Below are 144,179 nucleotides of genomic sequence, written 5' to 3'. Positions count from 1 at the left end.
CAGCCCCATTCCAAAGGAAAAGAGTAACCACCCGGGGCCAGGGCCTGAAGCAAGGGACATAGTAAGAAGCCACAACCACCCTCCTTCCACCTTCCTGCGGGCTCTGTCCCTCTGATCCGAAGGCTGCCGGTGGAGGGCGGGGCGGGGGAGGGGCGCTGGAAAGAACTGTAACACTTTAGCTTTGTGCAGAGCAATTTTCCATTACAGGAGGACTGAACAGAAATTGAAACGCGAGGCTCAATGCCCTGCCACCCAGCTTGGTGGCTCTGCCTCTCGCTCCCAGACTGCTGCTGGAAGCTTGCCCACTTGGCAGCTTTGAAAGGTCTCACCCTTTCCCTGCATTTGCAAGTGAAGGGGAGCCAGGGGAGAGCCACATGACAATGAGGTTGCCAGTGGACACCTTTGTGATGTCAGCAGCCTCCGGAGACTGCCTGGCTGAGGGAAAGAGATTCCTCACCTCTCCTTCTGGGTGGTGTGGGGGTGTTTTATGTGTCTTGGTAAGCCAGCTGGAACTCCCTGGGGGAGTTGGGGCCTCATGGGTAGGAGCCTGCAGCATGCGTGTGTTGGGGACCAGGCTGGGTTCAGTGTGTGGGTGTGTATAGTATCTGTACCCCCTCCCCATGGAGCTGTAGTGGAAGATTAGGTGACACTGGACCCCCTAATCTGCAGGCCATGGAGGGAGCACAGGACATCTCCAGGCCAACTCCTTTTCTTAGGGATGAGCAGAGCGACTTGCTTGAGGTCAGTTCTCAGCGTGGGTCTTTTCTTGGGTATAGATTTGGATGGGTGCCAGTTTTTCAGTGTTGCCAGAAGAAGATGGAAAAGGGGTTGTTTCTTTTGAAATGAGGCAAAGGAAATTCCTCTGATAAAGTGGTACTCTTTTCAGACTTTATTCCTAGGATGTATACATCTCTGTCTGCATTTTGAATATATGTGTATATATATATATATGAATGTATATATAGATGTGTGTGTGTGTGTATTTTAAAAAGTTTTTGAACAAGTATAAGCTACTCCTCCTAACACAAAACCCAAATGTATGTATAAAAAAAATCTGAGTGCAACAATAGAACTATTTTTTTACCACTCGTATTCTCCTAGGACTTTTAAAATAGTGAGTACCTCTCTAGTACTTCTAGTGTGAGTTTATATTCATTAATTACTTGTCAGGTGATGGGAGTCTTTTGGAGCGAGGGATAGAAAACCTGGAAGCTGAAGAGTTGGGATGTATCCCACACCCTGTGGAGGAAGGCATATCAGACAGAAATAAGATAAAACATCTGAGGAGTTGAAACTTTTATTTATGGGAAAATTGGATTTCATTTTTTAAAAACATTCATATATACTGAGTTGTGAATATTAATAACATATTGAAACCTAAGCAGAGTGCCTGGCACCTGGTGTATAATAAATGTGTAGTGAATGAACGATGTGAGAACGTTTCTGATGTTTTGTTTCCTTCTTTTGCTTCTTTGCCAAGAGAAATTAATAAAGTCAAATGGATTTGTGGCTAGTTAGCTAATGCTTGATTGTTTACTTACTCAGCATTCCTTGAGTGACTGGCTGTGAATAAATATGATGACTTAGGCGTGTTTACCAAATTGAAAGTGACCTTATTTAAGTAGACATTTCAAATACTTAAAGTAATGACCCAAATGATAGCTGTACTAATTGAAGCATGACTTAATATAGGGCAGACACCCTTTCCTCATAATTAAAACAAATTCTATTAAAAAAATAAGTTCCTTCCTAGATCTTACGTGATTGCCGAGGAGAGAAATCTGGCATATGAAGTCTATAGAAAAGAATTAATTTCCAAAGTGACTACTCTGGGAGCTGTGGCGAGGGTGTGTTTTGCTGGTGGAGTGTGGCAGGGATGCTTTGTTTGGAAGGGCTGTGTTTGGTGTCTGCTTCCCTTCGATGAGAAATGATCACTGATTCACTCACCAAAGCTCATGGAGTGATTTTGCTGTTTCACCTTTTCTTTTATGCCGTTCTCCCTCTTTCTGACTTCTTCCCCTCAGACAGCCCCATCTCCAGGTTGCCCTACTTCATTTCCAGCCTCCTTATCCACACTAGCTTTCTCAAGATAGTAGCCTCAGGATTACGCCTACCTGTTTGGCTGTATGGTTACAAGTGCTCTCCTTAGAAAAGCCTTAGGTAAATATGTCATGCTAAAGGTTATTGACTGACACCAGTCAGCTATGCCTGGCTCTGGAGTATTACCATTTTCACAAAGCACTATGAGTGGTTTAACCTCAGGGAAGATTCTTTTTGTTTGAGGTAGCTGTATTTTTTTGGTCCTGAAGTCTGGACACTCAACGGGCTAGTTTCAGCTTTGCCAGGTTAGACCACATCTCTAAAGTGTGTACCTCATTTTGAGACTGAATAAATGCATGTTCAATAAAGAAGAAGTAGACTAGACAAAGGATAATAGAGAATGTAGCATTGCTTAAATTACCTGATTTCAGAACCTTAAAGAAATTTTGTTTTCAAAGAACAACTTGTGAAACTATTATTTCAGAAGTGCTGCATTGGGAAGTCCTACACTAGGCTGTTTGCCCTCGGTTGAGGTGCTTAATTTCTCTTGGCTTTATTTCTGTCATCTACATATTGAGGGAAATGAAGTAGATAATTTCCAAGTGTCTTTAGGACTTCCAAATTCCTTCATAATGGAAAGGTTTCAGGCATCACCCAGCAAACCAGTAGAGGCTGGAGTGCAATGGTGCGATCTTGGCTCACTGCAATCTCTGCCTCCCAGGTTCAAGTGATTCTTCTTGCTCGGCCTCCCAAGTAGCTGGAATTACAGGCCCCCGCCACCATGCGTAGCTAATTTTTTTTTGTATTTTTAGTAGAGACAGGGTTTCACCATGTGGCCAGGCTAGTCTCGAACTCCTGACCTTGTGATCTGCCCACCTTGGCCTCCCAAAATGTTGGGATTACAGGCATGAGCCACTGTGCCCAGCCGCCTTCCTACTCCTTCTCATCACACCATATAGTCCCACCTATCATGTGGCTGCAAAAAGGGAAATCTCTCTACCCAGCGAGCTGCTCATGCAGCTTTAGCTGCAGCATGGTTGCCCTTTGTGTGTGTGGCTGTTTTATTAGCCTGCCCCTGCCCCTTGGATAGCTGGTGTGCCCATCCTTCCAGGAGGACAGGTGAAATATCAAGTGAGCACTTGGAGAGGCCCCTCTTATCTCATACAATTGCACTAGCTGACTCTGCTCTCAGGCAGGCTCCTATTTTTAGCTGTATCTGATGGAGGCACTGTCTTCCCAGCTTAATGATCCCTCTCAGATGCCAGCATGCCTCCAAACAGCTCTCTGGTGATCCAAAGGATGGGTGGGCACAGCCCCGATACCATACAAAGAGGAGGCTGGGTGACACAGGGCAAAGTGAACACAATTGAGATGCTGAGGCAGTATGACTTTGCGACCTCTCAAGGCCCTGATTTTCTTTCTGTAAAACAAGACAGGACGCTCTCCAAAGGCTTTCCCAGTTTTAAAATTCCATCAAGCTTCGGTTGTGAAGGGAGAGAACAGATGATTGAAGTGTCAAAGCCCAAGCAACTAAGACAGAGTCAAGCGATTACAAAGCAGACCATGAACGTTAGCTAGTAAATAGTCCACTCAGCTGTCTGGGTACAAGTGGTAAGGGATATTTAATTTTGGCATGCTTTTATTTTCTCAGGAGAAAAATAGCAGAAGGAAGTGCACGTGCCATTTTATTCCATTGAAACTGCCAATGTGCTCAACTTAGGACTTACATGGAGTTAGCAACGTAGGGGCACACAAGTCAGTACTTTGTTAAACTGCTCCCCAGGCAGGGAATGTTGTGGGTTCAGGTCTAAAGAATGTCACAGTCTCAAGGACTTTGGTGTAGGAGCCACTTATGGTATCCAGTTCACTCCAGACTTTTGACACTGCCTGGGCCCTCTTCAGCAAAGTCATCTCTCAGCCGGTGTGGTGCCTGGGGACAAGAAGTTCAGCCTGAAAGTGGAAAAAGAGTTCCAAAACATGCCGGGAGGGCTGAGGCCTAAGGGCTAAATATGTATGTATCTGTCTATTCATGAGTCTTGGTTCTGTTTCCCGTGCCAGCTGGTAGAAACTATTTTTGTCTTTTCCCTTCAGGCTGCTGGAGTCTCCACTCAGGAGATCAGACCCTAACACAGTAAAGGCCAGAGGGCCAGAGGAAATCACTCCCGTTTGTTGCATTCCGAAGGGATATCTTTGATTTCTAGGCTTCATCCACATTCTACACTTCTGCAGGATTCATTGTCCAGAGGATCCAAGGGGAAGCCTGCAAATTGTATACCCTTTTTAGGGGCAGAATTGGATCATGTTTTCAGCTTATAGCAAATCAATAAACTGTTGCCCATGGCTAAGCTTATGTGTAGCAGTCCTTACTCTTGAAACTTGATTTGTAACTGCCAATAATGGCAGCTGTCTAAGCCCATTGATTTGGGACGAGAATATGGACCCTTTATAGGTGCCTTGTAGATTTCAGTATGGGAGAGAAAACTGTGGTACAGTGTGAGCTTTGTAGTGAGAAGATTCCTCAGTGGGTGGCTTTGGGCACACACTTTAGCTTCTATGGGCATTGGTTTTCTCTTTGGTAAAATAGAGATGATGAATATTGCTTCTCCAGTGTTGTTACAGAGATTGCCTGTGATTTAAGGAAACATGATAACCACCGTTTACTATTTACCCTGTGTCAAGAATGTGATCCTCCCAGCAACCCAATGAGTCATATTGCATGACCCTCATCTTATGAATGAAGAAACAGAAGCTCCAAGAGGTGCCACTCGCCCGCAGTCACAGAGCTGGTGAGTGACAAAGGCTGTATTGGAACAGGAAGTGTTACTACTGGGCACAAGCCCTAACTACTGAGCTGCAGTACAGCATCAGTGCCTCAAAATGATCATTATTGTTTTCATCAACTCCATGGAATACATTGTCACTCTCTAACACTAAATGGTGCCTTGACTTCAGACCAGATCAAACTACTGTTTTTAATATGATCTATTTATGCTTTGAGTTTCCTTGTCTTTCAGAAGGCTTATGACATGTTTCAGGCTTTAAATTCTTATATTAACCTTTGAGATTAAGGTTAATGTATATATTATATATATACACACACATATATATACACACACATATACACATAGATATACATATATATATATGTATCTATATATTTTTCTTTTTCCAGGTAAGGACATTAAGTGGAAAAACAATTTGCCTAAGCTTACTCAGAAAATGAGTCAATATCTAGGTACCTAGGCTGGTGAGAATGTAGCTGGATAGAACATAGATTTCCTAATGTTTTTGAAAGGAATTTCTTTTCTGGCTGGGATGGCTGACAAAGAGATGAATGGAATGATGCAATGAGGGCTATCTCATCACAATATTCCTGAAAGGACAAAAGGACGAATGGAGCGGGAGCAAGGGGATTCATAGGAAGAAGGCTTGCTCTCCTGTGGGCCTTGCAGAGCATCAGTACTTCCCACCTAGAGCTCATGAATCCACTTCCACAGGTAAGCTCTTCCTAGCACTTCACTTCCTGGACACACTGAGAAAGTTACCTTTAAGACCTGGCCATAGTTCCAGTGATAGTAAATTAAAGAAAAGCAGATAGCTGAGTGGTCAGCTTTTGGATCTATGCTTTCACTTCTGTTGCCAGACATGCTGCCATTTGAACTATTTACCACAAGAGCCTCCGTGATGACAGATGTGGCAAAGGCATCCCTCCCCCACCTCTTCCTGGTGTCCTTAGATTAGTCTAAATATCAGAGGCAGCTGGGTGCAGTGGCTCACGCCTGTAATCCCAGCACTTTGAGAGGCTGAGATGGATGGATTGCTTGAGCCCAGGAATTCTAGACCAGCCTGGGGAACACAGCAAAACCCCATCTCCACAAAAGATACAAAATTAGTCAAGTGTGTGGCACACAACTGTAGTCCCAGCTACTCCAGAGGCTGAGGTGGGAGAATCACCTGAGCCCGGGAAGTTGAGGCTGCAATGAGCTGTGACTGTTCTACTGCACTCCAGCCTGGGTGATGGAAGGAGGCCCTGGCTCAAAGAAAAATAAAATAAAAATCAGAGGCAGTATTGCTAATCCGTCATGGGGCTTCAATAGCTTCAGCTCCCTAGATCTTGCTATCTTCCTTCTTGGAAAGGCTGTTTCAAATGTCTCTACTCCCCAAACTGTAGAGGGTGAAAGGTCTAAAAAATGCCTATGTGAAGTCTTGATCCACAGGTCTTGCTGCGTCACTTGGCCACTTGCCTTCAACCCTGTTTTCCCAGCTTAGAGCCACCACTCTTCTGCGCAGAAACAGGCTACGATGGGTTCTCTCTGAGATAGGTTCTTTTGCTGTTGCCCTAGTAACAGAATTATTAAACCGAGTTCCAGCCTCGAGAGTATTTGTGCCTGGTGAGGTAATGTCTGTCGCATCCAGCCTTTCTTTTTGTTCCACTCCCACTCCCTTGCTTCAGGCCCTCTGTACCTCACATCTAGTCTGATGCACTGGTCTCCTCCCCGGCCTCTGTGTTTCCAGTCCACCCTCGCCGACGGGGCTGCCCCTTGCTCAGCAACACTCTTTCTCAGGTTCAGACACTCCTCCTTGGTCAAATTCCCCATCAGCCTGACATGCAAAGCTCTCCACGATTGTTCCAAAATACAACCCACTGTGTGCTTGTGCTTTAGCAGAGCAGGATGTGACCCAGGGATGGTGACGGGGTAGAGCCAAGAGGAATTGGAAAGAGGAGCCTGTAGGGCTTGGTGAGCAACCTGTTGGTTGGGAGGCTATATAGTGTAGTGTTTAAGTGCATGGGTTTTGACTCAGACTGTCTATAAAATCTTCCTGCTCTCACTTAATAGCTGTGGAACCTTAGGAAAGTTTCATAATATCTCTAAGTTGCACCTTCCCCAAATGCAAAATAAAGATAATGACCGTATCTTCCTCATAAGGGTTTTCTTCTGCTCAATTAAAGAAGGTCATCTTCTAAAGTGCTTGGCTTAGCATCTTCAAACTTAGAAAGGTACCAGAAATGTTAGGTGTGATGATGATTATAGTAGAGGAAGGTGGAAGGGTGGTGGTTTGAGAAATGGAACTGAGAATGGCTCCTGATTTTGGTGAGTGGATGGAAATCATGCCAATAGAGAATTCAGGCGCAGAATAAACAGGTTTTTGAGAACAGATAATGATTTCATTTTTGGGCTTATTGAGTTTGATGCATCATAGCTCACTTTTATTGATTCTCACTGAGTGCCAGGCACTACACGAAGCATTTTGCATATATTATCTCTTACGTAATTCTCACAAGAGTTCCTTGTGATAAAGTTATCAGCCCATGCAAACTTCAGTAACCAGCCCACAGTTATTAACTTGCCCATAACTTGTCCACAGTTATAAAGGTGCAGAGCTGGGATTTGAACCCACGACTTTGTGTCTCCAGAGGTGGCACACTTTATCACTATATACTCTGCCTCTTGAATATCTTTACTATGGATATTAAATTAATCTATTTTTCATGTTTTTAGTGCTAAGATGGCCTTTGGGGGAACACAATAGTCCACACTGCTTCTTGCCTAGGTCGTGTTTTGTCCTTTCGCTTGCAGTCCCCTTGTGTAAATTTGGCCCCCAGACTCCAGGATTTCTTTTATGACATGTGCCCTCCTGAGTTTATGCTTGGAGTCAGAGGCTCAGTCCTCACCTAATTCTCACTTTGGTCCTTTTGTCTCACTCTAAATTCCCCCTGGATGGGATCTTTGATCTTGAAGTGAATTAGTGTCTCTAAGCATCAGTTTCCTCCTCTGAACAATGCAGTTATAGAATTGTAGTAAATGTCAAGAGATAGATGGAGTTCATTGAGGAGAAAGGCTGTTTCTGATTTCTCTTAGCATTCACAATACGCAGGCCAGTGCTGGGCATATATCAGGTGCTCTCTCATCGTTCAATGAATAGATGACCAACTGAATATATATGCTGATGTATATCATGAGGGTTTGCCCCTTGTGTTTGACTAGTGGCACTGCTTCCTTTTTCAACTGCCCTGCTGTCCCAGGTGATTACCCTAATTTAATGTGTTTTTTTTTGGGTTGACTTTTAAAGAACGTTTGGAGTCACGTACACCACAATGGTAGAACCGGGTTATGATGTTAGTGTTGGGTGGTAGGCACTGCCTACATATGTGGTGGGGAATGGGGAGGTGTGGAGGTACCTGGGGTGGACTGGATCATATTTCCTTCCTTGACTTTCTTTGTAGTGGAGAAAGATGCTCTAAGAACCCAAGAGACATGGATTCAGTTGCAGTTGACAGAGCCCGGGGTGCAGTAAATTGTTTTTTTAACAGACGTTTTCTGTTGTTTTAATAACAATGCTTTAACGTGACAACTTTCTAAGTATTTTTGCCCTATCATTTCAGGTACTTACGCTTTCAATAACCTGCATATGGATTTCAACGCTATTTAATTAAGCTCTAAACCTATAAAAATGCACATTTAATACTCAGAGTAAACCCTTGCCTTGTTCTTTCTGAAGGTAAACAGAGGAGATATCTTCTTGAGCTCAGAGTTCTGAGGTAATTACAATTAGTTGCCATAGAGAGAAAGAGAGAGAGAGAGAGAAACACATGAAAATGTATCTTACTTTCTGTGTTTAGGAAATTCATTTAATGAAATATTCAGAGCCACCAAATCTACCCAGACCCAGATACCTATTAATCTGTTAGCCACTTGGGCTCCAGAGGGATCTTTCTTCGCTGGGAAAGCTTTTTGACTGCTCTACTCCTGTGCTCAGAAACTTTTAATGGCTCACCGTTTTCCTGTGTGCAGATGGTGTTCCATCTTCTTAACACGTGAGTTACTAGGCCTGTTATGATCCGGACCCAGCTGTCCTTCTTAATCTCATTTGTTACCACCTAGGTGGTAACACAGGTGCTTGTTGGTTCTGCTGGCACTGACAGTGGTATCCCAAGCCTCTCTGTGGTATTTTCCCTTTGAAGTTCTCTTTCATGCACTCTGTTGGCCTTGAAGTTCCTGCTCATCCTTCAAGACCCAGTTTAAATTCCTATCTAGTTCAAATGCCAAGCCCCCTTGGATTCCTCTAGACAGAATTACTCTAAGCTTTCTTGGACTTTGTACTTTCATGGCAATTCTAATCACAAATACAAATTTCTGCCACTAGACTGTGAGTTCCTTGGGGTCCGGGGACCTCATCTTGTTTTATTTATTTGTATTTTCATGTAATGAATAGCTCATAGTAGGTCCTAATTCAATCTTACTGAAAGAAATTATGTTAATGACATATTGCCAGTTAATAGTGTGCATTAGGGTGTAATAAAGATTTTTTTAGGGGAATAATTTACCTAACCCAGATCTCAACTGTAGCTGTGCATATAAAAGTTCCACAGTTTCCTATTGAAGGAGGATTTTCTTCACATGCATGGCAGCAGTAGTATGAGGATAAATCTAGTGTTTATTTCTGCCCCTTCGGTTAACTAGCAGAAAGCCCCGGGTTAGAGTCTACAACAGAATCACTTTCTTTATGACGCCTGCAGCATATTAGAAATGCTGTAAATACTCAGGAACGGGAGATCATGTAACTTGGTGGTTAAAACATGAATGTTAGAGTCAGGTGGACCTGACTTATCAGCTGTACAAGTGGCAACTTATCAAACATCTCTTCAGTTTTGTTACCTGGGGATTATCATAATTTATTACTAAGATTGCTTTGAACATTAAATGAGATATTCAGGCCATTTGATTAAAAGGGCACCTAGCATACAGAAAAGTGTTCAATAAAATATAGTAGCTATTATTTTCATTTTATTTTATGGTTATGAATTATTAATAAAATAGCAATCCAAAATAATATAATAATATACATTCCCCTAAAGGAATAGCAATTGCAGTAAGAATTACTAATTTGCTGGTAAGTTAGAATATGGTTTGCTATTAGTAACTGAGTACTGTCAGAGGTTAGAGCCAGTCCCATAATTCCAAAGGAGCTGCTTGGCTAAGGTCACCCTCAGAAGCTGCTCAGATATCTGTGGTTCTAAGCACAGCAAGAGCAACTGGTGAGGTTTCTGCATGAAGCAGTCAAAGTCTATGTATGTTCAGGACCCTCCATGTGAATGAGGCTGGAACATAGCTGTGTGGATACAGACCTGCAGCATTGCCACACAAAGCACACGTGATGCAGGTAATGTCTCTGCACACAATGCTGGATTGTATAACACTGTCATCCCCTGCACTGGATAAAAACTCTAAACAATGAACTTTCTTGGGAGTGTCATAGGAAGGCTACTCCTAAAGCTTCCTCTTGATTCTCTACTATCAGACCTGTTATTCTCAGATCTTGTCGTGCATTCTGACTAGGACAGGTGAGTGTGTGTGAGTATGTAACCTTGGATGAATAAATTCATTAAAAATGGGATCTCATGTCCTTGGTGTTTTTTTAAACATTCCTCTTTATGATCATGCATTACCAAAGAGAAACATTGCTTTTTTGATCATTTGATCTTTGCTTTTACAATTACCAACCCCCAGCTGGGTGCAGTGGCCTGTAATCCCAGCACTTTGGGAGGCTGAGGCGGTTGGAACCCTTGAGCTCAGGGGTTTGAGACCAGCCAGGGCAACCTAGGGAGACCCCTGTTTCAATACAAAAAAAAAAAAAAAAAAAAAAAAGAAAGAAAGAAAGGAAGAAAAAAAAAGAAATTACCAACCCCCTGTCCTTTTTTTTTTTTCTTTTTGTATGAGGTTTCTGCAGGCAACTTAAAGTACACCCGACTCTGATTCTTTTTTTTTTTGGAGCATGAGAGGGAAATCATGTGTATGTTTAGGTCTGCAAAGGAGGTCCGAGGAGATTACTAGGGTGCCCCTAAAAGAAACCAGGAGTGTTCATGAGCTGGCCTCTAGCACTTGCCAAATCCATTAGAGACCAGTGCCCCTTCAGAGGCTCTGGAAACTGCCTTGGCTGGGAACTCATTCTTTCCTCCTCCTCCCTCTTCTTGCTTCAGCTCCTTCCAAAAGTCAAGCATGGAGTTGTGGGAAAGGCTAATTGGGTTGGACTTAGGATTGGGGTGAGCGATCTAGCTGGAAAGAGCCTGGAACTGGAGATCTGGGGACCTGAATTTTAGTCCTAATTCTTTTTTCTTTTTTTTTTGAGACGGAGTCTCGCTGTGTCGCCCAGGCTGGAGTGCAGTGGCCGGATCTCGGCTCACTGCAAGCTCCGCCTCCCGGGTTTACACCATTCTCCTGCCTCAGCCTCCCGAGTAGATGGGACTACAGGCGCCCGCCACCTCGCCCAGCTAGTTTTTTGTGTTTTTTAGTAGAGACGGGGTTTCACCGTGTTAGCCAGGATGGTCTCGATCTCCTGACCTTGTGATCCGCCCGTCTCGGCCTCCCAAAGTCCTAATTCTTTCGTAAACTCACTGTGCAACTTTGGACAAGTATTACACTCCGTAAGCTTGTTTTCTCATCTGTGAATCAAGACAGCTATGGCTTTGGGTCTCAAGTTTTGCAGGGGCCAGGTCAGGGACAAACAGTGGCATGGGAAACAGCTCCTTCACCTCTTGCACATTCTGGCTGTCCTTTAAAAATTGTATTGTCCAAACTAATGCGACTGGTGCACCCTGGAATTGACTGCCTGAGGTCTAGAACAACCAGGAGCCACTGGGAGAGGAGGGGACACTGTAACCTGGGGACAGCAAAGCTCTTAGCTTCCTTGGGAGGGGAGTGGAGAAGTATCCTTCCACAGAAGAGCCAAGAGGTCAGGAGAAGGACAGACTCTGGTCTTTGATCTTGGAGGTGAGGAACCTCCCTCCTGCAAAACAAAATGAAACAAGAAGAAACCTACAGGAGGCGGTGATCTCCATTCGGACAACGAAGTGAACTTGAAAAGCTTAAGGACCCTGGGAGGCAATAGATGAGGCTGAGGAGTTCTGTTGATAAGGCAAATGTGGCTTAGTCCACTGGGCCAGTTAGAATACCACCAGTGGTGACCAGACAGAAGGAGATTTTCATAAATTGAAAAAATAATTCATGTCCCTGGGGATAATTGAAACAGTACAAAAAATTATCACTGAAAAATAGGTTTCTCTGTTACTGTCTCCCCGTTGGTGTCCATTCCCAGAGGCAACCACCTTTTCCAATTTCTTGTGTGTCCTTCCAGAAGGAGTCTAAGCAGCAGCTGCACTTTGCTGTTTCATGGAACAATACATCTTAGAGATTGTTCTATATCGGCACACATATTCATTAATTAAACTCCTTGCCATGGTCACAGCGCCTCATGGGGTCATCCCCTGTCAGCTGCTGTGATGTCCTCTCCCCCGACTCCCGTCTCCCACTCTGCTTAGCCACACTGGCTTCCTTCCTTTTTCTCTAATGTGCCAACACGTCCCCATCCTGGTACCTTTGTCCGTGTTGTTCTCTTCACCTGGAAGGCTCGTCCACCCTGTCCTTGGCATGAGTCACTCGTGTATGTCACCTCCCCAGGTTGGCCCTCCCTGGTCATCCCATCTCAAAGAGCTCCCATCACTTCTCTCCTCTTACTGTTTTTATTTTTCCACTCAGCACTTACCACTACCTGGCATTACAGAATATAATTACCATTCCCTTGTTTATTTTCTGGTATTGCTGCTGGAATGTTAAGGAGGGCTGAGATTTTGTCTTGTTTTTCCACTGCTGTAATTTCAGTGCCTAGAACAGTCAGTGCCTGGCCCTTAATAGGCACTCAAATATTAATGAATACAATATTCAGAAAGCAATGAGATGTTTAGTTTAGAGGGCATGGCTTAGGCTAGAGTTGGAGATAGAAGTTTGGGTATCATCAGACACTATTTTAAAATTTGGGATTGAATGTAGAGAAAGAATATAGACAGAAGAAGGCCAGGGACTGATTCCTGGGTCCTTTTCACATTTAGAAGTTGGGAAGAGGAAGAAGGTCCGACACAGGTGACTGAGACGGGACAGCCAATCAGGGAGGAGGGAAATATGAGAATGTAGTGTCCCAGAAGCCCAGCCTAGATAGTATTGGCTAAGTCCCCTAAATCTTTCATATGTCTGCATAGTATTCCATTGCAACGACGTGACATAGCTTATTTAATTAGTCCTCTATCCACTGGTGTTTGAATTGTTGCCAGTCTTTGGCTGGTAAATAATGCTGCAGTGAATGCAGTTGTCTTTATCAGTAGTTCTGGGTGAGGCAATAGCAGGGAACTATTTAAAGATCTCAGTTTTCTATAGAAGCAGAATGAGTTCATGCGTTATTTAGATGTGGCATGGCAATAGCACTGGCTTGCTGAGAGCATTATATGCATATCTAAATGAATGTATTAATTGCATATGTAATGCCCAAATAAATGAATATTGACAGAGTCAGAGGTTAAGGGCAGGAAATTGTCCAAAGTCATCTGACACCTTGAACACAGCCAGGGTTAGAACACAAGTCTCTTGACTTTCTGCCCACTCTTGGCAGAACTCCACATTGCGTGCAATGGCGTTTCTGATGATCAGCTTTGCCAAATTTGCTGAGCTGCAGGATATGGATATTTCTTGATTGAAGGCACTAGGGGTAGATGAATGAGAAAAGATTTGAGACCAAACTGACTGGAGTGAGTCCTGTCTCCACCTTTTACTAGATGTGTGGCTACATACTTGACTCTGGACCTTGTTTTTTTGTAAAACTCCTACTCTTGCCCTACAATGTAGCAGGCAGTAAGTGCAGACTCCAATCTTTGCCCACCCATACGCTTTCTCTTTCTCTCCAATGCAGTCCAACAATGAGAGAGAAACTGGAAACTTCCTTATAAAACTTGAAGAAAAACAAGACTGCAGAAAGCAAACCAAAAGCAGTACTCTGTGTGTGTATGTGTGTGTAATTTAAAGCTTTGTCTTTTTCTAGAAATAATGTCCTAACACAATTGTCTCTAAGCAAACTATTAATATGAATACATTAGGACTACCACTCTCAAAGGATGTGTGAAGATGGAAGTAAGAGAGACTAAGGAACACAGAAATCCCTAGATAGTCCTCATTTTAAAATTAAAAAATCCTATTTTTCTGAATATAATACTTTTTTCTGATTATTATGCTTTCTGCAAAAACATGAAAAATATAGAAAAGTATAAAGAGGAAAATAAGGATAATGCACAATTCCATTATCACTATTTACATTTGGTGCATTCCCAGCCTTTATTGTATGTAGATACAGTTGTGGACCACTCAGCTCCCCCTTCCAGAGACACCTCGACTCCAGCTGTTAGCTCCTTCAAGACTGGCCTCAGCATTCGAGCGAAGGTCCCACTGTTTTAGTGGTGGTCCCAGCAGGCGACTGGGTCAGCTTGTGCTACAAAGCCTGGCTACTTCTCCTTGTATAGGGCTCTTCTAAAGGGCAATCTTTGCTTTGTTGCTACTTGTTGGGCTGGCACTGATTTTCCACATCTACACTATAGTTTGAGGGGCCTTTCATGCAATTCTGCTGTTTCTCTTTGTCTTTCACAGGTATTACTTCCTATAAAATATTTTGCTTTCCTAACTCCTTATTGTCTACATCCTGGAAAACCTACCTGTTCATACATACAGTTATATAATCAAGATCATATTATTAAATACAATGTGTATGTGTGTGTGTATGTATATATGTGTGTGTATATACCATATATCAAATGATACAATATTTATCATATTATTAAATACGTGTGTATATGTAATTATTAAATACAATGTGTATATATATATACACAGTATTGCAAATACTGTGTGATATTTAATATATGATAATATATTATTAAATACAATGTGTATGTATATACATACACATTTTGCATGTATGTATAATACAAATACAATGTGTGCATATATACATATATGTATATATAATACAAACACAATGTGTGTGTATATATAATTATTAAATACAATGTGTGTGTATATATATTTAAAATATATATTTAAATAAATATATATTTAAATAAATATATTTAGAATATATATACACAAATCGTATTTAATATATGTATATTATATATGTATTTAATATATGTATCTATTATGTGTAATATATGTGTATATATTATGTGTAATATATGTGTATTTAATATATATGTATATATACACATACACACATTGTATTTAATAATTATATATATACACTGTGTTTAATATGATAAATATTATATCATTTAATATGTTATATGTATTATGTATCATATAAGATATTACAATAGATTATATAGCATATTCTTTTATATATGGTAAATATATTTGTTCTTTCATTATAATTCTTTATATACATTATTTTTTACTAACATTGCTTAGTATTTTCATTACTTACGTATAATAGAATGTTGATTTTGCAAATTAATTATGATTTAAATATTGCTGATGAATATTAACATACATAAATTTTCCAGAATATCCCTGATTGTTTCCATGAAATAGGTTTCCAGAGTGGAATTACTAGATCAACATGTCTGAATATTTTTAGGGTCTTGGTAAGTAGTTATTAATTGCTCTAGGAGGATTATATCTGTATATCCTTTCATCAGTGTAATGCTTGTGTACACTTCACTGCACCATCACCTGCATTGTGTATTGCCATTACAATTACATTGACAGGCAAAAACAGTGTTTTATTGTGTTATTTTATACATCTTTGATTTTTACTAAAGTTGAACCTTAAAAATAAGTTTACTAGCTAATTGTGTTTACTTTTCTACAAGTTGTCTGCCTTTTTTAAAATATCTTTTAATTTAGAGGGATTTAAAAAAATATATTTGCCTGAAATCTATAGTTGAGAAGGCACTCCTTTCTCAGGCAATTCTCCCTCAGACTGTTTTGGCTTTCTGTTTGGTTTTGTGACACGTGTTTTATATTTTTTATGTAGACTGATCTTTTCTTTCTTTCTTTCTTTCTTTCTTTCTTTCTTTCTTTCTTTCTTTTTTTTTTTTTTTTTTTTTTTGTGAGACAGAGTCTCGCTCTGTCGCCCAGGCTGGAGTGCAGTGGCACAATCTCGGCTCACTGCAAGCTCCACCTCCTGGGTTCATGCCATTCTCCTGCCTCAGCCTTCCGAGTAGCTGGGATTACAGGTGCCTGCCACCGCGCCCGGCTAATTTTTTGTATTTTTAGTAGAGACGGTGTTTCACCGTGTTAGTCAGGATGGGCTTGATCTCCTGACCTCATGATACGTCTGCCTCGGCTTCCCAAAGTGCTGGGAGTCCCAAAGTGGTGGCTGGTGAGCCACCGTGCGTGACCTGATCTTTTCTTTTCTTTTTTAATTTATAAAGGAAAGAAGTTTAATTGACTAATAGTTCCACATGGCTGGGGAGGCCTCACGATTATGCAGATGGTGAATGAGGAGCAAAAACACATTTTACATGGTGGCAGCCAAGAGCAGAATGTTTTTCTTTTGGGATTTTTTCCATAGCTTTGTGTGTGTGTGTGGGGGGAGGGACAGGGTCTAGTTCTGTCACTAAGGCTGGAGTGTAGTGATGTGATCATGGCTCATTTCAGCCTCAGTCTCCTGGGCTCAAGTGATCCTCCTGTCTCAGCCTCTCAAGTAGCTGGGACTATAGGCATGTGCCACCACACCTGGCTAATTTTTTTTTCTTGTAGAGACAGGGTCTTGCTATGTTGTCCAGGCTGGTCTCAAACTCCTAGGCTCAAGTGATGCTCCTTCCTTGGCCTCCCATAGTAGTGCTGGGATTACCAGTGTAAGACATTGCACCTGGCCTCCGTTGCTTTTATGTGTAGAATACCTTTCTTCATCTAGTGATCAGGCAAATCTTTAGCTATCTTTCTTCTTAATAGTTTTTTTTTTTTTATGTTTAACCATTTAATCCATCTGAGATTTATTTATGGTGTCAGGAGCAGCATCTACATGGAATTATTCCCAAATAGTTTTCCTGGCCGCATTTATTGCTTGATCAAAGGCAAGTTTTTAAATCTCCTTTAACTTCTATTTCCTTATTAAGAGAGGATTATGCAAATGGTACTTCACAGGGTTATGTTGAAGAAAAATAAAATAAAATTGTGGATCTGAAAGCATTTTATAAATGCTATAGAAATATTGGTTTTTACAGTTGCTATCATTCATATGGCTAAGTGAGGAAATACTGTGCGAACAAATGCTTGTTTGATGTAGTCCTGTCTCAGTTCATTGACAACAACAACCCCAAACAAGGCTAGTTCCCTAGATCCTAACAAGCTCAAGACTTCTTGGACTGCCAGAAAGAGTTTACAGCATCACAGATGAGTTAAAATGTAGGCTATTTATAGTGAGTACACTTCAAGGGCACATATATTTAGGAGTGTGGAGCAAAGAAGAATGCAAAGCCTGATTGGGGTTGGGGGTGTGATCAGGGAAAGTGGCCAAAAGCCTTTCATGGGGAGACAGGATCTGAGGAAGGGAAGGACTTCATTATTCTTCTCTGAAGTCATCGGGGAGCACCCAGAGGGTGGGATTTCAGGAAGTTTTTAAATGAAAGGAGACACATGGCTTGGCACAGTGAGAGGGAGGATTTTCCAGGCATCCTGTGCTGTCTTGGGGACCTGCTCAGAGGCCGAACCAAGTCACGCCTGGGTCCAGAAGGGTGAGTTGGACTGTACTCTCTTGGCCTGGCCATGACTTCAATTCATCGTTTAGACAAGGAGAAGTCTTGTTTCTCATCAGACGGAGATGCAGAAGATGTTTTCCGGCAGTTAGAGGCAGTTCTTAACCACCGAGGGGAGAATGGCTGAAGATCTAACATTATAAAGAAGGCGCTGAGAATTTAAACACTTCCCCTTAGAAGCCAAATTATTTACTGGCTTGTCTTTCTTCTCTTTTTGAATCTACCAGCATGATTAAGATGTGTTCAGCAAGGAAGGGCTACAGAAGGTTTGATGGAACTCCTAAATGGATACTGTCTCTAAGAAATAGAAGAGCAGAGAACTGTGACAGAAGAAAAATAAGAAGAAAAGATATTCCTTGAGGTTAAGAATTCTATCTTCTTCATTTTTGAGTGATTTAGGGAGTTTAGTACATGGATTAGCACGTACTAATCCATGTACTAAATAAATAAAGCACAGACGGCTTCATCCCTGTGAGAAACTGCCCTGGCTAGCGAGGAGTTAACATGGCGCTCTTAAGGAGCAATTGGTGGTGGCTGAGTTGTGGTAATACTGCACATTCCCTACCTAAGTGCACATTTCCTGTTCAGGACAAGGATATGATGGGGCCTTTTAGAAGTTGGTGACTCGGGCAGTTCTTTTAATTGGGGAAAAAAATGAAGATAATTTGGCCTGGCTTTGGAACCTAATTTCCCATTATTCTCATCACAGGGCCTTCATCCTATCCGGGCGAGTCTACTTGTTATTCTTTACATCTAGACGGACTGTGCAGATCCTGCTCTGCGCCTTTGTTTATGCTATTCCTGGCAAGTGCGGCGCCTGCTTCTCTTCCCTCTGCTGGGACCTTACCCTCCTTCAAGGTCCAACACTCGCTGCTTTTGCAAAGCTGCCTTGAAAATCATTCCTCCTTTTCCAGTAATTTCTCCCTCTCTGAATACTATTTATTTATTTACTTATTTATTTGAGATGGAGTTTCGCTCTGTGGTCCAGGCTGGAGTGCAGTGGCGCGATCTCGGCTCACTGCAAGCTCCGCCTCCCAGGTTCACGCCATTCTCCTGCCTCAGGCTCTGCCGAGTAGCTGGGACTACAGGTGCCCGCCACCACGCCCGGCTAATTTTTGTATTTTTAATAGAGATAGGGTTTCACCGTGTTAGCAAGGATAGTCTCGATCTTCTGACCTCGTAATCCACCTGCCTTGGCCTCCCAAAGTGCTGGGATTACAGGCGTGAGCCACCGCGCCCGGCCTGAATTCTTTAACTAGCTATGATTGTCTATGTGACCTAAATAACTCATATACTGTGATGTAAAGTTAGTGTTTTACACACATATGTTTAAATCTCTAACGAGATAATGTATTTCTTATGCTCTGAAACCTAGTTTTATATCCTTCTTACTGCTCCCTTCCCACTGTGCACATTTCCTGTTCAGGACAAGGATATGATGGGGCCTCAGGACAAATCTGGCCCCATGTCAGGCGCTCAAAGATTACTTGATAGGTTATTTATGATTTCAGAAGATTCCATGAAACTCATCACCAGGTAAATCATGACATCTTATTCTCTTTGTGATGCTAACAAGGTAGGAACAAAGGCTGTGTCCTAATTAAGCTTAGCACATTGACAGCTCTCTCAAGGGAAACAAAATAGTTGCCATGAGGGTGGATAAGTAACTGGTCAGTGCTTCTCCTCTCCTATTCTACTGGCAAAACTGGCTCCATGGATGCAAAGTCCATTGAGGCATGGCCTGTCCTCTTTGCACAAGCTGAGTGTGGGACACAATAGGACACTATGATTACAAAACAGTGTGGTAAACATTATGGTGGAGGCATGTATAAGAAACTATGGGAGTCCAGAGAAAGAGCCTGGAAATGAGGCTGGGTTAGGCCATCAGGGAAGGCTTCCTGGAAGAGGTAGTGCTTGACTTGAATTTAGACTTAGAAGAAAAGAAGGAAAAGGTTTTTTCCCATCACAGCCCTAGTTAGGAAAGAGTGTTTGGGGAAATTTAGAAGGGAAACTTTTCTAAGATAAAGTTATTTTATGAAGAAGCAGCACTGGGAAATCAAGGAGATTTAATTACAACTGCCTCACGAGCAGGATTTGAAAAGGAGTGGGAGGCTCATGGAAACCTTAATTGCTGAGAAAAGTTAAGAGGAGAAATATGACAGAAGTAATGGGTCTATATGTATGTCATGTCTGATTTGTCACTTTTCTAGACAGGCACTCTGCCTCCTGCCTTCTTCTAGGTTAGAGAAAAAAGAATCCTTGAGCAGCTAAGGTGAAGATACCATCCAGGATGCAGAAATGGGACCTGCAAAGACTCCTTATTCCTTTTAGGGAAGAAAAGGTCCAACTCGGATTACCTCATTGTTCAGAGAATAATAAGTATTTGTTCAGCAATAACAATGTGTGAGATGCCTGAAAGAGAAATCAGGCTAAATAATTTCCTCCTTCCTTTAGAAAATACAAAACAGCTTGCCTGGTTTCTCTTCCAATTTATTCTTGTGGCTTTTTATTCCTTTGGAGATCTGGGAGGATGCTTATTTTATGAAACTAGTAGACTAGCTCTTCCATACTCAGGGAGGATGTCCTTGTGTGCATTAAGCTGGGTCTTTACGATTAATGTAATATATGGGAAAATGTGATAAATGATGCAGCATTAGCAGCTTTTAGCTTGTCAAAGTGGCCGCATGTTGAAAGCATCTGGAAAAATTGCAAATTGCAGCATGATCAGAGCATAACTGACAGATGTCAACACAGAGAAGTGGCCAATTGAGAGGGATGGAACCAGACCCAGCCTCCTGGGTTGTGTGCACAGGGATTGCTAGAGAGATGGCAGGATTTGAGTGATGTCTTTTATAACTGTTAGAGCATAGAAGTGCTAGAAGGAACAAGTCTGTTGGTACAGACAAAAGAGAATCTATGTTACTGAGAAAAGTTCTCACACACAAGTAAAATGATATGACTGGACCTTCTCTAATGTCCTGTCCAAATCGAACTGGGATCCCCTGACTCTCTGAAACAGGATTTTTTTTTTTTTGAGACTGAGTCTGGCTCTGTCGCCCAGGCTGGAGTGCAGTGGCCGGATCTCAGCTCACTGCAAGCTCCGCCTCCCGGGTTTACGCCATTCTCCTGCCTCAGCCTCCCGAGTAGCTGGGACCACAGGCGCCCGCCACTTCGCCCGGCTAGTTTTTTTTTGTATTTTTTAGTAGAGATGGGGTTTCACCGTGTTAGCCAGGATGGTCTCGATCTCCTGACCTCGTGATCCGCCTGTCTCGGCCTCCCAAAGTGCTGGGATTACAGGCTTGAGCCACCGCGCCCGGCCTGAAACAGGATTTAATGAGATTTTGCATAGGCTCTAATATAGACCAGGGAGCCCTTGGATACGTACATATTTTTCCACCATCCCTAAGCTTTAATAGTTTACATTTGTGTAATACTTTACAGTTTGTGGGAGCCTAATCTCCCAGACTATTGATTATCTGTTGTCAAAATAATGTTGTGTAACAAACAACTATGAAATCGCAGGGGCATACAACAATATGGATTTGTTGCTCATAAGTCTAGAGGTTTGCTACATGTCTGCTGTTTTGGCTAGGCTTATTCACACATTTGGGGGTTTGGGGCTATCAATTGATCTGAGCTATCAGATGACCTGGGGGACTCAGCTCTGATCCATGTGTCTTTTATCTTTCGTGAAGCTAACCTTGGCATGTTCTCATGGTAATGAAAGAAAAGATAGAAGAGGCACAAGAAAGCAAACAAACCATGCAAGGTCTCATATAATGGCCAAAGCAAGTCACATGAATTCAGTGCCAGGGTGTCGGGAAATGTACTCCATTCCTTTTGATAGAGAAATTTCATCTGGCAAAGGGTGTAGATACAGGGAAGAGAAAATAATTAGTAAAATTATAGCAATTTACCATACAGATATTGCCTTGTTTAATTCTCATGGTATAATCCTTTACCCATGAAAATTGGTGTTATTATTCCCTCTTTCACAGATTAAAAAAAAAAAAAAAATAAAAGGGACACCAAAGTAATAAGAAATTGCTGGGTGTGGTGGCTTGTGCCTGTGATCCCAGCTACTTGGGTGGCTGAGGTCGGGGGACTGCCTTAGCCCAGGACAACATAGTGAGACCTTCATCTCTAAAAAATAAAAGCAAATTAGCTGGGCATGGTGATGCATGACTGTAGTCTCAGCTACTTGGGAGGCTGAGGTGGGAGTATCACTTGAGTCCAGGAGTTCAAGGCTGCAGTGAGCTATGATCACACCACTGTGCTCCAGCCCGAGTGACAGAGTGAGACTTCATGTCTAAAAAAATAAAAAAGATTTTTTTCTAAGGCCACATGGCTGGTCAGTAACATTTCAGAAAGAATACTACTAGTCTCCCTATTGCAAATGTAAGGAACTTTCCATTGTACCATACCATACATAATTAAGAGGATAAATCCCAAGGATTATTGTTAGAAACTTTCTAAAGGCAGACTGGTAAAATAGTGTGTGGCCCTTGATGTTGTGTGAGTTGGAGAATACACAAACTTTTACTTAGGTTTTCTTAACCTATTTATGAAATTCCTAGTACCCCTATAAGATACAACATTTTCACATGATAATATATTAATCCAAGAAATTCACTAGTCATGTGAACTTTAGTTTACTTGTTAATTAGGTAGTTACTAGGTGTATTTGTGAGAGTAGGTGAGTTGCTGTAACTATATACTCCTAAATCTTAGTGATATAGAATAATAAAAGTTTATTTCTTATTCATATTGGCCAGAACTCAGGCACATGGCCACATCTAACAGCAAGGGAGCCTTGAAAACACAGTTCAGCTGTGTGAAGGATATTTATAAACATTTAGCAAGATCCAAAGGAATGGACCATGGCATAGGTAAGTTTTCCAGGGAGACTAGGAGGTATATAATAGGTAAAGGAATATGGAAGAGAAGAGTCCATAGCTTAAGACTCTATCCAAAAATTTGTCTTGGCTTCTAAGACATTGCGCACAACCTACTTCCTACGTCACAGGCAGAGTGATTATTATGAATTAGGATTTAAGAATTTGAATCTGATTATGTCACTCTACTGCTTAAAAACCTTCACTGTTTACCATAATAACGAGTGCTTAATGTGGTTACACAGTCTTCCAAAATGAATCCTGTCTGTCAATTTTATCTATTGCACCTTTGCATTCACTCTTTTTGCTTAATTATAACAGTCTTTTTAATTTGCCTAAAGTGTGAGGATCTCTCCTTACATGTAGGCTACTAATCATGCCATTTCTTTTGTCTCTTGGACCCTCTTCTCTGAAACATCGCTTACCCTTTCTTTTTCTGACTAAGATCTCATTCTTTAGTTCTCAGCTAAATAATTACACCCTAATGTTTGGCAAAGTTAGGTCCAAAATTAAGACACCAAATTACAGATCCAGAAAACTCAGAAATCATCACGTAGGATAAATAGCAAAATACACACATCTACATATGTAATCCAAATCACTGAAAATGGAAGACAAGGGATATTCTGAAAGATAGCTACAAGTAAAAGATACATTGCATTTAGATGAACAAAGACAACAATTACAGCAGACTTCTTACTAGAAACTGTGCAAGCCAGAAGACAGTGGAGTGGCATTCTTACAGTTGAAAGAAAAAAATTGTCAACCCAGAATTCCATATCCAGCAAAACCATTTTTCAAAAATGAGGAAAAAATACAGATCTTAGGCAAACAAAAACTGAAGAATTTACTTCCAGCAAACCTGAGCTACAAGAACTGTTAAAGGAAGTTCTTTGGGCAGACAAACATGATACCAGACAGAATCTTGAATCTACTCAAAGAAATGGAGAGCGCTGAAAATGAAGTAAATGAAGATAAATTTAAATACATTATCCAAACTTTTGCTTTGTGTTCTTCTGGATTTCAATTACATTCATATTAGACTTAAATTGTCACACAACTCTTGGGTGCTCTGTTCTGTTTTTTTTGTTGTTGTTGTTTTGCCTACTCTTTTTTCCTTTGGGTTTCAATTTGGGTAATTTGTTGTTGTTGTTGTTAGATAGAGTCTTGCTCTGTCACCCAGGATGGAGTGCAGAGGAATGATCATGTCTCACCACAGCCTCTACCTCCTGGGCTTCTGTCACCTCAGCCTCCCTAGTAGCAGGGACTACAGGCACACACCACTACACCAGTGCTAACTTTTAAATTTTTTGTAGAGATGGAGTCTCACTATCTTGCCCAGTTTGGTCTCAAACTCCTGGGCTCAAACAATCCTCCTGCTTCAGCCTCCTAAAGTGTTGGAATTATAGGCATTAGCCACTACTTATGGTAAATTTGGGTAATTTCTATTGGCTTATTTGAGTTTCACTTATTCTTTCCTTGTCTGTTTCAAGTCTACTGATGAGTCAATTGAAATCATTCTTTATACCTGCTGTTGTATTTTTTATTTCTATCATTCCCATTAGATTCTTTCTATAGTTTTCATCTCTCTACAGAAATTATCCATCTCACACTTGTCATCACTTTTTCATTTGGAGTATTTTAACATAATAATCATAGTTATGTTGAATTCCCCTTTAGATAGTTCTGCCATGTGTCATATCTGAGTCTGGTTCTGTTGATTGTTATTCCTCTTGACAGTGTTTTTGTTTTTCTTGTTTCTTTGTATACCTTCTAATTTTGTGATGAATGCCAGACATCTTTTGTAGTTTAGTAGAGGCTGAATTAAATAGAGTCATGTGACACATATGATATTTTGGTCAATGACAAACCACATATACAACAGTGGTTGTATATGTGGTTTGTGCTTAAATATGTTTAGATATACAACTACTTACATTTGTATTACAATTGCTTACAGTCTTCAGTACAGTAACATGCTATACAGATTTGTAGCCTAGGAGCCATAGGCTATACCTTATGGCATAGCCTGGGTGTGTAGTAGGCTACATCCATGTTTCTGTAAGTACACTCTGTGATGTTTGGACAACAATGAAATTGCCTAACAACACACTTTCCAGAATGTATCCCCACTGTTAAGTAATATATGACTATAGTTGTTAGACCTGGAACTGGGCTTGCTTTTCCTTATTCTTGGCATTTAATGTGGGAGATGAGTCAATCCTCTCAAGAGTTGAACCAGTTTGGGATTTTTTTTTGTTGATATGGTTACCCTCGGTATAACACAGTTTCAATATTGCTCCATATCTTGTGTTTAGGGTGGGGGCTGGTTTGCCAGAAGGTTTTTTTCAATGTCTGCTCTATACTCAGCTTTAGGTCTTCCCTTTGCATTGTGCGCAGTGAGGGTCTCTCTCCCTGCTTTTGCATCTCTCTCAGTAGTAGACTACTATTATTTGTTCTAGATTCTTGTTAGGCCGGTGGTAGGGTATGGGGGAAGCATTCTGTTGTTCTAAATAAGCCTCAGTTGTAGGAAGTCCTAACCAAAGCAATCGGTCAAGAGAAAGAAATAAAAGGCTTCCAAACAGGAAAAGAAGTCAAATTATCTCTCTTTGTGACAATATGACTCTATACCTATAAAACTTCAAGACTTTACCAAAAGGTTCCTAGACCTAATAAACAACTTCAGTAAAGTTTTAGGATACAGAATCAATGTACAAAATTAGTAGCATTTTTATACACCAATAACGTTCAAACTGAGAGTCAAATCAAGAATGTAATCCCATTTACAATAGCCATACACACACACACAAACACACACACACACACACAATAAAACACTGCTGAAAAAAATCAGAGATAATACAAACAAAAGGAAAAACATTTCATGCTTATGGGTTGGAAGAATTAATATTGTTAAAATGGCCACACTGCCCCAAACAATCTATATTCAATGCTATTCTTATCAAACTACTAATTATGATTTTTCACAGAATTATAAAAAAACTATTTTAAAATTCATATGGAATCACAAAAGAGCCTGAATAGCCAAAGCAATTCAAAGCAAGAAGAACAAAGCCAGAGATATCACATTAACTGACTTCAAACTGTATCATCAGGCTATAGTAACCAAAACAGCATGGCACTGGTAAAAACAGATACATAGACCAGTGGAATAGAATAGAGAACTCAGAAACAATGCCACACACTTAAAACCATCTGATCTTTGACAAGGTTGGCAAAAATAACCAATGGGAAAAGGACTGCCTATTCAATAAATGGTGCTGGTATAACCAGCTAGCCATATGCAGAAGAATGAAATTGGAACCCTACGTTTCCAAGTGTGGCTTTATACATACAAAAATTAATTCAAGATGGATTAAAGATTTAAATCTAAGACTTCAAACTATAAAAATCCTAGAGGAAAACCTAGGAAATAATCTTCTGGACATTAGACTTGACAAGGAATTTATGAGTAACTCCTCAAAAGCAATTGCAAAATAAAAAAAAAGACAAATGGGATGTAATTAAACTAAACAGCTTCTGCATAGCAAAAGAAACTATGAAGAGGGTAAACAGATAGTCCACATAATGGGGGAAAATATTTGCAACAATGTATCCAACAAGGGTCTAATATCCAAAATCTATAAGGAACTTAAACAATTCAACAAGCAAAAAACATATAACCTCATTAAAAGTGGGCAAAGGACATGAACAGACACTTCTCAGAAGACATACAAGCAGCCAACAAACGTGAAAAATGTTTCACATCACCAATCATCAGAGAAATGAAAATGCCAAAACCACAATGAAATATCATCCATCAGAATAGCCATTATTAAAAAGTAAAAAAATAACAGATACTGGCAAGGCTGTGGAGAAAAGGGAACGCTTATATACTGTTAGTGAAAATGTAAATCAGTTCAGCCACTGTGGAAACTAGTTTGAAGATTTCTCAAAGAACTTAAAACAGAACTACCATTTGACTCACCAATCCCATTGGTGGGTATATACCTAAAGGAAAATAAATCCTTCTACAAAAAATACACATGTACTTGTATGTTTAGTGCAGCACTATTCACAATAGCAAAAACATGGAATCAACCTAGGTACCCATCAGCATTGAACTGGATAAAGAAAACGTGGTACCTATACAACATGGAATACTATGCAATCATAAAAATGAAAAAAATCGTATTTTTGCAACAACATGGATGCAGCTGGAGGCTATGCTCCTAAGCAAATTAGCAACAGGACCACAAAACCAAATATTGCATGTTCTCACTTATAAGTAGCAGCTTTACATTAGATATTCACAGACATAAAGATGGCAACAAGGCTGGGCACGGTGGCTCACACCTGTAATCCCAGCACTTTGGGAGGCTGAGGCAGGCAGATTGCAAGGTCAGGAGTTCAAAAACAGCCTGGCCAATATGGTGAAACTTCGTCTGTACTAAAAACACAAAAGTTTGCCAGGTGTGATGGTGTGTGCCTGTAGTCCCAGTTACTTGGGAGGCAGAGGCAGGAGAATCGCTTGAACCCGGGGGGCAGAGGTTGCAGTGAGCCAAGATTGTACCACTGCACTCCAGCCTGGGCGACAGAACAAGACTCTGTCTCAGAAAAAAAAAAAAAAAAAAAAAGATGTCAAGAATGGATACTAGGAACTACTAAAAGGGAAGAAGAGGAAGGGAATAAGGGGTGAGAAACTACCTGTTGGGTGCTATGCTCACTACCTGGGTGACAGAAATATTCATACTCCAAACCTCAGCATCACGCAATATACTCATGTATAACAAACCTACATATGTACCCCCTGAATCTAAAATCAAATTTGAAATTATTTTAAAAAGAAGTCTGTCGGGTATAGGCAGGCATTGTGTCTCTGAGTCTCGGGGGTAGGGCTTTCTCAGGGGTCCTCTTTTACTGTTAGCTGTAGGTCTGGGCCGAAACACATACTTGCTTCTTCCTATAGCTGGAGAGTTTGCCCCCCACCTCTCTCCTTCTTCCAGGGGCAATGGTTTCTTTATCAGTGCCCTAAGAGTGACAGGGATTGTTGCCTTCCACCAACATTTTAAGGCTTTTATTCTGTAGGGGAGAGATCAGGGACAAAGATCCAAGTGTGGCTTTATCCATTTACCGTGGGGGCAGCTGTTACTTTCTCCCAGGCTTGCAGCACATGGGATGCTATCTGAAGTCTCTTGTCCTGCTCCCGATCTTTTTTGGGTGTACCCAGTAAGGTCTGTGGCAAAAAGCCTGCAAGAAGGGGTAAATTCTCCTTTGTCTGGGTCCCCAGGGGTTTAATAGTCTCTTGCTAGCCTAAACTCAGCCCTTAGCAATTTGCTAAAAATTTTCATTGAATTATCCTTATCTGGGACCAATGGCCTCTGCCCCTGGTAATCAAGTGCTTGTGTTTGTCTCCCTTTGGAGATGTCCATGTTTCCTTAGATTCTGGGTTTGCTAGTTTCCCTTGCAACCTCAGCTCTCTGATAGGTTCAAGAAAAGCAAATTTGTAGATTATCCAAAATTTTGGGGGTGTAAAGGTAGAAGCAACGTTCTTTCCAGTTTATACATTCTAAGTGGGGAACAAATAATTTAAAAACATTGTGTATTTTTCCAGTTGACAAGAGTTTAGAATACTATTTCTCATGGTGTCATCTCCAGACACCATGTGTAATCAGAATGGTGAGCATATTAAAAATGTTGATTCTGAAGCCACTCTCTAGACTTACAAATCTGAAAATCCAAGGGCATTCATTTTGTGAAGTTCACCAGGTGATTCTTGTACATTTTAAAGTTTAAGAATTGTTGGATTCAAAATGAGCAGTTCGAAGGTCAGAACACGATACTCCAAAATATGGTGCTTTGGTGTGCTACATACTTAGAACTGAAAAAGATTGGAAGGGTCTCAGAAGCAAGGTCATTGTGACCTGTCTCCCACCTGTCTTTCTTTCTGGAAGTGAGCCATAGAATTCCTCTCCCCTAAAGCGGGTCACAGAAACTAAAACTTCTCTCCCCAAAGTAAGCCACAAAACCTAAAAAATTCACTCTCTGATCTTCCCCTTATGTGACAGATGTTCTGTCCTATGCATGGAGGAAAGAGTGTTACACAGGCCGAAAAGAATCTGGACAGGCCTTCGTGCTCCCTCTCCCAACACCCTGTCTACGACTATTAGTTCATACCCCTTTGTCCAGTCACATTTTTACACAGCTATCCGTTCTTCATTGAAACCAAGCATAAAAAATCAATATTTTTGCCTGGGTTGTTGGTTCTTCATTTCCTTCTTTTTTCTTTTAAGAGATAGGGTCTTTCCATGTTGCCCAGACTGGACTCAAACTCCTGGGCTCAAGCTATCCTCCCACCTCAGCCTCCTGAGTAGCTAGGACTACAGGCAGGCACCACCATGCCCAGCTCTTAGGTCTTCATTTCTGAAGTCTCCTGTGTCACATAACATTTTGGTTTTAAATACATTTGTAATGCTTGCCTCTCATTAATTTATCCTTTATTATAGGAGCGTTGGTTGTAATCCTTGTGATGGGTGATCAAAAAGGCATTACACGTTTTTTCACCCCTACAGCAGGAAAAATGTATTAGCACTTGTGATGTACCAGTGTAGGAAGAGAATTGCTTTCCTCTATTCTTCTAGGTTCTTTGCTGGCCTACAAACTAAATGGACATAAAACAGATTAACAGGAGAAAAGCCATTTTAATAGTGTATGCATGGGAGTCCCACAAAAATATGACTTAAAGAAATGGTCAGGTGATTGAGGCTTATAACGGCATGCTGAGCTACATAAAAGGATAAGGATTTGGGGCTTCTGTGGGGTGTGCATACTAGTTACGAAAGAATGAGGGGAGGAAATGCATGGTGAACAAAGATTGTCTTGTTATGAAGATAAAAGTTTCTCAGGTGATACAAGTTATCTTGGAATAGCTCTCTGCTTGGTACAGACATCTTTACTAATAAAAATTTCCTTTATAAATGTAAATTTCCTTTACAAAAGGGCAACTTTTCAGAGCTACTCTTGTGTCTGCAATTTCCCAAAATAACCTGCTCAAAATGATATGCCGAAAAGGTCTATTTTGGGGTGGTGTATTTTGGTCTCCTGCAGTCATATTTTGGGGTGGTGTGTCTTGAGCTCCAACACCTGTCACTTCTTTTTTTTTTTTGAGATGGAGTTTTGCTCTTGTTGGCTAGGCTGGAGTGCAATGGTGTGATCTCGGCTCACTGCAACCTCTGCCTCCCAGGTCCAAGCGATTCTCCTGCCTCAGCCTCCCGAGAAGCTGGGATTAGAGGTGCCCACCACCATGCCCGGCTAATTTTTTGTATTTTTAGTAGAGATGGGGTTTCACCATGTTGGCCAGCCTGGTCTTGCACTCCTGACCTCACATGATCTGCCCGCCTCAGCCTCCCAAAGTGCTGGGATTACAGGCATGAGCCACCATGGCTGGCCAACACCTGTCACTTTTTACAGAGATTATCTTATTTAAATCTCATAACAAACCTTTGGCATAGGCACATTGTTATTCTCTTTAGAGACAATGTAACTGGGTCTCAAAGATGTTAATTAACATGCCCAAGATTACACAGCCTCCATGTGGCAAGACCAGGATTTGAATACAGGTGGCCTGATTCGAAAACCTGAGACCTCTTAAAAATTGAGATATAATTCATGTAACTTTATCTTTTGAAGGGTACATTCAGTGGTTTTTAGTATATTCACAAGGTTGTGTACTCATCACCACCGTCTAATTTCACATTTCATTTTCATCACCCCAAAAATAAACTCCATACCCACCAGCAGTCACTCCCTCATTCCTCCCTCTCTCCAGTCTCTGGCAACCACCAGTTTACTTTATGTCTCCATAGATTTGTCTATTCAGGACATTTCATGTAAATACAATCATAAAATATCTACATAGTGTATCTGGCTTCTTTCACTAGCAAAGCTAGAGATCTTAGTCACTATGCTAGAAAATCAGAAATGGGAATTGTACCTACGTAGACAAAAGGATGACCACCTTTCACCTTGCTCATCCAGGAGATAGGATAACCTAAAAAACAAATACAAGAATTCCATTAAATTTAATAAAGACTTGTTGAGTACCTCCCCTGAGCAAGGCCTAGGGCTGGATACTCTTATCAGAATTACCTGTAGAGTTTGATAACAATAGATTTCTGAGTTTCATGTCTCAGAGATTCTGATTCTGTACTGGGCCCCAAGTTCTATGTCTGACAAGAAACTCCAGGTGATGCTGATATAACTGGTCAGGGACAAGCTGGCATGCACAGCTGGAGGGTAATGTTTCCCAACTTTTGATGCACATATGAATCACCAGTGGATCTTGTTAAAATTCAGAATCTAATTCATTAAGTAGGTCTGGGATGGAGCCAGAAAGTCTGCTTTTCTGATAAGCTTCTAGGTGGTGCTGATTTGCTATTCTGAGGGCCATCTCTTGAGTGGCAAGGCTGTAGGGGATGAAGGGGAAGGATAGGGAAGGCCTGGTTCCTTCTTAAGGAGCTTACTCTCAAGTGCAGAGAGACCTGAATACAGCTGACTAGGTCAAGTCGAAGTGGGCTAACTGTCCCAATCAAGACCCGAAGATGGTATGGATGGAGACCTCTCCCCAGCTCTGTGGTTCATTCCATGTTCATAAGGAGAGATCCAGGAAAAATGATGTATGTAGTATTTGTTACACTGTTTAGCAAGATGGGAGAATGTATTACATATTTGACACATATTTCCATCCCAACTGGTTAATAATCTTCAGAAAAAAATATCAGAGCTGAAGAGGTACGCCCTGGAAAAGCAAACATCATCTGTGCTTACTCATATGTGGGAGCTAAGCTATGAGGACACAAAGGCTTAAGAATGATACATTGGACTTTGGGGACTCAGGGGAAATGGTAGGTGGTGGTGAGAGATAAAAGACTACACTTTGGGTACAGGGTACACTGCTTGAGTGATGGGTGCACCAAAATCTTAGAAATCACCACTAAAGAACTTATTCATGTGGCCAAATACCACCTGTTCCCCAAAAACCTATTGAAATAAAAAAATTGAAGATTTTTAAAAAAGAGGTAAGCCCTAATTTTCCAGAAAATTCACTGATGTGGAAAACGTCATTTCCTGATAATGCTGGGTAAATCTGTGTTTTGTAGGATGTTCCATATGTTGTCAGTGCTCATGAATTGTTTAGTTTTATTATCCTCATTAACAGGGATAATGGTTGCTTTTTAACAATCATGATCACCATCTGGAGCCTGGAAAACCATAGTTTGAGGCTCAGGTAGAAAGATGAGACTATTCTGACTGGGTCTCAGCCCATTTCCCCACTGCCAAGCCCTGTGTGTGCCCATGTGCTTGGCTGCCAGGCACGGCAAGAACCACACTGACAGATGTGGCGTTAGTTCAAGCAAAACAGAACAAAATTCAGAGAGTGCAGGGCACATTGGCTTGGCTGTTTAATCTCATTCTAATCTTAAATATTCACAAAGTAGCTTTCCTTGTGTGTTCTCCTCACAGCCCCGGTGACCCCTAACTTTGCTGTTGACATTGTGACAAGCAGACGATGTGACTAACTCACTGCTCCCCCAGTTCTTGGGGTGAATTGGGTTTAAACATCTTCTCTTTGTGCTTCACAGAGAAGTGTTGCCTTATTGGGAGGAGGTGACTAGACAACCAAGCTGCCACGTAACCATAGCAACCATGCACGCCTGCCCTTGTGAGTTTTTTAGGACTCTTCTCCAGACCTTTCCCAGACCTCTATTTTCAAGCTCTCTCAGCCTGCAAGAAAGCAGCATCTGAGACCAACTCAGCCCTAACATGCAGGGGCAGTGAGGAAGTGCAGATTGGCAGCCTTTTCCCAGAACCTAAACAGTTAGCACCGCATGGGCTAAGGGGAGAAGCTGGAAGAACAGGGAAAGTGATGAGGACAAAGTCCATAAGGGAAGTAAAAGCTCAACTTTTGATAGACTCAAAACAGGGGAGAGTAAGATGCTTACATTCAAGAATGCACTGGACCCACTCTAAGGAAATATATCTAAAAGTTTGCTGGAGGTAGATTGGTCAGGATGGTTTTCTAGAGAGTTTCTAGCAGGATTCTGGGGGCCAAAAAGAGGGCTTCAGGGGTAGGGATGGCAAGGAAGAATACTGCCAGGCAGAGTAAATGGAGTAGGGTGTTGGGGGCCTATGGCTGGGTTTGCAAACCTGGTTCACCATCGGAAATCCAGCCAATTCCAGGGAGTGACACAGAGAAATCAAGCTTGCCCAGCTTCTGCTTTCCCTGAACCTCTAGTCTGTCTGCTGCTCTCCAACTCATCCTTCACAGCAGCCTCTTCCTTGAATGTTGCTTCCAAAATGTCAGTGTTATTCCACCAATTGGTATCAATTTGAAAGAAACTGGGACACATGTTGACTGCGTTGATGCTTAAGATACTGTTAGGTGTCAACCAAATCAACCCCTATGGTTTCTTGACCATTTCTCTGATCCCATGTAACCATTGTGAATGTTTACAAGAAAGAATGTTGGATGATGTACATTCTAGCTGCCCTTCACTTCACCTCCCTATCGTCTCCTACAAACAGGTGTATCATTGGAGATTGAGTGGACTACTACATCTTAAGGATAAGGAATATTTCACCATAGAGGGGATGAATAGTGGTGTTACTTCCTCCATCCCACTTTTTCGCAACAAGGCAGGGGTGATATTTTACATTTAAAAATAAAAATATTCTACTTGATCACTTTCAGAAGCTTTTGAGCCATTGATCTGTATTTCATAGCATCTGTCTTTGAATAGGTCTGGGTTAAGAGTTAGATCTTCTGTGGTGTCTAAAAAGAGTGAGAAATAATGACTTAAGCTGCATAGCATTTTAAGACTAGCTATTTTCTCTTTTTGACTTTTTAAAAAATGCTCTTTTAAGTAGCTCACCTACTGTATTAGTTAATTAGTGCTTCTATGACAACATATCTGAGACTTAGGGAATTTATAAAGAAGAGAAATGTTTGATGTCTGGTGGGGGTCTGATCTCTGCTTCCAAGATGGTGCCTTATTGCTGTGTCCTCTGGAAGCCTGTTTTCTAGCACAGTGGAAAGGTGGAAGGGCCAAGAGGGCCTAGTTAGTTCCTTGCAGGCCTTTTATAACGTCACTAATCCCACCCGTGAGAGCTCCATCTTCAATATTTAATCCTCTCCTAAAGTCCCCACCTCTTAATACCATCACAACAGAATTTAAGTTCTAACATATGAATTTTGGAGAGAGACGTACATTCAAACCACAGCACCTACCTAGCATATTTCACAGTGTTCTGTAGCCAAGTTTTAATGATTTTCTGATTGCTGCCAATCTACCACTCTAAGGGATTGGTATCATTACAAGTTTTAACTTTTCCTAAGGCTAGGTTTTCTCAATGGCAATTCAAATGAGATTGGCCATATCTATGGTCCATAGGTAAGCCAGACCTAGGCTGTGAGATTAATACATATTGACTAGTTGTTTGGTTTATTTTAGTGGCAAAGCCGTGTTTCTCTTCAGGATTGCTGTAGCTGTCTTCTGCACTCAGGCGATGGCAGCTTTGGTCACATACTAACAGAGTCAACTGAATGTACGACTCAGACTCTGGCACACTCCACTGCATGCATAAATGAGTATTTGGTTGTGTATGTCTTAACAACATAGCTTTATGACAGGAGTAAAATCCACATTGGTAAAGTACTATACTTTTTTTATGGACTCCAAACTGCTGGACTGTTTAGGATAGAAACATGCAGTCAGATTTGTATTATTTGTTATTTGGGGGATACATACATCATATTACACCTACCTCATGTTGCATTTGGCTTTGATTGGGTAAGATCACGACCCTGTCTTCTGAAGCTGGGAGGTGACTGCGACGCTTTCTCATGGAACTCTTCTGTAATTTATTGGGTGATATTGGACACTGGACTTAGTATCTCTGGGCCCTGGTTTCCTCAGCCCTAAAATGAGGGGAGAGAAGGTAGAGGAAATTGAACTAGATGATAATTAACACCCCTTCAGGCTTTAACCTTCCGTAACACTCCTGAGCACTGGGCAAGGCTCAAGTTTTAATTATAGAAATGCCTGTAAATGCTTTTAGTCATAAGCTTTAGTACCATCCTCTGTGGCTGTGGGTAAAAGTGATCCCTTTTGTGGTAGGGGCTTTGGGCACATGTCCAGTTGCCTAATTGGAATGTGCAAGACCAAGAAGTACCCAGGACACAGCATAAGAGGCAAGAAGGAAGCTCCTTGAGAGGAGGGGTGATCTGTATCTGAAAAGATTAAGTGCAGCTATATGCAATGAAAAACCTAAAATGACTGTCTTAAAGCAGTGGTTCTTAAAGTGTGGTTCCCTAACCGGTGACATTAGCCTGACTTGGGAGCTCATTTAAGATATAAAATCCCAGGCCTCATAAGAATGATATAATGGACTTTGGAGATTTGTGGGGAAGCGTTGGAGGGGAATGAGGGATAAAAAACCACACATTGGGTACAGTGTACACTGCCCAATTGATGGGTGCACCAAAATCTCAGAAATCACCACTAAAGAACTTATCCATGTAACCAAAACCACGTGCTCCCCAAAAACTATTGAAATGAAATAAAATTAAATTAAAAAAATAAAATATTGGGCCTCTCCACCATAACTGATGAATCAGAAATTGGAGCCCAGAAATCTGTGTTTTAAGAAGTCTTCCAAGTCATTCTGAGGCACACTCAAGTTTGAGAACCACTGTCATGTAATGTGGAAAAAGAGGCCTGGAAGAAGGACACCCTGGGCTGACTGAATGTTACCCGGAAACCAAACCACTCAAATCTGCTTTATCAGATTCAGGTCTGAATGACTTCAACTTTCTCCCCCAAATAAAATCCACTCTCAAAGCAAAACATTGAATAGCCATCGAGGACATTTAAGATAATTTGGTTCACCTGCTGAAAATAATTCCCAAATATGAATTATAAAAATATTTTGAGCAACAACACATCATTGGGCTAAATGCTTCCTAAGAAGATATACCACTCACATAGATAGACAGTTGGTTTATTTATTTGAAAATTAACCTCATTAATTCATGGTCATAGATCTTAACAATACAATAGAATTATAAGGCCATATCTTATGATATTTTTGTATCTCCCTCATAACATATCACTAATCACTGAGTAAGCTTTCTGTAAATATTGAATTAAACTGATGACTGTTACAGAGACCTAGGCAAGACACAGGTTGAGCAAGATAAAATCAAGAATCAAAATTCTGGATAACCAAATCAGTGCAGATAGCAATTGAAAATGCTTCATAATTTTAAACATTTGGTTCTCAATAATAGATACATATTTTTTCAATATAGTTTTGGTTGTATTGATTTGAGCAGTGGACTGGGAGCTGAGAACCAAATTTTACCCTATCTCTGCCTCTAAAATTAGGCAAGTTACATAATTCACTTTGTATCTCATTGTCCTTTTCTTATGGGCAAGGAACGCTTACAAATACAGGGATTGGATAAAAAGAACTTAGTCCATGAATGCTTTCTTCTCCTGAGGGAATATGTATGTGGAGCCTGCCTTTAGGAGAGAAAGGGTTAGTAGCACAGTTGAGGCACACCAGGTACTCATCCCTTATTCTACACTTCTTCAGATGAAGTCACTTTCTATTAGGTCAGACATAGTTGTGCACACCCATAATCCCAGCAGTTTGGGAAGCTGAGGTGGGAGAATCACTTGAGGCCAGGAGCTCAAGACCAGCGTGGGTAACATATCAAGACCTCATCTCTATAAAATAATACTAATACTAATACTAATACTAATAATAATAACTTAAAAAGTAGAAAAGAAGAAAAGAAATTACTTTCCATCGGTCTGTGTGAATCTGTAGGTGGGAGAATCACTGGGTGAGTCTGAGGACAGAGAATGACACAGTGAGTTTTCATTTCTAATTTAGCCAAGAAGTCTTAGTAGCTTAGAACATTGAAGTAACTTCTTTTAATTTTCACACATAGCTCTAGTTTCCAAGAGAGAACATCAATGTTTTTGACCAATTTGTAATTTCAAAGACTGGAAAAGCCAGGCTTACATGCGCAGGCTCTGTTCTGAGAACTGGACTAGAGGATGCTTGTTTATGCCAGCAGAAAGAAAAGCCACTTCTAGATCAGATCTCCTGCTGCTGACAGTCAGATCAAATCAACAGCATTGAATGAGCTCCTTCCAGGGACGGTGCAGGTACTCCAGAAGATGTGAAAGTGGTGTGGCTGATACTACAGGTTGTCTACTCAGCATTCATTCTCTTATTCCCAATCAACAGAGCTCCTACATCACTGAAGGCAGCAATGTGCCCGCTTAAAAACTACATTTCGTAGATTCCCTTGCACCTATCTGTAGCCTTGTGACTACATTTTGGTCATTGAAATCCAAATGCAAACTTTATACAGATCTCCAGGAAGGCTCTTTAAAGGGAGCTGACTCTGCTGAAAGTGTGCCTATTTAGCCTTTTTTTCCGTTTATCTTTCCGGCTGCCTGGAATTTGAATGTGGTGTCTGGAGCTTCAGTAGTCATCCAGGGCTGTAAGTGTGAAAGCCATGCACTCAGGGTGGTGGAACAGAAGGTTAGAAGGAATCTTAGTCTCTGTATCAATCATATGTTGCCTTCTTCTTCTTCTTCTTTTTTTTTTTTTTTGTAGGAGAACAACTTTTTTGTGTTTAAGTCTCAGTTATTTTGGGCATTCCATTATATGCTGCTATACCTAATCCCAGTTAATATAGGTGGTCCCTGTTCTTAGGGACCTTTGTGCCTCTGATTACTTGTACATTCCAGGGACATGCATCCCTACCACAGAGTTTATCATTTTTCAATCAGAGCAATGGAATATGAATCCAAAGGCTGAGACAGAATGACTCAGCAGATATTGGGACTTAAGACTTCCCTATCACTAGTGAAATGGTCACAGAATGTTGTTAGAACTGGAAGGGATGTTAATGATGACCCAGTTTAGTTCCCCCTACCCTACCTGCCTCTCTACATTTCAGAGATAAGGAGACTGAAGCCCAGAGACACTAAATGAAGTGTCCCAGATGACTCAATACGTTGTGGGAGAGTTCTGACATAGAATTCATGGGAAAGTATTCTCCTTCCCATCAGTAGAAGACTCTTTCCATCAGTAGAGGGGAGCAGCATGGGCTCACCCAATAAGGACCAAATACTAACATGAGGGCTAGCATGTTATAGAAGGTCTGTGTATCAGGCCCGGTTTCCTGGTGTGTTTTTAAACTAACTCTCAAAGTTAGTTCAGATGAAAACTCTCAAAATGTTTTAGCAATGATTTGTTCATGTATCTTTTATCCTCATTCTATCTCCACTGTTGAGAGGTTATTGCAGTGAGAGCTAAAAAAATTTTGACTGACACACAGAAAGTCATATGAAAGTTTTATAGGATTCATATTAAAGCAGATTTCTGGGAATCAGATCTTTCAAATTAGTCTCCAAGTGAATGAGTATGTGGGGTAGGTTCAGATATATGCATTACCCATGGGAAAAAGGGCGGCTACAAAACAAAGCGATTTTGCAGCAAATGTATCAATGAGCCCATCCTCAGAGGGACAGGTTAGTGGAGTATTAGGAGCTTTAGGGCTAGAGGTGGTGGTAGATAAGAGATGATTATAAGGTAGGTAGAACCAAGAAAATAGAAGAGTATAGGTGGCAGGTGTGGTTTTTGTACAAGTTTCCTATAACTCAAGAGTAAGCATTGATCTTAGCATGGAGGGTCTAAATTTTATTACTATTTTGGTAATGTCTTTTTACCTAATATTAAATCCCATTCAGCTGCTGGTAAAACACAACCTGCTGAATAGGGAGCCCACCCAACTTGAACCTATGAATGCACTCTGAACACCATGCTGTAGAAGGACCTTAATTACAGAGAACATCTACAAGTATCACTTTGTTTGCATGTGGTTAGTGATGGCCTTAAAATTCTCTAGGCTCTCAAGTGTCTCCCTGACCACCCATGGCCTAGGACCTGCTGAACCCAAGAGGTTTCTTGCTTCTGCTCCTGTTCCAGGCCTTCTCGAGTTTGGGAAGGTCTCCGATCTTTGACAGCAGGTGTCTCTGGAGTCTTCTGCTTTCTCCTTATGACACTAGAGCACTTTCCACATCTTGTCTCTTTTTTCACCCTTTCTGTACTTGCTCCTCCTGAAACTCTCCTCACCCTGACCAAAAGCCAGAATGCAGAGCTCCTGATGGTAAATATGCAGTATCCCACAGTACTTCACATTTGCAAGTCTTGGGGAATCTTTTGAAGGTTTGGAGTTGAAGGGTTGTATATATATATTTTTTTCTGTTGCTGATTTATTCTGCAGAGACAGATCAAGTTCAATATCCGGTACATGTACAATGGAGAATTCAGAAAAATCATCAGGAGTTACTGGGGCTTGGAATGAAAGCTTGGACCACTGAATCAACAACTCTGCTTTAAGCACGAAGTGGAGACGGGATTACATAGATAATCTCTCTGTGTTTATCTGGATTTCAGCTGCAGAATGCAGCTAAGGAAATAGGTTTATGCTTGGTTCTTTGGGTCTAAGTGCTCTCTTTGCACATACACAGAAATTTTTAATTAGCTGCACCAGTCTCAATTGAAGTTGACCATGGATCCCAGTTTATAATTCCAACTAAAGGGGCACATAATAGGTTTATTATTTTATTTTACATTTAAAAACATACAGTAAAATTTACTTTTTGGGAGTGCAAAGTTCTATGTATTTTAACACATGCATAGTCTTGTAACTACTACTACAAACAGGATACAGAACAATTCCAACACCACAATTCCCTCATGCTACATGGTAGTGTGTGTGTGTGTGTGTGTTTTTTTTTTTTTTTTAAGACAATCTCACTCTGTTGCCCAGGCTGGAGTGCAGTGGTGCGATCTTGGCTCATTGCAACCTCCGCCTCCTGGGTTCAAGCAATTCTCCTGCCTTAGCCTGCCAAGTAGCTGGGGCTACAGGTGTGCACCACCATGCCTGGCTAATGTTTTTGTATTTTTAGTAGAGATTAGGTTTCGCCATGTTGGCCAGGCTGGTCTCGAACACCTGACTTCAAGTGATTCATCCACCTCGGCCTCCCAAAATTCTGGGATTAGAGGCATGAGCCACCACGTTTGGCCCATGGTAGTTTCTTTTAAAAACAGTTTTATTTGAGATATACTTCACATACTAAGGCCAGGCGTGGTAGCTCAGATTGCCTGAACTCAGGAGTTTGAGACCAGCCTGGGCAACATGGTAAAACCCCTTCTCTTAAAAAAAAAATTAGCCAGGCATAAGGGCACACGCCTGTGGTCCCAGCTACTCAGGAGGCTGAGGTGGGAGGATTACTTGAGCTCGGGAGGCTGGGGCTGCAGTGAGCGGAGATTGTGCCACTGCACCCTAGCCTGGGGGACAGAACAAGACCTTGTCTCAAAATAATAATAATAATAATTCACCCATTTAGATTGTGCAATTCAATAGTTTTTGGTATATTGACAGGTATGTGCAACCATCATCACAGTCAATTTTAGGACATTTTCATCATCACAAAGAGAAACTCTTCACCCTTTAGCTATCAATTACCTATCCTTTCACCCTCCCCCAGGACCTAAGAAACTAGTAATCTATTTTCTGTCTCTATAGATTTGCCTGTTCTGGACATTTCATATAAATGAAATTTTATAACAGTTAGTCTTTTGTAACTGGCTTCCTTCACTTAACATACTGCCTTCAAGTCTCATCTGTGTTATAGTATATATTACAGCTGCATTCTCTTTATGACCAAATAATATTCCATTGTGTGGAGATACAGCATATTGTTACTCTTTCATGAGTTAACGGACATTTGAATTGTTTCCAGCTTTGGCTATAGTGCATAGTACTGCTTTGGAGACTTGTGTACAAGTTTTTGTTTGAAGACATATTTTTTATTCTCTTGGGGTATATACCTAGGAGTAGAATTGTTGGGTAATTTGATACTTTTATGATTAACTTTGCGAGAAACTGCCAAACTGTTTTCCACAGTGGCCACACCATTTTAAATCCCCACCAGCAATGTATCAGGTTTCCAATTTCTCCACATCCTCACCAACACTTGTTATGATCTGTTTTTGTTTTGTTCTTTTGCTTATAGGCATCCTAGTGGGTGTAAAGTTACATGGTAGTGTTTTGGGTTGTAAGATTCTCACAGATGGGGAAAAAATGTGGAGAGATTTTTGTACTTTTTTTTTTTTTTTGCCTGCTGCTGATCCAAACAGTAAAACATAAACCTTCAGAATGACAGCTGTAAAAGGGAATGGGAAGAGAAAATACATCAAAGGGAATTGTCAAATAAGCACTGCCAGAGAAAGAGCAGAATGTTATGATAGGAAAATCATGAGTTCAACATACTTTAGATAAACACATATAATTTGTTCCCATGTGCCAGGCTCTGTGCAAGGTGCCGAGGCCCTAAAATGAGTTAAACAGAACCAAGCCTTCAAAATTCTTATTGTGTGGAGGGAGAGCAGAGAGTAGAGTTCTTTACAGTCTAGGTATCAGAAGGGGCTTCCTGGGGGTGGAGGGATGAAAAATAAATAAATTCTCATTAGATAATAAGGGCCTGTAGCACTATATGGGAAAAACCTATGCTGAAATATTTGGGAAATATCCTCCGGATAGCCTACTTTTCTTTGGTCTTTGGGTAACAATCTTGATTAAAGTTTGGTTTCTTTGATTTCCCAGTCAGTAATTGGTGGGTACAATTCTTTCTGGAGGAAAATAAGCCATAACTAAGACCTTTGCAAATATTGCTAACTTTTGCTTATTTGCACTGATTAAAGGGGAACATATAATTCAGGATAGGACCAATCTAAACAGAGTTCATATTTTGCTTTGGAATATGTTTTTTCTCTTGCCTCCCAGATGTTGCTATGTCAGATGTTCTCAGAACTCACAGATCCAACTAAGTCATGCAGCCCTAGGAAACAGGGACTGTAGTCTCTCAGGATGATGTACTGGCCTAAGCAGAACAAGTTTCTTTTGACACTGCTTCTTGTTCATACCTTTCCCGTGGTGAGAAATAATAATTTGAGGTTTATATTTTCTGTCTAACTTCTGCTAGACAGGAAGAATCATCCTGAAACCTTTTGATCTATTTTAGATGTGGTAAAAATACCCAGAGATTACCTTTGCTGCTCATTCCCTCCTGGTACCATAAAAACTTTTTGCCAAATTCATGAGAGGAAAATAAATTTCTTTGATGAGACTCTGTGGCTTTTTAAATAATCACAAATAACTTATTAATTCATGTCCCAAATAACAGCCCAGATATCATCACAAAATACACCCAAATATTCAGTAGACTGACTTCTCAATGACTTGTCTCCGGTAGGCCACCAATGGAGAACAGACTCTAATCCCAAATAAAAAATATACCAATTAGTCCAAGTCAGAGCAGATTCACATAAATACAACAAAACCTGAAATTTATTTGGGCTATTTATGGGGAATTCACAACAAATTTTTATTAAATATTTCCTAAGTTGTAGAAAATAATTGTCCTTAGGTTTCTGGTTTGAATGAGTGATAATAGTAATTTGTAATTAGCACCTGAGTTATATATTGGCTTTCTATTGCCCATAACAATTATCCCAAATTAAAGGACTGAAGACAACAACACACATTTATGATCATACATGGTTTCTGGAAGTGGATTAGCTGAGAGTTTCTGGCTAGAGAACTCTCACGAGGCCTCAGTCATTTGCAAGCTTGACTGGCACTGGAGGATCTGCTTCCAACATGGTACACTTGCGAGGCTGAAAAATGGGTGCCTCAATTCCTCTTCAGGTGGAACTCTCTCTAGGGCTGCTTGTAGAGAGCGTCTCACAACATGGCAGCTAACTTCTCTCGGAACAAGTGGTCCAAGAGGGCAAGGTAAAAGCAGCAGTATCTTTTATGACCTAGCGTAGGAAGGCAGACATCATCTCTTATGCCGTCTTTTGTTTGTCACACAGACCAACGCTGGTAGGATATAGGAAAGGACTATACTAGGGCATGAATACCCAGGAAAGGGGGATCACTGGGAGGCACCTTGGAGGCTGGCTACCACAAAGTTGTGAATATATAAATTGTAAATGAATCACTTAAAAAAAGAATTGGTTGAAGTACCTCTCTATTCCTGCAATTAGCATCTGAATATGACTGTTAAAAAAATTCCAAATGAGTGAAGCCAGACTATAAAATTATTAGAGTTCCTTTAGGGAGAAAAAGATTTATGATCAGAATTGATGGATCATTATTAGTCTAGGGCTATGCAGGACCATCTGTAATTAGCTCGATTCTTCCTTCTGTTGCCATTGTGAGCATAGAGCACTGGGGTCTTTGTACCTCCCCAGATTCTCTGAAATACATAGCAGGACTTCAACAGCTATTCCATGTCATCTCTTGTGTTATATCCATGAGGCTACTCAGTTTTCTTGCCCCAGCACTGGTTTCCAACCATTTCCTTCTATAACTGGTTACGTTCCCTAATGTCATGTCACACCCATGGGTAATCCTCAGATTATGTGCAATTCCCAGACCACTGGCTGTTTTCCCACTCTTTCTGTTTAATTCAAAGAAACCATTGGAATACCAGTAGGAGAGGAGTTATCACTCAGACAAACTCAACTCGGTTCTAATTTATATAAGTAATTAAAGCATATATATAAATAAGACGTTTACAAACTTTCACACATTAACCACTGCTAGAAACAAATTCTTTAACTCTGAGGTTGACAGCCTCAGGAAGGACACCAGTTTGGTGAGTCTGAGTTTGAAAACTGGGCTGGCCTCCCAGTTCTTCCAGTTTCATGGCAGGCTTGCAAGTATGTGCCATGACTGGTAAGGTGAGCTGGGTGAGAGAGTATCTGTGTGATCCCTTCCTGTCCATCTAAACAGGTCCAGTTGTAGATACTGACTTGCCACTCCAGAAGTTTCCTCAGTCTGTCCCCTATTGTCCTGTTTCAACTCACTGCTTTTGTTCTTACGTCTCTTTATTCTCCAGCCCTGTTTTCTTTAGATGCTGGCTCCTGCTGTCCACCAGATCCCTGTGATGCAATGACTGATATAGACGGGCTTGTTGAATTCATTCTCTGGATCTGAGCAACGTTGGCTGAGCCATGACAAAGTACTCCTATCCATCCAGTATGCTTCACAGTGGGAATCTCTCTGTCTTCATCACCACTGCCCTAGTAGCCTCAGGTGAAGGATCACACACGCTGATGATTGCATCACTGCTTCTAGGGGGAAATAGTAGTAATTTTCCCCTAGAAGCAGTAACGCATTAGTACTTCTAGGGGAAAACAAGTCAATGACCACTAGTTAAGGTCATTCTTGTAACTTTAATTCATAATTATAAGAGTCAACATTTGTTTATTCTGGTCTTTTATTCATTTCTTAAATGAGAGCTTTTAGGTGGTGAGTTTTCTTCTCTCTCATTTAACAAATGAGAAAAACAAGGCTGAGAGAAGTGAAGCCGCACAGCCACCAAGGAATAGGGACAGGATTAGAATCTCAGCCTCTGATACTTGGTTTAAGTGGTTTTCATTATGCTACAAATGGCACAGAAAAATGTCAGAGTAGAGGATGTCACAGACCAAAACTAATGAATGGGTGATTTGATGAGAGTGCTTAATGATACACCTTTAAGAGTCATCTTTTGAGAAAAACTGGACTTTTTAAAAAAGAGATGATATGATGACTTTCACTATGAGGGTACTAATAGTCTTTGAGCACTAGGAAATGAAGTTCAAGTTAGCAAAGTAAGTTGGGTGGAAGTTTGGTGGCAAAAGTACCAGAATTACAAGGCATTTGGACAGAAGTGTGGTTGCAGTGCTTCATACACGTACTTTGAAGCATGAATAGTGATCCAAGTACTGAAAGTGTTTTTACTTCTCAAATATTTATTGCAACCTACTGTAGGTAAGGCAGTTGCCTTGACATGTAGCTCCCTGAAGGGTCTGTATTTTGCGGAATATTATAGCCTAGAGTGTGCTTTGAGGGCTACTCTAATAAATGTATTGTGAAACATTTTTTTTTTTGTATTTAACTTGGGGATGCTGTGGAGAACATTGTAGACCACATCATGCAGTATGCCTTTTAATGACAGAAATAGTTTTTAGATCTCCGTGTGTCAAAGAGCTTCTAAGAAACTGTAAATCTTCGCACCTGGTGTTTCTCCTTCTTTGACTTTGTCTTATGGTTTGCATCTTCGTGTACTAACTTTATCCTGGCTTCATCTTACAGAATTGCTCAGTTTGTGTTTTGTCTGTGCTATGATTTCCCCACCCACATAGGTATATTTCGTTGTTCTACATATTTCTGAAGTGACTCTGAAGCGAATGAATAAATGAATGAGCTTATAAGTTAACCTGGGGAGGCTAGGCATGGTGGCTAACGCCTGTAATCCCAGCACTTTGGGAGGCCAAGGTGGGTGGATCATCTGAGGTCAGGAGTTCGATACCAGCCTGGCCAACATGGTGCAACCTCATCTCTACTAAAAATACAAAAATTAGCCAGGTGTGGTGGCAGGCACCTGTAATTCCAGCTACTCGGGAGGCTGAAGCAGGAGAATTGCTTGAACCTGGGAGGCAGAGGTTGCAGTGAGCTGAGAACACACCACTGCACTCTAGCCTGGGCAACAAGGGTGAAACTCTATCTTAATCACTCAATCAATCAATCAATTAACCTGGGGAGATATACTAACTTTAAAAACATCTAAAAGAAAGTTTTAGCAAACAAATGAGATTTACTCTTGCCTCTTCTTATTTTTTTTAGAGACAGAGGCTCCCTCTGTTGCCCAGATTGGTTGGAGTGAAGTGGCTGATCTTGGCTCACTGCAGTCTCAACCTCGTGGGCTCAAGCGTTCCTCCCGCCTCAGGCTACTGAGTAGCTAGGACCTCAGGTGTGTGCCATCACACTTGGCTAATGTTTTGATTTTTTTTTTTTTTTTGTAGAGATGGGAACTTGTTGCCCAGTTGCCCATGGTGGTCTTGAAATCCTGGCCTCTAGCAATCCCCCCATCTTGGCCTTGCTGTTGCTTAATAACACTCTTATGTTTAGAAACAATGTGTTATCAACAAAGGAGTGAGTTCAGATAGAAAAATGAAGAGGTGCCAGCCTGGACCCTAATTTCCCATGGACTGCATTTCCAGTCAGTGGCCCAGAGAGGCCCACCCAGAAGGCTGGGATTCTGCTCCTGGAAGCCCGATGGGTCTTGACACAATGATATCTGAGAAATAGTTGAGCCCTTCTGAAAGATAGCTGATCTTATGAGATTACTCAGTATAACTCATCTCTCATGGAGCTTTGTATCTGGAATGGAGAAGTGTGTGGGGAAGAAGAAGGAGTTCTATCAATAATTTTCTCCAGAGATAGAATAGCATAGACAGTGATTCTCAAATGTGTGGTCCAATATCATCAGCGTCACCCTGGAATGTGCTAGAAAAATAAATCCTCGGGTCCCACCCAGGACTACTGAATCAGAAACTCTGGGAGCAAGGCCCAGCAATCTGTATTTTACCAAGACTTCCAGATGCTTCTTCCTGCTCAGGTTCCAGAGCTGCTGGGATATAGCAGTTAAGAGATGAACCCCGCAGTCAGACTTCCTTTGCTAGAATCCTGGCACTGTTACTTATTTCTTTATGACTCTAGATAAGTTGCTTGATTTCTTTGTGTCTCAGTTTCCCCACCTGTAAAGTAGAGACAATGATAGTACCACCTTTAGAGAGTTTTTATAAGGATTAGATTAGGGAGTACACTTAGAATAGTGCCTAGCACATAGTGAAAGTTCAATAAATTTTCGCCGTTATTATTGGCAGACATGGTGTCATGGAAGAAGGTGGGGAGTTTCTCTCCCTAGCCACCCTCTTTCCATGAGAACCCCATGAAGCTTTCTAATGCAGCCTTCTCTGAGGAGCAGGTATAGGCTGAGGTGCTGGGATAGGGCCAGAACTAATGCTCAAAGCCTTATCTGAACACGTCATATACGTTGCCCTAAAGGGAGCCTTAACTTTGGAAAAACTTTGCTCTCCTTCTTAGCATTGGTAAGACTATTTCCTGACCTAAGGGGCAGAAGGTTGATTCCTTGCTGAATTTTGTGGGAGAAACCCTAAGTGTCTAAGAGAATGCAAGGTTATAATGAAATTCCCACAGACATCTCAAAATAAAAATCATTTACAAATTACTTTAAGTATTTTTAAACATTTCTTTTGGGGGGCTAGAAGTTGAGTTTTAATGATAACATACAATGGGGAGAGGGCAGAGAAAGTTGTCTGAGCTGTCTGGGGTGCTGCAGCATGATGGGCTGGCTACACTAACTGCAGCTGCTGTTTGGGGGATCCCTGGCTGGCTGGGTCCTTGGCCTTCTCTGTAGCTTCCAGTGCTGTCTCCTTTGCCTTCTCCTTGGCTCCTTTAGCTGTCTCAATAAGTGTTTTGGAAGCGGCCATACTGTGCAGCTTGGCCAAGATGTATTCAAAACCCTTCCCAGTCTTGATCACGTTGGTTTTGAATTGGGTGAGACCAAATTCCTGAACAGCTCTGGAGATGGTCAAATAAGCTAAAGGAGACCCAGGCTTTCCAGTGGATTTGGGTCCAGGTGCTGCTGTTAGCTGGATGTGGTTGATGTTCCAGGTGAGGTAGTCACGTCTGATTCTGTGGCTTCACAGTAGAGTGTTCCAGGATGGACACTGAGCAAACGGCACTGGCAGGAAACAGTGGCTCAGCTCAGCGGGGCGTCTGCTGGTCTTGGTCAGGTTGTCAGGGCAGGAGCCTCTGCTCAAGGGTCACCACCCTGTGTACTGTGTTTGCTGTAGGGGTTTGTGTACCGCTGTCATTAGGCGGCAAACACTTGGTCCCATGACCTCCAGAGCACACTCTGGCCCAGGAAATACTTCACCATCATCCTGGCTGGGATGGGGTTGGCACCCACTCAGCATCAGAGTGCAGAGGGTGGGGGGTACATGGGGTCAGGCCAGGCTGGGCACCTGCCTCTGACCAGGCCCCACGGCGTGCCCAGGCACCGGCATGGTCAACTTTAATTTGTATGTTTGGAGACAGAGTCCGTAGAGAACCAAATGGCTATGTGATGTTATAACCCCTCCCAAAGTTTGGAGGTCACTGTTGCAACTTTTAAATGGACTATTTTCCCCAGAGTTGCTATAGACACATGCATCAGCACAGCCTCAGAACCCAGTTTCCAGTCGAGATAGTTGACATAGTGATTCCCCTTCTTCCAAGGTTTGAAACTGTCCCAGGATGAAATACAGCTTGACTGAATTAAATTGCTGTCAATAAGATTTTTAAGAAACCCACCAAATCAACTGGGGTTTTACTTTTGGCAGCCCCCACAGCCAAACTGACTCATCCCTATGGCTGATCCATTAAATAATGCACAAGTAGTTGATGACATGACCAGAAAAAGTGATTTATCTGGGGAAAAATGTTTGGAATTGGAAAGGGCTGAGATTTAAGCTCAGGAGCTCACCGGTCCAGTCTAGGCCTTAATAGCCTCAGGGTTCAGGCAGCCACTTTCCTTGCTTTTAGCAGGGTCATTGACTAGAAGGATAGGATAGAGCTGGAGCAGGCTGGGTCAAGGTCTTTCCAGTCAATGTGTATCTTTGGACCCATGCAGGGACGTAGGCTACAGTGTGCAAACTGGTGTTCTGAAGATCAACCCAAGAGCCTGCATCTCCCTCTCTTTATCTTGCTCCAGGTCTGAGAACCTTTTGAGGCCAAAGAAAATGAATTCTAAAGCTCAGACTTAGATCCAGGAGTCAGTGTGAAAGCATGTGCCATGGAGATGCAGCCCAGCATTCCAGGAATGTGTTCTCTGAGGACCAAGTGCTTTTCTTATCTCAGTATGTTTTCCTCCTATCCCACCCCTCCCACCTGACCATCTCTCCTCATTGAATCTCCCAGTGAATTCTCCTGTTGCTTTGACAACAGCTGGAAAGCGGGTGTGGGGGATGGTGAAGTGGAAGATTGGAAATACCACATCATCCTGTGGTAGAATTGCTGCTGAGATCCAGAAGGGAGCGCAGCCAGAATGAGATGTTAGCTTGAGGCTTGGAAACAGCAGCGTGGGATGACTTGCCCTGGAACTGAGGGGCTTCTCTTGCTCCTTTTCCTGATCCTTGGAATCCTCTAGGACGCTGAAAATAAAGGATTTATTTCAGGGGACAGAACTGGTATCTTTCCAAAAGAAAGGCAAGCTAATGGCAAGAGGCTGAAGCCTCCAGTTGTGGCATAATTTACGATGGGGGCTTATCAGCCTGAAGGAAGCAGTTTGGGGGCGGCCTGTTTGGGTCTCTCCCCACAGGAATGCTCTGCTCAATCCTCCTGCTACTTGAAAAATGAAGTGTGGTAGACTAGTGGGGAGACCTCGTAATGCTTGGATGATCACACAGATTTGGATGTGGAGCCTGGTTTCAGAGCATAAGAATGGACCCAGGCAATACCACTTAGGGAGTGGAGATAAATAATGGCAATTCACATAAGAAGGTCAAACATCTGACTTCAAATAACATGATTTTTTTCTCCAGCTGAATTGTCTAGAGTTGAATGAGGGTCAGATTTGCATTCACGCATCTTTCCTTAGCTCAGCTCATAACTTTCTATGTTTTCTCCCGAGGGGGTATTAAAAACAGTGCTGCTTCACATGAATGTAATGGTTCCCATTCAGAACCCTGTCACAACTTTGTCTTTTCTCTATCATCTTGAAGGGAAAATTATGTTCCATAGTTTCAAGGTCAACTGTGAGCTATTTGGGCTTGGAAATGAAATGAGACCCCTGGAAAGGTTGTCCCTCTCTTCATTCATATTTTGCTGATGTTTAATAAAACTCAGTTATTCTCCAGCCCAGGGTTGGAGGTCAGGCAGCCATAAACAGGCAGCCATAAACCTGTCCAGAAAATTTCATTAGGTAGAATTATTTTTTCTTTTTTTTCGTGCTATAAAAGGAAGTGTGTGTGTGTGTGTGTGTGTGTGTGTGTGTGTGTGTGTGGTTTTATTTTTATTTTTGGTTTCGTTGTTTTGTTTTTAAATTGTTTGCTTTTGCTTTGTGTTTTGTTTCTGCGGCTTTTTAGAGCTGGTCTTATAGCCTGAAGGAGTGCCTGGAAATGAATGTGTAAACAGCAGTGGCCTCTCTGCCGGGCCCCCCACCCTGCTCCTTTAACTTTCACGCTCAGAAGCTGGAGTACCCAACTCCCCAGGGGGCAGATTTAGTCTTGCCCTCAGCATTGGGGTTGACTTTATTCCTGGCTGAGGGAATGTCAGGGGGCTAAGGTCAGGAGTGGGATGACTTGCTACTATCTGGTCATGTTCTGATCTGGTGCCCTCCATCCCAAGTCAGACCCTGGTCGTAATGATCTGTCTTCAGCCCTCTTCCTGTTTGTCCTCTCTGCAGCACTGGCCCTGTTGACCGTCACCTGCTCCTCCCTTGGTTTCCAGGCAACCACTTGTTTCCTGGTTCTCCTCCCACCTCTTCTCAAGTCTTCCCAGCCTCCTTGGCAGGCTCTCCTCTGCTCTCCCTAAAATGTTGACATTCCCTAGGGCTTTATCATTTGTCATCTTCTCTGGACAATCTTCCTTACACCTGTGACCCTAATCACCAAGTCTAGGATACTGGCTTCCAACCATTGCTACTGAACTGCAGATATAAGTTTCCAGGCTTTCCGGTCATATCAACTGGTATGCTCTTTAGTAGCTGCAACTTAATACATTTCAACATGAACTCGTTAACTTCTCTCTTGTCTTAGTCCCTTTGAGCATCTATGACAAATTATCATAGGCTGGATAGCTTATAAACAATAGAAATTTATTTCTTACTTTTCTGGAGGCTGGGAGGTCTTAGATCAAAGTGCTGGGAAATTTGGTGTCTGGTGAGACTTGCTTCCTGGTGTATAAATGACTGTCTTCTCACTGTGTCCTCATGTGGCAGAAAGGGCAAAGATGCTCTCCTGGGTGGCTTTTTTTTTTCTTTTTTCTTTTTTAATAAGGGCACTAATTCCATTCATGAAGGCTCTGCCCCCTGACCTAATCACCTTTCAAAGGCCCCACCTTCTAATACCATCACACTGGGGGTTAGGATATCAACATATGAATTTTAGGGGGACACAAACATTCAGCACCTCTCAAGGTAGATCTTCTTGTAGTTTTGATTTTGATTGGTAGACTACCACCCATCCAGTCCCTCAGGTCAAAATCCCAGGGTTATCCTAAACAATTTATTTTTCCTCATTCCTTGTGTTCAACTAATCATTATATTCTGATGTTTTTACTTCAGAAAATTTTCTTGAATCTTACCTCCCCTATCCATTTTCACTGCTACTACTTTGGTCCAAACCCCTATCCTCCTTCCCCTACAAAAATACAATATTATGATTCTTAAACAAGCATAAGCTCAACAAATAATAAATGAATGAATGACCTATCTGGTACCAGACAGACTATTGTGAGGGTTAAATGAGGTACTTTATAGAATGCACACTCAGTAAAATGATTGGTACATAGTGGGGGCGTAATAAATGAGTTATTATACATTATATATAGGAAATATTTGAAAGTATAGACTTTGGACCTAGGCAGCCTGAGTTCAAATCCAAATTCCACCATGTACATTTATTATGTATATGATCTCTGTGCCTCCATTTGCTCATCTGTAAAATGGGGATGAATATAATAAGGCTGTTGCAAAGATTAAATGACTTATTTATGTAAAGCACTTAAAACAGTGCCTGGAATATAGTGCATGCCCAATATGTTAACCGTCACTATTATTATTGTTATTAGTTTCCTGTTTCCTATCTTTTATAAGTAAACATGTCAGCTTTATTAGAGGAAGAAAGTTGAGTTCTTATGTATGATACCCTAAAATTACATAGAGAAAAAATCGTTACCCAGTTTTCCCCAAGTAAAAGTCATATCTATCAGTTATGAATTTCATAAATGCTGAATCACAGTCTTTTTGCATAGTACAGTGTTTATAATAGCCCTTTTGGGTGACCAGCCATCCTGGTTTGCCTGAGATGATGGCGGGGGAGGGCAGGGGGGTTCAGTTTTCTGGGATGGTGGACTTTCAATGCTAAAACTAGAACAGTGTTGGACAGACTAGGATAGTTGGTCATCCTGTTTTTTATGCTTAATATGGCTCCTCTTCTGAAGTTCATCTTCCAAACATAATTCCCCAAGCATATTTCAAAGATGAAACAAAATATACGAATTAAGGTGAGGGACTTGAATGGAAGGTTGGGGACATAACCTAGGAGTCCTCATGTACCATCTTCAGTTCTTATCCATCAATGTGTCCACTTTAATGGGATTTCTGGGACAGATGAAGGATTTTTCTTATGGGTGAAAAGAAGAACTAATTTCTGGCATTGTTTGGAAACACTGCAGGTCTCTTCAGCATAGTGTCTGCTCTGAGCAGCCAGCTAAAGTCCTGTTTCTCATCCCTCGGGTCTTCTCCTCTTCAGATGGACTGCAGGGACCCACGAGGCCCCAGTGGCAGCCAATCAACTCTGAGCACAGCCACTGCATAGAGGGTTCAGTGAAGTGAGTGGGGCTGTTACCCCCCACGAAGCAGTGAGTGGCTTTCTGCTGTTCCACTCCGGAGGCCTCACCTCCTGTGTTTTTAAACTCCAGTTTCTGTCTTTCCCTGTTGGCACCAAACTTATCTTAATAAAATATAAATCAAATCACATTATTTCCCCCATGAAATCTGTTGACGCCTGTGGCTAGTGGGATCAGTGCCAAATCCTCAGCTTACTCTGTAAGATCTTTCACACTCTGGCTCCCAGCAACTCTCCAGCACTTCTCTTGGCACTCCTCGGGTGACCTCTACTTTAGTAACCCAGGACTCACCACTGTTCCTCAAAGCTCACTATGACTTTTCATTAACTCAAGCTTCTGCATGTGCTATTTTCTCTGCCTTGCAAACCCTTTCACTTGCTAGGCAAATTCCCACTTGTTCCTGTATAAAAGATTATCTCCTCTGTGAAGGTAATCCTTGGCTCCCCTCTGGGTACTTATAGAGCTTTGTTCAGACCTTAAAGAAGTTACTGCTTTGTATGAGAACACATTTGCACATCCAACCTCCCTGGAGGCTTTGTGCATCTTGAGGGACTGGACCACTGGTGTATTCTTCTTGGAATTCACTGTGTCTGGCACAGGTCTGTTGAATGATGGAATAACAGCAGCAACAAACCCACAACCACGACAACAACAGTTAACCTTGACTGTGAGCATTTACACTGTGCTGAATGCTTTGTTAAATGCTTTACAAGCCTCAGCTCAGTCCTTTAAGGAAAGTGACACTGCTACCCCCATTTTATGATGAATGTAAGTGCTAATTTGGTCAGGAACTGGAATTCATCTTTGTTCTGCCTAGGGAACAAAAGCTTATGAGGTTTACACATATCACGAATAGAGTGTTTTTAAAAAACTTTAAAATACTTGACTATAACCTTTCTTAATCCATTCTAACATGTTAGAGACTCTTGCTCTCATACACAAAGAGCCAATGTGCCAATCATAAATTCAATCTAACTGCTAAAGCAATCTCCAAAAAAAGAAAACCTGTTTAAGATGTTTCCTTAACCCAATGTCACTTTTAGCTTGTATCTGAAACTTATAAAAGTGTTTCCTTGGAAAATATCCTTAGTGAAGGTGTTTAATGGAGCCACCTTGGCCTTGCCCTGGTTAATATGAATCAGGCTGAAGAGCCATTGACAGCTATGCCTCCTACTCATTTCCCAAGCAATATCCATGCTAGCCTTTGCCAATGCCAGTGCTTTGTACCACATGCCCTGCTCTGGTGTACAATTAAAAGTGTCAAAAGCACTCACTGAAAACTTAAGCCAATCCACAACATATGGCTCTGAGAATCCTTACCATAATGGATTCAGTTATAGTTTCATCATTCTAGGTAATTATAAAGGATAGTCAAGATAACTATAATTTCTTGAGACCCTCTTGTTTTTCAGCTGTGCATTGCCTCAATCCCCATATTCCATTTTCAGAGGAAGAAACTGAGGCCCAAGAATTTGTGTAACTTGTCTAAGATCTCCCTGCGAGTGAATGTAGAACTTGGGAATGGAACCAAGATTAGTCTTATAAGTCCTGTGTTCTTCACCAGTGAGCTATACAGCCTTATGGTGCAGATAGCTCAGTGTCTGTGGGCATCCAACACTCGAATAGTTTGGAAAATCATCAGCCTGTGTTCCTCAAATGAGATCTGGTGCCTATTTTTGGCCTTAGTATTTCTAGGGGAATTCCACATTCTGTGTTATCAGAGTAGGTTAATCCCAAAGGTAACTGGGTACTTGTTCACTATTCTGTAGGGTTGGAGATTTCCTTTGGACATTTTCCTTGGACATGGTGATGAGTGGGACCAGGGTAAGGATGTGGTGGGCGACAGCTGGCATAGTAGCCTAAGAGCAGGTTAACTCAACAGGCTGACCTGTTGAGTGGACCATGTTTAAATCTGTCCTGACCTTTTCCTAAGCACTCAGTTTCTATCTTGTTTCTACTTCTGGCATGAAGGATCTAGACGAATTTAATGATGAATAATGACAAAACTCAAGAAACCTTCTTATTACTATGATTTTTAATCTTGAAAATGAGGATCATGTGGGTAAGCAGAAACTCCAGGCCAACTCCATATAAAGACCTGGGTGGCCCTGCTAACTCTTTCCTACACTGAGAAAATCTTGGGTTTACAAAGATTGCAGCAATTTGAAAATAGTTTTCTCTAGGCTATTAAATTTACCTGACTAAAACCAATCTAATCCCTTGATCCAAAGATCAAACTTTTTGCCAGATAGTTTTACATTGTCATTTTAACCTTCAGGTGGGAAGGCAATTGTTTCTAAGTTTTAATATAGAGAAACTGTCTCCATAGCCAAAAGGAAGTGCAGGTGGAAGCAATTAACTGGACTGTTCAGTCAATCAACTCAGAAACTTACTGACCAGAGTGTTTAGAGCTACCTACCTTTATTCTGGTTTTAATTTTGTAATTTATCAGAGTCCAGAATATCAGTCTGGATCATAACTTTTATTTAAACACTTGATTTCTGAAACTGGCCTTGAACTAGTGCTTCTTTGGACTTTTTTTTTTTTTTTTTTTTTTCCCTCCCTTTGGTTTGCTCTCGACAGCTGGAATGAGAGACTGGATGGCTTTGAAATGAAATGCCGGAGCCATCCATCCATGTGCTTCCAGGATGGCTTCCTGGCTGTGAGAACACAGTGACCCTGTGAGGCCAACATGGAATCGGTTCTCCTGACATAACACGGCTGGAGGAGCTCCAGCTCTAGGATGTTATCTTGCTGTTTGACACTGATGGTTCAGCCAACCCATGGGAAACTGAACTCGGGCTGGGAGACCTGGCAGCAAATCCAAACTGAAATAGGAATCAGCACTTCGAGTCCAACTGTGAAACAAATGCAGGCCCAAGGCCTAAATGCCCGAAAGACATTGGGAAGGGTTGAAGTGGAATCAAGAAAGCTTTCGGTGACACTATGGGAAGGGCTATTGAATATCTCCTCAGGACAGTACAAAATGTCAGAGGCACAGCATATTTAGAAACCTATTTGTAAAGCTGCTTTAGATTTTTTAGCTTAATTGATATGTGTAGTCATTTTTTTTTTTTTTTTTTGAGACGGAGTCTCGCTCTGCCGCCCAGGCTGGAGTGCAGTGGCCGGATCTCAGCTCACTGCAAGCTCCGCCTCCTGGGTTCACGCCATTCTCCTGCCTCAGCCTCCCGAGTAGCTGGGACTACAGGCGCCCGCCACCTCGCCCGGCTAGTTTTTTTTTTTTTTTTTTTTGTATTTTTAAAGTAGAGACGGGGTTTCACCGTGTCAGCCAGGATGGTCTCGATCTCCTGACCTCGTGATCCGCCCGTCTCGGCCTCCCAAAGTGCTGGGATTACAGGCTTGAGCCACCGCGCCCGGCCGTGTAGTCATTTTTAAAAAACAAAAATGGTGACTCTCTTAAGAGGCAAAGTACTAGCCTTGAGTGTTGTGGGATGTATCCATCATTGGTTACTAAGTCTTCTAATGGCTAAGACACTCCCAAAAGCCAAGACTCCTAAGCCCAAAGGAAGATGAGAGCTGAAAGGAACATCGAGCTCATCCAGTGCAGTGCTTCTCAGCTTGTGTCCACATTGGATTCACTTGGAAATATTTTAGAAATACTGATGCCTGGGCCCCATTCCAGACCAATTAAATCATACTATCTGGGAGAGATACCCAGAAAGTGGTATGTTTTAATACCTCCTTAGGGATTCTGCTGATCAGCCAAGGTTGAGAAGAATCAAACTAGACTCATTTTACATATGAAGAAATAGAAACTCAGATATTGAGATAAAATATGTTGCCCGTCACGTAGCTAGTGTCAAAACCTGACTCTTAATTAGTGCTCTTATGTCACACTAAGTTGCTTCTTTTTATTGTGGTTTTGCCATAAATTAAAAGTATACTTGAAAATGTTAGTTTACAAAGTAATTTTAAGAAATGGAATTCATTTTAAGGAAAACAGTGATTCAATGGCCAATACACTGATGCTTTCTGCATGATCTTCAGACCAGTCTACGTGTTTATTACGCTTGGGCCTCTGAGTCAAACACTGGCTCCTTTGCTGCTTCTCCATTGTTGGCCTAGCATGCTTGAATTCTGTTTTTCCTCTGGAAACCTTGCACACCACTTTGATTCACTTTGTTAATGGGAAAGTGGGAAATACTCTCTACTTTTTTTTTTTTTTTTGAGATGGAGTCTCACTCTGTCACCCAGGCTGGAGTGCAGTGGTGTGATCTCAGCTCACTGCAACCTCCAACTCCTGGGATCAAGTGATTCTCTGGCCTCAGCCTCCCAAGTAGCCAGGATTGCAGACGTGCACCACAATGCCCAGCTAATTTTTGTATTTTTAGTAGAGACAGGATTTCACCATGTTGGCCAGGTTGGTCTTGAACTCCTGACCTCAAGCAATCCACCTGCCTCAGCCTCCCAAAGTGCTGGGATTACAGGCATGACCCACTACGCCCGACCCTCTCTACGAATCTTTAGCTGGTGATACGTTTCTACCAGAGAAACATTTTTTTTTTACAGAACTCACTTCATGTGGGAGCCATGCGTCCAAGAGAGCCATCATTTTGGGTGAAGGGCACATCCAGGCATGTGCCAGCATTACCCTACAAGATATTTGGTTATCAACTAAATGTCTACATTGCATGTCCACAACCATCCATGGAAACTTACTATTTTTTGTCCAACTCACTCTGTTTGCCACATTCCAACTAAAATTCATAGCCAGGCTTACCAAAAATACCGTTTAATCACATTTTATAGACAAAACTTCATGGTGTTCGGGTCGGCCGGGCGCGGTGGCTCAAGCCTGTAATCCCAGCACTTTGGGAGGCCGAGACGGGCGGATCACGAGGTCAGGAGATCGAGACCATCCTGGCTGACACGGTGAAACCCCGTCTCTACTAAAAAAAATACAAAAACTTAGCCGGGCGAGGTGGCGGGCGCCTGTAGTCCCAGCTACTCGGGAGGCTGAGGCAGGAGAATGGCGTAAACCCGGGAGGCGGAGCTTGCAGTGAGCTGAGATCCGGCCAGTGCACTCCAGCCTGGGCGACAGAGCGAGACTCTGTCTCAAAAAAAAAAAAAAAAAAAAAAAAAAAAAAAAAAAAATTAAAATGTCTTCTTGTGTTAAAAAATGGAACAATCTATGATCCAAATTTTGAAGATATTTAGAAAAATTGCCTTATCCAGACTAATGGTCCTCAACCTTGACCACATTAGACTCACCTGGGGATTTAAAAAAAATACATTGATGCCTGGGCTCCACCCCAGAGATTGTGATAGAATTGGTCTGGAGTGGGCCCAGAGCCCTAATATTTTCAAATGTTCCTCAGCTGAGTCTCACAGGCAGCTTGGTTGAGAAACATTGCACCTGACTATAAAACAGGGCTCTGAGCTGGGAAATTTTTGCTGTGACCTTATTGCTCTAGCATTTTTATTTCATTTTACATATTCAACAAATTTATGTTTAAGAGGGAAATATTTTTAAAATACTTCTTTGGGTATTTTTCCTCCCAATATCCATACACTCTTCTCTTCACCTTGCAACCTCATTATGGCTAAGGCAGAGATTTATCACCCCTGGGAAGGAGAAGCTGGGTTCTGCCAAGAACGGTGATTTGCAACCCTAGATGCCCTTTAGAATCACCTGGGGAGCTATAAAAAAATTGCCAGTGCCTGGAATCCACTTCAGACTAATTAAATCAGAATTTGGGGGGATGGGCTGAGAGATTACTACTATAAAAGTACCTCAGGCATAATACTTTTTCATTATGCAGCTAACGTTGAGAACCATGGATCTAATAAGAAATGACTTGTCAACTTAAAATAAGATTCTTATTTCTTAAAATCTCTCATGTTCTAACCCAAACTTTTAAAATTCAGAAAAAATAATTTACTTACCTATAGTTGGAGGTGATAGAGGTTATTGACAATATAATTTTATGATTTAATCTAATATTTATTGAACAGTTACTATATGCAAGGCAGATGTAATTGAAAACATCTCCTGGAAACTTTTTTGTTTGTTTACTTTGGGTCAGCTAGAAGGAGCCCCGGGTGAATGTATGAGTCTAGGTCCCTGCAGGAAAGAGATGGCACACTCAAACTGGAGATATGGCATAACTGTGCTAGATAAGAATTTGGCTTTGATACTAACTAGCCACACAACATCCTAATGTTAGAAATTTGTTTTCATTTTCCTCGATATAGAGGTGTGACTTGGGCACCATGGAGGTAAAGATGCTCCTGAAGATATTTAGGAAAGTAGCTAGGGATGGTCTCCAGAATAAAGAAAATATTTCCATTCATTCAAAAAACAATTTATTGGGTGACTATCATTGTATAGACACAGGGCCAGCTGTTAGGAATCTCAAAATAAAGACAGAATCCCTGCCCTCAAGGAGACTGGTTTCATGGAGATTCAGGAAAACACGTAGAGGTAAATAGTAACATGGTTTACCTGGTGGTTGTGGAGTCAGCTTTCTGGAGCCTCTTGAAGGTGGCTCAATTGCTTTCAAAGAGAACGATTTGAGTATCTGCCAAGTGTTTGTGAGTTGTGCGTGTGTGTATGTGTGTTTGTAAACATACATGTGCATGCTTGTACACACATCCTTCATATAGAAAGAATTTTTGCTGGGGTATAGTGGGGGAGGAATGAGGGAAAATCTAGTAGCTTTTTTCTTAACATTTTTTCTGGTGTGAACATAAGCAGAAACTCAGCACAGCACAGGCTGCGAGGGAAGGAAAATTCATCAAGTCTAAACTATCTTCTCTCTTCTGGCACAAAAGTAAGTGACATCAACAGGATGTGGGGTTTCAGGATAAGCCTTGAGTCCGATGAAATGAATTAAACCTCACAACTCCTTGGAACAGGAACCTGTTTTCATGTGAGTTCCCCAACAGCTTTTAGGGGAGCCTTGAAACAAATGGATTTAGCATCTGGGGATTTTTGGTAGGTTTGATTTGCTTTTCTAACATCCGGTACTTTTGCAAAAATCTTTGAACACAGAAAGTTAAACCAAAGCCCAGGAGGAGGCAAGTGTCCAAGAACATATGGAAGCCTAAGAGGTTAATATGCTCCTCTTTGTCTCTGTCATGATGTACATCCTTTCAGCCTTGACTTTTAGCAAGTGACCTTTAGCAGAGATGTGAGGGTCTGTCACTCTGACATTTGACAGCTATGAAGATTCATTCTCGACAGAGCAATAGTTACGGGTTCAAGGGGCAGGCTAGTTGGCCTATTCTAGTTTTTGTGAGGGAGAAACAATACCTTGGGAGACCGATTCTCTAGTAATGTGTATTTGGTTGTTGTTCAACCTCAGTGAGACACAGAGACTGAGTGAGATGGGCCCCAGAAGGAGTAGGGAAGAGGGACTGAAGAGGGTCTGAGTGAGGGACGGAAGTGTTGCTGGCATTTATTTAGGGGCATTGCAGAGTTGCCTTTTAAAGAGATATCTTCAAAGACATTACAAAGGAGTAGAGACCGATCCCTTTATAACGTGGGGGTTTAGCATTATCTCGTTTCCGATATGTAGAAGGATATCTCATTATTGTGTTGGATGCCCCTTAAATGCTTCAAACTTTCTTTCTGGATGTACTCAGGACAACTATGGGGGTGTTAATGTGGCCACGCAGGCAAGGGGAGATGACCAGCGATGACCTATTGTGAGGTAGTCCTAGCATCTCTAACCCTACGATTGTCAAGCCTCTGACACCATTCTGCTTCTGACGTGTCTCTTAAACTTCAAGTGACCTATATTTAGGAGATTACGTAAAAAGTATTGAAAGCAAATGGCCATTCTGCTCTAAGGTCAGAGTTCTGCTGTGGCTGATAATGCTGCTTTGATCTCCAGGCCCCTGCCTGTCTAGATCTATGGTATCTGTCAGCCAGCTTCACTCTGGACTTGACCTTTTGCTGGCCTAGACCTGTGGTTACTGTCAGGGGTCTAATCTCTTAGCAAGTCACTTCTGGAAATTTTTTTTTAAAATCCCCAAATCTTACAATTCATACATCCCAGATTCTGCTTCAGGCAATTGCAAAGGCGTTTTGAAATAAGCAAAAAAATAAAAAGAAACAAACAAACAAACAAAAAAAACAAAAGGGCAAAGAAATGGTTTTAAGAGGAAATTTCAACAAATGATAAGATCGATGATGCAGTAACAGCAGTTTGGCAAAAACCTTATAGAAGGCACATAGAATCATAAATGAATTCTAATAGAGCTGGGTAAAATTGAGAGATTATTTGTTCCAGTGCCCTGTCTGGGGGCAGGTGACCCTCCAACAATCAAAAATAGATGCTTATCTTTTGTCCTTTGAAAATTTCTGGATGTGCTTTGATTTGCTCATTTTGATATTTCATAACCCTGGTAGCCAAAAAGTGCTTCCTCATATCCAGCTGGAATCTTTGCTACTTAATTAAAAAATCTATTTTCCATCCTGTGGCAATTTTGGTTATTTTTTTATGGATCTCTTCCAGATGTGTGCATGGTTTTCACAATGTGGTGAACTAAGTTGGACATGATACTCTGATAAGGGTCTGACTGCCGCAGAGTATATTGGAACTGCTGGGCTAGGATTCAGAAAGATTCTTCCTCCTTGCCTGCCAGGAACCAATGGTTTGACCTTGGACAAGCCACTTCCCCTGTCTGGACTTCATGCTCTTCATTTCTAAAGTGACAGTATCGGACTACATGATCTCTGAAGATTTCTTCCAGCTCTGCTGCTTATGTTCAATAATTTTGCTAAAATTAACATACCTCAGTCAATGAATCTGTGCTTAGCATGCAATAGATGGACAATAAATGTTTGCCAAACTGAATTAAATCATAGGAATTTCCATTGAAGTTTCCTCTCAGTAGGTACTAAAACTTTTAATCACCCTGATGTCCTCTGTCCCTTCCAGGAAAGATGTATGTCTTTTATAGAAATTAGAACCAGCGCGCAGTGGTGAAGTTGCTGTCTTCCCAAAGTGTCGCAGGCACCAGCATTGGAGGAGTGAGGATTCTCAGGTTTCACAGACAATCAGGCCCAAACTGTTTCTAGTCACTTCTCTACTGCCATAGCCAATCTATTAAAATGCCTGTGTGATTCTGGAAAGAAAACAAGTGCCCATGAAAAGGAGGTTATAAATACATCCAATTATAAATATATCCCATTAAAAATAGATATTGACAAGGAGCTCCAGATAGAGTTGTCCTCAGCAAACTGAGCTGAATAGAACAAAGTGGCCTATTATCCAGAAAGCAATAATACTTTCTTATGTGATTCCTTAATAATATCTTTGGAGTTATATATGCCTCATAACTAGCTACTAAGTAGTGTTGGTGGTCAGTTAAGAATTGGACTTGAAACGTCCAGTAAAGATAGAATCAGGACTGAATACATATTTTTCCTCTCTATGTCACAGGACTTACAAACCCCAGTGACTATGTTGCTGGGAGGACTGAGCTGAGTTTCGAAAGTGAGATTGGCATGCGGTCCTTAACATCTCTGGTCTTTAACAACTCCCATGGAGACCCCTGGCCTGGTGTGGTGGAGGAACCACAGACCTGGAACCAGAGGGCCTGGGCTTCTACCCCTGGTCCTGCATGATCTACCTTGGTGATCTTGGTGACATGATTTGGCTGTTTGTCCCCACACAAATCTCATGTTGAATTGGCCTGGTGGGAGGTGATTGGATCATGGGGGTGGTTTCTAATGGTTTAGCACCATCCCCCTAGTGCTGTCTTGTGATATAGTTCTTTTTTCTTTCTTTCTTTCTTTTTTTTTTTTGAGATAGAGTCTCGCTCTGTCACCAGGCTGGGGTGCAGTGGCTTGATCTCAGCTCACTGCAACCTCTGCCTCCCGGGTTCAAGTAATTCTCCTCCCTCAGCCTCCCGAGTAGCTGAGACTACATGAGCATGCCACCACGCCCAGCTAATTTTTTTGTATTTTTAGTAGAAATGGGGTTTCACCATCTTGGCCAGGATGGTCTTGATCTCTTGAGTTTGTGATCTGCCAACCTCAGCCTCCCAAAGTGCTGGGATTGAGTTCTTACAAGATCTTGTTGTTTGAAAGTGTGTAGCACCTCCCCTTTTTCTCTCTTTCCTGCTCTGCCATGGTAAGACATGCTTGCTTCTTGTTCGCTTACCACCATGATTAAGTTTCCTGAGGCCTCCCAGCCACATTTCCTGTACAGCCTACAGAACTGTGAATCAATTAAACCTCTTTTCTTTATACCCAATCTCAAATCGTTCTTTATAGCACTGTGAGAATGGATTAATACACTTGGGGAAACTACTTAACCTCTTTTGAGCCTCAGGTTTGCATTAACAATTAAATGAGCTAATATGTGAGAAAGCAGCCTACTATAGTGTCTGGCAGGTGGGAAAACTCAAATGTTAGTGTCTTGTAGTAATGGTCTGAGGTCAGGTTGTGATGTAGGAACGAAACAGCAGTGATTTAGCGGGCATATGTTGAGGCCCTCTTGGGACACCACATTCAAATTGTATGGGGCTCTTTCCCCAGTGTTTTGTCTGCTAGGGTTGCCATAATAAAGTATCACAATGGGCAGCTTAAACAAGAGAAATCAATTTCCTCACAGTTCTGGAGGCTGGGAGTCCAAGCTCGAGGTGCCAGCAGAGTTGGTTTCCTCTGTGGCCTCTCTGCTTGGCTTATAGATGGCAGCCCTCTTGTTGCCTCTGCATGGGGTCCTCTCTCTGTGCACTCTTGTTTCTGGTGCCTCTTTGTGTGTGCTCATCTCTTCTTTTTATAAGGACACCAGTCACATTGGATTAGGGCCCACCCCAACAGCCTCATTTGAGCTTCATCACCTCTTTAAAGGCCCTATCTCTATAGTCACATTCCAAGGTACTGGGGGTTAAGATTCAATATGGGAATTTAGGCAGGGGGATACAGTTCAGTCCATAAAACCCAGAAACTCACTGAGACTACAGGAGGAGCTTAAATCACAGGGCTGTGTGGGTTTTACAGTGTGGCCCCGTTTGTAATGTATGAAATTCTATGCTCAAGGCTAGTCTTCTTCCTTCCTCCCACTTCCTCTTCTTTTCCTGGTAGGAAGACTCAAGTGAACATCTCCTTTTTGACAAGTATATATTTCTTCTTTCTTTGCAGGGATTCTTCACCCATGGTTGCTTAGGTTTATAAGCAAGGAAACTGAATAAAGTCCCTTTCCTTGTGGGTAAGCCCCTGGGTTTCTGGAAGATTCTTAAAATCACCCCTAAATGGCTTCCAAGCACTGAAGCCCAAGCTGTTAGCTGGCCTGTGTGGGGCCTTGAGACAGAGTGCCACAGCCACACCCCAAGGATGCTGAATGGGGTTTCCCTCCTCTGCGGTTTTCTCCTTTCTTCCACCAGCACTCCTCCTACATGGTGAGTCATCCAGAACTCCAAACACACAGCCAGTTGTTTGGAACACAAGAAATAACCATAGCCAGAGGCATCTTGGGTCCAAACTCTCTTCTCTCTTTTATCATTCATTCCCCAAGTCACTTCCTTTCTCCTCCCTTACTTCCCCTCCCCGTTCTTCCTAGGACTTAACACAGGTATCTGGAGACATTAGGTCTTTGTCAGTCAATGTCGGACCTCTCCTAACATTGATATTTATCAAAGTAACAGTTACATCATAGTCCTCTTTCATATACTCGGAGTATTGTCCCTTCCTTCTTTCTTTCTTTCCTTCCTTCCTTCCTTCCTTCCTTCCTTCCTTCCTTCCTTCCTTCCTCCCTCCCTCCCTCCCTCCCTCCTCTCTCCCTCCCTCCCTCCTCTCTCTATTCTTTCCTTCCTTCCTTCTTTCCTTCCTTCCTCCCCCCCTCTCTCTCTTTCTCTCCTTCTGTCCTTTCTCTCTTTCTTCCTCCCTGCCTCCCTCCCTCCCTTCCTCCCTCCCTTCCTCCTTCCTTCCTTCCTTCCTTCCTTCCTTCCTTCCTTCCTTCCTTCCTTCCTTCCTTCCTTCCTTCCTTCTTCCTTCCTTTCCTTTCTTTCTTCTCACTCTGTCGCCCAGGCTGGAATGCAGTTGGAGGGATCCCAGCTCACTGCAACCTCTGCCTTCCCAGTTCAAGTGATTCTTCTGCCTCAGGCTCCTGAGTAGCTAGGATTACAGGATTGTGCCACCACACCTGGCTAACTTTTTGTATTTTTAGTAGGAACAGCTTTTCATCATGTTGCCCAGGCTGGTCTCAAACTCCAGGGCTCAAGCAATCCACCCTCCATGGCCTCCCAAAGTGCTGGAATTACAGGTGTGGACCATTGCACTGGCCTGCATTTCTTTCTTAAGGTGTGATTACTTTCCTTGTTGAATCTAGAGTATTATCTAATATCTAGAATGTTAGCTTCTCATGAACAGGGATCGTACTGTATCCTCCATGGCCAATGCTTTACACATAGACATGCTCAAACACTTTTTGAAGAAAGCAATGAAACTTTTAAGGAAAATATTATTCTCCGAGAGGTACAGGCTTGTAGTTAGCTTTAAAGAAACTTGAGGAGTCCCCTGAGGTATTTAAACCTGGAGTGTCCCCTGAGGTATGTAAACCTGGAGTGTTACCAGTTACTCTGGTGATACCATTTCAGACACTAGGCTTAGTCATAGGTATAGCTTATTTTAAAATATATATATAACTTCTTTTGATACTAAAATGTAAAGCAGATAATCACATAAATTCATTTTATAGACATAAATGCTTAGGTAAAATGTACCACCATATTAACTAGATATGATTTTATCATGTTTATTTGTTGTGGCACATGTACACCATTTAATACTATGCAGTCATAAAAAGGATGAGTGCACGTCCTTTGCAGGGACATGGATGAAGCTGGAAACCATCACTCTCAGCAAACTAACACAGGAACAGAAAACCAAATATCACATGTTCTCACTCCTAAGTGGGAGTTGAACAATGAGGACACATGGACACAGGGAGGGGAACAAAACACACTGGGGCCTGTTGGGGGGTGGGGGGCTAGGGGAGCGATAGTATTAGGAGAAATACCTAATGTAGATGATGAGTTGATGGGTGCAGCAAACCACCGTGGCACGTGTATACCTATATAACAAACCTGCACGTTCTGCACGTGTATTCCAGGACTTACTATAATTAAAAAAATTGTGACAAAAACAAACTGGTATATAATATAGTTACCCATTGACTCTCACTTTCATTTCTACGGAAAGAATAGGTTAATTCTGATATGTAATAAAAATCATCCATATGAACCTTAAAATATATATATAAATATATAAATAAATATATATATATAAATATATATGTATATATATTTATTTCCTTCTTGTGGCTTCAAAGTTAGAAATATGCTCTTAGATACCTTCTCTGGTATTAAAGTCCCTGAAGTTTCATTGAAGTTAATGCCTGCAAGCTTCCTTAAACAGGTAGGGGCAGTGGGCTCTGACCCCGTCCTAATTTTGTTTGCTCTCTTTCTCTCCTTTCCCTGCCATCAGAGGAAGAGGAGGGCAATAAGGAGATCTAATGGATCTCAGTTTTTCATCTCTGACCTTTCCTGCACTCCTTTCCACTTAGCAGAAATAAGAAATAAAGATGGGGCACACGTGTGAAACTTGTACTTATTCATTCAACAAATATTTAATATGAACCTACTGTGTGCCATACATTTTGCCAGGTTCAGGCACTAGAAATGAGAAAGTCACAATCCTGGCCTGCAAGGAGCTCATAGTCTACTGGGGAGTAGAAATGCAACCGAATCATTCTTATAGACTGAGATATTAGAAATATGTACAAAGGACTATGAGAGTACTGAGGAGGGGTTTGCCTCTTAGTCCAGAGTTTCTGTAGATCAGAGGTTCTCCAAGTGAGATCTCCAGACCAGCAGCATCACCTGGAAACATGTTAGAAATGCAAATTACTTGGCTCCAGCCTAGACCTATTGAATCCGAAATTCTGAGGTTGGGCCCAGCAATCCTCATTTTAACCAGCCCTCTGGGGATTCTGATGTTCACTCAAGTTTAAGAAACTCTGCCCAACCCTAAAGGATTTTTACAGCTGAAATCAAGTTAGAATGAACACTAGTAGAAGATTAAGGAGAATAAAGGCAAACAGAAATGGTAGACTGGTAACAATTTACAAATAAACAAGATGGGAAAGCTAGACTCAATCCTGTGCTGTTGAATCAGAGTCAGAGGTATCAGTATAAACTCATACTGATTTTAGTGTATGTAGGCAGATAGAAATAGGACATATAGATATGTGTATATGGGCTGGGCATGGTGGCTTATGCGTGTAATCCCAGCACTTTGGGATGGCTGAGGCGGGCGGATCATGGGGTCAGGAGATTGAGACCATCCTGGCCAACATGGAAAAACCTTGTCTCTACTAAAAATACAAAAAATAGCCAGGCATGGTGGCAGATGCCTGTAGTCCCAGCTACTTGGGAGGCTGAGGCAGGAGAATCGCTTGAACCCAGGAGGTGGAGGTTGCAGTGAGCCGAGATTGCACCACTGTACTCCAGCCTGGCGACAGAGCAAGACACTGTCTCAAACAAACAAACAAACAAACAAAAGGATATGTGTATATGTAGGTTAGTACACATGAATGTATTTCCTACCTCTGTCTGCTGAGAGGTCCTAAATGCAGGATACCCCAGTAGCAATGAGCATGCCCAGAAGCCAGATTTTGGTTTCTAATTATTGTTCTCTGATAAAAGAAACTTAGGGTCCTTTGGAGAAATGGCAGATTTTAGGGGGAGCAGGAAAAAATACAAGATGAACCTGGAGGATCTTATAGTTTTAGAACCCCTAAGGAAAGCAAAGAAGTTCTAAGGAAACAAAAAATTAAGGTATATCAAAAGGACACAGAAGCCAACCTGGAGGAATTACCAATGGCCAGAGCTGGAAGAATTTTTTAAAAATTAATGTTATTTCAGTAGTTTTAGAGGTACAGGTGGTTTTTAGTTACATGGATAAGTTCTTTAGTGGTGATTTCTTAGATGTTAGTGCACTTGTCACCCAAGCAGTGTGTACACTGTTCCTCACCCCCTCTACCTTCCCCCACAAGTCCCCAAAATCCATTATATAATTCTTAGGCCTTTGCATCCTCATAGCTTAGCTCCCACTTGTAAGTGAGGACATACGAAATTTGGTTTCTCATTCTTGAGTTACTTCACTTAGAGTAGTTGCTGCAAAAGACACTACTTCATTCCTTTTTATGGCTGAGTAGTATTCCTTGGTGTATACATACCACATATTCTTTATTCATTCATTGGTTGATGGGTACTTACGTTGGTTCCATATCTTTGCAATCGTGAATTGTGCTGCTTTAAACATGCATGTGTATGTGTCTTTTTCACATAATGACTTATTTTCCTTTGGGTTGATACCCAAAGCAGGATTGCTTAATTGAATGGTAATTCTACTTTTAGTTCTTCAAGGAATCTCCATACTGTATTCTATAGTAGTTGTACTAATTTACATTCCCACCCAGAGCTGGAAGAATTTAAGCAATAAAATAAATGATTGTATTATAAAGTATAAATAAAGGCTTATATTATAACAACAACAACTATATATATATGTTACACCTTCACTAGTCCATGCAGGCTTAAATAAGTGATTGAATAATAAATAAATGATAAATAAATAAACAAGGGAGGAAGGGACAACTATTTTTATAGAAGAGTTTTCAATAATATATGTAGACCATTCCTCCTTCAGAAAGTGAAGCTTAAATCCTCTTCCCCAAGTGTAGGCTGGACTTAGTGATTCATTTTCAAAGAGTAAAATACCAAAACGGACAAATAGTAGCTTTATGGAGTGCTCTAGGAGACATCATCTTAAACAAGCAATGGGATTAACATCACTAATGATGTCATACACCCCTGCTATGATGATGAGAAGCATCACACCTCTGTGGTATTATTTTTAAAAACCCATAACCTCAGTCTAAGTATGCAGATCCATCCAACAGACTCACATTGGGAGATATTCTACAAAATATCTGACCAGTACTCCTCAAAAGTATCAAGGTCATAAAAAACAAAGACTTAAAGACTATTCCAGACCAGCAGAAACTAAGGAAACAAGATGACTAAATGCAATGTGGTACCCTAGGCAATTCCTGGAAAAGAGAAAGAACATCAGTGGGAAAACATGTAAAATCCAAATAATGTTGGTAATTTGATAGTAGTATTATATCAATGCTAATTTCCAGTTGTGATAAAGGTGCCATGGTTATATAAGATGTTAGCATTAGGGGAAATTGAGCAAAGTATATACAGGAACTTTCTGAACTATGTTTGTAATTTTTTGTAAGTTAAAAATAATTCCAAAATACAAATGTATTAAAAAATAAAGATAGCTTGGTGAAGGTAAGATAGCTTGGTAAGGCCTAATATTATGTGCTGCCTTGATATCTAGTGCAACTGGGAAGGCTTCAAATGACCTAACTGCAAGGTCTCCTCTCTACTCCACTCCTGCAGCTAACATCTTCTGGTCAAACAACTCTCCTTTTCAAAGGGACCAGGCACAGTTTCTGCTTACCCCTGAGTAGCCGTTTTCAGTTCCCTGGCAGTCTGTGGAGTTTTTCAAACAAGCCAATCACCTCCTCCTGTGGGAACTGAGAAGCACCCCACCCTCTCGATACTACAAAGCCCCTGCTTGTTCCCTAGTGCAACTCCCGGGTGGTCCTGCGGAGCATATGGTACCTTCCTTTCCTGGGCAGTGAGCATATGTGACTAATAAACTGTCTATCTCATCTGTTCAGTGCCAGGTGTCATTTGTTCTGCCATCCCATGACCTAGGGTGGGGATTCCCTTCACACCAACAAGGTGAATGCAAGGTGATTAAAACAAGAAGCCTCTTCAGGATCTCTATCCTAGGGAAAAAATTCAACACCACCACCAACAAAACCAGAAGCCTCAACTCTGACCCCGTATTCCAGATGTGTTACAGGGGCCTGTCTCCCCGGAGCCACTCTCCGGGTCAGAGCTTACCTCCCCTTGCCCAGGGTTAGGAGCTCTGGGCAGGAAAAGGACATCATGGTGAAAGCCAGAGATGAAGAGGGGAATATGGTAATGAGGAGACAAAGGAAGAGAAGCCAAGGAAATAGAAAAAGGAGGAGATGACACACCTTGAAGGCTCCAGCCAATGCTTAGGATCTGCCAAAAGGCATTAGGGGGCTTTAGGCAAGTGTCCCCACAGAGCGCCTGGCATGTAGTAGGTACTCAATTAGTACTGGAGGAGTCTGAAATTTTTACTGCCATAAGGCTTGGAGCAGGCTTCAGTGGAAAGGGACTGGATACAAGCAGTACATCAAGAACTTGATCCAACCATGCAATGGGCACTGCATTGGGTGTTACAGCTTGGAATGTTGTTCCCAACACACCATCTAGCTGTATGGCCTTTGACAAATTCTCCAGTCTGAGTGTATATATTCTCAACCATAAGTGAGGCTAATGGAACCCATGTGGCTCATACTTATCAAACTGGGTGAGACCCAAATATAATGTTCTATGTGAACATGCAAAAAGTGTTGAATATCATAGCTCTAATAAACATATTAAATACACTGATTTATGCGGCAGGAAGATTATGAGAGAGTATCAGAGTAATGATAACAAGATGTGGCTTCTGTTCTCAAGAAAGCTGTAGCCCAGTGGGAAGGAACACACACAGAGGTCACAACAGTTCCAGCAAAGTCAGAGGTTCCATGGAAGAGGCATACACAGCATGAAGCAACGGGGAAGATTTGACCTGGGGATGGATAGAGATTCCACTGAGCAGGTATGGCATGAGCTGGACCTTGAAGCATGAGTAATTATAAAGGAGTATGTGGGGTAACACCAGCGGGGTTGGAATCAAAAGACTGGTTCAAATATTAGTCTCTCTTCTTACTGTTTCTGTGACATTGGGCAAGTTTGAATCTTTCTGAGTCTTAGTTGCCTCGTCTTCAGAAGGGGATAAAAATATCTATAGTTGTGATGAGAATCGAATGGAAGATACAAGTGAAAGTGCCCCCACAGGGTGCCTGGCATGCAGTAGGTACTCAGTTAGTGTTGGCTGAGTCTGAAGTTTTTATTGTCATAAGGCCTGAAGCAGGCTTCCCTGGATGGGGATTCGATCCAAGGAGCAGATTAAGAACTTGGCCCACCCTTGGAGTTTCCTAGACATCTTTAGACTTGTTCTGTAATGCTTCCATCAGCCAGAGAGCCCTCAGAGCCACCGTGGGGATAGAGAGTGGGCCAGGGACTGAGGCCTGCATGGCTGGGTTCCCAGTGATCACAAAATGAGGTGGGGAAGCAAGCCTCCCTCATGCGCTGTCCACTCTGGGGACTGGGCAGTGGAGACAGGCACTGCCTTTCTGGCCTGGCAGTTATCAGCAAGCATATGGCAACTGGCTTCAGTGGCTGCCACCTCAACAGGTGGTCCACTTAGCCATCACCTGCCATCTTAAGCTCAACACATCTAACCTGAACTCCTGATTTTCTGCACCCACCTGCTCCCTCTAGCCTTCCCCATTCAGTGGACGGCATCTCCATTTTTCAGTTGCTCAGGCCCAGTTCCTCAGAGCTGACTTGGATCCTCTTTCCTTGTCCCCCTCTCCCTTCGCTCTCTCACAGCCCACCTTTCAGGAAATCCCATTGGCTCTCCTTTTATAATATGGCCAGAACTGACCACTCCTCGCCACCACATTGCTGCCCCTGAGTTCAGACACTATGGTCCCCACACCTGGAACACTGCAGCAGCCTGTTGGCTGGTCTCTTTGCTTTTACCCTTGACCCTACTTTACAGCCTGTTCACAAGAGGGCAGCCAACTGAACCTACTAAAACTTAGATCATCTTAGTCCTCTGTTTGAGACTTGCATATGTCCCCATTTCACTCAGAGTAAAAGCTAAGGTCCTTACAATGTTCTACAGGATCCCCTGTGACCTCACGACCTGGTTTCTGTTCCCTCTCTGACTTCATCTCCTGCAACTTTCCCCCTTGAGTCCTCTGTTCCAGCCATAGTGACCTCCTCCCTGTTCCTTAGGGCTTTTGCTCTGGCTGGCTCTCTGCTTGGAATGCCTTTCCTCCAGATATCCATATGCCAACTCCCTCATTCCTTCAAATTTTTGCTCAAATGTCAACCTCTCAATGAAAGTTTTGACAATCCTATTTAAAATAGTAACCTGCACAGCTCCCCACCTTCCCCCAGCACACTCCAGCTCCACTACCCTGTGCCTCTTTTCTCACGCATCATCTATGGACCTTTTAATGTACTTGGTCTTTGTTTTCTGTCTCGCCTCACTAAAGCATAAGCCAAATGAAGGCAGGGGACTTGGTCAGGCCAGTTCATGGATGTACTCTAAGTGCCTGGAGCACTTAGTGGTTGCTGCTAAATATTTGCTTGCTGTTTTGTCCTTGGCCCCTCCATACTGCTGGGTGGAGCAGGTCTGCTGTACCTAGGAGTCAATCCGTGGCCTGGGTTAGCAGCCTGGTCTTCCTGTGGGATCTCTGAGTTAGGTTCTCGGAGTGAACTGACTTGCCTAAATCCTCGAGCTGAAGTTATGTCTAGACCTACCAAGGACCTCAGGGGATCTGACTCCAAATGGGTCTTCTGTGTCTCGGACTGTCCCAAGTTAAGAGAGGATTGGAATGGGAGATTGGAGCAGGAAGGAAGGGCTCCTGGGCAGGTGAGGGCTTAGGGACCCCTGTTTGTTCTGAGTTGGGAGTTTAGCACACCTGCAGGATGTGCCCAGGGTTAACTGTCTCTTTTTAAAACTGCCATCTCCATCCCACGTAGGCATCTCTGATGTTTCCGTAGCTGAGAGGGATGGGGAGGATTTCAGATGTTAGAGCTGAGCTTGCCAATGAATGGACTCCGGACTCTGAACTGAGCCTCCAGCAGAGGGAGAGAACCATGGGCAGGAGGCTGGGAGCTCGGGGTCCCCCTCACTCCAGCTGCTAGGCCATGGAGTTTTCATCTGTTCAAAGGGAACGGTTAAGCCTGCACTGTCTCCCTTTTGGCGTTCTGAGGATCAAGTGAAATAATGTATATGAAAATGTCTTCAAAAGAATAAAGAGCATTGCCAGGATAAGAAATTGTTTTATTCCAAGCGATAAGTCAAGGGTGAGATTTCTAACAAGTATTTGTGTGTGGGCTGTTTTATTAAATTCTATTTTGTTTGTTTAAAAACAAAAAAACCTCATGATCCGCCCGCCTCGGCCTCCCAAAGTGCTGGGGTTATAGGCGTGAGCCACCACGCCCGGCCAGCCAGGCCTGCTCTATCAACAAAGGGTGGAGTGTGCTGTGCGGCTTCACAAATCATCCATCTCTCCACAACTCAGTGTTCTCTCCCACGGCAGCCTGTTCTCAGATGGGGATGTGCTGGGTGGCTGAGTGTCGGCCCACCAGCACAGCCCTTGTATACCTGGGATGGGGCTGTGGTTTTGCAAAAGCCAGATCAGTGCTGCTTAGTTGTGAGGGTGAACCACTTGCCCCAGAGCTTCATCGGCACCATTGGGAGGTAGGGGGATGTTGGGGCAATCCCTTAGTTTGTTCAGGACCTGAGTGGGGAGCAGTGGAACAAGAGGAAGAAAACTAATATTTGTAGGATTCTTTTCTGTGCCAGGAGCCACCAGTCTTTACACCTCACAACAAACCTGCATCTCTCTAAGATTCATCATCACTGATTTGAAAATTAGAAAACAGACTCAGAGAGGTTAAATAACCTGTCCCAGGCTTATTAGTCACCAGCAGGAGTGGCACTAAAATGAAGACCTGTCTGGTTTCCAAATCTGTGCCCTTCTCATGGTACTGCATTCCCCTTTGCATAGATGGATGGACTGCATTCCAGTCTCAACTCCTTCCCTGACATGCGTGACCTTAGGCAAGTCACTTAACTTCTGCCGTCCATTTCCTCAGCTATAAAATGAAATGATAACTTTCTCCCTTGGTGGGTGGTTGTGAGAATCAAGTGAGATAATATATGTGGAATGATCAGAAACATTGATCTAGATGTTACATGCAAGCAAGGAATTACTATTATAATTTTGAAAGCAATGCCTTCATTCTGTGACTCCCTTGCTCAGGAACCTTCAGTAAGTCACTTCCCTGCCCAGAATCTGCTGGGTCATCCCCATCCCTTATGCTCTCACTGCCCCTCCTCCAGCTAGCCTTTCTCTGTGCTTTTTTTTTTTTTTTTTTGAGATGGAGTCTCAGTCTGTTGCCCAGGCTGGAGCGTAATGGCGCGATCTCGGCTCACTGCAACCTCCATCTCCCCGATTCAAGTGATTCTCCCGCCTCAGTCTCCCAAGTAGCTGGGACTAGAGGCACCTGCCACCATGCCTGGCTAATTTTTGTATTTTTAGTAGAGACGGGCTTTCACCATGTTGGCCAGGCTGTTCTCGAACTTCTGACCTCAAGTGATCCTCCCGCCTCAGCCTTCCAAATGCTGGATTATAGGTGTGAGCCACCATGCCTGGCCCCTAGATGCTTTTTAGTATTCAGAATGCAAGTATAGATTCCCCAAGCAAGGGAAGGTAAGAAAGAAAGCCTAGTCTTAGTATTGATCACATTGGCTTAAACCATGCCACTGGGCACATGACCTCATCTCTCAGATCCTTGATTCCTTGACACATAAATTGTGGACGATGATAACACAGACATTATAGGGTTTTATGAGCATGCCTTTAAATTCCATCCCAAATTGTGTCCCCGGTTCCACTGTTGAGGTCTTAGCTTAGATGCTCTTTATTCAGAAAGCATCTGAGAAATTCCTTCTACCCCCAAGGAAGTTCCTTGTGTTATCATGTACCATAATGCCCTGTTAATTTCCTTCCTAGCACTTCTACAATCTATAATTACTATGTATGTGTACATGTATATTTTGTTTTCCCATTAGAATGTCAGCTCCAAGAGAGCAGGGAACACCTCAGTCTTAATCACCACTATATCCATACCTCCTAGAACAATGCCTGGCACTTAGAAGGTGTTCAATAATTTTCGGTAGTGTTCCCTTCTCTTTCCACAGTATATAGCACATTGTCAGCCTGGGCGTCAGGAAGATAAAGGGTCTCCTGTATACCACTCAGAAAGCTCCGGTGAGGGCATGAAGGGTGGAGCGTGCACATGTCAAGAAGGAGCTTCTACAACATAAAAACCTTTTCTTCAGAAAGAGGAAGACAGGTGGTGGGGGTGGAGGGTGGGGACCAGTGCTGGTGACCTTTTCATCTGAAGCAGCGGAACAAATGCTGCTCATACCAACTGAGCTGGTTTGGGGTTTCCTCTGCCTCCGCAGCTGGATGCCTGGAATCCCCAGGTGGTGAGGATGAATCTCAGCTATTTCCACCTAACAGGCAGGGGAGCTGCAGGGGCTGGGGCATTTCTGGAAGACTAGCCTGGTCTTGCCCTCCTTCCTGCCACCCAGCCCTTGCCTTCCCAGTACTTAGGTAGCATCAGGGCTTGCCACTCCTGGAGTCTGTCCAGGTTCAGCACACTGCCATGTGGCCACCAAGGAAGCTAGTAGAGCTGCGACCTTTCTCACCCAGTATACTGCACAAGGGAGATGAACGTGTGTGTGTGTGTGTGCATGGGTGCACATGCAGGACTGTTTATTTTACAACTGAGAGAAGAAAAATGGGAAAGGACAGAAGAGAAGAGAGGAGGGAAAGGCAAAAGCAGAGTGGAGGAGAATGGTGAGGTGAGGGGGGTGGAGAGAGAAATGTTAAATTAAGGGACTTTTACAATTTAAATGTGGGAAAGGTTCGAGCTGATAGAGAAGAGCCAGTTGAGAGGGAGAGTTTGAAAATACAGCACAAGGGAAGGCTAATCACTAGAGCAGAGTCTAGGGTAACCAATTGTCCCAGTTTGCCCAGAACTAAGGGTTCCTGGGTTGTGGGGCATTCGGTGCAGAGGCTGACATATGGGACTTCTCTGTGGCCAGGCATTTGCACAACTGTGGCACTGGGGAGAATGGGGGTGGGGTAACTGAAGGGCCACCTTTCCACATATACCTCCTGATGTTTTCCAGGTGTGGAACCAAGAGTTGCTGGCCTCACTGGCACCTCACCCCCATCCCTGGGAAGGTAGCATTCTCCAGGGTCACAGTGTGGCTCTGCATGTGTCACTTGAGTCTGCTGGGCCTCATTTTCCTCATAGGTAAAACAAGGACATTGGATTCAATAGGATCTGAGACACTTTCCAGTCGCTGCTGAGCTTTTGCAAGTCAGTAGCATAAGTTGTGATGATTTTGATGGCCCTGGCTGAGGTCTGTTAGTAGGAGAATGCCTCAGGAGCCTCCAGTGTGGGGAAATCTCCAGGGAGGGCTGCTTCTGGCTGTCATTGGAGGCCCCCCTATTTTGAGGACCCGGCTTTGGAACAGCCAGAGCTCACATGAGTGTAAATAGATGAGTGTGTGGGTGAACACTAATGCAGCAGGATCATCCTTCCACACTGCTATCTACGTAGAGGTCTAGGCTAGCCAGGCATGGGCCCAGCAGTGACAAGATATCAATCTGTGTGGGGCTGTGTGGTTTCATCAGCAGCCCTATATGGCAGGGGCTACAAGAGATGACAGCAGGAAATGGGAGTGCGGGAGGAGGGGCTGCTGAACCGATCAGATTTCTCAATTATTTCCTTGTACTAACCAATTTGGGCTGAGTGAGCACCTGGGGCTCTTTAGTTTTGGGGGAGGAGATCCCAAGAGAGGTGAGACTGGCCATCCTTCATTTTGGGCAGGTGGCGACTTGAGTGATTAATGTGCATATGAAAAACAGATATCATTTTATTTATTTTCCAAGCTGATGGAGCAGGTCATGCCAGTCACATTAGTTTTTAAAACAAAACAAAACAAAACAAAACAATATAATATGTATGGGTCTGTGGTGGTGTTCATGTGTGTTGTATTATGGGGGAGGTGGCTGAAATCCCAGATCAATAAGGTAATTGAGTTACTTCCTCCAAGTGTTTAAGGCTATTACTTTAAGTGAACACAGGGCAGTTGACTGTGTTTGCTTGACTGTAATCAGCTTTGGACTCATTGGGTATATTGATCTCTTTCAATGCTACTTGGTGTTCTCATTGAAATACCAGCAAAAGTCTTCCCCTCCTCCTCTCCTTTCTCCCCTCCTCCTCTCCTTTCTCCCCTCCTTCCTTCCTTCATTCTCCAGGCTTCCAAAAAGCAAAAATGCATTTTTTTCTACAGGCTAGGCTCTAAGTTTTCTGCTCCACATCATCATCTCTTGTTCTAAAAGCAAAATTCAATTTTCCAAGACTCTTTACACTTCTACACACACACACACACACACACACACACACACACACACACACATGGCCTCTGTGCTCAACAATGTGCTTTTTAATATAGAAAAAAAAGCAAAAACAACAGGTCCACTATAGTCCTGCAGTATCCTCGGGCTGGGAAGCCATTCCCAATCCAGCAAGAGACATTGTCCTCATTGAGGCGGCTCTCCAGCTCTGGGAGGCTCACAATCCCAACCTTTGTGGTGACCAAAGAATTGTGGCCTGTCCCCTTCCCCTCGGACTCCACCCTACTGGCCCCCAAAGGTCACTGACAGTGATGTCACGGAAAAGCATGTGCTCAGAGAGCCTTTCCTCAGAGGAAGCCCTGGAAGCTATTGGTGGGTGGCTGAATGCTGGTGGAGTTATCCTCCCTTCCGCCCAACCCCCAGCCCCAAGCCCTGGGGAATGTCTTCAGCTTGGAGAGAGTGCACTGAGGGAAGGAGTCCATTTGGACCTGAGTGGCCCAACAGGGAGATTCCACAGAGAGAGTGTGGGCAGTCCCCTTCTGCACTCTCCATGTGCACCCACCCAGGCGACAATGAGGACTGTGCAAGCTGGGCCCTGATCCCCTCTCCAGCCTTTCATCTACTTTAACCCTCTTTCGCACAGCTGGATTTTGCTCCACTTTTTTGCATTCATTTGCTCTATCCAACCCTCTTTTCCTCCTCCCTTCAGCATGAGCACTACCTACACAAGCATATGTGTGTGTGCGCACACACATACACACGCACGCATGAACACATCTCCCAGAGTTCCCCATTAGCCTAGTTCTCTGTACGTGTTAGCCCTATCTCAACTCCAGGCCAGAAAAATCCAAGCAAAGCCTCACTGGAGCAGTGTCAGCAGTGCAGTTAACTAGAGCCTACACATGTCCCTTGCCTGTCAAAGATAGTTTCTACCTAAAGGCTTAGGGGGCATGGAACTCATGAAGTATTGTAGAGAGGATCTCAAAGAAAACAAAATTTGCATTAAAGTTGCATTGACTGAAGACTTCCTATGTACCAAGACCTGTCCTAGGTATTTCATATCTATTTCCCACAATAGTCTCACCCACTCCAGGAAGGAGGTGTCGCTACTGCATTTTAGTGCTAAAGAAGATGAAGCACAGCAGTGAGGCCAAATGCATATGAACAGGTTTGAAACCAGGCCCTTTAACTCCAGATCTAAGACTCTCTTTACTACCTTGCAGTTCAGAAACTGCAATAGGTAACTAGGATCATTTACATTCTAGAAAGGGAAAGGTGTGCAAATGTGTGTGTATGTATATGGGTGTGGGGTAGACAGTTTAAGGAATCTGGAGCCCAGGTAATGGGTGAAATAGCAATATCATTATGTTTTCCTTTAGTGCTTTCCTCTCTGATACATGTCTGTGCTTCTTGGGATCAGGGTCTTTCAGCTGAACTCTGCTCAAGGCTCCACGGTGGCTCCCACCACCCCACTATTCTACTGCCACCAGAAAAGAGATTTGGCTTCCAATCTGGCCCCAGACTCCTTTCCACCCTCTCTTCTGCTGGCTCCTCTCTGCTTCCCTCCCCACTCACTCCACTGTGTATTACTTACTGTGCCTCAAACATCCATGTTCTTTAGGACTCAATCCTTTGTATTGGCTGTACCCTTTGCCTGCCATATCTCCTCCCTGCTACCCTTTTTGGTGACCTTCTATTATCTTTGGAATCTCAACTTGTGACACTTTCCCTTAAGCTCCATCCCCTTTGTGTCCCCATGACACTTTGCATATCCATCTATGCATTCCAAGTCTGATCAGAGCTGTGTTTGAGAAAGTTCATTGTATTGGTAGGTGGAGGTTGTTAGAGAAGAGGCTAACGGCTGGGAGAACATTAGGAGTTTGTTGCACTCATTTCAGGGAGAGAGGAATTAATGCAGGGGATGCAAAGAAGGGGCCTGCCTGGGGTGGAGAGAGTTCCTGGAGATTGAGAGTACCAGGCATAGAGCTGAGTTTGATTCTAGGGTCAGATTAAGAGAGGCTACCACCTGCCCAAAGTGGGTTTCAGGAAAGTTTTGCCTCACTGCAGGAGACTTTCCTAGAAGACCTTTAGAAGACCCTTTCAACCCTTTAACCGATTTCGTTATAATTGTGGCATTCTTCGGGTTGCTCAGAAGGCAGAAGCTCTAAAAATAGAAAGCATTATTATTACCGATTAAATTTCTTTCCACCTACGGAATTTTCTGAAAGTAATAAGAAGAGGAAGCCTGAGTCTCTGCTTAAGTGTTCAGGGAGCAGAGATGTATTGAGAGGTGATGAAAGAAGAAGGAGGGTGTGGGGAAAGGGAGGCTAGGCAGGTAAGATGGGGTTAGGGTAAGAAAACACTGATTGAACCCACTGATGAGTAAAGGGAACTTTCAGCAGGCACTGACTTTTCCAGAGAGATGCACTGCATATTAAAACAATAGAGTCCCCCTGAGGCCCACCATCTCAGCTGTGGCAGGTCCAGGCTGCCAGATGGAATGGGGTTTGCCCCTGTCTCTGCGTGGGGGCAATGCAGGAATGCTCTCCATAACTCTGACAAGCGTGCAGCCTCCAATGCCTTCACTCTCTGCTTCCTGATGCATTTCATAAAAACCCATCTGCAAGGCTGCCTACAGCCTTGCCGTTTCTGAGGAGGGCACCCATAGTGACTAAGGACATATAAGATCACATAAAGAGATGATTCAGAAAATATCCAATTTTATATATATACTTATTACTTTTTTTGGAAAAGCGGAGCCGTCAAATTGAATCAGCATCAGGTCCTACAAACTTGGATTCAACCTTGTGGCTCTATTAGAATATTTTAGAATGATTTTAATGCCTCTTTCTTTTCTTTTCTTTTTCTTTTTAAAGATGGAGTATTGCTCTATTGCCCAGGCTGGAATGGAGTGTGGCGTGATCTCGGCTCACTGCAACCTTCACCTCCGGGGTTCTAGCTATTCTCCTGTCTCAGCCTCCCGAGTAACTGGAATTACAGGTGCCTGCCACCATGCCTGGCTAATTTTTGTATTTTTAGTAGAGACGGGGTTTCACCATATTAGTCAGGCTGGTCTCGAACTCCTGACCTCAGGTGATCCACTCACCTTGGCCTCCCAAAGTGCTGGGATTACAGGCGTGAGCCACCGTGCCCGGCCTAATGCCTCTTTCACATGACACAAAAAAGTCCAAGTTACTTTCCCTGTGTTTCCTGTATCTTCTCTTCTTCCATACGGCTTAGTTCATCATCCTGGGTGCCCTCCCCAGTCATCCTTGCAGAAGTGTTTTCAACAGCATGAAATACATCAGGACACAGGCTTGATACGGGGTTCTGCTAAGAACTGACTTGGGCTACTTGCTTCTAAAATTAAATTATTCCAAATTGCTGTTTGTTCATAGGTTAGAAAAAAATGGTTGAATAACAGCATTTTCACACGGTTCAACATAATAAATCCTCTATTTTCTCTTCTACAAAATGGAGATAATAATGCCTGTCTCACCTGATGGTGGTGAGGATGGAATGAGATAATCTATGTGAAGTGCTTTGCACACTTCCTGGCGTGTGGTCAATGCTCAATAAATGTTAGCATTCATTAGTAGTATTAGTATTAATAGTTGTGGTTCCCCAAAGTGGCATTCTCTTTTCCCAAACTAAAATCAAGTTGTCTCTCTAATAGTTAAGGAGGGGAAAAGCTATGGGGAATCATCACTGAACAGAATCGCCAACACATTCATTGTTGTCCTTAGGCTCCCCCTTAAGCTGCAATTTGTATTTCTTTATAACGGTAATAATAGCTAACACTCATCTTATGCTTTGTTCTACGTGCTTAACACAAACGAGCTCATTTAAGCCACATCAGACCCCTTAAGGATGGGTATAATTATTTTCCTCACTTGCCTGAGGTCACACTGCTAGTAAGTGACAGTCCAGATAAGGCCAAGTGTTGCAAAGTCTGATTTTGACCACTAAGTCATATGATATTCACCCAGCTCGCCTTGCTGCAGAGTCTCTAGTTTAGACCACTAAAAATGATGGGCTCCTCTTGAGCCTGTGGCCAACCATAGCCCTTTAGGCCTATGCTCCAAAACACCTGGAAGCGTGCTCACGGGAGGGAGCTCCTGGAGGTTGCTCCTTACCCTACGGCTTTTCTGTTCAAACATCCTTCCTCTCAGAGAGCTCTGTGGCTGAATCCCTTGGCCCAGAACTTCTGTTTATTTACATTTGCATATTCTTCACTCACTATTTAGTTAATTAGAGTAATATATGCACAGAGTCATAAGTACCTGAGCCATATAGAACAATATAAAACAAGATTTAAAATTTCCTTTCCCCCCCTCATCTGTCTCTAGGTTTAACCATTTCTGTTTCTAGCTTTTTGGTGGTTATGTCCAAACTTTGCCTAAATGATTATATTGCTTTTTCTTGGTTTTTCAACTTTAAACAGTGTTCATTTATTTTTTACTGTAGAAGAGAAAGAATTTAACCATTTATAGTAGCCTCCTGATTTTGCTTTTGCTTTCTTTTGTTGCCTACCTATGTGATTTTAAATAATATATTTAATTTATATTTTGAAAGACTATCTTTCTCGATATCTCAACTTCAGACAGTATTTCCTAGTTCTGCACTGTGAGATAAGAAAATCACCCTTTCTCCACAACCTGTTAGCTGTTCTGTCACTTTTACATTGTTTAGGTTGACAGTATTTAAATTCTGTTCTGTAATTACCATTAAGTCTTTGTGTTTTGTTTATATGTTGATTTTATAAGTTGGAAATCAATCAGTATTTACATTATGATTATGTAATTAGTATTCTCTTCAGAACCAAGTAGTGCGATTAGACACACAGAAAGGATGCAATTCTATGTTGTTAAATCTCTTTTATTCGAGAGGGGGATGCTCTCAGAATCAATGTCATATGTGTTCTGGTTTCATACACTCTACTCATGCTCAGAATCCTGTTACAGTTTCATTTTTGTATATTTAGGCCATGATTTTCTTTTATAGCTCTTTGTTAATTTTCCTGGTGTTCTTAACTGTTTTTCTTTTTTCTTGCTTACAAAATAATGCTATTATTTCACCTTATCAGTACGGTCATCTAGCTTCTTATTCCAGTTACTTGCTATAGGAAATTTTCTTGACTCTTGAAGACGTTTTCCTCAAACAGCTCTGTTCTCTTTTCTAATTTTCCTGGTTACTTTCTAGGTGGCCCTCCAGAGAACTGCCACTCCAGGATATCAATTCATTTCCCTCTGGTTTACTCTCACTGTTTTTGGATCCCAAGTTCTCCTCTTAGATGTCTGTTTCGTTTGGTTAGAGTATGCTTTCAAATGATCTTTACACAAGGGTGCATTAGAGGTTAACTTTCTGGGTCTTTGCATTTCTAAAAACTCATCTACTCTCACCTCCTTGATTGGTTTGGCTAGAATTCTAGATTTAAGATGATTTTTTTCTCTGATCATTGACTTCTAGCATATAGTTTTAGTAATGATGGTCTGATACTTGTTGCTTTGTAGGTGATCAACTTAATTTTTTCCTCTCTTAGAAACTTTTAGGATATTTTTTATCCTTGGTGTTTCTATTTACCAGGGGATATATTTAAATGTGGACCCAGTTTGTATTTTTTTTGTAAGCTCCAGACATTTGCTTGTTTTTCTTTCTTTTTAAAATTATTTTCTCCCTTCCATTTACTCTGCACTCATTTTCTGGAACTCTCATTGAATCAATCTACGGCATTGATTCTCTATGCTGCTTAACTTTTCTCTGATATTTTCCATCTCTATGTCCTTTTAGTCTGTGGGTCTGGAGGATTTTCTTGAATTTGTCATCCAGTTGTTCTATTGATCTTTTTCTTTAGCAGCTGCATCTTTAATGTGCAATAACTCTGTTTTGCTCTTTGAATGTTTTATTTTTACAGCACCAATTTTTGTTTTATGGATGTAATATTTCTTTTGGCTCTCTCTGAGCACACTAGTTAGAATTATTTTAAAAGTTCACTTCTATTTAGTTTCCCCTGCAGTCAGTGTTTTATTTGTTAATTTATATTTATTTGTGATGGTGATTTTTCTCAAATACCTAGTGATCCTTGGAAGTTTATTTATATTTTTTGAATGAAAGAGTAAATTGATTAATTTCTGAAGCCAGCACAAATTTGCTTCGTGAGTGTATAGTCCTGTTTTCTTACCAGGCTTCTTTACTAAATAGAAGACAACGAAGGTCACAAAGGTTCTGCCCTCATGCTATTTATAATCTTCGGAATACACACATCATATACATAACAGAATCAACAAATACAAAACTCTGATAAAAATTATGAAGAGAAATAACAGGGCTTTGTGAGGGAGTATAGCAGCTTTGGGATAACTTTTCTAAGGAGGTGACATTTACATGGAGGTTTAAGGTGGCTTGGAGTTGCCTGAAGAGTGGGTGTAACAGCCTTCTAATCAGAAAGCATAGCACGTTCAAAGGCTCTAGAGCAGGAGAGAGGATGGTGTGTCCTAGGCACTGAAAGGAGGCTTGTGTGGCTAAGATGCAGTGATCAGGGCAAGAGTATATGAGGTTAGAGTTAAAAAAAAAAAATAGCCAGGGGCTGGGTCATGGGAACCTTGAAGATTAAGTTACAGGAAGAGAATTTATTTCTCAGTGCAATGATAAATCATTAAAGGGCTTTAAGCATGGGAGTAATATGATCAAATTTATGATTTATAAATACTGTTCTGGTTATTTTGTGGCTAATGGAATGGAAGTCTTAGCAGTAGAAGCAGGGAAAGAAGTTAGGAAGTTTCTACAGAAGTCTAGGCAAAAGATGATGATAGAATAAGGTGAATACATCAGAGATACAGAAAAGTGACAGGATCAAATGGTGGATGAGAAATAAGGAGCCAAGGGGAAGTGGCTTCATGAATGACTCTTAGATTTCTGGCCTGAGTAACCTGGTTGGGTCGAGATACCATCTGGGGCTAGCAGACCCTGGGAAAACCAGATCTGCAGGAAACATCGTGAGTTTAGTTGGGTAATGTTAGGTGTGAGATGATTATGAGATATCCAAGTGTCAATGTCTAGTGGGCCCCTTGACACTTGGATCTAAAGAGACTTGTGCCAGGAAGGCCAAGTGAGCCTACTTCAGGAAGGGAAGGGAATGGTTAGTTGTGTTGAGTGATGTCACGCTAGTAAATAAACAGAGATAAGATTTATTCAAGTTTGAAACAAAGGGATTTTTTTATGACCTTGGAAAGAGTGGTCCTATTAGAGTGAAAGACATAGAGGCCAGGCTGTGTGGGTTGAGAAGGAAGTAGAAGGTGGGCATGAGGGTTGCCTAAACAACTCCTTCAAGGGTAGCTGGGAAAGGGAAGAGAGGGCAGCTACTAAAGAACAGTGTCACATAACACAGATTTCCATATCAAAATTATTCATTAGACTGTGCACTGCAGAGAGCAGGAACCATTCTTCAACTTCTTTCATCCTCTGGGCCAGCACAGTACCTGGCAAATGGTAGTTCATTAAACCATATTTATTGAACCTATTGGAAAATATGAATCCTTAACAAAGAGAACCATTCTACTGCTCCACAGCATGTAGAGCTGGCTCAATGCTTAGCACCCCCTGCTGTTGTTAAGACTGATGACAGGTCCAGATGACTGCAGACTGTTGACAGCCATGGCTTGTATAAGTTATCCCTATCAGCCTGATCCCTTGGGGATTAAGCTGCTGAAGGTTCTGCTTGGGAAAAATCAAAAGGATCCAGTGGATGTCTTGGTTAACTCCAGGGACTGGTTTTAGGGTTGAACTGTCCTCTCAAAATAAGAATAGCTATAGACCTTCCTTATATTTATTGAGCACCTACTATGTATTGATCACTGTGTCATGTAGTTTTGTATGCCTTAAATCTGATTTTTACAGTTATCATCCACATTTCATAGATGACAGTATGAAAGCTCAGAGAGGATAAGTATATTTCTGATATGGTTTGGCTATGTCCCTGTCTCATCCTGAATTGTAACTCCCACAATTCCCATATGTCATGGGAGGAACCTGGTGGGAGGTAATTGGACCCCAGGGGTGGGTCTTTCCGGTGCTATTCTTGTGATAGTGAATAAGTCTCATGAGATCTGATGGCTTTAAAAATGGGAGTTTCCCTGCACGAGCCCTCTCTGCCTGCTGCCATCCATGTAAGATGTGACTTGCTCCTCCTTGCCTTCTGCCATGATTGTGGGGCCTCCCTAGCCACATGGAACTGTAAGTTCATTAAATCTCTTTATTTTGTAAATTGCCCAGTCTCGGGTATCTTTATCAGCAGCATGAAAATGGACTAATACGATCTCCTATGTGTTGTAAATAACTGAGTCAGGATTTGAACCCAGGTCTTCTAATTTCACTGGGCATATACTTTATAAAGGCTAGAAAATTAGCAGGATAGAGGAAGACCAAGACAGGCCATAATAATCCAAAAATCTTGATGGTATATCTTTTCAGTGACTTTTGAGGGACATGAAGAGCAGATAATTAAATGATTGGGGTGGGAGGGAGTATAGAAGAGATGATGAGGAGGAGGGGCCACTGAAGGGTTTGATTCATTGATGGGATGAGATGTCTCATGTAATTCAGGTGAGTGGGCCTCTGAGGGGCTGTATCCAGGGATGCTCATAAAATGTTGGTTTTGTGCTCCAGCCTTTTTTATTTTTAATACATTTTGTTGTGTATGTTTAAGGCACAGAACATGATGTTATAGGATACATAGAGATTGTAAAATGTTTCTATAGTAAAGCAAATTACTATATTCATCATCTCACATAGTAATCCATTTTTTTTTGTGGCCAGATCAACTAAAATCTACTTATTTAGCATGAGTCCTATATGCAGTTCAATTTTATTACCTACAGTCCTCATGTTGCACACTATATCTCTAGGTGTGTCATCCTACATATCTGTAACATCTCCCCCATCTCCCCTACTTGCACCTCACTTCTGGTAACCACTGTTTTGTTATCTCTGTATATTTGAATTTTTTTTTTTTTTTTTTTTTTAGATTCCACATATGAGTGAGGTCATGCATTATTTTTCTTTCTCTGTCTGGCTTATTTCACTTAGCATAATGGCCTCCAGGGGCATTCATGTTGTGGCAAAAGACAAGAGCTCATTATTTTTTAGGGCTGAATAGTATTCCATTGTATATATGTACCACAGTTTTTTATCCATTTTTTCTATCAAAGGACGCTTAGGTTGTTTCCATATCTTGGCTATTGTGAATATGTTATTGTGAATATGGCTTGGCTTCAGTGAACATGATGGTGCAGACATCTTTATGAGGCAATGATTTCACTTCCTTTGGGCATATTTCTGGAAGAGGAATTGTTAGGCCACATGGTAGTTCTATTTTTAATTTCTTTAGAAAGTTCCATAATGTTTTTTATAATGGCTGTGCCAATCTACATTCCCACTAGTGGTACACAGAAGTTCCCTTTCTCCACACCCTTGCTAACATTTGTTGTCTTTGGACTTTTTGATAATATTTGGCTTCAATCTCATGGCCTTTTCAGGGACGTGAGGATTCCAGGCTATTTTTGTTTGTTTGTTTGATTATTTGTCAACTGCTCGCTATATGAAATAGAATGTATGGAGGAAATGGGCTGTGACTTGTGAAATACCAATGGCAAAATGAAACAAGTCAAAAGATTAAAGAATATTTTTGTTTAAGATTTAAAAATATTTTGATTATTTTTCTCATTGTAAATGTAATACATGGTCATAGAGAATTTGTTAAAATATTGAATACTGCAAAAGAAAATAAAAATCACTTCAAGATTGTGTGGCCTAAAGTTCAACATTATTCAAATTCTGTTATATTTTTTTCCAGACTAAAGAATATTTTTGAAAAATCCAAAGCTACATGAAACTTAGATAAAATATTGAAAGGAATGATGGGCAGTTCTCTTTTTTATCTGCAGGCACATTTGTTCTTACACTAATGAAGGAAAAGAAGAGTCTAGTTTTCCTTTAAAAATTCACAGAAAGAGGATATGTATAACCACCCAGGATACTACCTTCCTATGGACCCTACAGTCTGAAAGCCAGGAAGCTCTTTCAGTTTCCTAATCTAAATCACTCTTCTTTTTTATACCTACCTCCTTTAGTCCTGGCAGCAGTAGAAACATCTATGAAATAAACACAAAATAGTCACACCTAACTTGCCTCTGAGGCAACTAATATTTACCAAAGGAGCTTAAGCCAAAATATAAAACCAAGAAGGAACTAAACTGTCTTCATTACTGTGATTGGCTCAGGACCTCAGTTATAAGTGAGGAAATAGCAGGAGGTAAAAACCAAAGCAAAGGTTAACTAGAAGACATTTAATGACCACATGAGGAGGAAGATCTTTTAATAACAGAATCATAAAAAAGTGTCTGTGAGCAGATGTGCTTCTCTTAAAAAAAAACAAAAACCCAAAGCTCTCACAGCTGGCTGGTGGCAAGCTGGGTCCTATCAGACTCTCTGGCAGAAACTAATATGCGTAAGTGCCCAGTCCAGTGTCTGAAACATAGAAGGACTCATTTGGCATGATATTTTTTTCCTTTGCCCCATCCAAGGTGCTTTTCATTGCACTAACACCCTTCTAAGCTGTGCAGCATGTCCTCAGATGGACCAGTGGTATTTAATAAGGTTATGAAGTTTCATGGCATGGACATTGGCATTGGCATTGACATCTTCAGAGTGCACAAATTTTCTGGTTCTCCACATTGTAGGACTTATGGAAAACATCTTCGATCACAAGGCTGTTTCAAACAGTTATGAGAGAACTCGTTAAAATAATCCATTGGTGAATACAAAAAACTTGGGTTTCTAATTTTTTTTAAATCACAACCTAGTTTTATCCAGACTTCGCATGTGCTTATGTGTTTAAAAAGCCATGGGAGCTCTCAGCTTAAGTACATGGTGATCTAAAATTGCAGTAGCACCAAAAAATCTGGAAATGTTCAAGAAATCCCTCAGATAGTAGGGCCCAGACAGGAGAGGCCGCTCTGAGAGACAGGAACCAACAGTATTGTTTGTCCATTCCCTCTGGTGCTGACTCTATCTATCCACATTTGCGTTTTCCTCCACTCCCCTCCTGTGTGCATCTCCACCCCCTTTTCCCATCTGCAGGCTCCCTATTCTTATCAAAAGCTGCTCCTCTTCTCCAGATCATGTAATGCCCGTTACCATAGCACCCCGGTACTTCACATTATTAAGACAATCTCTTTATTAGTAAGGCGGTTCCTCCCAGGAAGCCAGGAGCCTTGGAGCCCATTTGACAAGATGATGAACCTGTGTCTTGGAGGCTTAGAGATTTATCAGGGGGTCAGGACAGGCAGATTCAGAGAGCTTGGACCTCATGCTGCACTCCGGGCCCGCACCTCACTGCTTAGATAGGGACTGAGACTCCTCACAGCCATATTTCACTTCGTCGCCTTTTCCTTTTCATCATGCACTCACAATAATTATGCATGTTATTACACTTCATGTTTTACAAAAGGCTTTCAGATACACCCCTTCTTTCAATCCTCACAATTTCCCTGTTAACTAAAAATTTTATGTTCGTTTTAAAGGCTAAAGAAACCGGAAACTGACATTTAGAGGGCCCTAACTACTCAAGATCGTATAGACACTCATGGGCAAAGCTGGGACTCAAGACCAAACCCTGCACTGTCTCTACAACCACTTCTTTAATCCTAGACCACCAAACAGAAGAACAGATAGATAGGCAGACAGATAGACAGACAAAGAACCCTATACTTTTTACAGAAAGAGTGCTTAGAAATTATCTGTTGATTTATTGGAATAAATGTGTTTTCTTTTGAATCAAATGCGATGCCACTGACTCACCAACACATGCCTTGGATTACTTACCCATTAGAGGAATAGGTTTAACAACTATTTGTTTGAGCACCTAATGTGGACAAGGCACTGTTGAAAGTGTTGGAAGAATATAAAGGGTGTCCTATATCACCTATATTCTTAAAGACAGTGAAGAGTGGATGAGACATACACTGTGCACACAAAGCTATAATTGAATGCAGAGTGTGATAAATGCTATTCATTTATTCACCAAATATTTATTGCCTATCAACTATTAATACATTCCAGGCACTGGGAATTAAATGATGAGTAAAAGAGGTATGGCCTTGTCCCCATGGAGCTTCTTATTGTGGAGGAAGGCAGGTGTTAAACTACTGGTTAGACAGTTATTTAATTATAATTGTGCTATGTGCTGGAGAAGAAGAATGCATGCACAGTAAGAAACCTGTGTGGAAACATAGGTGCCAACTTTGGCTAGGATGGGAGGATGTGGGGCAGAGCTGGGAAAGTTTCCTACAGAGGAGACTTTGATCCAGATTGGTGGGAAGACATGCCTGGCCCCCAAGAAGGGAACTGGGATCCCTGTCTCATTATAATTATGCCAAGCCCTTGGTGTGGAGGACATCAGCTAAAATGCAAAAGCAAAAGGCATGAGGAATGAGTTTTTAGTAGCAGCATGTTAAGCGATATCAGTCTATGAGTATGCGTCACATTGAGAAAATTCAAAGGTTTCACAGCTTAGTAGCTAGTTGCAGATCGGAAATAGAGGTACATGGTGCTGGAGGCTGGGGGGTGGGGATGAGAGCTCAAGAGCAGGGAGAGACAGAGAGACAGAGAAAGAGATGCACAGGGATACACAGAGGAGAGAGAGATGGAAAGCAAGATAGAAAGAGGCAGCGACTACCTAGTTAGGAAGGATTAGGGAGAGGAGCATTTAAGATACCCAGAGAAGGATGAGATGGGATTCATCTAATGGGGTGGGTAGTGGGGAAGATGCTATTCTGGGATTGAAAAGCAGTTTGAACAAAACCCAGGAACAAGGAATATGCAAAGTGTGTATGGGAAAGAGTACATGTGCACTTTTCTAGACACTGAAATGTGCTCAGTCAAGTGAGGGCCAAAGGGCATGGAGAAGTGAGATGAAACCCAGTGTAGATATCTCTGTGGGCAAAGGAGAAGCCATTAAAAGTCTTTGGCTTAAGAGCCCAGCATAGTGGCATGTGCCTGTACCTCAGCTACCCCAGAGGCTGAGGTGGAGTAGTTCGCCACAGGCACATGCCACTGTATGTGGATTGCAAGAGCCCGGGAGTGCAAGGCTGTGGTGAGCTATCATCACACCACTGCACTCTGGAGTGATAGAGCAAGACCCCATTTCTTAAAAAGGAAAAAAAAAAAAAAAAAGGTACTAGGAGTCCCATCAGAGCTGTGCATTAGGAAGATTAATCTGTCAGAAGTGCACAGGATGGGATGGGTGGGAGAGGTAGGAAGGAAGGGTGGCAGCCCCTCCACCTCCCTCACTGCATCTTCCTGGTTTACCACGGACAAACCGGTCAATAAATCGAAGTTTTAAAATAATCCTCTATTCTATAAAAGAGTCCACTCTTTCACAGGACACGGATGATTCATTTTTGGCGCTGTTCATTATTGCTTTTCTTAATTACCAGGCGGGACTGATCCCTCACTGAAGTATGGAGAGAGCACATCCCCGTCCCTCAAACTGTCAGGAAGCCATGGCTGTTCAAGAACTACTTATTGAATTTCCTCCCCTTTTGCTTTTGCTTTTAGTGGCCTGATGTCTTTGGAAGCTCTCTTCGTCTGCCAGGCTGTCAAGGAGAAGTCTCCTCCATCACCATTGCCATCTCCGTTTCTGATTTCACACCCTTTCAGTCTTGGCTGGCTGAGGCCTGCCAAGGATCTGGACCACAGGTGTCTGTGCAGGACCAAGTGGCCTCCTGTGGAGGGGAGAGTGGGTGCAACATCAGCCTCACACATAGACTTTGATTAGGCGTCAGAAGGGCTCTGGCCCCTAAATGTCTGTGTCCCAGCCTGCTGATGTGTCTAAAATTCCACCACAAGAGTTGCTGATGTTTGGGCCATTTCAGAAATAGCGTAGCATCCTTAACAGCTGCTTGTGGGTGAGGTCACAGGCAGCCAGAAAAGCCTTCCTCTCTGCCAAAGAATTGTTTCTAATCTTGACTCCACTACTAATAACTGTGACTTAGGAAATTGGACTAAAATGGCATTAATATCGACTCTTCAGAGTAACCGGAAGGCATCAACAAATAATCTCTGCTGCTGTCATGTGGCATACCAAGTTCACACCTGGCTTTCTGCAGATACCATTCTCTAAGGCTGTGATTCTCACATCATGCTCATGGGTGGGAATCACTTGCGGAGCTTGTTGAATGGACTTACGTCCAGGCATACTCAAGCCCCAGATTCTGATTCAGAGAGTGGGAGCAGGCCCCAGAAGTCTGTGTGTTTAGCCATCTTCCAGGTGAGTCTGATGTAGATGGTGCCTGGAGACTTGGAGCCACCCTGCCGCAGGTGGAATGTCTCAGAACCCATCTTCCTCTACCTCCCATGGATGATACTACATGGTTGATACCAGCCAAACTGGGTCTAGTCCCTCTTCAAAGGCTAATATAATACACTAAACACAGAACCTTCTCAAACTCTGATATTGCTAAACATTCTGACTATGTCCTTCTCTACCTGCACCCCCCACCAACCTTTTCCCCAATCAACTATTTCTCTACCTACAGCTATGTCTATTCATTCTCACTACTGGACAGAGTTATCCAAATGCTGGCGATTGGTGTGGCTTTCTCTCAATTCCTTCCAAAACTAAATGCCTTCTGGCCTTTTGGTATTAGCTGCCTGGAAGTAGGGGTGGTTACAGAAGGGATTATGCAGTGTTTGGCTTCCAGCAGAAAGAAAACTATGTCTCTATTGAACACTTACTCAAAAGGCCTTCCCTGCTACAGAGGAAATCATTATGGCAAGATAAATTCTCATGTCCTAATATCCAATATCATTTCTGATTGTAGCCTTCTTGAATTCTGCTTTAACAATGTTTTATACCCATTTATGAATGGGCTACAAAAGCATATTATAAATTATCAGGTGTTATACATGTAGACAATTTCATTATTTGGTTTATATAATTGCAAGACCTTCTTATGATGTAAATGCCTCAGAACAGTACAAGGTCGGTTTTGTCTAAGGCCTACCTTGTGATATCTACATGCTTTGCTCAGTGAATCTTTGGAGGGGGTCACATGGTGCTTTTCCTGCCATACAAAACCCATTCTCAGGGGCTCTTAAATGAAAACCAAGTCAAATAATGGACATTTGCCCTTGTGTAAATATAGCTCTACAAGTGGTGGGGGCCTTTGAGTTGTGCTGGGGTTAATGGTGAGGCTCCTGACGTCGCTGTCTGCCCCACCCTGCTCAGCTGCCAGCAATGATGATCGGCCTCCTGCAGTCACTGGATGGTATATTTAGAGCCTCTCCCCAAGAGTAAGTGGCATCTGAAAATAGACTGCTTTGCCTGTGTGTGATTGGGTTGCAGCCTCCAAATCTACACCTGAATACATGAATACATGTAGCCAGTAGCCAGGACACAGTGGTTCTTAATACATGTCCGTTCAACAAAATCCAAACGGCAATGACTTGGTCTCAGAGGCTGGGCTGTATTTTAAAATTTCTTCCTCTCTCTCAGGGACTTGAACAGACTTAACTGAGCTCTAATGCTGACATCTACTTCTTTGGCTGGGATTCCTTGGATCTGGACCCAGTCTAGATTAAAGTGTCCCATATTTGCACTGCCGTCTCCTCTCTAGAGGGGACCAGATGTTTTCCCCTGGTCTCAGCCCTGTTCTCTCAGTGTGGTCACAGTTGTTCTGTATTCTGAGAGCTCCCATGGGCATTGCAGCTGTGGTTGAGTTGTTTATGGCAGAAAAGGTTTTGTGATCGTCATTTGTCTGGGAACCGAGAGATGGCGGCATCTATGCAGTGGTTCCTTCTACCTTGAAAATTTTGTGACTGGAGTTACCTAGTTTGGAGTTAAGGGTAATTATGTTACTCTTAACTCATAGCTTATAGCTCCATAAGAGCAGAGATAGCATCTGCCCTGTTCATCGTTGTAATCTCAGCATTACAACAATTACAATGTTGTAATTCAATAAGCATTTATTAGGCACTTACTGTGTACAAAGCAAAATGCTACATTCTTTGACAATATAAAGATGAATAAAAGATTGTCCCTGAACTCAAAAGAAGATTCCAGTTTAACAATTAGTTTTGATACCAAGGGAAATTAAATTCATGCTGTAATGAAGATGTAAAGATTTTGAGAGGACAGTGGAAGTATTAACTACTTGTAAGGGAAGACTTGATAGAGGGACTGGCCTTTAATGAGCAAGATTTTGACAGCAGAGGCAGTGTTGTGGGAGCGTGCTATGCTAAGGACACAGTGCCAGGAAACCTCAAGTCAGTATATTCTACGTCTGCACAGCAGATGGCCGTAGCCACCATATCTCCCACTAAGCAAGAGCTTCTTGGGTTCATAAGCCCCAATTGTGTGTATTAGCAGATGGGAAAAGTGGATCTTATTAGTTCCTTGGAATTATCCAGGGAAACAGTTTCTCATTTTCTGCTGATGGGTTTTTCTTAGCTTGTTATGAGAATGTTCTCTTGCTGCAAGTCAATGGTTCACAAACTCATCTGCACATTGGAATCACTGGGGTTCTTTTGGTAGTTCCAAAACCCAGACCACAATCCCACATTAATTGAATAATCTCTGGAGGTGAACACGGGTATGAGTAATTTTTTAAGCTTCCTGGATGATTTCAACTTGCAGACAAATTTGGGAATCATTTCCTTAAGGCAAATTCGGTCAGTTGGTTTCACCAGTGACTTCAGCAACTAGCTATGATACAAACTTATAGTTGGTTCCTAAGCCGCGTATGACACATTTTAGATTTAATTTGTGCTTTTGGATAGGCCTTTTGGAAACGGCCCTGTTTTGGATCATAGATGAAACTGTCCTAATTTAAAGCTAATCATCAATCTTTCTGATTTAGGTGCCTCATTTCCATCGTCAGTGAGTCTTAGTCATCAAGACTGATGTACCGCACTAGTGCCAGCACTGAACCTGTCCACATAGGAGTCTGCTTCCAGGAAAAGGAGCTCATGAAAATGAAAATTGGGCTGTTAAAAACTATTGAAACCTAGGAATGGGAACACTGACTTCCTCATGCCCAGTGCCCTGGAGTTGACATGAGGACATCTCAGCATAATCAACAAACTTTTATTCTTGCATTCATCATGCATTTACTGGGTTTCTACTATGAGTTAGGTTCTGGTGTTAAAGGCTTTAGGAGCTACAAAAATGACTCAGACTCAGTTGCTAGTCATCTAGTAAGAGGGTTTTTCAGGTGCAGTCATGATAATCATACAAGAAGGAACATATTGAGAGACACAAGAATGATGAGTTGCTGGGGGGTGTCAGAAAAATGGCGAGTCACTGATCTGACCAGCAAGTGAAGGTGAAGCAAAGCCAGAAAGGATGGTTTTCTGGCAGCACAGAGCCCAAAATTGACACGGGCATGTCAAGCAAAGAATCATGGGTGAGACAATGAAACAATGGAACTCACTGGGGGGGCGGGGGCAGAGGGTAAGAATGTTCAGAGCTCCCATGTTAATGGCCAGACCATGGTTAAACCTCCCATGTTAGATGGTTCAGATCTCCCGTGTTAGATGGCCCAACCATGTTGGATGGCTCATGTTAGATGGCCAGACCATCTAACATGGGAGATCTGAACATTCTTACCCCCCAGCTTCTTGGACGCACTGACTTCACTCCCTTCTCAGGGCTGTTAGACCAATTGTTCTCTCTTTCTGGTCCACCCTCTCCTCATCCTCCTGCTTTCTTCCCCAGATTGGATCATACTCATCCTTTAGATCTGAGTGTAACTACCATTTTCTCAAAGAAGTCTGCTCTGACCTTCCAATTTAAATGAGATTCCCCTGCTGCAATCTTTCATCTCATCCAGTTGTTTTCCTTCATAGCTCTTACCGTGGTTTATGCTGGTATATATGTGTCTGTGACTATTTGTTTAATATCCATCTCCTCTATTGGGATGCATAAGTTCCATGAGGTCAGGGACTATATCTATCTTTCCCTTTAGTATATCCCCACTGGTTGTCAGATAATAAGCTCTCAGTAAGTGCTAGCTGAATGATAAGTGAATAAGTGATTAACAGCAAAGACAAAAAAAACTATGTATAGGAGAAACCCCATCCCCATTAACACAAACATAGATAGGAAATACATCATTAATGAGAGAAGGATTGTGATTTCACGAAAGACACATTTACTAGATGGCAGAGTTGGGGACCTGGCTTTTATACCCATTTCTTTCACTACCTAGTTGTGAGACTAGCTCCAAAATCCAATTTGTTAGAGTAACTGTCGTTCATTATCTGATTTCATAGTCTTAGTCTCAAATTGCCCATTTATAAAACTGGGGTAACAAAGCCTGTCCTATTTAAGTCCAGGATTGGGGATAGCATACTGAAACTTAATGTACTATTATGTAGGTAAGGTATTACAAAAATATAAAAATATTAATACATAATATTAGTATGGAGATATTTGCATCTAAATTCTACAGCTAATGTTTATTGGTCATTGTCAAATGGATGAGTTTGGTTTTTCATTTATATTTGCTGCAAAATACTATTTTATATCACCATGGGACAAAAGAAAAAACAAGAGCAGATGTAAAGCTATATACTTTGATTACCAGGGTGAATATAAGATATTATTGGCCGAATTTGTGTCAAACAGTCACACATACTAGTCAAAATCCAAGCTCTTTTCGCTTACTCAAAGGCACTAGTGGCTTTAGTAAAAGTAGAACATATTATTTAAGAGGACTAGATAATTAGCCTTGACAAGAAGTAGGCCAAGAATTCCTGTGAATGAATTAGCTAATTCCTACTATAGACATTGAGCATTTGGTCTTTCACTTGACATCCTAATGAGAATTCAGTAACAGCTGGAGACACTGTAGTGACCGAAGTCAGTGGAGTTGTTTGGGAAGAGCTTAGGTTAGAAATACCAACCACTTAGGATAATGTTGTTATATCAATAATGGTTTTAAGGAAGACACAATGGTGCCAAGAAAAAAAAAGTGGGTTAAAAAGAAAAAAACACATTCATATTTCTTGATCTTATAGCAGAGCTTATGGTTTGTTATGGGATATTAAGCCACATGGAAGGTATCATAAGAAAAGCATACTGGGGTACTCTTTGGTATATTGTTTTTGACATATTTAATTATGTAAAGCATTTTTGATCTAAAAATATTTGTTGAGCACCTACTGTGTGTTTTAGCACTTAGATGAGAAAACAAAGACACATAATACATTATCACTATATTTGAAGAGTTAATGTTATGAAGATAAGACATATTCAAACAAAAGATAAATAACCATTCCTTGCTATTTCACTGGGGATGCCACAAGGCCGTACACACTAAGTGTCACCTGAACACACTGGACAATAAGTTTTGTCAGACTAGGTTAGGGAGACATCGTTTTGGATAAGTGTGGTCATGGTGGGAACTGGGCTGGAACTTGAATGATAGGTAAGAATTTTAGAGATGAGAATAGGTAAATGGGCATGAACAATGAACTATGTGTTAGTCCTTTTAGTGTTGTCATAAAGAAATACCTGAGGCTGGGTAATTTATGAGAGAAAAGGTTTAATTGGCTCACAGTTCTGCAAGGTGTTAAAAAAAAGCATGGGGTCAGTGTCTGTTCAGCTCCTGGTGAAGCCCAGGAGGCTTTTCAATTGTAGATTATAAGACACTTGCTTCAGATACCACTATGGAGAAAATGGACGATTATGGAATGGGTGATGGATCAGTCTGCATTCAGTTTTAAAGCTGAAGGTGATATTGGAACCCATGTAGCTCTGCTCCATCATTTTACAAATGAGAAAAAGGACAGGAGCCACAGAGTGACTTGCTTAAGTGATGGTGGAAGGCAAAGGGAGAGCCCGTGTGTCACATGGTGAGAGAGCGGTCAAGAGAGTGGAGGGGGAGGTCCCAAACTCTTAAATAACCAGATCTCCTGTGAGCTAACTGAGCAAGAGCTAACTCATCACCAAAAGGATGGCACTAAGACATTCATGAGGGATCTACCGCATGATCTAATACCTCCCACTAGGCTACATTCCAACATTAGGGATCACATTTCAGCATGAGATTTGGATAGGAAAAACATCCAAACTATATCAAACTAGAAGTTGGAATGAACACACCGTACCCCTACAGTGGGCAAAACAGCCAGATATGAAGGAACTCTCAGAGAAAGGGAAGAAAGAAAATCAGGAAAATAATAATTCTTTGCATTTGTTTTACAAAGCCATTGTATAGAACTTTGCAGTGTAAAAACGAGCACGTGCCCAACTCTCGTCACATATCATTCACAAAACCAAAACTAAATCCAGAAACCTTAGTAAGCCTGGCAGCATGGATGTTTTTCCCAGAGAGTATGTATCCCAGACCTTGTGATTACTGCCCCAAAGCACTTTCCTCTACATAGAGCTCACATGATAGGCTGAGACACCCCACAAACGGTGAGCCTTTTCCATGCCAGGTTAGGATTTGGTTTTTCTTCTGTGAGGAAAAGAAATAGACAACGTACTGAACTTAGAAAAAGGTGAAGAAAGAGTCTATCTGTTGGTGGATTAACCAACAGATCATCTTGACAATGACCTTGGACAAGTCTGTAGACTGTGATTTTTAAAGAATGGTTTTTGAATACTTGAGTACTTGGAAAAACCCTTGCAAACACAGGTTCACCAAAAAACCAGTTTAAGTAACTCATTTCCTTTTCTGACATGCATACAATAGAAAACTGTAGATTACAAGACACTTGCTTCAGATACCACTATGGAGAAAATGGACAATTATGGAATGGGTGACGGATTAGTCTGCATTCAGTTTTAAAGTTGAAGGTGATATTGGAACCCAGGTAGCTCTGCTTCATCATTTTACAAATGAGAAAAAGGACAGGAGCCACAAAGTGAGTGGCTTAGGGTTACATCCTCTTCCTCCTTGACCTCCTCCTCTTCCCCATCATTTGCATCAAATTAGATTACATGTATCGAGCATTTAGTATTTATCTGGCATATTTCAAGTGCTTAACATGTATTGACTCATTTAATCCTCATGGTAGCCCTATAAGGTAACTGAAGCTCAGGGAGATTTAGTCATTTGCCAGTATTATGAGACTGTAAGCACTGGAACAGGGATTTTTTTACCCAGCAAGTTTGGCTTGTGAGTTGGTGCTTTTACTATACATATAGCCTTTCAAGGCCGTATAGCTAGTGAGTAGCAGAGCAAAGTGTCTAAGGCACTAATGAATGGACTTTTTAGTGATATAAGATGTTGTCTTTGCTATGTCCATGTCAACATTTTTATCAATGAGTTGAATAAAATATGAAAAAGCAGTCCATCAGATTTTCAGAAGTCATGCAATAGGGGTATGAATAAGAAATACTTTGTACAACAGAAGCAGGATCCCAAAAGATTTGGGATGATGAAGGAAGCCAAAAAGTTTTAACTTCAGAGAAATATAGGAAGCATTTCATGTAGGTCCCAAAACCAATTGCCAGAGGATGGGATGAAGAATGTATATAAGAGAACACAACTTGGGGGAGATAGGGGTGGGGGAGATTTTTATGAAGTTGGTTCTACATGAATTAACATGCAGAGCTGCCCAGCTAATGCAAGTGAGCAAATGGTCCTCCTGTATTCTACATTACTTATGTCCACTGGACTCTCATCCCAGCAACAGTCAAGGCAGCTCTGGGCTCTCCAAAGCTCTTTACAGTGATGGCCTGGATCTTTCTTCCTCCTTTCTGACATGCTTTTGCTCTGATTCCCCATTTTGACCTCCTCCTTTGTCATCGTGACTTTGTTCCTGCCTCTGGCCTTTTATTCTACATTTTTGTTTTGGCTTCTCCTAGCATTTGAATCTTGATTTTTTTTCTGTGGGACTCTGAGTTGACTTACCTCTCTGGCTCTCTATGTCTTGTGCTGCATCAGGAGAAAATCTCTTATCTTTTCTCCAGCCCATCAGAGCTCAGCCCATGAAACAGACCTCCAGTGAGTATGCTGACAGCATCCCATCACCCTGCCAACACATATACCATGAGGAAAAGGTCTGGACCTTATCCGGAGGATTGCATCCAAGTCTGGCCAACCCCTTTCCTCACTGTGAGGGTATCTATGTAAATTGAAGTACATTATTAGAAAAGGGATAGGTTGGTAATAGACATGAACACTTGCTGATACATAGAATTACTGAAAGAGCCAGAGATGCTGAGGAAAGGGGGGATTATGGGCACAGCAGATCAATCTCAGGATTTGCAGAGGATCCCACTGCGAAAGACTTTTTTCCATCTTTCAGGCTTCTCTTGTGTGGCCCCTGGGAGCAGTCTAGCACCTGTGGGCAGAAGCTGTAGGGAAAAAGAGCAGGTTTTATCTCTATAAGAAACTTTCTTGTGGTGAAAACTGTCTAGAGATGGAATGAGAAAGTGGTGAGCTCCCCAGTATTGGAGGTGTTCAAGTATAGGCTGAGCGGTGACTTGTCATGAAAGCTCTATGACAGACCCAAACGTCAACGAGATGCTTAGATTCTTTGATCTCGGGTCAGTTCCACACAAGACAGGCTCTGGGTCAGTGAGGACCCCGTGGTGTTTTGAACAGGTGGCAGGATAACAATGGTATATAAAATAATGCAGAGAAAGACCTTCACATCAAGCCAACCCCTCCTCCCTACCTGTAAGTTTTCCACCTGAGTGAGCTCTGGCTCCAGCTGCACTTGTCAACCTCCCGTTGTTAGAGCACAGATAAATGATTCAGGCCACCTAAGCAGGAGAGGCCCACCTCAACTTAAGGGCTGCTCTATTTTAGTTTTCCGTTGCTGGAGATTGAGTATCACGCTTTTCTAACCTTGGGCTTCTGAAAGGGCCCTGTTCTCAATTGAACCCTACCCCCTCCTCCTTTCACAGATCAAATACCAAGCACATTGGACAGATAGAAGCTCGAATGAGAAAATACATTTTAATAAAACCCCATTGATTTTTGTGGATGCAAGTCAAGGAACAGGCACCTAAAGAGTCTTCCATCCCTGCCGTCTCCCCCCTCTCTCCTGACCTACACCGGGCGGTCATACATCGATTGGCTTCCTAGATAATAGATCGTGCCACCCGGCAGGGACCTCTGGGGACGCGCCGGGAGCTGGAAAAGTCGCACGCAGCAGCCCAACCCTGAGTTAATCAAACTAGCAACAGGATCTCAAGCAGCAGCGACGGCGGTGGCAAGAGTAGCGGTGGCGGCGGCGGCGGCGGCAGCATTATGCGTGATTACTGACAGGCACCAGCTGCTGCCGCCACAGCCGTCTCAAACGCACTATGTGGACTCTCCGATCTAGAGGCAGATTCCTGACTAATCCCAGAGGGCTGGCCCAGCCTGTGCTCCCCGGGCTGCTAGGAAGCGATGACCACTCTTGTTAACCCAAGTTGAAGAAAGCCAGGCTGTGCCTGGGAGCCGGGAGAGGCTGTACTATTTAGAAGCCGCTCAGGAGAGGAACATGAACTGAAGAGTAAACATGTATGGAAATTATTCTCACTTCATGAAGTTTCCCGCAGGCTATGGAGGTAAGTATCTCCCTTGGGCTTCACTGCTTGGACTTGTATGAGAGACTGAGAAGAAATTGGGAAATACGAATGACTGGATTAGTATTGAATTAAAAGGAGAACATATATGTTTATATGCATATATAGTGTGTATATAGCATTTCTGTGCGTGTGTGTGCATGCGTGCATGAGAGAGGAGAGGAGGCGAGAATGGTCGGTAGGTGAGGATACATTTGCATATCAGAATGAGGATATGGGGATATTCTAAGGAGAGAGTAAACCAACATGCTCGAGAATGTGTCTGAGACAAAGATAGAATAAGAGCATTGTTATAACCCAGTGTGTTTGTGTGGGTGTGAAAAGTGGAAGAGTTAACGGGGAATTACTATGATGTTCCTATTAGCCAACTTGTAATGAGGAAAAAATGTGATTAAAAAGGTTTTGCCTATCTTGAGGGTTCCTGGGATACTTTGCAACAAGGGCATGATTGTTTTACCCAAAAGCAGATTTCCCTGTAATTGGATTTTTAAAAAGAAAACATAGTGTTTTAATTTGCTACTGTGTTTTCCTTTCCCTGTTTTCTTTCCTTTTGATTTGCTAATAGCCTCTTCTCTCCTCCCCTGCTGCTGCCCCCAATTCTATTGCAAGGGTTGCTGCAATCACTTCCACTCTGGGGGTAGAGATCTGGGGATGGGGGGGTTGGGGCTCTTAGAGAATTGGCAAACTGAAGATTCAAGTCACCGTGCCAGGCAGGGCAGCCCAGTCACACTTCACAGAAGCTTCCGGAGACTAGGTCCTCAGGCTGCCTTAACGCCCTAGCACATCCGTCCCAAGGATCCCTTGATTCAGTGACAGAAACAGTACAGCCGCCCAGCTCTGAGTAAATGGAAGCAACAGCTGACCAACTGGCCTCCTGCTTGTCAGTTGGAGGCATGTAGCTTATGTTGCTGGGAGCCAAAGGAAGATTCTGGCAGGCGAGACAAAGCAGAAATTCTTATAAGGTCTTGAGAATTGAAAAGTTCCTGCTCTCCAGACTTCCTCCGTGGACCAATTCATCGGAAGCCTTGGGAGTAAAGCTTGCCTAACTCAGCTGGGCAGAACCCTCTGGGAGGCATGGTAAAACACTGCAAGGTGGAAGCGATCTCTGTCACCAGGTGTTAGACCTGGGAGTTTGCACATTCATTCAGGGTAGTTTTTATGAAGCAGGCATGGTGTTGGGCACTGGGAACACAAATGTGAATGAGACACAGTCTCTGCCCTTTGGGACTGGGGCAGACTTTACACAGACACATTATAATACTGCATGGTGTGTGTAATAGCAAACGCCTGGGTAGGTTGTACTTGGACTTGAGGTGAGGGCCATGGAAATGCTCCCGAGGTGATGTTCAAGTTCTTTGGGCCAGTCTGATGACAGAGTGAGAGCGGTGGCCAATGCTGTGTCCTGGGCATTTGATCTCTAGTCTATGTTTGGGCTCCAGATGTGAAAAGCCTCCTCAATTCCCACCTCAGTCCCATTCAGAGCTGAGAATTGCTTTTTCCTTTACATCTTAGTTCATTTGTGAGAGGTGCATGCTCATTTTTGGCCAGATTCGTGGGCCCCCCAAGGTCTGTGAGACTATGGCTTCATTAATGCCAAAGAGACCCTTGTAGACAGTTGGGTGAATAAAAGAGTTGAAGCTAGAAATATTTAGGGAGAGAACTAACGTAAGAGCCAGAGAAAGAAGATCTAGTTAAAATTTCATGCGGGCTGGAATCTTGGAATGTTAGCATCCTAAGGACCTGAAACAGCATCTTAGGTTCTCATTTTATAGATGTGTAAAATGAGGCTCAAAGGAAGGCAAAGACTAGTCCAAGTTTACATGGGGCTGAGCTGCAGAGCATTTCCAGAAAATCCCCTTACTCAAATTTATATTATTGCTTTAATATAGTGAAAAGAGCACAAGGAGGAGAGGGCAGGAAGAGGTAGTGTACTGAATTTGGTTCCCAGTTTTTCACTTACTAGCTGTGTGACCTTAGGCAAGCTAGTGAACCTCTCTGAGCGTTAGCACCTTTCTCTCTAAAATGGGATTTATAATCTCATCCTTAGAGTATTGTGAAAATTAAATGAGCTAGCATGTGAAAAACAGCTGCTACAGTGTTGCCCATATATTTGCTACCTAATACAATATTTTCTTCCCCTGTATCTTGCTCAGGGACTAACACACAAAATAGTTAAAAATCAGACATTATTGTAAAATAATAAATGTGGAATCTGGGAAAATAAAATTAAATCCACAAAGACCCTCACATTTTGCTGGCATAGATTTTCATAATTGTGGGGGCTCTGGTATTCAGTGTAATTAGATTTCAGATAGAAGGAAACACAGTGGTTCAGCTATGGAAGGAAACAGTTCAGTACAGCATAGGGAACTTGAGGGGAAAGGGTCATGTAGGTTGTCTACATGTCTCCTCTAACGCCACTTTTCCTTGTCATTCTTGAGGGAGGAGAACAATTATTTTGTTTAGTTCTGTTGACGTTTTCCATTTTGTTGGCATGCACCAGTTTAAGAGGAGGCCTAAATGCTGAGCCAAAGGACTCCACCCCCATCTGCAGGGAGGTCTGTTTGAGAACTTTCTGTGATGAGGGAGAGGGATACAGGAGGACTCACCAGCAGGCATAGGGGAAATTGCAGCATCAGAGTGGACGTCACCTTCGGCCTCTAACTTCCCCTGCCCCAATGCAGCAAGTTGCACTGCACTTATTAAAATATTTGGTGTATAACTGCCTGCCCTTTTACATATGAGCACGTGGAATTACAGAGGGTCCCCACGATTTGTATAAGAATCTCCAGGAAGGAAAGTCACCTTTTGGAAATAACACCAGAGATTTGTGTCTGGGCCCACGCTTACCAGATGTCAGAGCATCATCCGATCAGTGAACAAGAGATTGCTCAGACTGGCCAAAGTGTGGTGGCTACCTGGGTGACAGTGGCTCCACAAAGGTGCCCAATCCCCCAGCTTTGGGCCCTACCATGTGATGAAGAGAGAACCCTTCTCTTCTCCTTCTCTGCCAAGTCCAGGGTTTGCCAGCTGCTCAGTAATAGGGTTTGTTTTTCTGGGATGAGACAGTTGCTGCCTCTTAGAAGATGGCAAAACAAAGCCTGTAATCCCCCCATCCAATTGTGCAGTAATCCTCAGGGTGAGAAGGAGATCAGGGAGAGAGAGGACTTCTCTCATTTCATTTAACAAACACACTGTACCACTAATGCTCACTACCATTGTAAGCACTTTACCAGCCTCGGCTCATGTAATCCTCATAACAACCCTAGGAGTGGGTACTGTTACCATTGTTCTCATACTCCTTTTAGAGATGAAGAAACAGAGGCTTTGAGAAGTGAAATAACTTGCTTAAGGTCTCATAGCTAGAAAATGACACAGCCAGGGATTTGAACCCAGGCAGACTAGCTCCCAGAGTTCACACTGCTGAGCTGCCTCTCACAGCTTCTGTGAGTGACACATTTGTTCTGCAAAGCCAGGGGCAGCAGCACACCCCCAGGGAGCTCCTGGTGCCCCAATCCGACCTCAGAAATGCAGCCTCAGCACTGACTGGTTGTTGCAGACCCAATGGGCTGGCCACTGAGGAATAAGCTGCACGGTGGGTTAAGAGACACTGAAGAGCAACAGTGATCTCTGCAGAATTAATTGGTGGCTTCTCTGGGGGACATACTGATTTACAAAAGACCTGTCCAAATGACCCTGGCCATTCATGTAGAATAATTGCTTTTTCACCTGAAAATAGCCATAGAGAAGGGACTGAGCTGGATGTGCTTGTATGTGTGTGTGTGCATGTGTGTGTGTATGCTAGAACATATTTTTCCCCTCCACAGATATGTGGGTGGCTAATTGGAACCTATCGTGGGCATAAGTGGTTAAGGTTTATGTGGAAAGGAGTAACTGTTTATGAGATTTAGGAAGGAACATATTTAGTATAAACTATTTTCTAAAACATTTACAATCTCACCAAGATATAGAGAGCTGAATAGCAACTGGGGGAAGAAATTGTGCAAAGAGTAATCTAAATGCCCCACCTCTTCCTTCCCCTCATTATGAAGCTTCTAGGTCTGCAGAGAACTTAGCCACCAGCATTGGATGGCGGGTGTGCCAGGGGCTCCCAGAGGAAGCTGGTGTTTTCTCCTCTTTTTAAAAGTAGAAGACACAAAGGCCCAGGGAATGAAGTGAATTTTCTAGAATGCATGGGTTTCGATGGCTCTCATGAGATTGACTCAGTCCTGGCTCAGTGATCCTCAGAAGAAAGTGAAAATACAGGTTGAGTATCCCTAATCCAAGCATCTAAAATCTGAAATGCTTCAAAATCCAGAACTTTTTGAATGCCAAGATGATGCTCAAAGGAAATGCTCATTGGAGCATTTTGGGTTTCAGATTTCTTGATTATAGATGCTCAATTGCTAAGTATAATGCAAACATTCCAAAATAAAAAAAAATCCTAAATCCAAAACACTTCTGGTGTTAAGCATTTTGGATAAGAGATACTTAACCTGTATCAACTCATTTCATAACTACAACACCACTTTAAGGTTGGTAGTTTTATTATCCCCATTATACAGATGCAAAAACTGGGGGACAGAGAAATTAATAACTTGCCAAAGGGAACTTGGTTACTAAATGATACAAGTGGCATTCGAATATGAGGAAAAGCAGCAGATCCAGATTTTAATCCCAGCCCTACCATGTACTATATTGTACTACTCTGTAAATTCTTATAGCAGTTACCCAGCACAGCCCTTCCCACCCCTTCCCAATTCAATACTTGGCCTCTCCCAGGATTTTGACCCTGGGCCTTTCTCACTAGAACACTCCACAGTTTGACTCCAGCTCCTCACAATTCAACTCCCAGTTTGTGTTCCCGTCCTCAGGGCTCCCAGCCCAGCCTAATCTTCTTCTCCCTCCTCTTTCCACAAAAGAGCCACTCAGACACCAGGGATTAGCTAATATGCATTTCTTATATTTGAATTATTATGAGCATTTTCAAAGGGACTTTCACATAAACATGTAGGCTGCACAATACCCTGAGATGGAATGGGAAGGTATTTTATACCTGTTTCACTGGTGCAAAGCTTTACATTTTAACAGATGTAGAAAACAAGATGTTAGACATTAAATTTCCAGTGAATGGGGAGCAGAGGGAAACTTTCTTCTGATGAGAAGGACACCTTCTCTGCTACAAAAGCCCTTTCTGGCTTCCTCAGTGGGGAAAATCAAGGAACATGTGGGTGAGTGGAGAGCGTGTAGAAGAGGCCCTCCTTCTGCCCCTGGAGGCTCAGCCCTCTCAGCCTCTCAGTGGGAATGTGAGAATGAAAGTATGCATTAGCAGATGGGTTGACGCTGCTGCATGCTTCATGCAACCCCAGTTCGGACCAGCTGGCTAGCCTTTGGAAGCCACACAGGGCAGTTCCACCTGGATTCATGCAGCCCCCAGAGAAGGGCTGATGAGCTGCTCAGGGTGGGACCTGGGGTTGCTTCTAGTACTTGAAGGAAGGGGGAAGGAGAGAGTGGCATCCCTGCCTCTCTCCCTCTCCTCCACCCCCCTCTTCCCCTCCCTCCCACTCCTCCCACCTCCCTTCACGCCCGCCTCCCTCCCCTAAAATCTGTAATGATGGAGGTAGTGAAAAGCAGGGAAAGATTGATAATCAGCCTCATTATTACCAGCATTATATATAATTATAGCAAAACCTCACTCATTTGGATCAATTGAGAGAAAAATCAGTCTAAATTCGTGACAAGTTGGCAGATTACTTTTAAATTACAATTTTATTACTTCTAAGTAACACATGTGAATAGTTTGTGTTTCAAGTACCACAAGCTAATGGTTACTCAGTGGGGATTTTAGAAAACCTGCTTTAAAAGATTCTTTTGTAATTAACACCCCGTTAATATGCTAATGTGCTCCTACCATGCTTTTTAAATTGCTTGAAAACGTATGTATCTTAAATAGGCTCAACACTTCTACCATCTTATTTGCTCAACAAACATTTATTATTATTATTTTGTGAATGAACAAACACAAACTAGCTTATACTGTGACCAATTTAGTCACCAGTCTCAATTAATTATGTTGTAAATTAATATGACCATGTTGGTTGCTTTTGTTTAGAAACCAGACTTTTAGAACTTGAAGAACCACCTCATTTTATAGAAGAGAGGTTGAGAGACTTGCCCAAGGGCACACAGGCAGAAACAGCAGGTCTTCTGGCTCCTGGGCCCAAGGTTATTCCATCTGCTACATAATGTCTTACATTCCCAAAACTCTTTATAAATATGTGCTATCTATTTCCATACCAATCACTGGGTTATCAGTCAAAAAAAATTCGTTGAGTGCCTATTCTGTGCCAAGCCCTGTGCTTAATCCCCATATAATGGGGAAAATAAAACTACCAACCTTAAAGTGGTACTGTAGTTATGAAATGAGTTGATACAAGTTAAGTATCCTTCATCCAAAACGCTTAACACCGGAAGTGTTTTGGATTTGGGAATTTCTTTTTATTTTGGAATGTTTGCATTATACTTCCCAATTGAGCATCTATAATCCAGAAATCTGAAATCCAAAATGCTCCAACGAGCATTTCCTTTGAGCATCATCCTGGTATTCAAAAAGTTCTGGATTGTGAAGCATTTCAGATTTTAGATGCTTGAATTAAGGATACTCAGTCAGAGCTGAGTCAATCTCAGCACTACAGATAGAGGGGCCTCCTCCTGGAGGCCACCGTCTATTTCATTCAAACTTCAAACTGACAGTGTAGTCTGTAAGGCAGAAATTATTCCCATTAGACAGATTAGGAAACTGAGGTTCAGAATGATAAAGTGGCCCTTTTGAGGGCTTGCTGCAAATTGTTATAGATCTAGAATTTGAGTCTAGTCTAGCAGAATTTCTGTGAACATTTCTGCATATAATTAATGACATTTTGCTTGCACACCACCTTTCCCAGCCAGCACCAAATTATAGACCTTGCTGGTACAGATGGATATTATGCCATCCCTAACAAATGAGAGGCTCCAGGGGATCCTGCTAACGAGGACCGGCTGGCTGTCCCTTTAAGCCAATTCCTTATACTGGTACACCGTGTACCAGTTAGTCCATGAAGGCAGATGTCAATGAGTGTTTGAAGCAGATGCCAATGAGGGTGCCCCCAGTTCTCCCCTCGTTCCTAAAGTCCTTGAACATCAATTATGTGCACACCCAGCTCTTGAGTCCATGACCTCTGTCCATTTCTCTCTCTGGATTTCTTGTTCAGATAGGCTCTCTCTATCTGAACGCGGCAATCTCTATAGATTGTCTTCTAAAGATGGCAGTCATCTTAAAATACAGCAAACTATATTCCTAGTCCCATGTTACCACTGGGTAATATGCAGAACATTATCTGTTCTCAGGTTCTAAATCCCTGAATTCTTTGAATCCATTCACTTAAACTCAGCTCTAAGAAAAATTTGCAGAAATAATTAATCTCCAAATGTTTTGAAGGCATCAGAGCTTGTTTATACATTCTGCCAGGGCAGGGAATGGGCTTCACGCTCTTGGTGTCTTACACAACCCATGTACAAGCAGATGGTTAGCCAGGTGTGCTGGCTGACTGACTGACTGGCATTCTCCATCAGTCTAGAATGTTCTTCCCCTCCTCTCCAACCTCTGCTCTCCGCATCGCTGGGGCTGTGCAAACACAGATACTGTGAGCCCTGAACCCTCCAGAAGGCTGCTTCCCCATGACACTAGTGACCAATAAAATGAAAAGGAGGAACAAAGGAGATGTTGAGTCACAGAAATGAAACCCAGGCAACCAGCCTAGAAGAAACACTTCAAAATACTCATTAAGCACTTTGTTTCCCATTCCTCTGACATCTTTTAAATGCTTTTTGAATTAAAGATGATAACAGGCCTCTCCACTTTTCAAGTTTGGATGTTAATTCTGAAATCCCAACAGGAGTTTGGGATTGACCTTTAACCTTGAAACTCTTGCTGTCCCCCACTTCTGCCCCCATCTGGTTACAGTAGCTGATAAAAGAGGGCAAGGAACTCCAGGTTGTTCCATTTGCATTTGAGGAAATGGGGGGGTCAGGACTTCTCAAAGTCACCGCCTGGGGCGAGGGTCTCCTGAAAATGATAGGAGTTGGAAGTCCCAGGTCATGGCTCCCTTTCTGTCTGACCTCATGAGTGCCTGCCCTGGGATGATTTGTGAAAACATAATTTTCTGAAAATGGTGCTCCCTCCAAGGCAGCATCCATGTCTTATTTTACTTTGTCAGCATCTCATAGTGTGCCATCTGACACTTTAAGAACAGGCGAATCTCCTCTAAGAAAAAGGTACATACCAAATTCTAGCTAAATTTAGTGCCATAGTCTCCAGATTTTCTGTAGAAAAGGGAACTAACTTTTATTATGTGTTTAGAATTTTCCAGGCTTGATTTTATTTAACCCTCACACTGTGGAAGGGTAACCCTTGTGGTTGGTAGCATTGAGCTATTTTACCAAAGGGTGGGAGGAGGACTCACTGTGGCTCAGCCCCCTCTACTCCCCTTCCTGCCACCCCAGGTGGCTCCAAGGGGACTCAGGGGAACCACAAACAGCCACAGGTCCTGGGCAAGCCGTACCTGCTTTCCCCAGTGTCCTTGCTTGTAACTGAGGGGTTGAACTCGATGATCTGCTGGCCCCTCTGTGTAGCTTTGACAGTCAATCCAGCTTGGTGACAGGGAAGCTGGAGGAAGAGCAGTGTGGTGCTAAGGTGTTGGGGATCACTACTAACTGAAGAGCAATCAGAAACGGTAATGGTAATAGAACCTCTCCAGAATGATCCCCTAGAGGTCTGCAAGCTTATTGGAATGCAGCCATATCTGTGTGCATTCGCTTACCCATTGACTGTGGCTGCTTTCACACTACAAAGGATATTGTGAGTAGTTGTCACAGAGACGGTACAGCCAGCAAGACTGAAATGTTTACTGTCTGACCCTTGAAAGAAAAAGTTTACCAACCTCTACTCCAGAATGCAAAATCAGGTTCCACATATTAAGATAAGTTGAGGTCCACTTGGAAAAATATTTTAATCCTTGTTTTATTAGCACCTTTGGGGACCCAGTCCCCTGCCCCCGACTCCTAGTCATTTTGTTCATTTGCTGCAATTATGTGTGTTCTAAAGGAAAAGAATGCATTATGATCCATAAGTAAGTTGTAAAGAGCATAGGGTAAGAAATGAGTATCTTATTTGTTCTTACACATAGTCCACCCATTTTGGGCTTATCTAGGCTTACCTTCCACTATCTCTCTTCTACCCTGGCAAATGGCAAGCACAGTGCAGGAGTTCAGCACAGCAGCCCCGGCACGAGACTGCCTGGATTTGGATCCTGGCCCTGCTTTTTACCAGCTAGGAGGTCTTGGCAGTTTGCTTAATCTCCCTGTGGCTCCACTTTCCTGTCAGTAAAATGGGGATGAGGATACTAATAGTACCTTATTTCCAAGGGCCCTTGAGAATATTAAACAAGATGATGCATGCCATACCCTTGGAAGGGTGCCTAATAAATATTAGCCACTCCAAGCTGAGTATCCCTTATTGGAAATGCTTGTGAATCAAAATATTTCAGATTTTGAATCTTTTTTTGATTTTGGGATATTTACATTATATACTTACTGGTTTTGCACTCCTAATCCAAAAATCCCAAATACTCCAATGAACGTTTCTTTTGAGAGTCATGTCAGTGCTGAAAAAGTTTTGGATTTTGAAACATTTTGGATTTGGGATTTCTAGATTAGAGATGCTCAACATGTATAAAGTGTTTAGAACCATGTCTGGCTTGTGGCAGTTGCTCAGTAAATATTAGTTATTGTTATTGTTACACAACAGAGGCGGTGACAGTCAGTTGTTGGTTGAAGTGCCTGTGCCTGGCAATCTCCTGCTGACCTTGCTCAGCAGCATGTCTGTGTTAAGAGTCAAGCCGGGAAAGGATATATGAGTAAATTTGCTACAGACAAAGAAAAATAAGCCACGTGTCTGAGAATCCTGTGATTGCTGGGCTTTCACACCATATCCCTCCCTTGGAGGAACAGAGGCAGGCTTTGGTGTGTGACACTTCCACCGTGGGAGAGATCAGAGTGGGACAGGGCCCCATGGTGCTCCTGTGACTTCATATGGAGACTCCTGACTCTGAAAAATGCCAAGTCTTTAGCTCTGTCCCTTTCCCCATGGGTGGGCATTAGCCATTATCAATGATTCATTACAAGTTTCCATTCCAACCTGAAGAGGGTTGCTAATGGGAGAGCAAACTCTCTACCCTTCCTGGCACAGCAGCAAAGGGGTGGAAACACCAAGACATTTGCTACCTTGTCTGGCCAGTCAGAAAAACTGCATGCTTGACATTTTGCTTTTATTGGCTGAGGATGAGGTTGCTAAGCAACTTCCTTACCTTGGTAAGAATTCTGTAGTTCTAAGTACCCTGGCTTTTGTGTCCCCTTTCTCAGTAAGTCTCTCTCTCTCTCTCTCTCTCTCTCTCTCTCTCTCTCACACACACACACACACACACACACAGACACACACACACACGCAATGCAATTCATTCTTTAGAGATTGGGGTTCTGGTAAACATCAGGGACATTGCTTTCTTATGCAAATAATTTCTGTTGATAAACTTTATACCTAGTTATATACATTAATTAACAAAAAATTAATGACTTCATAATCTCAGGAGCTCTCAGCAGTCCTCTGAGTTAGGCCTATTTGTCTCAATTTATGAATGAGGAAACTGCAGTTTATAGAGGTCATGTTCCTTGCTCAAATTTACATAGCTGGAAAGTGGCAGAACCTCAGCCTAGAACTCTTTGACTTCCGAGCTCTTGTCTCCTCCTTAGTCCTGCATCCCTGAAACCATATTGCCATCAATGAACATAGGGACTTTTGGAGTCATTGTAGAGTTATGCACTCTACAGATTCCCTTCTCAGTTTCGGCTCCTGGTGACATTCTTAGCACCTTTAATTGGAATGCCAAATGGTTTGAAGGCCTAACATGGTCCAGTTGATGGTGACAGGTACCCCTCAGCACCTGGTCCAGGCTCAGACCATTCCAGACCACCAACACCTGCACTTCTTTCTTTTCAGTGCCAATGAGCCAGGTCCTACCCAATGCTCATGAAACATTAGTGCTGGAAGGGATCTTACAGGTCACTGAGTGCCAGCTCCTTACTGGGGGAAATGAAACCCAGGAGGATGCAATGCTATTCTTGGGTATGTTACCAGGAGAGAAGAAAACCTTTTGAGGAACTCCACTAGCGCTTTTTCATTAGATAAATTATTTTGTAAATAAAATCATCGCCTGAGCAAAGAGAATGAACTCTGCAGCCTACAGACTTGGTGCATTTTCCAGGCATCTGGTATAGGTGGCTGGAAGATCAAGAGGGCACAGGGGAAGGCAGGGAGCAAGGTTGATGGGATGCCAGGGCCAGGGGTCACGTCACAGAGTGAATTGGGCTGAGAGACTGAATCAGGCCATTTGTGCTGTTGAAGATACCTCAGACTAGGTAATTTATAAATAATAGGAATTTATTGCTCACAGTTCTGGAGACTTGGAAGTTCAGGATCAAGATGCGAGTGGGTTCGTGTCTGGTGAGGGCCACTCTCTGCTTCCAAAGATGGTGCCTCACATGATGGAAGGGATGGAAAAATGGACAAATGGTGCATCCTCTGATGCAGAAGAGATGAAAGGGCCAGGCAGTTCACTGAAGTCCTGTCTTATAAGGGCATTAATCCCATTTGTGAGGGTGGAGCCCTCATGGCCTACTTACCTCCAAAAGGCCCCACCTGTTACTACTCTCTTATGGTTTAAATTCCAACACAAAGTTTGGAAGGACACATACATTTAAATCATTGCAAGGACCAAAAGGGAGCATTAGGGAAAACCTTCACTTCAGATTTGGACTAGACTTATCCTAGGCTGAGGGCTAGACAGAGTCTACCCTCGATCAATTTGCAATAAACACCACTCATCCTTCAAACAGGAGCCTGCCTACTTGCAGCTGGTGCTGAAGGGAAACCTGTCAGTTTTCTGCCTAGTTCATAGCTTAACCAGAAGGCTCTCGGTGGGGAAGGAAAAGAAATAAGATATAATCAGGTATCTGGAAAACTTGTGGTGCTTATTGGTATTAGCTATAGTTTCCATGGGGCTGTGGGGGAAAAAAAAAAAGGAATGAGAGAGGCTGACAAAGACATCACAGACAGGTATGCATTAGTGTCTATTTGGGAGAATAGATGAATTTTCCATTGAGGAACACTTTTGTCATAAAAGTTATTGTTTTCCAACTTGTCTAAAAGCAAAGCTATTTATTTCTAAGAACTACTGGGCCATTGTGAGAGGCAAAGAACTAAAATGCATTTGTCTAAGATGTATTTGCCTTTTAAAATTCCATTTTACTTTTTAAAATGTAGTTATAAAATAGCCCACCTCTTCTGGGTCATTGACTCAACAGAAATAAATCACATTTTAAAGGCCATTGATAGCCAAACTTTAACTCATTATTTCATTGTATCTCAACAATGTACCATTCTCACCACTGTGCCGAGTAGTCAAGTTGCCTTACTTCTTTTTAATAATGAGAACAACAAAAATGTACTTTAAATTTCAAATCACTTTCACATCATTATCTCATTTTATTTTTGAAACAACTCATGAGTTCTTCAAAGTCCATATTTGTATATTTTTGTGCAGGTTGATGTTTCTTAAACATCATTCCTTTGCATACTATTTTCATGATATTTTATATATCCTCTGTACTTAGACTTTTTCTTAAATCAATTTACTGTTTTTAAGAAAGCTTAAATAGTTATCTTTAGGAAGATAATTTTATAACAAAAAATGAGAGCTCAGTCTCTCCCGATAAACAACAGGAAACAGAAAACATAAATATAAAACTATTAATTTTCTTTTAAGTTTGCTGACATACCACTTAAAATGTCCTTTGTCACTGGTGGCAGAGGGACCACACCCTGGAACTCTTGAATTGATGAGTGTGAAGCAAACTCTTGCTCTTGCCTGTCCCCTCAGTCTAGGCCTGATGTCAGGCTTTGGTTCTTGACCCTGGGGATAAAGAAATAGAAGGCGCAGTCTCTCTCAGATCTGTTTAAAGCAGAATAAAAAGGAAAGTTGCAGGGTGCTCTGGTCTGTTTTTGGCAAGCCTAAGCAAGAAGGGAAAGTCAATTTCCTTCAGATAGCTTGGTCATGGGGGAAGGACAGCTGTCTTCCCAGTGGAGTTCATGGCTCCTCACCCATTGAGTCAAGGCTGGCTCCTAACTCACCTGTCACACTTTATCTTAGTAACAGACTCAAGGTATACATTGGCTCGTTAAATGTCACAGCCCCCAGGGCCGCAGAAGAGTCTAAAACTGCTCTTTCCAATGAGTGGCCATCTGAAAAGAGTCTCTTGGTTTTCTTGGCTTTGAGTTCTTGAGTGCTGCCCTCTTTTCTCTCCTTCAGATGAACTTTCAGCTTGAGATCACTTCATAATTGAGTCATCTTGTACTCTTGGTGAAGATGGCTCTCCAATCATCTTTGCTGTCCTTGACAATAAACACAGAGGAGAGCGTGGGTTTCAGATTGGCAATTTGAATTGAGGCTTTGCAACTAACTACCTGGGCAGTGCCAGGTAATCTGATAGAGATGGAGAGACAAAACTGGACATGGTTTTTTCCTTTTTGTTTAGTGGGAAAGACAGGGAAATAAACAAATATGGCGATATAGTATAACAAATGCTAAGATACGAGTAAGGACAGACAGTTTTAGGAAACAAAAAAGGGCAGCAAACCAGACCAGGAACACCAGGAAAAGCTTCCTGGAGGAGGTGGCACTTGAGTTAGACCTTGAAGGTTGAATAAGAGCTTCTAGACAGTGGAGGCAGAGGTAAGTCACCCTGGAACGGGGAATGGTATGGGGTTACATGGAGCCTAAGTTTTCTCATCTGCAAAAGGCTAAAATGATCTTCATATGCTTATTGTCAGGATAACGTTATGGAAATTGCCTGATGCTATTGAGGACAAATAATAAATATCTGAGTTATTCATTTTAACCACTTTGCCACTCCCCTGCGGGCCTGCAGCATGTATTTCCTCCTTGATTGTGGTACTTAGGACATGGGGTGTTGGGACTTACCTGTTTATGAGGCAATCGTCCCTGATAGACCAAAGCTCCATAGGTAGAACGAGGGTCACAGCTTCCTTGGAGTAACTTTCTTCTATAAGTAGCCCTTAACTAAGCTAGCAGAAGCTCCTAGAGAAACTGCAGGTTGACATTTTTTCCAGTGGGATATTTATGTTTAAGAATGGTTTCACAGTTATATTTCTGACACTTCCTGCTCTCCTCCAGAATTTGAAGGAAGCCGGTTTTTCCCAGCATCCTACTCCTAACACTACACTTAGCACCCAGTGATGTTGCCCAAAGGCTTAGGACAATGCCTTGCACGTAGTAGGCACTCAAGAAGTATTTGTTGAATGAATAGTGAGCCACATAAAGTTAGGCATATGACTTCCTCCACTCCTTATCACATCTGCTTGGCAAGGTGTCTGACCCACAGCAGCCATCTGAGAATGGGGTAGCTTCTCCAGCAGGCCGTGCTTACTGAGCACTTAATCCTCTCCCTTTCTATCCATGTGGACAGCATGGGTGCCATGGATGTGCCGTGTGCCACTACTGTGCACATGGCTTCCTCGCATCTGTTCTTGCATGCTGGCTGCACAGGGATCTAATGATGTGATCCACGGTGGGCTGCACTGTGGTGTTTTCTAGTCTCTGCTTTGCTGCCGCAGATCCTAAAGTTTATAGCTCCTCTCTTCTGGAAAGAATGTTCCATGCGGGGCTCCCAAGATGACAGGAGGGCACTCTCCTGTTTCATCTCAAGTTTGCTACTGACTACAGGGGAATGTGGGTTCAGTTTATTGGAAGAAAGTGGTACTGATGATCTCCTCACCCAGACCCTGTTCTACAGACACTTTTGGTTGCAGCATTCTATTCTTGGAGGCAGAAATGGTCTCAGCAGTCCGGTCTGCACTTGCCTTCCTGTGTTTCCTGGGCCTCTGTGGTCATAAAGCCATGCCTAGCCATTCCAAATCTTCTCCCCTGAGTGCTAATTAACCCTGTGCTATAGAGAAAGACAGGACAAGAACATCATGTACATAAAGCTTCAATAGATATAGGAAACTAGGGGTATGACAACAGCCACTGCCTTCCCCATCATTATTATGCAATGTGACCCCTGACGTCAACGACTGTGTGCTCTTCGGCTCTGAATCCCTAGCACCTGGCACCCTAATAAATGTTTGTTGCATGTACATGAATGAATCTCAGCCCTGCCCCAATTCTCAGAGCAATATGAGTTCTAGGCAGGGAATTCTGGAGCAGCCTGGGAACCTACTTGCTCTCCCCATCTGAAGTTTGGTATAGACTCACCTTCCCTGGCTGGCTGGCCCAGGCCACAGTCACTCAGGCCAGGAGCTTGTGGACTGTGCCCCTTGTTGCACTGGCTGTGGATCCAGCATCACCCAGAATGGATTCCAAGCTGGGCCCCAGAGAACATCCATGCTTATTTCTGTCCTAGGCCAGGCCCTCTCCCCTCTGTGTCCCTCGCTTGTCTTTATACCACCAGGGTAGTGTAGGTGAGAGCACCTAGGGCTCACAGATGTGTAGGTGTGGCTAAAAAGAGGGGCAAGATACAGGAAAGAAAGGTGGGGCTGAGCTTCTGTCCCCCAGGGCCCATTTCGTTGCCCCCCAACCTCCCACCACCTATATTCTTCTTCTCCTTGCAGGCTCCCCTGGCCACACTGGCTCTACATCCATGAGCCCGTCAGCAGCCTTGTCCACAGGGAAGCCAATGGACAGCCACCCCAGCTACACGGACACCCCAGTGAGTGCCCCACGGACTCTGAGTGCAGTGGGGACCCCCCTCAATGCCCTGGGCTCTCCGTATCGAGTCATCACCTCTGCCATGGGCCCACCCTCAGGAGCACTGGCAGCACCTCCAGGAATCAACCTGGTTGCCCCACCCAGCTCTCAGGTAGGTGTTCTTCCTCTCCAAGGCCTTTCCAGCCATCTTACATGGTCTCACCCAGGCTGCTCCTGGAGCAGAACCAGCACTCAGCAGGTGCATAATGTGTGCTTGGCGAAGGGGTTGGATGGTCTCTGCAGACGTCCTTCAGGCAGGGCCTTCATTGCATGTGTCCTCAGGCTGAGCGGTCCTGAAGAACTGACAACTCCTCATGGTCCAGGGGACTGTGACCAAAAGGGAGCCTGCCTTGTGGTTTTAGTAGTTCAGCCCTGGCTGTGATTTCAACATCTCTCAGGGTTGTTTGTGTCATCAGCAGAGTGGACCTCTTTCATTCTTCTCAATTCAATCTTGAGTCACTGAAGTGCCATGTGCTCTTGTTAAAGGCAATGCAGAAATGATCAGGATATGGCCATTGCTTTTCAGGAGCTTACAACAGAGAGGAGAAATAGACAGGTATGGCAGTGGATAAATTGAGAACAAGGCAGACTGCATTACATGCTGTCTCTGAGACTATGGGAAGTCGGGAAGGAAACTTTACCTTAATTTCGAGTACCTTCTGCTATGATGGAGGAGAAGAGGTATTTGCATGGTACATGGTAGGTTGCTACTCTGCAGAGCCTATAGGATGACCAGATGTCTTTACTTCCTTCTAGCAATACCACACTAAGGTCATCATCCTTCCCCTCTTGTAATGGTTGGCTATTGCTGCAATAATGCTGCATAACAAAAAATTCCCAAACACTTATCTTCTCACTCATATGTCTACCTTAGACTAGGACAGATGGCTCTGCTTCAGATGGTGAGTGAGTGGGCTCAGCTATAGCCCACTCAGGTTTCAGTAGGAGCAGCAGCTACCTGGGGCATGCTTTTCTCATGGTGTGTCATAGAAATGTGAAAGTCCAAACCCAACCCAGAAAGCACAGTGAAGTCTCTGCTCAAATCATGCCCACTGATATTCCATCAGCGTAAGAAAACCAAATGACTGATTCAGGCCAGGGACGGTGGCTCATGCCTGTAATTCCAGCACTTTGAGAGGCCGAGGTGGGTGGATCACGAGGTCAGGAGGTCAAGACCAACCTGGCTAATAAAGTATTTTGTATTCTAAAAATACAAAAAATTAGCCGGGCATGGTGGCAGACGCCTGTAATCCCAGCTACTCGGGAGGCTGAGGCAGGGGAATAGCTTGAACCTGGGAGGCGGAGGTTGCAGTGAGCCGAGATCGTGCCACTGCACCACTGCACTTCAGCCTGGGCAACAGAGTGAGACTCCATTTCAAAAGAACAAAACCAAGCAAAACAAAATATGACAGATTCCAACATTGATGGGACAAGGAAGAAGGCTGTGTCTATACTACTGGGAGGTACTGCAGAGACACGATGCAAAGAATATGAAGAATGAAAAGGAGTGAAGTATTAAGAACAATAATCCCATCTGCCATACCTTCTTCTCTTCCTGTATAATAGCCAGGGTTCCTGCTGCCCCAACTACCAGCACACCTAGAGGCAGAACTGGCAGGTCCTTTACGTGTCAACTTGACTGTGCCATAGGATGCCCTCATATTTGGTTAAACATTGTTCTGGGTGTTTCTGAGAGGGTGCTTTTGGATGAGATGAACATTTAAATAGGTAGACTGAGTAAAGGAGTTTGCCTTCTCTAATGTGAGTGGGCATCATCCAATTAGTTGAAGATCTGAATAGAACAAAAAAGCTCACCCTCCTCTGAGTAAGAGAGAACTTTCCTGCCTATGACCTTTGAACTGTGACATCATTTTTTTCCTGTCTCTGAACTTGAACTGAAGCATTTGCTCTTCCTGGGTCTCAAGCCTGCTGGCCTTTGGAGTGTGCCATGAGCTTTTTTGGGTCTCCAGCTTGCTGACTCACCCTGTGGATCTTGGGACTTATCAGCCTCCAAAATCATGTGAGACAATTGCTTATAATGAAATTTAAAATACATACACACACACACACACACACACACACACACGCCTCCTATAGATTCTGTTTCTTTGGAGATCACTGACTAACGCAGTCCCAAAGCCTCCTTCGAATATGGTTTTGAAGAGGAGGCAGGGCTCCTTTTATGTCAGCATTTTCTGCTACTCCAGAGAGAACTTCAGTAACCACACCTGGAGTCTCCTCTGAGATACCTCATATTCTAGGCGTCTGAAAGCAAATTCTTGTGGAGTTATGGCATAGAGCCAGTAAGGACTTCAAAAATGTATTGCTCCATGGATGAGATAATTAGGAAACTGCCTTAGAGATAAGCTAGTGTAGGGATTCCAGGAGCTGGGGCCAGTCAGGTAACACAGGTGAGTGAATGAGGGGTGTGTAAGTCAATGGGGCGGGTGTGGACTGTGGAGAACTGCCCTGCTCCCTCAAAGCTGTTCAAATTCACAGACTTTTAATGCATTCTTCAGGCCAAATAAACTACGTACTTGGGTCTAATTTGGCCAGTCATCTTCACCCCAGTTTCTAATCTTATGGTTCTCACCTTTAGGACATTTTTCAGAGTACACATTTCTCCCTCATCCCATATTTTGGCCCTTGTGCAGGTAACAAAAGCCCCACAGGGATCCTAACTGCCCCACTCCTGCTCAAATGAGGATCACTCATTCTGTCCAAACCCTTTATTCCACAAATGAAGTAGCAAGACTTGGGGAGCCCAAGTGACTTGTCCGGCCTCACACAGCCAGTCAAAAACAGAGCCAAAATGAGAACCTGTCCCCTGGCCTGCAACCCTGTGTTCACGATCCTGCATTTTCCTAATGCTGTGATATATGCTGACTTGCACAGTGACCCCAAGATCTTCCTGTTGGCTGCCAAGGATTAAAAGATGGATAATCAGTGCTCCCGGGGAATCTTGTGGGAGAGGTGGCCACATTATGCAGACCCATTGCACTTCGGTGCTGCCTGTGTGCTGTCATAGACGCAGGGGCAGACCTGAAAGGAGCAAAGAGAAGGACCTATAAACTGCTCAATATATATTCCTTGACCCCAGTGAGAGTATAAAACTGCTCGGAGGAGTGGGGGTGAAGAAGCAGTGGGGGTTTACATGTATTTATACCACCCACAGCCACCGTAATCAGCAGGGCCATTGATACCCTATGCTTCAGAATGTATGAGGTTTGTTTATTCCCTTTCTTTCCTGTGAACAGAGTCCAGGAAGGCGAGTAAAATCTGGTAGTTAGAGACAGAAAGTACATTGAAGTTTTGGGATGAAAGTACAGTTTTGCAAAGGGCATTGACATTCATCCCAATAACTATTTATGTGGACCTACTGTGCATCAGGTACTAATTGATATTGTCCTAGGTTTTAGGGATAAGCATGGAATAAGGTGGCCAAGGTCTTTACTCTCATGGCAACTACAAAATAGCAGGCAGGACACACAAAATCCTAAGGAATAAACAAGATAGTTTCAAATAAAAATCATAATATCTAAAAAGAAATAAAATAGGGTGAGGTGGTAGACAGATCCTGTGGGTAGGAATCGGGCAAGGCACCATCCCTCTGAGGCCACTTTTAGCCACCACACTCAAGTTTGATTGGGCCAGTCAATTCATCTTCAGAGCTGTGTGAGTAGCAGGGCCGCTATTCCTGGACCATATGTCTGTACAGAGGGATTGGGGTTGAAAGGTCAGATGGAAGCTTTGGTCCTGGCCAACTGGGCTGTGTGCAGAGGCCAAGGCCAAGTTTGGCTGTGGGGAGCTATATTAAGCTTGCTAAGTGCTGGGGAATCTCAGCAGCCTGAGACCCTGAGCAGTGTTCTGGGCTTGGACTCCGGAACCACACTGCAGCAAAGCTTTGCCCAGTTAACGAGATGACACTGGACAAAAGGCCCTGGTGTTAGCTACAGTGAGCTGGACTCTGGATTGTCTGGGTAGATTATTCCTATGCATCCTGCCTTCCTCACCCAGGACTGGTCTGAGAGGGATTCATGATGGAAGCATGTTTGTTCTGTGACCTGGGTCTCGCGTAAGTACGATTTGGGGGTGCAGGGAGGAGGAACTGTCTAGGGGTGGGAGCAGAAGGCAGGGCCAGTGTCCTACTCTGTGCTCTGTCATTTCGTTGTTTGTGCTTCTGTTTTTGCAGTTGTTGGATTTTTTGAGCTTAAGGAGTAAAGAGATCGGAACTGGTACGATGAAGGCAGAAATTGTGTAATCTTTTGCAAACCACTTTAACTTGTTTCTGTTTCAGTTTCCTTTTCTTTATCGTGGAGTGACAAATACTTGCCCTGATTACCCTACAGGGATCTTTTTAGGCCTGTCAAAGAAGATGTGGATTTAAAAATCACTTCTCCACATGTGCAGTGCTCTATAGCCGTAAGTTGGTATTATTAGGATTATTCCCAGGTGATAGTATTATATACTTAGGTCATTCAGGTGTCCGGTGTTTCTGAAAGGTTCTAGAGAAGTTCATTTCAACAAGCATTTATTGAACCAGGCCCAGTACTGGGCATTGGAGATACCAAAAATGTGTATGAGATTCAATCCCTGCCCTGGGGAGCATCTAAGTGGAGTGATGCAGTTTCTAAAGACATCAATATATAATTGGGAAGATATTGATGTACTTTTTAGATAATGTGATATAGGAAACATTTTTCTGAGTGTGTTTGCATGCGTGTGTGTATGTGTTTGATACTGCATCTTTGTCAGCATGATGTCTGCTGGCTGGACTCCAGAACGGGCCTCACAGATCTTTGCGATACTCCTGTCTTTTTCTCCCTTCCTGAACTCTGCAGCCTGACCTGGGCTCTATCACTGCTAATTTCTGCTTAGGTATTCATTGATAACTGAATTATTATCCTCTTAAGTCTGTTTGCATTTTTATAGAAAATAAATAAAAATTGCAAATGTTAGAGCTGGAATAGACCTTAAAGTTCATCTCATCTGATGATTTAAAAAAATTAAGTCATCAAGTCTTCTTCGGATGAAAGCATATTTGGAAGCCCAATATACACATAAGATAAAAACAGATCTGGTTGAGCCAGGGACAAAAGACTTGAAGCCCCCCAGCGACACACACACTTACCTAGAAATGGGGAAATAGAGTCTTTGCTAAGTGAAGTGACCTGATTAGGAAGTGGCAGGTTTAGGCCAAACCCATGTTGGAGGTTCAGGCTTATTACTCCTCATGATGAAGGCCCTAACTAAATTAAGGCTGTGCGACTATAAGGGTTCTGCTCCCTGTAACAGGAGCGCCTGCCTGCAGCCTAACCTTTGGTGGAAGGATTTGGGCTGAACACAACTCAGAAATGCAGGACTCAATGTTCAAGGATGGCTCCAGAAGCATGCAGAATGAATTGGTTCCTGGCTGAGTCTGCAAAAGGGAAGACAATCCGGCAGACAAGTATGTTTCTTTTCTGTTCTCAGGGAGCAGCCGGCTTGCGTGCAGGAGCAGATAGGAGTTGCCTGGTGAATCCCAGCTCTAAAGTGCTTATTTCAGTAGACTGTTTCTAATGGAACAAGACAGCCGGGATTGGGGGACTTGGGGACCAGGCAGCTAATGGGTTTATGCTCTGATGGCTGCCTTTGATCTCATCTGCCATTGCTCTGAGCCCAAAACAAACCCCAAGCCAGCCAGAGAGATGGGCAGAGAAAATATCAACCCACCTGTCTCACTGCCCCCCCTGCCACTATCCACTCATGAAGAGGAGGAGTGTTGGAGAGGGACTGCTGGCTCAGACTGGGGAGAAAGTGCCCCAAAGCAAGTCTGCTCCTTCAGGGGCTCCTGGCCAAGGAGGTGGGGAAGGATGCTGCTAGGGAAGGTGAGGATTGAGGATCGCCTGTCACCCAAGGCAGACAATGTGGTGAATGGGGAATGATGATCTAGGATCCAGGATCCTGGGGTTCTGGCTCCAAGCAGTCAGACCTGGTAAGGTACCTAACCTGGTATCTGGGAAGGTGCAATAGCCTCGGATGTCTCCTTCAATCTTTCCTCATGCTCTACCTCTTTTACTATATTATTGAGATAGTTTCATGTAATTATTTCTCTGCTCCAACTCTCTAGTGGCTGCTTATTGCTTCCCAAACTAAATCCATTCTCCTAGCCAGACAATTCAGCTTCTAGGCTCTGTCATAGCCCACTTCTCAGCATTATCTCCCATCTATCCACTGGACATGTTTGCTCCACAAACACCTGGGATTCCCTCTAGGCCGCTGCTCTCAAAGCCTTCTGCCCATCACTAGCTCATCCAAATCCTATCCATTCTTGAAGGCTGTCACATCCCAGCTCAAATGCCACTTCCTTCATAAAGCCTTCCCTGATCTCAACAGCGTGTGATCTTTCCTTCTTAAATGATCCAAACTGACTTTTAATCTCATTAATGGCCAGTTCCTTGAGGCAGTGCCTGCATCTCACTCCGTTTTGGATCTCCATATTGTTCCTGAATAAACAAATGAATAAACCCACTTTAAGGCTCATGTGCTTATCTGTAAATAGGAAGACCTCTTAGGGTTGTTGTGAGGATTAACATAATTAATCAGCAGTGAGCAAGCTTTCCACAGATGGTAGCAATGGCAATCATTACGCTCTGTGGTTGCTGCAGGCTGGTGGTTATGGAACTGGCCCTGCTGGAGTTGGGGGTAGGAGGAGAAGGAAGGGTGAGGTCCCCTTGAGCCTCAGGTGATAGATCTTCCTTATTCCCATGACTTTTCTTGTCCATCTGAGGACTTGGGGACAGAGCCATGGTCAGCTAGAGGGCTCTCTCTGTGGGCTCATCTGACCTAAAGTTCTTCCATTTCATGAGTCAGATCCAAGTGCTAATCTCTGTTTCTTTGAGGCACTTGAGGAAAGTTATTGCCTAGAAGTCATGCTACAGCAGTGGTTCTTAACCCTGGATGCACATTAATGTCATCTGGTGAAATTAAGAAATGCCAGAGCCGGCCATGTGCGGTGGCTCTCCCCTGTAATCCCAGCACTTTGGAAGGCCAAGGCGGGCAGATTGCCTGAAGTCAGGAGTTCGAGACCAGTCTGGCCAACATGGTGAAACCCTGTCTCTACTAAAAATACAAGAAAAATTAGCCAGGTGTGGTGGCAGGCACCTGTAATCCCAGTTACTTGGGAGGCTGAGGCAGAGGAATTGCTTGAACCAGGGAGGTGGAGTTTGCAGTGAGCCGAGATGGCGCCACTGTACTCCAACCTGGGCAACAGAGTGAAACTCTGTCTCAAAAAAAGGAAAAAAATAAATAAATAAATAAAGAAAAAGAAAGAAATGCCAGAGGCAAGGCCCTACCTCTCAGACTCATGGAATCAGAATCTCAAGACATGGGGTCCATGTTTTTTTCAAAGCCCCCAGGATTGAAAACAAGTGTGCTACATGAAAACAAAGCAAAATGCTGGTTACAAGCTCCACATGTCTTCTCATAGCCTTGTATAAAAAAAGGGGCGGTGCAAGAAGAGAGAGAATTCTTCTATCACTTATGTGTTGTCATTTATTGTGCAAATTAAGTTTAAAAAATTAATAGTCATGTTGATTTCAAAACAAAGCACCAAAGGCTGTGTCTTTTATTTTTTGTATCCCTCATAACGTTAACTGAGAGCCTCTGTTTGCCTCCTGCGCTCACTAAATATTTGCTTAGTGAATTGAAAAAGCTAGTGAATTTAGAAGGAACCTAGCTTAGGCTCTATTGTAGTTTCTGTTTTATTGAACCTTTTTTCTGTCCCAAAGGCCTTGAATAGAGAGGAAAATCGTACTTTGATTCAGTTTGAGAATTATTGTCACTCTGGTTAGGCAATATGATTCAAAATTCAGACAAACTATGGAAAGTCAGTGGTTCCTAACCCCTAAACGTTTACCTCTATTGGACACTTACACACATGCATATCCTGCGCCACCTTCATTTGGACTTGCTTGTAAGTGTTCTTATTTTTTTGGTGCATGTTCTGACTCCTTGATGACATTGTACATTTTTGAGGAATGAGAGATATACCTTCTGGGTTTCTATCACTGATGGGATGACTGGCTCAAATTTATTCAACTTGCTTTCTTTGGTGAATACAAGACACTTAGCTGCAGTTTCTTAGGAATCTTCCCAAGAACACTGGGAGCTACAGGGATGGTGGTGGGGAACTGATATTCACTTAAAATAAGGGATGTATTTGAGTTAGCATCTTCAGTGTGCTTGCAGAGATGACCACTACACATGTCCTTTTTCATTTTACTGTGAACTCCTTCTGGGTGTGTATTTTTCTTTGCCTTTGTACTCCAGAGCCTGGCACAGTGTCTGGCATGCTGAGTGCCCAGGGAATGTCTGTTGATTGACTAATGAATGAATTTGCGTTGTTTTGCTTGGCTCTCTTAGAGTGTAAGTCTTTAGCCTGAAGGCCATAGCTCCTCTTGCAGCATGGCTGAATAGGCAGTCAATAGCTGATAAAAATTTAAAAATACACAGTTGACATTGTCCTGGGTGTGTAATTTGGCATGGATTTCTAGCTCAAATAAAACATATAAGTAAAATGAATGAAAGCAGAGAGACTCTAATGGAGATGTGTTGTGATTTTTGGTTTAGGTTTTGGCTTCTAGAAATAATTTTGTTCCTCCTATGGCACTTTTACCCCTCCCTTAAGTTCATCTCACAGATAGCCAGTTTCAAATACTCTGTACTTGGAAACTGTTTCTTGAAATAGAACTTGTTTTTTCTTGAGTGTGCCCTCGTTGCCTTAGGCCTTGGGGATTGAGTTTACTCTGGCTCTGTGCTTTACAGTATTTTTTTCTCTTGCAGCTAAATGTGGTCAACAGCGTCAGCAGTTCAGAGGACATCAAGCCCTTACCAGGGCTTCCTGGGATTGGAAACATGAACTACCCATCCACCAGCCCCGGATCTCTGGTTAAACACATCTGTGCCATCTGTGGAGACAGATCCTCAGGTACATGCAGAAGCAGACAGCCCCCGAAAAGTGCCACAGAAAAGGGGTTGCTCACTGCCTGCCTGGATACTTTGTACCCAATGAAAGGAAAATGGCCCTTTAGGATGGGCTAACTGGGGACCCGCCTGTACATTTCTGTCACTGGGTTCATAGGTTGCCGTTCTGATGAATTTAAAGTATGGCTTTATTTTTTGAGGATGAGATTTACAGGAAGCATTTCAGAAACCCTTCTCTGGAGTCACACTATTACACATGTATCTGCGCGACAGAAGCTGTTGTGATTATCAAGTATTTCTGCCGGGTGTGGTGGCTCACACCTATAATCTCAGTGCTTTGGTGTAGTCCCAGCTACTTGGGAGGCTGAGGTGGGAGGATGGCTTGAGCCTGGGAAGTCAAGCCTGCAGTGAGCCGTGATCACGCTACTCCAGCCTGGGCCACAGAATGAGACCTCGTCTGAAAAAAAAAAAAAAAAAAAAAAAAAAAGGTATTAAGAAAAATCCCTCCCAAATAAGCAATTGTAAAAATAATGTCCTAATGTAGAGGATTTGAACAAACTAGAAAACTCTAAAGAAAAAGTAAAAAAATTACCCATAAAGTCCCCAAGAAAGATAAACCCTTTAATATTTTAGCATATCTCCTGCTATAACATTCTAGGTTTTCAATATGTTTTTATAGGCAGGAATAAATGTGTTTTCACCAACTTATCTTTGATTCTCTTCTCCTTTTCTCAGTTATTTCTTTCCTTGCTTCTTTCCTCTCCATTCTTCCTGCTCCATATTTCCGTCCCCACCAATTTTGAACACATCTGAATCTCTGATTTGATTATTTGAAGAATAATAAGAGGAGGAGGTTATTTTCTTTTCTATAGCTGTCCATGATGGCTAACTGAATATTTCCTTATCCTCTTAAGGTCACCAAAGTCACTACAGAATGTCACTCCGTTGGAAGTTCCAGGCACCTAGAACTTACCTAGCTGAATGACTGATGTTTTCTTGCTCTCAGAAAATACTTCCCAAATCATGCAGACTTGGCCATTGCCATAACAGCACACCAGCCACAGTCCGACAGAGTGTTTACTCTGCTATGCTTATTCTAGTTGAAAGTCTATGAGGTTCATTTAAATATTGAAAAGCCATAGGAGTGACTATGTCACACAGTTGAAAAATTGGTCCCATATTTCTCTAAGACAAATATTTCAGAGCTGAGAGCACTGGGTTTTCTGGGCCCAAGATAAAATGCCGTATTTATCATTACTGTGAGTTCAGCATTGTGAAAAGCCGGCCTGTAGTATGGTCAACTAATGAGGCACAGATTGGCTTTTCTTCAGGCAGGCTATCTCTAACCATCATTTCATCTTAGAGTGGCTTCCTCTGAACTGTAAGCTCCTGAGGTGCTGGAAACCTAAGTAAAACAGAATTAGAAAGTCATGTCACTTCTGCAGCTCAGTGAGATCACATTACATTCAAGAATCAGACATAAATATGTTTTGAATGATTTGTTTCCTTATATTTTTGAAGTTCCGTAATTTCAATCAATCAAGCATAATGCCTGGTGCATAGTATTGAGAAGACTTTTACCTAGAAAAAGGATTGTGATTGATTCATGATGCCTGTGTGAGGATGGGCTTGGTGGCCCTCCTGACACAAATTAGCTGCCCCTGCTTGGGGTAATTGAAAACCGCATGTGTGGAGCAGGTAATAAGGGCAGTAAAACGCATGTGTGGAGCAGGTAATAAGGGCAGTAAAATACGCAACAAATTAGTCTGGATTAAGCAAAATCATCTTTTTTTTTTTTTTTGGAGACAGGGTCTCGCTCTGTCACTCAGGCTGGAGTGCAGGGGCATGATCTTGGCTCACTGTAACCTCCGCCTCCCGGGTTGAAGTGATTCTCATACCTCAGCCTCTGGAGTAGCTGAGACCACAGGCATGCGCCACCATGGCAGGCTAATTTTTGTGTATATATATATATATGTGTGTGTGTATGTGTGTGTGTGTATATATATATATGTATATACACACATACATACATACACACACACACACACATATATAAAAATATTTTTTTTTTGATAGAGATGAGGTTTTACCATGTTAGCCAGGCTGGTCTCAAAACTCCTGACCTCAAGTGATCTGCCTGTCTTGGCCTCCCAAAGTCTGGGATTACAGGCATGAGCCACCATGCCTGGCTGCAAAATCAGCTTCTATCAGATCTTTGTGTCATAGCTTGGTTGTCACATGATGAAATAAAGATCAAATAGCAATTAATTTCCTCAACAGGCAATAGCACTTAAAAATTCATAACTCAGAATTCTGTTCATAGTTTATGGTAAAGGATAATAAATTTAAATGGGTTTCCTAAGAACTTGGGTCTCAATTATAGGAAATATTAGTTAAGCTGGGATTCTTTTCCTGCTAGGTAATATGTGACAAGCATATATATTTTTATTTATTATTTACACTAATATTTTGAATGGAAGCAGAACATTTGCTTAACTAAACCCAAGAGTTACCTTCATAAAATAAATGTAAAGAAAGCCTTAGCTTTAGGAATTTTCTAATAATTCTATCTGGAATTAGCAATGCAGAGGAAAGAGACAAGGAAAGGTGTATTTGCTCTGTCTGAGTTTAGTTCCTGTGATTAAGCCTGCATTCTCTGCTAGTTATTATTTGCTTTCTGTCCCAGTGCCCAAGTGATGTGCCTGTTTCTCTGGGGAAGAACCAAGAGGTTCTTTTGAATGAAAGATCCAAATAAACACAAGAACAATCTATGGAATGTTCTTTTCTTGTAACCAGGAAAGCACTATGGGGTGTACAGTTGTGAAGGCTGCAAAGGGTTCTTCAAGAGGACGATAAGGAAGGATCTCATCTACACGTGTCGGGATAATAAAGACTGCCTCATTGACAAGCGCCAGCGCAACCGCTGCCAGTACTGTCGCTATCAGAAGTGCCTTGTCATGGGCATGAAGAGGGAAGGTGAGACACATTCAATTCTAATACTCGTCTCTGGAGAGAGGCATTTCCTAGGGCAAGGGGACATTCAACCATAATACACGAGAAGTCATGGTGCCCAAAGTCATCCTAATTTCCCCTTCAAACTTCTTCCCCACAGGGCTCTCAAGAGAAGTCTGATTGGGGGTTAGGATAACTTTGGGTACCATGACTTCTCGTGTATTGCAATTGAATGTGCCTTGTCCTAGGAGATGTGTCTCTCCAGAGAAGAGAGGGCAAGAGGCGTCTTCCTCCTCCACTTTACCCATCCTCTTCTGGAGCCCAGATGGTGATCCCCAAACTGGACCATCTCCTTTTTTCTTCCAATAACCAGGCAGCAAGTCTCAGAGCCAAGGTTTCAGGGTCCTCATGCTCTGTTCTACCGATGGATCGTCAGACTGACCTTCAGGGTGGAGGTGATTTTTCTCCCTTAATCCTAGGTCTCTCTCTAGGGAAAACTGCAGGTTTGATTTCACTCACTGAGCTTTTTTTACCCGGGTCTTCTATCAATCCTTTGATATTGGTATATTCCATCATCTTTTGGCATTACTGGCATTACACAGGTTTGATAGGCCTGGCCTTCCCATTCAGAGAGACCACCATTGTGTGTTGAAAACATCACATCTTTTAATTTTTAGTGTGGTTTAGCTGGGTATTCTAGTATCAGAGAAAATACCTCAGAAGGTGCTTTCTGTTCCATTAGTAGATGGAAAAGTGTTTCCATTAAGTAGCACAGATAAATTGAAGTGGGCAGTTAATTAACTAGCGAGCTCAAGCAGGGACATGGGGATAGTGGTGAATTTAATAGATTTTAGAGTAAGAAGGTCCTGCCTTTCTTTAGGAAATAAGAACAAGGAGTTCAGTCAGTTAGGCCCAGCATGCTCCTCATTCTTGAGGAACTTCTTTTCTGTGAGGAGAGGGCATCTTACTGAAAGGGTCAGTGAAGAGGGGTTCTTTGTGTCCCTGCTAAAATGAATGTCACCCACAAGCAAACAAATTATTGGAATCTTAACATGTCAAAATGCTAGAGGTGGCCTTACAGGGTGACCTAATCAACTGTAACCATCCGCCAGATGAGAAAACAGGCTCAGAGAGGTGAACGGAGTTTTCTGAGGTGCCAAAGGCAGGCAACGAATTGACCCCAGGTCTCTGACTCTCAGATCGGTGCTAGTCTGTGTCTCCTTCCCTACCAGGTTGTGAAGGAACTGAGGACAGCCCTCGCCGTGACATCTAACGGCAACCTCAAAAGTGAGAGACCCAAATCTTAGCTCCTGATAATCTGCCTCACACCCCAGCCTGTTCCTCACACAGTCTTCCCCTTTCAGGAAATGGCCACTTATTTTCCAGTTGCTCAGAACAAAAACCATTGACTCCCCTCTTTTTTTCACACACCACATGTAGTGGGTGAGGAAATCTTGTCTCTTCCTCAAAATATGTCCAGAATCTTTCCATGTCTCACTACTTTTACCACTAAACCCTCAATCCAAGCTACCCATATCTTTTGCAGTGATCTACATAGCATCCTAAGACATCTCCCTCTTTCCACCTCCTACAGTCTCTTCTTAGCACAGTAACCAGAGCGAGGCTTTGAACAAGTAGATTGGGTCAAGGTATTCCTTCACCAAAATCCTCCAGTGTCTTTCCTTCTCACCCAGACAAAAAGGCAAAAATCTCTGTCACGACTTAAGGTTGTATGTGGTCTGGATGCCTTGTTGTCTCCCAGCCTCAGCTATCCTGGTCTTTTTGGTGCTCCTCAAATATTTCAGAGATGTGCCCACCTCAGGGCCTTTGCACTTGCCGTCTGTCTAGAATGATTTTTTTTTTTTTTCAAGTATCTGCATGGCTCACTTCTTCTCATCCTTTGGATCTTTACTCAATTCTCACTTTCTTGGTAAAGCCTTGCCTGGCTATACCATCTAAAATTGCACCAGCCACCGCCAACCCTTCCTTGTGTCTTTTACACACCACTTATCACTATCTAACACTTGTACTTACCTTGTTTACTGTCTGTATCCACGAAGGTGGGGGCTTTGTCTGATTTTTTCTCCCCCGCTGCTTTATCACCAGTAATCAATACACTGTAGCCATTTAATAAATTGTTGAATGAACAGTTTAAACTGAATGCTGAAATCAGAAGTTTTAGAAGTGCAGGAGCTCCTAAAAATGACTCATTCATTTATTCATTGAGTATTAGCTGAGTGCCTACTCTGTGCTTACGTCATACTTGCTGTGGCAGTGGGATCAATGATGTTACAGATTGGAACATACGATATGAAATACCTGCTGGTGAAGAACATCTTTTTTTCCACCAAGATAGAACTGATACTTCTTGGAGCTTCCCCCACCATGATTATCAAAATGAAACTAATGACTACAAGTATTTCTCCCATTAACAAGAGCCCAGTGGCCGCAGGGTCATTTTTTCCTCCTAAAACACTTGAGGTAAGTTTCCAGTTGACTTGGAAAAATAAGTTTTCATCAAGCACATGATATTGAATGAAAAGAAAGTGAATGGTCTTAGTCAGAGAAACCATCATTTCTATTTCTCTAGAGTTAGTCTAATCCATTTCTGGAAACGCAGGCTGAATATCTCCAGCTCAGTTAGGGACCGAGTGGTCAATAGGTGAAATGTTGGGAAATGTGGTTTGTTAACTGTTTTTTAAAAAGGAAGGAAAACAGGGACATGTGAACTGTAAGAGACTGGGCACTCCTTCTTGTATGGCTTGGGTACTTTAATAGAAAATTGGACCCAGTTTTTGCTTCTGCATTTTTTAAAAGACTGTGGAGAAACAGAAAGAATAGTGAAAAGCTGAGTAGTAAAAATTAGGAGAGGAAAATGAGCTGTTAGGGAACTTTCTAAAGAGATTGGCACCATTTACCCTGACAAAGAGAAGGCAAAGAGGTGAATTAGTTCCTCCTCTTGCTATATAAGGGGCCACATTCAAAAGGCTACTGGATAGCCTGTCCTTCACCGCCATCATTTCTGGTCTTGATTTATAGAATTTGGGGTTCCGTTTGGACACTTTCTTGAGGACAAGAATAATAACATCCTGGAGCAGATAACAGAGAGACCATGGAAATCACACAGATAAAGAGATGGAATTGGGGTGGGCACAGAGTTTACCTGCCTGGGACCAGGGGCCAGGACCTGTTGCCCTTTTAGGATACATAATGTTAAAGCCAGAGTGGACATTTTCTATTCTCTAATGTAACACGTCCATTTCCTGAAGGACAAATCAGAGGTTCAGAGAGCCTAGGGACCCACACAAGCTCACACAGCAAGCACATGGCAGACCCTGTATAGGACTGGGACCCTCTGATTCACGGGCCACCTCAGGAATTCTGGAATGTCTATTTCCATGATTTCTCATCATATACATGTAGTTTTAAGACTGGAGAATGGATTACCTTTGAGGCTGTTCGTGGGCAGCATTGACATCCTCGTGAGCCCTGTGTGGTCTTTATTACTAGACCTAGCCCAGTACTTTGGTGGCAGTATTGAGAGGTTAGAGATGGGCCCAGGAGGAGCCATTGTGGGTGTATGTGCTGGTTCCACCATGGCCTACCACATGCCCTCAGATATGTTACCAGTTTCTCTGTGGCTCGTAATATGTCAGAGGGTTATTGTGAGGATTAAATGAAATTTAATCTATTTAAAATGTTGAGCACAATTCCTGACACAGAGAAAGAGCTTCATAAATGTTGGCTATTGTAATGAGTGCAAAATAAACACATGTTGGATGAATGGTTAAAATCCTTTCCTAAGGCAGGAGTTTGGTTCTATTTTTGATCATCCAGGGTTCCCTGGATGTACCCTGATGTGTGTCGTAATAGTAGCTCAGAATGTCTGACATGTAGAAGCTACACCCCAATAACAATATATGACTCCTCATTTATGACAGGAAGATTTAAAGCACAAAGAGGAAAAGTGAACAGCAAAGGGTTTGCTCAGTTAATGGCAAAACTAGAATTAGAATCGAATGCCCTGACACCAAGGATATTTTCTTTGAAGCTTGAAGGTTATTTTCCTTGAGTGTTACAAATCTGTAGAAGACATTGACTGAGGACCACGAATGAAACTTAACTTAGTTTGCTTTCCCTCATCTTTTAAAGTCAAGACAAATAGAAGCTCATAACCTACCTTTAAAAAATTAATACAAGAAGCATTCAACATTTCCCAGTAAATCCAAATATAATAAAAAATACATATTATAGTTTCTACATATTGCCAGTGAATGAAGGCTGACAGAGTGAGCAGCAAGTAAGGATGAGACAGAAAGAGGAAGAACAACAGGAGAGAGGGGAAGAGGCCAAAAAGGGAGATGGAGAGATGAGCCCAAGGGGGTAAAAAGACACAAAGGCAAAGAGGAAATAACTATTTGTATTGAGTTTTTATAATTGCTTCGTCCATCCCTATGATACTATTTCAGTTAACTACCGAAGAGTACCAACCTTAACTAAGTGCCAGCCTTAACCATCTCAGTTAATCCCTGCTTCACAGATAAGGGAATTGGGGCTTACCAGGCTCAGTCATATGGCCAATGCCACTTAGCAGGGAAGGGGTAGAGTTATATGTGAAAAAGGTTTCTTTGACTTTAAGGCACATGTTTTTTTGCCCTTCTTTTCCCTATTTTCTCCTCTCTGTTCTCTCTCCCTTCTGTTTCCTCTTTTTCTCACCGTTTTGTTGTCTCTTTCCCTTGTTCCTTTTCTTCTTTCTACCCTCTTTGCCTCTCTCGCAACCACACAGTACCATTCTTGTCTTGAAGCTTTGTGGCGCATCTCCACTAAGCTTGGGAGTGTAAGTTGTGTTTTTGCAGTCATACCCTTCTCTGACCTATCCTGAAAGACTGATATGGCTTGCATGACAAACGAGATGTTCAGCATCGCGGTTCCAGTCCATTCTGCAGCCTCTGGGGCTTGTTATCTCCTCAGAGAGTAGGAGGCACTCTTGCAAGTGGACTGTGGGGAGGAAGGGAGAGAAACAGAAATAGGAGCTGCTAGTGGAGTAGCTGTCATGGAGTTTCAAGCTAGTCACCTGCTTAAAGGATAATTTTCCTGACTCTTGGGATGTAAAAAATGTGTTCTAATATTGAATTCTGTTTATTGCTGCTGTGAATAAGATGGAAACTACAGCCGTCTAGATGATGGAAACTAACCCAACAGAGACTTTTCTCCTGATGAAGAGCATAGAATTAGAGGGGGCAGCAGTCTGCTTTCCATCCTAATGTATCGACATGGAGGATTCTGAGAGTTGCCCTGAACCTTGATGAAAACCCTAAGCTTTGGAGAGGCTGAGATAATTCCAGCCTACACCTTTGCCTATGTACCCTCCCCCACCTCCAAAATCAGCCACTGATTCTGAAATGTCATCTAGGTGACATCCCTCCACCCCTTCACTTACTAAATACCCACAGCTGGCTCCCTGAAAATCTTCCCTGACAAGTCGGATCAGGTGATGTTGTGTTCAAGCTGGTGCACTAGGGGCAGACCTAATGGGACGTGAATGCCAAGGATGATGCATAGGATCTGACAGAGGGAGTTTTTAAAGTAATGTGCTTGCTACTTAACTATTTCATGCTCACAATTTTATAGAGGCAGCAGGTAGAGCAAGAATGTGGGGATCTGCAAGGATAGCAAGGAGAGGGTGGCCCATTAAAAGAGAGGATATAATTAGAGTTTATTAAAGCTTAAAATGCATACTTCTTAGTGTGATCACCATAATGCATTGGAAAGAATATGCACTAAAGAACCCCTCATTCTGCATAGGCGTAAGCAAACAGCTTTGCTTTCCTTGTTTCATCTGTCAACATTACAATATCCCCAATTCAGGATCCCCTTTCATAGATGAGTACATTGAGGCTTAGGTGGGTAACAAACTTTCCCACTGTAGTCCTGGGCATTATGGTAACCTCTGCATGTCCTGCTGCATGTCAGCTGTGCAAGAAGAAAGACAGAGGAGCCGGGAGCGAGCCGAGAGTGAGGCAGAATGTGCCAGTAGTGGTCATGAAGACATGCCTGTGGAGAGGATTCTAGAAGCTGAACTTGCTGTTGAACCAAAGACAGAATCCTATGGTGACATGAACATGGAGAACTCGGTATGTGCTCCATTTCTTGGGTAGGACTGGAAATGGGAGAAAGGGGTGTATTTGAGTCCTGGGACCTGTCCCTCACAGTACTTTGTTCCTCTTTCAGACAAATGACCCTGTTACCAACATATGTCATGCTGCTGACAAGCAGCTTTTCACCCTCGTTGAATGGGCCAAGCGTATTCCCCACTTCTCTGACCTCACCTTGGAGGACCAGGTCATTTTGCTTCGGGCAGGTAAAGCATATTGGCTGCCTTTTTCCCTGGGACAGTTTTGAAATTGCTCCCAGGATCCTAAAAAAAAGTAACCTGATGGAGCTGCAACATGTCCAAGCTATGTACCATGTTGATGATGAAATAACCCTATGCAGGTTTGTTCATTCCCAAATGAAGCATTGTTAATGAGGGAGTGGGACTCTCTTCCCATGCAAATTTTACCATGGCTTTATAATTTGCATACATTTTTAAAAGACTATTAAATCATTTTTATTGAGGATAATTTGAAGCAGTGCCTCATTATTGTAATGAAATTGGCAAATAGAGATATTCCCATTTCATAGGTGAGATAAAGAAGCCAAAGATGTCTGCTCAAGCTTATACTAGATGGGTTCCACGATCTTCCTATTTTAAGACTCAATGTACTGTATTTTCTCTTGCTTCCTATTTCTGGGACACTTGCAGGCCACTGACATATGCCATATCTCCTATTTGTCACTGAGCCAGCAGGGAAATTTCATGAAGATTGGCTGAGCATTGGGAACCAGTCCACTCATTCATCCCTGTTAGATAATGAACACTCACTGAGTGTCAGCTGAAAGCTACAGACTGTGTTGGGTGTTACTAGACAATGCCAAAGAAACAAAACTAGGTTATCAGGTCCTGGGGGCAGAAACTGCAAGGTATATTAGCTTTATCCACCACGGAAGCTAACATAGTGACCATTATCTGCTAAATGTTCAATCCACATTTGTTGACTGATTAAAAAAAATAGAATCATTGTCCTCAAGCTGTCATTCTGAGTTGCATCTGAGAGAGAGTGGGGGATGTGCAGAGCCATGTCAGGAGACCCCAGTCTTATCCTTTGTTTCTTCACTAATTAGCTGTGTCATCTTGAACTAATTCTTAACCTCCCTAGATTGTCAATTCTGCTTGTGTTATGTGGAATAATAGTACGTGCCTTGGGTGATTATAAATAAAGAAAGAATGTGGTCTGTTTTCCCTCAAGACCTCCTCTTTATCCTTGCAGGGTGGAATGAATTGCTGATTGCCTCTTTCTCCCACCGCTCAGTTTCCGTGCAGGATGGCATCCTTCTGGCCACGGGTTTACATGTCCACCGGAGCAGTGCCCATAGTGCTGGGGTCGGCTCCATCTTTGACAGGTGTCTCTCTTCTGCTTCCAGTATTTGTGTGTATTATGTGTGTGTGTGTGTACACGTGTGTGTGTGTGTACACATGTGTGTATACATGAATTCTCATGTGGGTATGAACCTCTGGGTAGTGCTGGGAGGAAGGATGGGCAGACCAGTTAGCTGCACATGACCATGCAGAGACCACTAGGCACATGAAACTATAAACCTGGGGAATGAGGGAGAGAATAAAAGAAAGGTTGAGATCACAATAAGATGGAGCCAGTCAGAGGCCAGCATAGTTGCCAGGCAGATAGGAGAATCTGTTCTCCCATTGGGTTTCCCAGGGAGAGATCAGATCTTGACATCAGCTAGTAAGTTGTGGGTGGAGAGGGTGAACTGTTTATCCTAGGGGCCAAGGATGGGAAAGGGATCAGGATCTGTCCTCAAGAAGCCAGGCAAGATGGACTGTTTATGCTGGGCTCTGGATGATCTCAGAAGGAGGCCTGCAGCAGGAGCAAATCCGTCTTGGTCAGGCAGGGACACCCTGACAGAAGTTCTGTGCCTTAAATGATACTAAAGGAAAATTAAGCCATCTGACAAGGAGTTGAATAAAATGAGTAGTTGATGACTTGAGAGTGAGAGGATGGAGAACTGGTAAAGAGGAGAATTAAGTTGAAATTAATCTCTCTGTCCGATGCCAGGGCCCCGTGGCCCCTTTCCACCTCCATTGTAAATGGTCTTCTTTGGTCATGTGCACATCCACTGAGCTGTCTCTACTACCTCCCTGCCCTTTCCCACATGTTCCATGTAGAGCCCAACATGGTGTTTGGAATGACTCGTCCCTCTTTGTGGTGCCCGGACCTTTCTACCAGTTCACTGAATGCTGCCCTCTGCTGTGTTTTTCTAGACCTGCAATCCCCTTACCTTGCTTTGCCTGTTGCGTTTTTAATTTCCAAGACATCCATGATGCCTTTCTGTTTCCCTGCATTCATTGCTTCCTCTTTGGAGCCCACTTGGACTTTGCTCATGGCAGTTATATTCCTGGGCATCGTGCTGCTGCTTGTTTTCATGTCTGTTTCTTTAGTTAAACTGTAATCTCCTTGCAATGAGTGGTTGCATCTTTTACATTTCTGTACCCCTCGTAACTGGTACATCGTCTGACAACAGGGTGGGCATATACACATTTTGGATGAATTCATTTTATTGACTCTTCGCCTGTTACTCATGGTTTTCTCATTACCCTCTTGTTTCCTGTTAACAGAGTTCTAACTGAGCTGGTTTCCAAAATGAAAGACATGCAGATGGACAAGTCGGAGCTGGGGTGCCTGCGAGCCATTGTGCTCTTTAACCCAGGTAACCACCCTTGGACCCCAGGGGTTGTGTGTGTTCACCCCTCTCCACTGTCAGCCTCCAGTGCTCCCATGTTGTTGGTCCTCCAGCTCAGCTGAGACAGAGACGGCAGAGCCAGGAATCCAGGAGAGCTCACAGTGTCAGCTAGAGCCATCTTGAAAAATGTTTTGAATGGGTGTGGCAGGCACATGCCTGGGGCAAGTGGGGAAGATGAAAGATGATGGTGGCCCAGGGTGGCAGTGAAGGGGGTGGTAAAAAGCGGTCAGATTATAGATATATTTCTAGGGAAAGCCACTGTGATTTGCCGATGGATTGAATGTAGAATGAGAAAGAAAGAAAGGAGTTAAATATGACTCTCTGTTTTTTTGTTTTTTGTTTTTTAAAGTTTTGTTTTCCTGAACAATGGGAAAAATGAAGTTCTCTTCACTGAGAAGGGGAAAACTCCATGAGGAGCAAGTTCTGAGAGTGGGTGGGTAGGAATCAGGATCTTGTCTTTGGACATTAAAATAGGAGATGGGTAGTAGATATCCAAGAGTGGCTTCCCAGGAAGCAACTGCTCATATGAGCCTGGACTTCATGGGAGAAGCCATGTGCATCCGAGAGCTGTCAGCCTCTGCCCGTGTAAGGCCATGACACTGGGGTGAGATCATCTGGGAAGATAGAGCAGAGAAGACGGCTGGGGACTGAGCCCTGGGGCATGCCAACATTTAGAGGTCAGGGAGAAAAGGAAGAGCCAGCAAAGGAACCTGAGAAGGAGCAGGCAGTGAGATAAGGAGAGAATCAGAAGGGTGGTGTCCTGGAGGCTCGAGGGAAAATAGTCTTTCAAGAAGGAGGCGATCAGCTCCAGCAAACTGCTGTGGTCAAGAAAGAGGAACCTTCAGAATTACGTAATCATTCATGCAGAGGCTTTATCTCCAGAATTAGGCAGTTAGTTCATCAATGCAGGACATGTGCCAATTCAGCTTTTGTGTCCCATCTTATCACTCATTCCATGCTTAGCACATAGTAGGCACTCGGTAAATGTGTGCAAGTAATATTTCGAGAATAGTCTGGATAAAATAAAGCTCTTCTCCTTAGAGTCAGTGGTGGGTACATTTGCCTATTCATGGAGTTTAAAATCTTTGCCCTAAGAGTTTTTCGGGTAAATTGGACACGGAAAGAAGAGCAAGGGGGAACGAATGACTAGCTTTGTTTATTTCACACTTGTCCCTATCCAGGGTGTCTCTAGTAACTCTAGGGAGGGTGGCCAGAGGGAATGGGGACAGCCTCTGCTGGAGGGTGTGTAATCAAAGGCTAACTCAGTCATCTCTTTTAGATGCCAAGGGCCTGTCCAACCCCTCTGAGGTGGAGACTCTGCGAGAGAAGGTTTATGCCACCCTCGAGGCCTACACCAAGCAGAAGTATCCAGACCAGCCAGGCAGGTGAGAGAGTGCTGGCATAATGGCAGTAACAGCAGCAATTACTCCCATTCTTCAACTATTGAGCCCCTAAAGTGCAGCAGGCAAAGTTTAGGTGTTTTCAAATGTTATTTAGTCTTCATAACAAGCTGAAAGCCACAAAAATGTTAATTCCATGGTGATAGCGGCCTTATCTGTCTTATTCACCATTCACTCCTCTAACCTCCACAGGTAAAGCAGTGCCTGACACATAGCACACATCTTTAAATGGAGGATGAATAGCAAACAAATGAATAAATGTGGGAATTATTATCTCCGATTTCTATCAAAAAACAGAACCTCAGAAATGTTAAGTAACTTGCTGAAGACCATAATGCTAGCACGTGGTGGAGGTGAGATGTGAACCCAGTTCGTGTGATTTCACAGAGCCTGTGTTTGAGGTGTGACTGCATTGCTTTCTGGTCTGCCCCCATAGAAACCCCCATGCAGGAGGAAGTACAGGCTTTGGTAGCCAGAAGGCATGGCTGCTGGTCCCCAGGGTGCCATGTGTGTGGCATCTGGGAAGGTGCTGGGTCTGGGTCTGGGCTCCTCATTTGGAAAGGTGGATGTCGGTCTAGCAGATCTCTGAGGCCATCTAGCACTATAGGTATTTCTGAGTTATTAAAAGATATTCTCAAAAGTTTTTTCCAAAGTACAGCTAAGCCAAAGAGTTTTCCCTCTCTGCTAATGCCAGTTAAAATGAGAAAACATGATCCTCAAATCTCGTAGAAATTGGAAATGAAACTGAAAAGACTGTCTTAAAGACATTAATTTTGTTTGAGGGATTAATTTTACATGCTGCCAATGCTCACTAATTATTTCTATTCCTCTGTGAAGTCTAATATCTACTTAGCTGTTTATCCTGGATCATAAGCCGACATCTAGCAATTGTCCAGAAGAGACTGAGCTGTGTTTTGTGTTGGAGGCTGTGGATGAATTCGAGTAGGTGGGTTTTGGCCCTTTGGTGCAATGAATAGGCAGGGCCTAGTTTATTAGTGAGATGAAGCTGAATAGACCCACCAGATGCCACCAGTTTAACACAAGCATCTATTGCTTGCTCTCAAATCCGGGTGGGCAGTCAGTTCAGAGAGCTGGTTGTCTTGCACGCCATCACTCAGGGACCAAGGCGCCTTTTTTCCTGTGTCTCCACCATGACCCAGAGCCATACTGTGTTTTGCATCCAGATGATGGAAGCTGGAAGAGGTGGAGGAGCAGAGAGGCGAGGCCATATGGGCCAGACCTGGGTCTTAGAGCGCCCTCACCTTTTCCTTCACTTTCATTGGCTGATTCCAAGTCACGTGGCCCAGCTGGCCACAAAGGAGGCTGGAGAATGTACCCTGTTGTATGCCAAGGAAGAGAAGAAAAGATTGGATTTTGGTGAATCTAGCAGTTCACTATAGATGAGATTGACAGAGCCCTGATCAAGGGGTCAGGACGTGGCTGCCAGCATTGGCTTGGCCTCTGTCAGGTGTGAGCCCTGAGCAAGTCATCTTAACTGAAGCCCTGAGCTGGATGCTTTCTATCAAATCTTTCGTTTTTTGAGCACATATTGTGTGCAGGGCATTAGAAATAATGAGTGTCATACATTTTCCTGAAATTGGCTCTATGACTTGCTGTTTTTCTTTAAAAACCAACAAAAAACTCCAACTCACTTTTTTTCCTAATTATAAAAGCAATGCATGCTTTGGTTAAAAAAAAAAAATTAGAAAAATATTTTTTAAAAATACGCAGTGGCTCACGCCTGTAATCCCAGCACTTTGGTAGGCCGAGGCTGATGGATCACCTGAGGTCGGTTGTTCGAGACCAGCCTGACCAACATGTAGCAATCCCGTCTCTACTAATAATACAAAAATTAGCTCGGTGTGGTGGCATGCGCCTATAATCCCAGCTACTTGGGAGGTTGAGGCAGGAGAATCACTTGAACTGGTGAGGCGGAAGTTGTGGTGAGCCGAGATCGTGCCATTGCACTCCAGCCTGGAGGACAAGAGCGAAACTCCATCAAAAAAAAAAAAAAAAAAAAAAAAAAAAGCAGATAATAAGAACTTATTGTGAATATTTTGGTATATTTCTTTCCAGTATCCTCATGTATCTATTATATCTTGTGTGTATCTTCGTATATCTATTATGTATTATATATATCCTGTATGCATTTCTAGATATGAAATTATACAGTTTTGTGTGTTATTTTCTTCCCTTAGCCATTCTAGAAATTGTATTCAATTATTGACAACTACAAATTATCATTTTCAAGGGTTTTGTAATATTTTGCAGTGTGACCATATCCTAATGTATTTAGCCATTGCCCTGTGATTGACATTTGGGTTGTTTCTAATTCATATCACTTTGAAAATTTTGGAACTTGACTCTTCTGCCGGAAGACGGCTGGTAGGGGGCTGGGCTGCCTCCACACACTGGGGAGAGAGGCCAACATTTGTTGCCAGGACTAGGGCAGAGCCTGGAACTGCAGAGAGGTAGCAGAGGATGGGTCCATTGCATAGTCTCCTGGGTTTGTCCAGAACAGCTTGGACTGAGGGTGACTGCCCTGATCAAGTGTTCACAGTTGGCTCAGCAAGTATATCAGGGGTGTCACTGGCCAGGCATGTGGGTGTGCTGAGGGCTGGTCACCTCTGGTCGGCAGAACCTGGTTGAAGGGGATCCTGGCACAGCCAGGTAGAGGCGTATTTCTCAGTGGGAGAGTGCTGCCACGCTGTGGAGATGTCTCAGAAGTGCATGTCACAGGGGCCACGTTCTGCTTTCGCTCTGATCAGAAAGCAGAGCTCAAAAGTCAGGTCACAGAACTCACACACACACTCTCTTGCACGCACAGCAGGCACCTTCAAAGGCGTAAATCCCCCTTGCTGCTACCCTGTGGGCAAGGAATGCTGGGACATTCGTCTATTAGATTTGATCTCAGTTCCTAAATCCAGGTCACACAACAAAGAGGGCAGTACGATGGCATACTTAGAATTTTGGATGTTGTAAAATCTTGGCCTTTTTAGAGTTAAAAAAAAATTTTAGAGTTAATCCCAGTCTAACTTTGTACTTATGGAGAAGCCGTTTCCTTTGCCTACTTCCGTAAAGCTTAATGGTAGAGGCACAGCCAGGAGTTCAGACTCCTTATTGTCTAACGACCTCTTTCCTGAATGGTGATGCCACTCAAATGCTTTCAGGGGCTTTACCACTGGAGGCTTTCGAAGTAATGTGTGGCATTGGCATAGATCTTTAATTTTTCCATGTAGGGAAGCAATTTCTACTTTTTTCGATGGTGCCACTTTATTTTCCTTGTATTGCTACATTTCTTTAAAATGTCATATGGCATGAGTATAGAAATATACACATTTTCAAGGAACATTGAAATTCTCATTTGTACTTTTTCATGAAATGATGCTGTGACACTCAGTAAAGATTCATCTGGAACCAGAAATCTCTGACTTAGGGCCATAGTGACTAATGTGATTTTGGTCCTTGAGTTTTTTATTGGAAGTTGTGAGTAGAATTAATAGAAATAATAGTTTTTATTGGAAGTTGTGAGTAGTATTAATAACATTAAAAATGAGCTGGCATTGCATTGTGCACAGAGGGCACAATGTCACAGACAGAGTGAAAAATGTCACAGAAAGAGGTGCCCGAAAGGACATGCAGATGGGAGATGAATTCCTTCACACACTGTTCTTTCTCCCTTTTGTGAACCTCACAAGTGTCTTCAGTTATCAAAAAATGTGTGTGAGGGTGTGTATGAGTGAGTGAGGGTGTGTGTGTGTGCATGTGTGCATGTTGTAAGAACATGTTAGAGTGTGAGTGTGGAGTGTGTTTGCATGTGTGTATGTGTGAGTGCATGCATGCACATGTGTGTATATGAGTGTGCATGTGTACGTATGTGAGACCACAGGCATGAGATATGTGAGATTAAGTATGTGCACATTTGTAAGTATGTGTATTGTGTGTAATGTGCATGAATATAGTGCAAGAGCATATGAGTGTGTGGATGTGTGTACAAACACATGAAGTATGTGTGAAGGTGTATATACATGAGAGTGTGTGAAGGTGCGTGTGCATGAGAGTGTGTGAAGGTGTGTGTGCATGCACATGTTGTGAAGTCATGTGAAAGTGTACATGAGTGGGCATGTGTATGTGTGAGGGTGTGTGTGAATGCATGTGTGTGAGGGAATGTGAGAGTGTAAGAGTGTGAGTGTGCATGTATGTGAGTGGTGGGGATGTGTGTGCGGGCACATGGGTGTGAAGCATGTGCGAGTATGTGTGATAATGTGTGGGTCAGTGTGTATGCATGTGTGCATGTATCCTCTCCCCAAACAGACCATAGACTCCTCGGGGGCAGAGACTATGATTTTCTATCTCCTCTTTTCCTAATTTAAGGGTAAGCACAGACTAAGAAGTTGACCATAAAAATTGGTAACAATTGGCCGGGCACAGTGGCTCACGCCTGTAATCCCAGCACTTTGGGAGGCTGAGGTGCGTGGATCACCTGAGGTCAGGAATTCGAGACCAGCCTGGCCAACATGGCAAAATCCCGTCTCTACTAAAAATACAAAAATTTAGCCAGGTATTGTGGCGGGAGCCTGTATTCGCAGCTACTCGGGAGGCTGAGGCAGGAGAATTGCTTGAACCTGGGAGGCAGAGGTTGCAGTGAGCTGAGACTGGGCCGTTGCACTCCAGCCTGGGCAACAAGAGTGAAACTCAGTCTCAAAAAAAAAAAAAAAATTGGTAACAATTGGTTGCAAATTGGCAACAAAAATTTGGTGACTGTGGACCCCAAGGCATGTGCCGGTAGTCTCACCTACTTAGGAAGCTGAGGCGAGAGGACTGCTTGAACCTAGGTACTCAGGTCCAGCCTGAGCAACATGGTGAGACCCCATTCTTAAAAAGACTTTTTGTGGGGGCTGGAAACTGAAACAAATTGATGGCATGATGGCTAGAGTAAGGTTCTCAAACATGTTCATCTAATGGTGACAGCCGCCATGGACTGAGCACATTCAGTGCCTCACGCTCGGCTCTAGGTGCCTCAGCAGATCTGTGTAGGTACCCGAGGGACACAGAGACTGTGAGGAGCCAGTATGGCTGGCAACGTGAGTGGACACAGTCATCTAGTTCTTCCTCTGCCCCACCGTGAGTGAGGGGAGCCGAGGGCAGTCCTGGGACATGGCTACAGAATTCAAGATTCTGGAAGGGTCATGTGCTACAACTTCTGCCTTTAAGGCTGACGAGCCCTCTAGCCTGTTTCTGAAGCTCTCTAGGCTTAGAGATTCTGTGATTCCCTTGTCTCCCCTTCCAGCTCTTTTATCACAGATTGGTAGAGAAGACCAAGTGGACAGCCTCCCGCCAGCAGGTGCAGGTGTGCAGTGCATGCCCATCCCTGTTCCTGATGCTTCTTGGCTTTCCTGCAGGTTTGCCAAGCTGCTGCTGCGCCTCCCAGCTCTGCGCTCCATTGGCTTGAAATGTCTGGAGCACCTCTTCTTCTTCAAGCTCATCGGGGACACCCCCATTGACACCTTCCTCATGGAGATGTTGGAGACCCCGCTGCAGATCACCTGAGCCCTACCAGCCACAGCCTCCCCACCCAGGATGATCCCCGGGCAGGTGTGTGTGGACCCCCACCCTACACTTTCCTCCACCTCCCACCCTGACCCCCTTCCTGTCCCAAAATGTGATGCTTATAATAAAGAAAACCTTTCTACACATGAGACTTTTATAGGTGGACTTTTGTATAGATGTTAAAGGTAATACGCTTTGCTGTCTACAGGGCTGTGGGACTTACTGGAAGTTCTTGGGAAAACTAACCAAGCCTCTGTACATACAATTGGTTTAAATTATTTTTTCATTTGCCCTGGAAAGCAAACAAATGAGTAATAAAATAATATATGTGAAATTGGCACTGCCGGAGCATGGGGTGTGTTATTGTGCTACAGGGAAGTCGACTCAGACATGGAGAAGGGATATCAGAGGCTGGGGTCCTGAGACCATAAATCCCAGAGCATAATGCCTGAATCTAAGCTGGGCTTTGCTGCACAGCAAGCTTTGCCCAGGGGCACATTCTGGGGAGACTGGGAAGAGATGCTGTCTTTCAAAATTAACTTGTTTTTTTGTTTGTTTGTTTTTGTTTTTCTCCTAATAATAATGCACAGAAAG

At 42.7% G+C, this 144,179-nt stretch overlaps 2 protein-coding genes and 1 long non-coding RNA gene across 4 annotated transcripts in view; 2 read left to right on the top strand and 1 right to left on the bottom strand.

The window, feature by feature from the left end:
- LRRC52 (leucine rich repeat containing 52) overlaps positions 1-105 on the bottom strand; it is a 19,266-nt gene extending 19,161 nt beyond the window's left edge. The window contains exon 1 of the mRNA XM_005539842.3: positions 1-105. This exon is cut by the window's left edge and continues 562 nt beyond it. Within this exon, the coding sequence (XP_005539899.1) occupies positions 1-60 (60 nt within the window). The 5' untranslated portion in view covers positions 61-105.
- A 299-nt stretch (positions 106-404) lies between these two features.
- On the top strand, positions 405-4,379 carry LOC135964684 (uncharacterized). Its single transcript, XR_010577217.1, has 2 exons — positions 405-497; positions 4,132-4,379. It is a non-coding gene; the product is annotated as an uncharacterized lncRNA (long non-coding RNA).
- Positions 4,380-99,537: 95,158 nt separating this feature from the next.
- RXRG (retinoid X receptor gamma) lies at positions 99,538-143,925 on the top strand. Of its 2 annotated transcripts, XM_005539844.4 has the most exons (10): positions 99,538-99,925; positions 115,725-115,972; positions 124,684-124,828; positions 127,621-127,800; positions 133,750-133,910; positions 134,008-134,137; positions 135,147-135,279; positions 136,511-136,602; positions 137,915-138,020; positions 143,438-143,925. In XM_005539844.4, exons 1-10 carry the CDS (start codon positions 99,877-99,879, stop codon positions 143,583-143,585), a joined length of 1,392 nt encoding a protein of 463 aa, XP_005539901.1. In that variant the 5' UTR covers positions 99,538-99,876; the 3' UTR covers positions 143,586-143,925. The 2 variants fall into 2 exon arrangements, with proteins under 2 accessions (XP_005539901.1, XP_015300223.1); XM_015444737.3 differs by lacking the exons at positions 99,538-99,925; positions 115,725-115,972 and adding an exon at positions 119,702-119,935.
- Positions 143,926-144,179: the final 254 nt, after the last annotated feature.

Source organism: Macaca fascicularis, chromosome 1, assembly GCF_037993035.2.
Source record: "Macaca fascicularis isolate 582-1 chromosome 1, T2T-MFA8v1.1".
NCBI classification, from domain to species: Eukaryota; Metazoa; Chordata; class Mammalia; order Primates; family Cercopithecidae; genus Macaca; species Macaca fascicularis.
This window is presented reverse-complemented; position numbering and strand designations above follow the sequence as displayed.

What these genes read in the sequence shown, in the direction of transcription:
- RXRG (XM_005539844.4), top strand. Translation starts at nt 99,877, where the DNA reads ATGTATGGAAATTATTCTCACTTCATGAAGTTTCCCGCAGGCTATGGA. An exon ending in GTTTCCCGCAGGCTATGGAG is followed by an intron (nt 99,926 to 115,724) that starts GTAAGTATCTCC and finishes TTCTCCTTGCAG; the next exon opens with GCTCCCCTGGCCACACTGGC. An exon ending in CATTGTGCTCTTTAACCCAG is followed by an intron (nt 136,603 to 137,914) that starts GTAACCACCCTT and finishes CATCTCTTTTAG; the next exon opens with ATGCCAAGGGCCTGTCCAAC.